The sequence below is a fragment of the Paramormyrops kingsleyae genome, chromosome 2 (assembly GCF_048594095.1).
Source record: "Paramormyrops kingsleyae isolate MSU_618 chromosome 2, PKINGS_0.4, whole genome shotgun sequence".
In the NCBI taxonomy this organism is placed as follows: domain Eukaryota; kingdom Metazoa; phylum Chordata; class Actinopteri; order Osteoglossiformes; family Mormyridae; genus Paramormyrops; species Paramormyrops kingsleyae.
In genome coordinates this window covers 34,535,423-34,657,318 of record NC_132798.1, presented here as the reverse complement: position 1 = coordinate 34,657,318, position 121,896 = coordinate 34,535,423, and the positions used below count along the sequence as shown (strand labels likewise).

General features: G+C 42.2%; 6 protein-coding genes, 1 long non-coding RNA gene and 1 pseudogene across 10 annotated transcripts in view; 3 read left to right on the top strand and 5 right to left on the bottom strand.

The window, feature by feature from the left end:
* Nucleotides 1-8,370: 8,370 nt before the first annotated feature.
* On the bottom strand, nt 8,371-17,502 carry LOC140587629 (uncharacterized). The gene is made up of 12 exons (XM_072709018.1): nt 17,384-17,502; nt 16,399-16,476; nt 12,297-12,490; nt 11,930-12,177; nt 10,987-11,084; nt 10,521-10,605; nt 10,297-10,431; nt 10,058-10,215; nt 9,648-9,756; nt 9,236-9,479; nt 8,972-9,128; nt 8,371-8,873 (listed from the first exon to the last, which is right to left on the bottom strand). The coding sequence occupies exons 4-12, from the start codon at nt 12,147-12,149 to the stop codon at nt 8,595-8,597; spliced, it is 1,485 nt and encodes a 494-aa protein (XP_072565119.1). The 5' UTR covers nt 12,150-12,177; nt 12,297-12,490; nt 16,399-16,476; nt 17,384-17,502; the 3' UTR covers nt 8,371-8,594.
* An 8,893-nt stretch (nt 17,503-26,395) lies between these two features.
* LOC140587628 (cytohesin-2-like) lies at nt 26,396-29,918 on the bottom strand (annotated as a pseudogene).
* Nucleotides 29,919-49,272: 19,354 nt separating this feature from the next.
* Nucleotides 49,273-55,952, top strand: LOC140587704 (uncharacterized). The gene is made up of 5 exons (XR_011989380.1): nt 49,273-49,437; nt 49,548-49,674; nt 49,769-50,136; nt 54,590-54,695; nt 55,610-55,952. It is a non-coding gene; the product is annotated as an uncharacterized lncRNA (long non-coding RNA).
* Nucleotides 55,953-59,198: 3,246 nt separating this feature from the next.
* LOC140587703 (uncharacterized) lies at nt 59,199-63,659 on the bottom strand. The gene is made up of 2 exons (XM_072709244.1): nt 63,295-63,659; nt 59,199-61,355 (listed from the first exon to the last, which is right to left on the bottom strand). The coding sequence occupies exons 1-2, from the start codon at nt 63,303-63,305 to the stop codon at nt 60,614-60,616; spliced, it is 753 nt and encodes a 250-aa protein (XP_072565345.1). The 5' UTR covers nt 63,306-63,659; the 3' UTR covers nt 59,199-60,613.
* A 5,156-nt stretch (nt 63,660-68,815) lies between these two features.
* Nucleotides 68,816-73,420, bottom strand: LOC140587627 (cytohesin-1-like). Its single transcript, XM_072709017.1, has 2 exons — nt 73,270-73,420; nt 68,816-70,113 (listed from the first exon to the last, which is right to left on the bottom strand). The coding sequence occupies exons 1-2, from the start codon at nt 73,334-73,336 to the stop codon at nt 68,951-68,953; spliced, it is 1,230 nt and encodes a 409-aa protein (XP_072565118.1). The 5' UTR covers nt 73,337-73,420; the 3' UTR covers nt 68,816-68,950.
* Nucleotides 73,421-104,189: 30,769 nt separating this feature from the next.
* Nucleotides 104,190-108,099, top strand: LOC111839444 (cytohesin-2-like). The gene is made up of 2 exons (XM_072709016.1): nt 104,190-104,333; nt 106,761-108,099. Exons 1-2 carry the CDS (start codon nt 104,267-104,269, stop codon nt 107,921-107,923), a joined length of 1,230 nt encoding a protein of 409 aa, XP_072565117.1. The 5' UTR covers nt 104,190-104,266; the 3' UTR covers nt 107,924-108,099.
* Nucleotides 108,100-110,215: 2,116 nt separating this feature from the next.
* On the top strand, nt 110,216-113,692 carry LOC140587702 (uncharacterized). The gene is made up of 2 exons (XM_072709243.1): nt 110,216-110,265; nt 111,464-113,692. The coding sequence occupies exon 2, from the start codon at nt 111,555-111,557 to the stop codon at nt 112,203-112,205; it is 651 nt and encodes a 216-aa protein (XP_072565344.1). The 5' UTR covers nt 110,216-110,265; nt 111,464-111,554; the 3' UTR covers nt 112,206-113,692.
* Nucleotides 113,693-121,422: 7,730 nt separating this feature from the next.
* The window catches only part of LOC140587626 (uncharacterized), a 9,179-nt gene continuing 8,705 nt past the window's right edge, over nt 121,423-121,896 (bottom strand). For all 4 annotated transcript variants that reach the window (XM_072709014.1, XM_072709015.1, XM_072709012.1 and 1 more), the window contains one exon: nt 121,423-121,892. The gene's annotated coding sequence lies outside the window, so the exon portion shown is untranslated. The remainder of the gene's footprint in view (nt 121,893-121,896) is intronic.

The following is a 121,896-nucleotide window of genomic DNA, read 5'->3' as shown; positions in this document are numbered from 1 at the left end:
GGACCCCGCCTGTCAGTGTCCCGAAAGGGACGGGGCCATAGGCGTGGGGCCCGGTTCCCGCCCGCCCTGCCCCCTGGCTCGCCCTCGCTCGCCTTGGCTGGGGCTCCGGGGCCGCCTGCGGGTCCTCCGGCTCGGGGTCGGCGGTCGCCGTCGGGTCCTCCCCTGGATCCTCGGTGCCGGTCCTCGGTCCCTCCTCCGGCTCCATGTCGGTCGCCTCCGGGCCCCCCTGCTCCGGCGGTGCGTCGGACGGCGCCTTCGCCGGCTCCGGCTGCGCCTCCGCCTGCCGCGGCTTCCCCCTCCTGCCCGCCTGCACTGGTGTTCCCTCCTGCTCCCTCCGTGTCCCCTCCGTCACTCCCTCGTCCCGTTCCCTTGGCCCCTGGGTGGTCCCCTTCAGCTCCCTTCTTCCTCCCGCCTGCGGCCCCTCCGGCCGCTGCCCGTCGCCCGCTTGGGCTCCCTCGTGCTCCCCTTGTTCCTCCTCCCTTTCCGTTCGTCCCGCCTGTCTCTGCTCCTCGTCCCTCTCTGGCTCCTTCGTTCACTCCTGGCCCTTTTGTTCCGCCTGTCTCCCCTTCGGTGTCTCCCTTCCTTGTCTGCCTGTCTGCCTTCCCTGTTCTGTGTCGTGTCTTGTCTTTCGTCTCGTCCCTGTTCTTGTTCTGTGTCTTCGTTCTGTTCCCTGTTTTTGGTTGACGTTCTGTTTTGTTTTCCAGGTCCTGTTTTCCCGGTTCTTCTCGTCCGTCGCCTCTCCTCTGGCGCGCCCGGTGTGCGCGCCTTTGGGGGGGGGTTCTGTCATATCCCGCTCCGTACGATCCCGATGTGTGCCACGCCCCCCTCATTACCTCGTGTTCAGCCCTGATGGTTCTCACCTGTTGCCTGTTCCGTTTACCTAGTCCTGTGTATATCAGTCCGCGTCTCCCCTTGTCTGCCAGATCCGGCATTGTATTGTCATGTGTTGTGCTTCGTCCGTCAGTCTGCCTTGAATAAACCCCGTTTGCCCGTCAGTCCGGCTGCTTTCGTCTGCTTCCCTGCTCGCCTCCCCGGCGAACGTGACACTGTGTTTGTGCTTGTTTGTGCCGTTCTATCTTCTATAACTTTTGAGATATTACTGTTTATTTACACAGATCACCAAAAGTTCACCCAGCCCCACTAAAACAGCGTTCGGATGTAACACTGGGCTGCTTCATTAGTGCTGCGTTTGTGCTGCAAAAAATAAGACGTGCTGCTTCTTTTTAAAAGATATTACAATACTAATATCCAGCTTCACGAAGCGTCCTTTATTTGTCAGTTTTTACACTTGTTTTAAATTTAATAATACACAATTTACAATATCACTATGTAGAAGTTTTTGCTATTGTTTTTCAGTGGTTCTGTAAATGTCTGTGCATGTAAAATAAGCAATACCATCTGACATAAAACATATTTAGCATTTGCATATGTAGGGCAGTAGCTCTAATGCACCGCTAGCTAAGTGGCGTCATGGTGCGACTTATTTTGGCCATTGTCCATCTATATATTACCTCCAGGACACCATACGTAGTCCTTACGCGGGTTTCAAGTGGATGGCATTTTATTCTTTAGTTTGCTCTCGCTACCCTGAAAGGTAAGCAGTGTTAATGGCCACTCTCCTTTAAAATATCAGAACTAACACTGCCCAGTCATCCAGTTTGTTAATATATTCTGTTAAATGTGAGGTTCAGATGCAGACTGGGTGGTTTGGAGTATCAAGTTTGATGTTTTGGTAATGTTACTGTATTATTATTATTATTATTATCATTATTATTACTTTGGTTTGTTAATTGTCAGTATGAAGGCTATGTGCAGCTAACGAGTTATTTTAGTTAGTAAAATATAACTATTTAAAGGCATGTAAGGGGTGATGTAATAAAAAATACTGTATTTATGTTCTTTTTTATTTTTGTGGAAATTGTACATTTTAAGTCGAGTTTGCTCTCGCTGCCCCGAAAGCACAGAGCGGCAGCAGCAGAGAAAGAACGAAGCTGTGTCCTGATTTACTGTAAATATAGCGCGTCAGTCTCAACCACAATCCCGAACCTGCGTGGCTTGTGTTATTCTGCTCCTGCCCAATACCCCTCGATCCACACATACCAAACACAACGCAGAGCACTGAGGCGCGGACTGGAGGCAGGCGGACAGACGCAACACAGCGGGAGGGTTACACATGCACTAAAGGTTTTTTTGTTTATATGCAGGAACCTTTCCAAAACATGACTGTGATGGGTGACTGGTGATGGTAGACCTGTGCCAACATCTACCAACACCCCTCTATGGTACTACTATGGAGTGCGCAGATTTCACATGTTGTAAGCATGATTATTAGTTACAGTCGAAGACATCAGACATTAAATAATACATTAAATGTTTTATTATTGATTGTAGATCAAAAACTTGAATGAAAACTAAACAACAAATTAAGAACAAATAATGCAAAGCACAACTTCACCTTAACACGGTTAAGAAAAGCGCACAAGAACCAATTTGGGCATAATAAGCTTTAGCAATAGCCTTGACATTTTCCTTTGTAGCTTATGTATTGAAGCTAACATCTATAGAACAGCATGTAGGTAGATCTTGGTATGAGAATCCACCACTGCCATGCCATCATATTTTTCCCAGCTGAAATCAGGCCTTTTACAATAGGCAATGTAATGGTCTAGAGAGCTTCTGGTACCTGGTTGGCAAAATGCAATCACATCTCTTAGAGTGAACCAGTTCCCTTTTAATTCATGGTCCTGTGGAGGTTCTGAGAGCTGTGCCTGAAATGTTTCATCTGAAACTCTGGGTTATGTTTCACCAGCCGGCCAGACTCCAATGTCAGTGTCAACACAAAGGTGCTGTCCTGTCATAAAGGTGTGTTCTACGATGCCATTGCAAAGGATGTTTCCAGAAACTGCTGGGTCAAAAAACAGAATTTCCTCAGGAGTATGCTGGACATCATGGACACATGACAGACATTTTGACGGGCCTAAATCAATCTGTTTATCAACTGCTTGTAGAGCTGATACTCCTCTTGTCTTGAGTGTGTTTTGGTCAGTGGATACAAATGCAATACTGTGTATGCGTCAATACTTCAGTATGTTACCTCTCAGCATGTAGATGTCTTTTTTTTTTGATATGTAGATGTTTTTTTGGTATACCCTTTTCTGTCATGGTTTTTACCAGTTGAAAAATTTCCACATTGCTTGCTTCTTGGACGACATAATTAATGTAGGACATACTGTCACAAAAGGCAGTGCAAAGGCACTAACAAAATGCATCAAAAGCACAGGTATTTTTGACGCTCACTATGTGTCCACATACATTTACAGGTTGCAGGTCTCTGACATTTCCATTCCTGATGTAGCACTTTAGACCCCAATGTGAGATACAGTTGTACACATCTGAGATTTCAGATTTGGCCAGACAGGATAAGAAAGATTTGCTTTTTTTTTCAATTGGAGTGTAATGAACAATTTATTATACAATTCACCAAAAAAATATCAATTAATAATAAATGTTATGTATAAAATCCCAAGAAATGTATATGCATCAAACAACCATTCTTGAAATAATAATCATTCAAGTAATAAAAACAAAAGGATTGCAAAATGACCATATGAATTACAGTTCGTAAAAAAAAATAAAGTAACAACGGAAAAGGTTTGCAAAATACGTGTATGCAAATTTCAGTTCACGGGAAAATAATAAAGTAACAACCAAAAAAATTAGTGAAATACACCGCCTGGATCATTATTGGAAAGATAGGACTTTTCATTTTTTCCCCCTTATCTGGAAGTAGTCCGTATTTCAAATCCAGTGGTGCTTGGGATCTATCGGGACTGACTCGCCATCCAATGCATGGGGGTACGATGTTCTAGAACAAAAATAAAATGTACAACACAGCAACAATCAAATCACCATAATCGATCAAAATCCTTTTTATTCAACTCAAATTACAAACATTCAAGTAATTATATATGTATTTACATTATTCAACATAACGCGCATTAAGCATTATAACCATTATCCAACAACTTCAATTTTACCCAAAACTCACGCAACATTCTGTGGATGTGAAAAAACAAAGCATTAAGAAGTTTGAGCCTGGCTTTCTTTTCGTTAAATATACCCATCTAAATATCTCAACTCAAAAGTAATCCAGTCATGTTCAAAATGAACTTTGCATAGACATGCTAATTGCTATGCCCATTTAATACAGGGCTCTCAAGTTTTGAAGACAGGCAAGAATGACATTCCACTAACCCCCCCCGCCCCCGCCCCGTCTCGTCCCGTCCATTGTCAGGGGGTCAAAGGGGGCGCGGGTCGGATGGGCCGCAGGAATGGGGGTGTTTCATTAATAATTTTATTATTAGTGTTGTTCAGACCTGCAAACTCATCAGAGAAAAAAAGGTGACAGTGTCCTGGGGGGGGAGGGGGGGGCAGAATGGGCGACGCCGACACTGTGAACTCAAGAAAGTGTTAGGCGCATGACACTAAAATAAGAAAACAACAAAAGAACCAAAACACAAATTATATTATACTGAAAAACATTTATTTTTTCCTTCTTAGCCTGGACAAGGGTTTCACAAACACACACGCACGCAAACGCCATGGAGGGAAATTGAAAAACATTCATTTTCTTTAATGAAAAACATACTGAAAAATAGTATGTTTTACTGAAAAACATTCATTTTTTTTTTCTTCTTAGCCTGGACAAGGGTTTCACAAGCTCGCTTTCGTTGTTTGGCCGCATGCCTCCTTCTGGCCAGAGCCTCCTCTTCTGCCTTGGTTCTTCTGGCTGCGGCAGCGCTTGAGGATGGCTGGCAGTCGAACACCCTCCGTCTCTCCATCTCCTTCAAGGCTTTGTCCTCACTTCCACCTTGAGCCATGCCCAGCTCCACTTGCACCTCCCTACTGAGTCTAGTTGTGCTACATACAATGAGTGCTCCTCATTCAGCTCCCTCATTCTAAAATGGAAAATGAACACAGGATAAGTTAGCCAATCTCATCGAACCAAGGACTGATTGGTGTTTTCAAGATATAAGGCTACTCTAATTCTGAGCTGCCCTGGGTGGGATTTAACATGAATATTCATTACAAGGCTGTAGCACACAATGCAATGCAAAGATTTCAAATGACAGCTTTGGATGCAAAATGTAGCCCTTTATTATACAGAAATTTGCTGTCGGCGAGTTTGGTGCATTAGCCTTGCACGTTCGCCAGATTCTAAATAGACATTGTTTACAAGTAATGCGGCGCATCCAATGCAACAAGACGTCAAATTGCTTTATGTTACACTGTATTACTCTCACATCAGCTGTTGTCTAAACAGTCACATCTACCCACATCAACACATCAAAAACGCTTTAAAAGTTGGGCTACACTTGGGCTACATCCAGCTGACTTGAATGACTACGACAACCTCCATAACGTGTCGTTAATCAGGGTAGCTCAGAATTGGATTAGTAGCCAGAACTCAGGGCAGAGCACCTGGCTTAAGTTAAGGGCTAATGATAAGGTTAGGATTGGAAAATTAGAGGTTTTAGACCCATTGTACGGTAGTGATCATAACATGGTTAAATTCGAGGTTAATTTTAGTGTCCGAAGAGCAAAGTCGAAATTAAAAGTATACAATGTTAGGAAGGCTAACTTTAATGGTATGAGACGGAAATTAGAAACTGTAAACTGGACAGAGTTAAATAGCAAAACAGTAGAAGAGGCATGGGAATTTTTCAAAAGCACATTGTTGCAAGTGCAAGAGGACTTCATACCTGTTTTCCAGCAAAACTAAATCTAGGAAACGACATTCAAGGTGGTTTACTAAGGAAATTAAGAATAAAGTCAGGAGGAAAAGGGCTCTGTTCCAAAAATGGAAAATAACTAATGATTTCAAAATTAAGCAGGAGTATCTAAGTCTACAGGCAGAGTTAAAAAATGACATTAGGCTATCCAAGAGGGATGTAGAAAGAAAAATTTAATTGGAGGCTAAGCATGACAGTAAAGGTTTCTTCCAATATTTTAACTCGAAGAGAGCACTAAAAGCTGAAATCACTAATTTGCAGGATAGTAAGGGACTTATAATTGATAATGAAATTGATATGGTAAATGAGTTTAATGATTATTTTTCAAGGGTGTTCACAATAGAGAACACAAGTAACTTACCACCAATTAATACGAATACAGCATCGTCTATGACCAATATATGTATAACTGAGGTTGATGTGATACTAAGCCTAGCTAAACTCAAAATAAATAAATCGCAGGGGCCTGATGGCATCTTACCAATAGTCTTAAAAGAGATGAGGGATATTATTAGCCAACCTTTAACTTTAATATTCCAGAAATCGTTATCTGCGGGTGTGGTACCATCAGATTGGAAGCATGCTAATATAACACCCATATTCAAAAAAGGGGATAGAAGTAATCCAGCAAACTATAGGCCAATCAGTTTAACTAGCATTACTGGAAAAATAATGGAAGCTATAATTCAAGTGAAAATGGTAGATTACCTAGATGCAAATAACATTATAAAGGATAGCCAACATGGATTTAGGAGAGGTAGATCCTGCTTAACGAATCTACTTGAGTTCTTTGAGGAAGCTACAAGTGAAATTGATCACAAAAAGGCCTATGATGTGATTTACTTAGATTTCCAGAAGGCCTTTGATGTTGTCCCCCACAAACGTCTCTTGCTAAAGCTTAAAGCTGCAGGGATTTTAGGAACTGTGGCAACTTGGATCAAAAACTGGCTAACTGACAGGAAGCAGCGAGTAGTTATTAGAGGCACAATGTCACAGTGGGCCTCCATTCATAGTGGGGTACCGCAGGGTTCAATTTTAGGACCTCTATTGTTCCTAATTTACATTAATGATATTGACACAAATACATACAGTAAACTGGTTAAATTTGCAGATGACACCAAGGTGGGCGGGGTAGCAGATACTAATCTAGCAGCAGAGAGGCTTCAACGGGATCTGGATTTAATTAGCGAATGGGCTGATACATGGCAGATGAAATTTAACACAGATAAATGCAAGGTAATCCATGCAGGGAGCAGAAATATAAAGTACAGATATTTTATGGGTTCCACTGAAATAAAGGTAGCTGATTACGAGAAAGATCTCGGTATGTATGTTGATGCTTCCATGTCCCACTCTCGCCAATGTGGGGAAGCAATAAAAAAGGCGAACAGAATGTTGGGTTATATCTCTAGATGTGTGGAGTTTAAGTCAAGGGAGGTGATGTTACACTTATATAATTCCTTGGTAAGACCCCACCTAGAATACTGTGTGCAGGTTTGGTCACCATACCTCAAGAAGGACATTGCTGCCTTGGAAAAGGTGCAACGAAGAGCTACGAGAATGATTCCTGGTCTTAGAGGAATGTCTTATGAGGAGAGGTTAGCGGAACTGAATCTGTTTAGCCTTGAGCAAAGGAGACTAAGGGGGGATATGATTCAGGTCTATAAGATTCTAACGGGTCTGGATGCTGTTCAGCCAAATGACTATTTCAATATTAGTCTAAATACTAGAACTCGTGGCCATAAGTGGAAATTAGCGGGAGAACATTTTAAAACAAATTTGAGGAAGCACTTCTTTACACAGCGTGTAGTTAGAGTATGGAATAGTCTTCCTGCTAGTGTAGTGGAAGCTAAACCCTGGGTTCCTTTAAATCAGAGCTAGATAAGATTTTAACAACTCTGAGCTATTAGTTAAGTTCTCCCCAAACGAGCTTGATGGGCCGAATGGCCTCCTCTCGTTTGTAAATTTCTTATGTTCTTATGTTACAACCTAAGTTGGCTATCTGAAATACTATATACTTACGTAGCAAGCTAAATGGTTAACTTTAGTTAGCAAGACGGTCAGACAATGCAGGAATTAACATTACAACTAGCTAATAATGTTATAATGTTAGATGGCTAGAAAATTTGCTATCTTGCTAACGGAAATTCCAGCATTGGATCCGCTTGTATTGCTTGCTATTAAGCATTTTGCTCAAAGCATAGGCTAACTGTATGGGGGGAAAAAAACGCTAGCTGACGTTATTTGACTTAAGCAAACAAATATATGTTGTTTAGCTCCAAAAAGACTGACTTACCTTGAATTCAATTTCCATCAGAGTTTCCACATTAGGTCAGGTGTCTCTTGACAGGCGCGAACACAGATGGCAGTGTGTTTCAAGATCCTGAAGCAAGCGCTGAGATTCCGATTGGTCCAGAAAAAATGTCATTTATAAGAATTGTCCAATAATGGCCTACATGGCACGCAAGCCCACCCCCACCTCCCTCTCTTGACAGGCGCGAGCTCAGTTGAGATTCCGATCGGCCCAGATGTCAATTAACGCAAGCCCCCCCCCCCCCCCCCAAAAAAAACTCTCCGGTTCTACACGATTCACGTGAATGACCCAATTGACAATGAAAACGGCGATTGTCGCCGAAAAGTGACAAGTTTGCAGGTATGTGTTTTTCTTGTTGTTATTAATTGTTCAGACTTGTGGAAGAAAAGATTTGATACATGGAACAGAAAATTCAACCAAATACAAAGTCTTTATTCAATTTGTGTGTGTGTGTGTGAGAGAGCGAGAGAGAGAGAGAGAGAGAGAGATTATGACTGATGTTTTTTATTGTAGGTGTTTGTTGCCTTTTTGGACTCTTTTATCATTTTTGGTGTAGGCTCCCATTTAAAACAGTTTGGCTCAAGCCCTGCCATTTTCACGGTCATTATTGAGGACAATGTCCCGTCTAGTGCCAAGCTGTTTCGTGTTGCGGTTTTGTACAAACCGACCATTGAAAAAACCCTCTCGGCATCAGCATTGGAATGTGGGAGCACTAAAACCAAGGCTGCGATCTTTGATAGCCTCCCAAATTGGTTCAAACCAGTCACCTTTGAAAAAAGGAACCATGGGCCTCTATTACTCAAATGTTTTCCTTTTATCGTAATTAATAATGAGCATGTCATATTGTGTGCAAACTATTTCTTACCTTGTTCTTTGTTGAGGTCATCCTTCCCCAAAACTCCTCAACATCAAAGGATGTTGGGTCCTGGGGCATGGCAATGTCCATCAGTTGGTACTCCATGAACTCCTCACTTACTTGGTCCTGTTCTTTTGGGTCATGAAAAGGAAGGAGTTCCTGAAATCTTAAAAACAGCACAATGTGCACAAGACTGATTAGAATGCAGTGAGAGACAAATTTGTTTTGTGATCATGACCATTAAACTTAAAAATAGTATATGAAAACCTTTACCTGTCTACAAAGTATAGGGCATCTTCAACTCCACACTCAGCCCTCAGCTGCACATCAACAAATCTTGCATGCTTCAGGAGAGCATCTTTCATTGGGAGATTATCCATGGCAAACTCCACAGCTCTGACCAGAAAGGCCAGTGCTGCCTGCTGGAATTGCTGAGCCTTCTGTGATGTGACCTCTCCAGCTTCCAGGAGCCTATAGAGCGTAGCTCTGGTGGTGAATCCCACATTGAGTTTTTCACCTATTAGAGAGACAGAAGACATAGAGAAAGCAAGTCAAATACACAGGTATCTTATACGATATCTCTGGGTTTAATCCATACTTTTTAAAAAATCCATAGAAAAAGTGTATTTGTTGTCAAAAAGCATAGGCTATAGGTTTATCTCCCTATGGGACTTCAAAGCATTACCTGGCAGTTGGTGCAGTGGGTCCTTGTAGGGGATGTCATGAACGTCTCCCCCTCGTAGTGCTGCTGGTCTCATGAACCTCGAACAGAGTTTCTTGATGAATTTCTTCATCTGCAAAATGTCATGTCATAAAAGATTCCAGTGCATTATTAATTCAATTATTACTCAGTTCAATGACTATGAGTAGACTTAAGTTTAGATAATTAAGTTATTTTTCACTCTGTACAAGTAATTTATCAAAAGAGGCATGTAGGGCACAGAATCAACAAATATCTCAGATGTTTGGAAATTAGACAGCTTTAGATAGCTTAATTGTCTTTGACAAAGTAACACAACCTATATTTCAGAGGGGTGTTGCACTTTAGAAAGGAGACATCAACATAGCCAAACACACCCCAACCCTCCCATTCACCTCTTCATGCAGCTGGAATATGGATGCCTTTTCTCTCTGGAGAAGGAGGTTCAGTGTAGAGAACACTGGCAATGTGGCCTGAAGGAACAGGAGGTAGACTTCCGTCAGGGGATCGGAAAATGCCTTCGCCAGCCTTCGGAACCTTGGTTGTTTCTCATCTGCAGATAGACAGGTTGTCATTATTATTGGGTGTCTCATATAACTGTCCTGAACTAGTGTCAATATGATGTGCGATTTACTTAAAGATTTGAAGTAGCTGGTGAGTGGACTGTACTGCTGCAGAATACGGGTGATGCACATATCTAAACTCAGCCACCTCACAGAAATGTGCAGCAGCATTTCCATGTACTCACTACCATGGAGTTCACAGAATTCTGGTAAAATATGTAAGAAAAACAAACAAAGTTAGCCCTATTTTTCCTCACTTTTGGTGTATAACAGTGGAACTAACTCAATTACAAACCTTTCAAGTAACCTTTACGGTTCATGCTGCCCTTAAACCAGTATCCAACATCAACCACAAGGTCCTCAGTGTCAAATCCAGATATCTGCAGAACATGATGTCAGCTTCGGAGGTGAACGCGAGCACGGAAGCAGGCGAACGAAGCCAAAAGGTCCGGTGAAGGATTTTATTGAAGGCAAAAGGACAGGTGCAGACAACGACGGACCATACAACGATGACAGATCTGGGGAAACAGACTGAGACTCGGACTAAATACACAGGACTAGGCAACAGATAACGAGCTACAGGTGGGAACAATTAGGGCGAAACAGGAGGTAATGAGGTGGGCGTGGCACACATCGGGAGCGGACGGAGCGGGGCGTGACACATGACATGTGCACAAAGAATTTGTCATTTTACAGTAAATTATTTACTTCACCTATAGCTTAACAGATATTTAATGGAAAGCAAACATGTTGGAACTTACTTCCAAAAGTCTCTGCTCTGCGTGTTTGGCAGTGTTATGGATTATATGGCAGGGGCATCCATGAATGTAAATGCTGGGATTTTCCTGAAGCATTTTTGCTGCAATTGAATTTTTGGCACCAATATTAACTGGGGCATTGTCAACTGACAGGCCAACACAAATTTTCCATGGTATGTTATGCTCTATCAGGACGTCGTTGATTTTTTTAATATATGACATCAGCTGTGCCACAGCTTCTTCCACTTGTGGTGCACATGTCGAGAAATCTGTGCACAACTTTGGTGGTCTCAAATACCCTGACAGTTAAGGGATTCATCTTCTCTAGTCCTGTAACAATATGGTACATAAGTAACTCTGCAAGCATGTACTGCATGTGCATTATTTCAGTGTGTGTGACATCAATCAATCAATCAACATTTATTTATATAGCACTTCACAGCAACCTAAGTTGAACCAAAGTGCTTCACAGCACTAAAATGACAATAAAATAGCATTAATAATAGAAACAAAGAAACATATAATTGCAATCAAATAAATGAACAATATACATGAAAATTATAATAACAGCATAAAATTACAAAGTATTAAAAGCCATTCTAAACAAGTGGGTCTTTAGTTGTGCTTTAAACAAAGGGAGATCCGTAATTTTGCGTAACTCCGGTGGAATAGTGTTCCAGAGTTTAGGACCAGCGACTGCAAAAGAGCGATCACCCCATTGTTTGTATCTTGACCGAGGGACCACTAGCAGGTTTTGGTTTGCAGAACGTAAGGCTCTACCTTGGTGATAAAAGCTTATTGTCTCACACAAATAAGACGGTGCCAAACCATTTATCGCATTAAAAACAAACATCAAAAGTTTAAACTGAACCCGGAACTGTACCGGAAGCAAGTGAACATGAACATGAGGAAATGGAAACAGGCGATTTAGCTGTCAAAGGTATACCTTTGTCATTTGAGCCATCTGTGAGCAGTGTAAAGGGATTTTCCATCATCTTCATCACCAGCTCGTTCCTATAATGTGGTGCAACTACTTCATTAATGATGCACGCCATTTTTGTGCTGGCACTCTTGAAACTTTGAGCTGTGGGAGAGTCTTTGAAGCATTCCCTGTACAAGGGGCTGAAATGGTCAGCCACAGCAAATGGGACATTGTGCTGAACCATTGCTACGGCAACTTTCACCTCGGCTCTCCTTGTGTGCAAAAGAAACAAATGAAAAAGATATAGCTATGCTTCATATAAATTTGATATTTAGGAAGAATTTATTCATGAACATTGTAATCAAGCTTTTGGATTTAATGTGCTATGTACCTTGACCTCTTGCACACTCATTTCTGCAGTCACTGGAATGTAAAAGTTTTTGACTGTGCTGGTTGACTTCAGTGCCTGCTGTTTGGCCTGATGCCCCTTACTTTCAATGTGCCTTGTCACATCCCGCACACCTTGTTGGGCACAGGAGTTCTCTTGGCGGCAGACAGAGCACCAGTAATAGTAGCTGGTGCTTCCTACGGAAATAAATGGCCATTTAGAGGTCCATTCATTATTAAAATAGCTCTTGTAGGTGGCTGCTCCTGGTACTTTTTTCCCTTTTGTTTTGATGGTCTCTTCTGACACCCTAGCCATCTCCTCCACCGTCTCCTCCTCTTCCACCTGCACTGTCTCCTCCGCTAATGGACCAACCCTTTTCGCCAATTGCTCTGGGCCAGCATCCTCTAACCTGGGTTTTTTGTGCTTCCCACTCAGGGCAAATGAGAGGATGCTTAATTGCTTTTTTCCTGACATCTTTGAAAGACAGATGCAATGATTAATGCATCCATGATGCAATACACTTAGTGCCAATAAAATTATTTAGCATATTTGGAGAGAGAGATGATTATAATGTGAGAATATGTCAGTCATCCTGTGATAACGAAATATGACCTAGACTACTTGTTCGGTGTTGTCAGTGAACAGGCTGTAAAACTCTTGGCTAAGTTTAGGCTACAGACACTCAGCATTGAAAAACTGATGCTAATCATCTGGGCAACATTCTCTAACATTGTGGGATTCAATAGAATTATAAAGAACATACAATGAATAGAGGGAAAGGAGAATATAGCTTAAAGCAGGGCATGATGAAAGGGGGGGGTTCATTCTAAAAAATGCAGTTAACTGAAACGAGAACTGACTGGCGCCGGCAGGGCAAGGTTACCTAATCGGGACCGATAGAGGGAGCAGACAGAAAAACGTCAGCGGCCCTTACGTATCTGTAGCCTTCCACAAGGACAAGTACTAACCGACTAACTAGAGCAAGTGTCAAGCATGTGGTTGTCACGTAGACGGAAGGTACCGAGAGAGGGGGGGAGATGCCCAAAGGGCTTTAAAAGGGATACAGCTGATACATATGGCAGAGCTTCCTCCTGTACATGCTGAATGTACAGTATGTCAGATGGCCGCTCCCGGATTGCAATCTGTCAGGGAATAAACTGGTGATTTGCAACTTCTCCCCGTGTCAGCTGTGAATCTCTTCTCATCCACGGACCTGGTGGAGACGGCGTACCCCAACATCATGTAAGTGGACTACCCACTGTTTAATACTGTTGGGCATTCATGGATATTCATTAGGTTCAGGAATGTCTGTTTCATCATGTTCTGTCTCTTCAGTGGGTAGAGACAGGCATCCTTCAGCAAATCTTTTCTTAATGAAGATTTTGCAGGATTCTGACATTAATGGCTTTCCCTCTTTGTTACAGCCTTCAACTTCACTTAAAGCAACTACAACAGAGGTCACTAACAGGCGGACCGCGGGCCGGGTCCGGACCCAGAAGCTGTCCCATACAGACCCGGACCGATAGCCAAAACATTAAGTTATTATTTAAAACCTGACGGGACGCTTCTATTTTAACCGGCGCAGCGTTTGTAGTCTTTTCGGTAGTGGTTTAGCAGTAGAGCCGCCGTTTCCCACGCCAATGAACGTCAAGCGCCTTTGAACGCCAGATGTAGTTCGGCGTATGCAGCCCATTGTCTGCGCTAATGTGCCGTTAGTGTTAGTAGTAGCATCGAAGCTAAAACCCACAACCAAAAAAGCCGTAATGTTCCTAACAGTTCTGGTCTGTCCTGAAATCGTAAAGCTGAACAGTTTTCAAATACAGTATGTATTATATAACATATTGGATACATAGGCGTAGTTTATTGTTGATTTCATGTTCGTTGAAGTTTCTGCTTTTTAACATATGTATAAAGTAATGTTATCTGTTATATAAATAAACTCGGGTAAAACAAAAAAAGTACATTTTCATGGCTGCCAAATCTCAAGCATCTGGCATGACACTCACGCTTTCAGACTCACGCTGGAAATCTTATGGCAAATCTATATTATTTCATTATAAAACCTACAATTAGCTATGTCAAAAGTGTATTTACACGGTTAAATACAAAAGCAGACTATTTACAAGGTAAGAACTGTTACATGTGTGTGCAGACATCTCGAATTGAAAGTCTCACTCCAGCCAGCTGCCCGAAGTTCTTTGTCATGTGACAATAAATATTGTCAAAACGTTTTTGAATTGTACTGAATTAATTTGGTTTGACAGTCAGGTACTGATTACATGCAATGTTGGTACAGCTAATAGGCTACTTAAATATAGATCACACTAAATAGTTAGACATTATAATCTTCCGGACCTTTGCTTCAAGAAGTTTTCTCTAACTGGACCTCTTTAAATTTTAGTTGAATACCCCTGAACTACAAGAATGGCTGTGATCAACTCTTTTGCATCAGCAAGCGACATTGACATGATGACCTGAGCGACAGCCCTTATGTAAAGCTCTTTAACTCGTCTGCTTTTTTTTTCTGACATTCCGACCTCGTGACTAGCTTTATGCAGTGTGCAACATCAACTCTAACAAAGTATGGAGGCAATTTGGAAGACTCATTTTCCATCAGCACATCAAAGCACTGGTTAATGTATGCCTCCATATCTGGGAATGATGTAAAAGCCCTCACTATGGCACCAAGTAAAGCCAGGGAAAAGTCTCATACAGTTTCTTTTGGCAGAGGTGCACCTGCACGTTTCCATTGTTAGACAAGATATTATGGCATTGATGTCATGTTTTTCTGATAGCATCTGAACAACTGGGACTTTCATGGCTTCTTCTTTGCTTCCAGGTATTAACACACCTTGATACAAAAAAATGTGTCCAGATACGCCTTGTGGAAGTTTTAGTTTTTTGACGTGGGATCCGGTGGCATCAAAAGCAACAACACTTGGAATGCTGTTTTGATTGCGTTTTTATATACGTACATCTGTGATGTAGACCAGTAGTGTACAAAGAATTTGTCCAGTCCAATGTCATGCACACTGCCATAATGGGGAGATACATATTTCATATGAAGCACTGATGTGAGAGGGTCTTTGTCGAAAACTTCCTGACTACTTCTTTCTTGTTTAACTTTCCGTAGAACAGACAACCTCTCCTGGAACCGACACCTTATCATAGTGGAGGGGTTTTTGCATGTTCCAATGATCCCAGGAGCTAAGTTGCCCGGAGCTTTATGCCCCTGGTAGGGTCACCCAAGGCAAACAGGTCCTGGGTGAGGAACCAGACAAAGTGTGGCTCATGATGATTACATAGATTCACGTTTTCCCTCGCCCAGACGCGGGTCACCGGGACCCCCCCTGGAGCCACCTAGGGGTAAGGCTCAATGGCGAGCGCCTGGTGGCCTGGTCTGCACCCATGGGGCCTGGTCAGGCACAGCCCGAAGGAGGCACGTGGGTCCCCCCTCCAATGGGCTCACCACCTGTAGGAGGGGCCAAAGGGTTCGGGTGCAGTGTGAGGTGGACAGTGGCCTAAGGCGGAGACCTTGGCGGTTCGATCCTCGGCTGCAGAAGCTAGCTCTAGGGACATGGAATGTCACCTCTCTAGTGGGGAAGGAGCCTGAGCTGGTGTGCGAGGTTGTGAGGTTCCAACTAGATATAGTCGGGCTCACCTCGACGCACGGCTTGGGCTCTGGAACAAGTCTTCTTGAGGGGGGTTGGACCCTCTTCCACTCTGGAGTTGTTCACAGGGAGATGCGCAGAGCAGGGGTGGGCATACTTATTCCCTGGGCGCCTGTACATTGGGGTTTAGCGCGGTGGACAAGAGGGTAGCCTCCCTTTGGCAGTTCAGAATACCCACCCTTTTTGGAACCCTTGGAAGTGGACTCCATTCTTGTTCAGACACTGAATCAATAACGATGATGCCATCGAATGTGATTTTTTAAAGACTTGACTCTTGAATACTGTCTAGAGCAACCATCAAGGACACAGACTGCAGAAAAATCATTCTCGTTTTCATGGTACAGCTGTAGAAGTTTGAGCCACTTGTTGTGATTTGGGCTCTTAACAGGACATCTGACACTGGAATAACTCCGCCATTCATATCCAAAGCTCACCAGTGAATGATATGAAGCCTTCAAGTCCATTGACCTTTAGCCATGAACAGATGTTGTCAACTGACCAATTTGCCATCCCTGGATGAGAAAAAGACAGAGACCATTAGTGCTTAGACAGTTTTGAAATGTTTGCATAATGCTACAGTGTTGTAAAGTTTTTGTTATTTTGTTTAACCCTTGAACAGCATTGAGAGACGTCAAATAAATAAGCCAACCCTATGCATGCGCACGACAGGCCGTTGTGAAAAAGTAAAAGAGCTCTATTAATTTACAATGTCCTTAAACTTCGATCATTCCAATATAGATGTCCCAAGTCCCAGCTGCCAACACAGAAAGCAACATATAAGGTGAAAGCCCCCACATCCAGGTCTCTCTGGTCACATGAAGACAATAAAATAGGAGAATCCACCGAAACACTTTATCATCTTTCTGAGAATAGGCTAATTAGAAAAAAAATGTTTTTAATCATTAACCTATTACATACATGCATGTGTTTTCAATTCTTCACTTCAACCTGAAAAATCATGTGGTTGAAGCAATGTATCATTTCACATATTTTCATACATTTTATGTGTATAATTCAGTGTCCCCCTTCTCTCTTCATCAGCAATGAGCGTGACTAGTCACAAGTCTGTGTTGCATTGCTGTGCCTCTAAACTTGAAAAAAATACACCAGAGAAAGCCGAGACCAAAACATGAAAAAGTCGTGCGTGGCACGAGAGCACGTGACATGTATCAACTGATGGCAGCCCTGGACACAACTGGAAAAAAAGGTTAAAATATTTTTTTCATGTCTATGATAGATAATGAAACTGAAAGCTGGCATGTCAGTATGACTGTCAAAGGGACCTTTAACTATAGCTGAGAACCGATTACCAGACACGCCACTCCAACTCAAGACTCGAGCAGCGCGCCTGACACTGCCAATGTGGCTGCTCTAATCTGTCAGCATCATCGCATATACCTGATTTTCTAGCTGCCTCACCTTAATGTCTGTAACTGTAAAGTTCTTTCCCCGAATGGTATTTTATCGCGTTGGCCGTAATTAAACCCACCCTAACATCGGATAAATCGCCTGCTGTAGCCTGAGGGAATAACTAAGACTTTCCCGCCAATTCGCTCCTTGCATGCGCCATGTCCTGATTGGAGGGCAGCGAATGAGCCCGCCCGCAAGACGCCGGCGGCCCTTGAGGCCACCAAGAATATGGTGATTTACGAAATTTACATTAATTAAATGTGTCAATAAATAATGAAATATAAACTGCAATAAGTTTTGCAATATTAAATTGAACGATTTATTGACATATTTAATTATTGATGTTTTTATTGGACAATAGATTGAAATATATAACGATAGATTGACACATTTAATTTAATTAATTATGTCACAAAAAATCCTCCATAGATTACCACTCTTGTACCTGACATTTCACATTTATTTTTTTTTTAAATCAAGGCTGTTTTTTGATGATTTGACCAAAATAAAATTATGTTAGTGACCACCTAAAAGAGCATATACACTATTCTGCTGTTGCTACAATTTTCGGTGCCCTTCGATTTTAAGCAACCGCCTGTGTCACGTTGGCCACATCCGCCTCTGTGTATGCTCTCTTCTTAACATTACATTTCAGTATACCCCATAACATCACAGTGTCCAGTCCCCGATATGAATTTCCCAAAAATAACTAATACACATTAGCTAACACAGCAAAAGCTAAGTAGCTACGGTGGCTAATTAACTAACCAGCTTTGCGTTTGCTAGCTAACAATGTTATAGTAACACACAAAATACAAGTGCAATTCGGAGCATTTCTTCATATAAGTTAATTATGGTTAACTTAGCAAACAACTGACAACAAAATTGCTGCGAGAGAGTGGTGTTGAGCTGCAGCGATTGTTTGGGATTGTTTTTTTGGAGTGTTTTGAGTGTTTGTGTGCTTTACCTGTGCTTTACCTGTTTACGTGGGTGGCTGTTTATTTCTATTTATTGTTCTTATTTCGGTCAGCGTGAGTGCTTGTCTGTCCTGTCTGTTAATCAACAGCGCGATTATTACCGACAGAGAGCTGCGGGTGTCGCGTGCGCGGCGTTTTTCTGTCCGCGTTTAAACTCCGTAACAAACACCCGCGGGGCGATTATAACTAATAACATCTAACGTCGGTATCGCTACCAAGCGTCGGAAAAGGACAGTTGCTCCTGAGCTTTGCTCGGTCGCCAGTCGGGGCCGGGAGGACATTTTCCACTTTTTTCCCGCTCCGGCAGTAGCCTGCTGTGAGGGGGTTTTTGTGGTTTTTCGACCTCCCAAGAGCAACTTCGATTTCGCCTTGTTTTTACTTGGTTCAGGCAGAAGTTCTTCTGGTAAGTAGTAGTAAGTTTATCAGGTTTAAAATTTTTAATAAAATAATAATTAAGTTCCGTTTTAACACAAGTAATAACTTATTTTAGTGTACTCCGCACGTTACTGCATTTATTGTTACGCAAATTAATCTTTATAGTTAAATACACTATATAAATTTACTGGGCTGGGAGTACGGGGTCATAGTGAGTTAGTTAATTATGGGGCCAGCTCAGTGTTGCGTTTGCAAGATGTTTGCCCTTCTGGACGTTAGTGTCCAGTCGGACTTCATCTGCGAGCGATGTAAGCTAGTGGACTCACTCATGGTCAAGGTTCGCGACCTTGAGGAGCAACTGGCTCGCATCCAATGCAACAGTGAGTTAGATGAGCTAGTTGATACGCCGTTTAGGGAGACGGTGTGTACGCCACTAACGGGGGGGAGGGAGAATGAAGAGCAGAGAGGTCGAGAGAGCTGGGTGACCGTAGGTCGTAGACGCAGGAAAAGGCGTACACACGTTACAGAGGCGGCATCACCTGAGGTGTCTGTGTCTAACAGGTTTCAGGTGCTTCCAGCTTTAGAGCCGGAAGGGACTGGGGAAGCAGGTGGGCCCTTGGGCACTGAGGAGCCCCCTCCCCCCAGAAAGAGGGAGGTTGTGGTAGTGGGGGATTCAATTATTAGGGGAGTAGACAGTTATGTGTGCACGCGTGATAGAGGGTCCCGTACGGTGTCTTGCCTGCCTGGTGCCCAGGTAGGAGACCTTCCAGATCGTGTGGACAAGCTTTTGGCCCCAGCTGGGGTGGATCCAGTTGTCGTGGTGCATGTTGGCACCAACGACATAGGCAAGGGTAGAAGGGCTGTTCTGCAGGATAAATTTATAGAAGTCGCCAATAAGCTTAGAAGCAGAACGTCCATGGTGGTATTTTCCGAAATACTCCCCGTGCCACGCGCAAGTGAGGCTAAGTTAGCTGAGATAAGGAGATTAAATGCGTGGCTAAAAGGATGGTGTAGGAAAGAGGGGTTTAGGTTTATGGGGCACTGGAGGACCTTCTGGAACAGGTGGGACCTGTTCAAGCCGGATGGGTTGCATCTGAACCGGAGGGGAACCAGTGTACTGGGAAGGCGTATTTGTAGAGTAGTTGAGGAATGTTTAAACTAGGGACTGGGGGGGCAGGGAGGTTAGTTAAGTATGTAACTGGGGGGAAACGGAAAGCCCAAAAAAATCATATTATAAGTAGGCACTGTAATAAGCCTACCCTTTGTTGTCTGTATTTAAACGCCAGGAGTATTAGGAATAAAATTCATGATTTAGAGGCTCTTATCTCATCGGACTCTTATGATATTATAGCAATAACTGAAACGTGGTTGAGTGATAAGGATGGACAAGAATATAATATGGATGGTTACACATTGTTCCGTAAAGACCGTATAGGTAAGAAGGGAGGTGGTGTTGCAGTATATGTAAAGGAAATCTTGCAGGCAAGGGAGCTTACTGATATAAGTAAAAGTACGGAAGCTATATGGGTAAAATTAGATGCTACAAACTCAAATAGCCTAATTGTCGGTGTTTGTTACAGAGCACCCAATGTAGCTGCTGAGGAAAGCAGATTGTTATACAGTGATATTAGGATTATGAGCAATAAAAATGATGTGGTAGTTATGGGTGATTTTAATCTACCGGGGATACAGTGGGACATTGTTGCTGGCTCTTCTGAAAATGAACTTGAGATGGTGGAATTAGTACAGGATTGTTTTTTTACTCAGTTTGTTAACACCCCTACCAGGGGAGATGCCATTCTTGATCTTGTTTTGTCTAATAACCAGGACAGGATTGGTAAATTAGATGTTTTAGAACCACTTGACAGTAGCGATCATAACATGGTTAAATTTGAGGTTAAGTTTAGTGCCCGAAGAGCAAAGTCCAAATCAAAAATATATAATGTTAGGAAGGCTAACTTCAATTGTATGAGATTAAAACTAGAAACCGTGAACTGGATGGAGTTAAATAACAAAACTGTTGAAGAGGCATGGGAATTTTTTAAAAGCACATTATTGCAAGTACAAGAGGACTTCATACCTGTTTCTAGCAAGAATAAATCTAGGAAATTGCAACCTAGGTGGTTTAATAGGGACATAAAGTATAAAGTAAGGAGGAAAAGGGCTTTGTTCCAGAGATGGAAAATAACTGATGATGACATAATAAAGCAAGAGTATCTAAATCTACAGGCTGAATTAAAAAATGACATTAGACGAGCTAAAAGGAATGTCGAAAGGAAGATCGCATTGGAGGCTAAGGATGACGTTAAAAGTTTCTTCCAGTATTTTAACTCTAAAAGAGCTCTAAAAGCTGAAATTACTAATCTGCAGGATAGTAAGGGTCTTATAATTGAAAACGACATTGACATAGTAAATGAGTTCAATGATAGTTTTGCACGGGTATTCACTGTCGAGGACACTAGTAACTTACCAGTTCTTATTACTAATTCAACATCGTCTATAACTAATATATATATAACTGAAGCTGATGTTTTGCAAAGCCTAGCTAAGCTCAAAATAAATAAATCACAGGGCCCTGATGGCATCTTACCTATAGTGTTAAAAGAGATGAGGGATATTATTTGCCGACCCTTAACATTACTGTTTCAAAAATCCTTATCTGAAGGTGTGGTACCTTCTGATTGGAAGCATGCCAACATAACGCCCATTTTCAAAAAAGGGGATAGAAGTAATTTGTCAAACTATAGGCCAATCAGTCTAACTTGTATAACTGGTAAAGTTATGGAGGCTATAATCAAAGAGAAAATGGTAGATTACCTGGACTCAAATAACATTTTGAGGGATAGCCAGCATGGATTTAGGAGAGGTAGATCCTGTTTAACAAATCTGTTGGAGTTTTTTGAGGAAGCTACTCAGGAAGTTGATGATAAGAAGGCCTATGATGTCATCTATTTAGATTTCCAAAAGGCTTTTGATGTTGTTCCCCACAAGAGGCTCTCACTTAAACTCAAAGCGACAGGTATTTTAGGAACTGTAGCGACTTGGATTGATAACTGGTTAACGGATAGGAAGCAGCGAGTAGTTATAAGAGGCTCGATGTCACAGTGGGCCTGCGTTCATAGTGGGGTACCGCAGGGTTCAATTTTAGGACCACTTTTGTTCCTAATTTACATAAATGATATAGACACCAATATATACAGTAAACTGGTGAAATTTGCAGATGACACCAAGGTGGGTGGTGTAGCAGATACTGAACTAGCGGCTCAGCAGCTACAGCGGGATCTTAATTTAATTAGTGACTGGGCTGACACCTGGCAGATGAAATTTAACATAGACAAATGTAAGGTACTCCATGTAGGGAGCAGAAATATAAAGTACAGGTATTTTATGGGACCTACTGAAATAAAGGTAGCTGATTATGAGAAAGACCTTGGTGTGTATGTTGATGCTTCCATGTCTCATTCTCGCCAGTGTGGGGAAGCAATAAAAAAGGCCAATAGGATGTTGGGGTACATCTCCAGGTGTGTGGAGTTTAAGTCAAGGGAGGTAATGCTAAGATTATACAATTCCTTGGTGAGACCTCACCTAGAATATTGTGTACAGGTTTGGTCACCATATCTTAAAAAGGACATAGCGGCCTTAGAAAAGGTGCAGCGTAGGGCCACAAGAATGATTCCTGGTCTTAGAGGAATGTCATACGAGGAAAGGTTATTTGAGCTAAATCTGTTCAGCCTCAAGCAAAGGAGACTGAGGGGGGACATGATCCAGGTCTATAAGATTCTAACAGGTTTGGATGCTGTTCAACCGAATAGTTACTTCAGCATTAGTTCCAATACAAGAACTCGTGGCCATAGGTGGAAATTAGCGGGAGAACATTTCAAACTGGATTTAAGGAAGCACTTCTTTACACAGCGTGTAGTCAGAGTATGGAATAGTCTTCCTGATAACGTAGTGCAAGCTGAATCCTTGGGTTCCTTTAAATCAGAGCTAGATAAGATTTTAACAACTCTGAGCTATTAGTTAAGTTCTCCCCAAGCGAGCTCGATGGGCCGAATGGCCTCCTCTCGTTTGTATAGTTCTTATGTTCTTATGTTCTTATGTTCTTAAAATAACTTATTGACTTTATTTTAATGAGCTTACCTGGACCGCCAGTCTCCAGTTCTTGACCAGGATAAGGGCGGGAAGAAAAAAAATGGAGTTGCCTGTGACGACCTTGATCTTCCTCGAGCTTGAGGGAGGAATGTTTAAGGGCGCTTTTCCTCCGCACCAGGTACCGTACGTATTTGTTAAAGGTGCTGCTTTTCCTCTGGAGTAAAAACTGGTACCTGAATGACATCACAACACGAAGCGGGGTATTTTACACTGAATTCGAAAAAATGGCCGTAGTGTGTTATAGAGCTGGACGGTGTGCGATATTAATACCAACATCGCATATTATGTACATGCAATTCTTACATCTTCAGTCAGCTAGATTAAGATCTGGCTTTTTCCTTATTTCTTACTTTCTATTCTCTACGTACATTATAGCGCAGGGAGATTAGGATTCACTAGAACATTGTACTCAGTCATAGAATTTTTTTTATAGATTATATCTAATATATGTTTAACTGTCAGTTTAAAGTCTACCTTGCAACGCTTTTGCAGCAACGCTGCACGCGTTTTCCAAGACAATCGTAATCATTTCCATCCGTGCTGTTTAAATCGGGTTTATTAGAAATGTGTTCATTCTTTTTGCTTGGCAAAAACCCCAGTATTTTTTTTTTTTTACAAAATCACATCACTATGTTTACAACGAAATCACATCGCTGGGACAACACGCTTTATGCATGCTGTCCTTGTATATTAAACGACATACTTTTAATTTTTTTATTTATTTCTTGTCCTGTCATCCTGATTTTTGTATAGGCCTATGGTAATTATCGCAATTAGATCGCAATTATTATTTTTTTCCCTCGTTTATCAATGTTTTGTGAGTTTGCTGTTTTCAAGGCGGCATTTGTATTGTACATGTTTCACGACAGGATATATTTGCATAACCAATCGACAAAGAATTAAGGCATTTCAAGTCCCACCCGAAGTACCAAAGAAGTACCCCAGCTGGTTTGGCACTTCTGGTGGGCATAATGTCCTGCCTAGATATTTGTATCTTTGTACCTGTGTTCATTATGTGCAGCAGGGACGTGCACAGACATTTTGAGGGGCAGGGGCTCAAGTGAAATAAAGGGCACTCTCATAATTACGTATTTTTTTTCTTTTTTTAAACAAAAAAGTATATATATTAACGCAACACTGACTTCCTTTTTAAAAAAATAATTAAATGTTAACTTATTTCTACTCAGTTTTATTGATGAATGTACCAGATGCAGTTACTCAGATTTACTACATTTTTTAGAGTGTATCTATCCTCCATCTGTTTGCATCTGTAGATTTCTTCTAAATTCACCAATTTATGCTATGATATATGCTTATTAGTAACTTTATTAAGCTTATTTAGTAAGCTTATTACTAACTTATTTTATTACATGATGGCTTGGTTGAATTCCAATGTAGAATGCGGTCTGTTATTTCTTGATAAAAGACCGCTGTGCGGAGTATAACAGAACATGAAAAACAGAGCGTTGCTATGGACTCACAGGATTCTAACCGTAGAGACGGAGTGTACTATTTTCTTTACTCTTTAGCGGAAGCAATACAATCGGGCTTAAATCAATAAACTCCCTTTTAATATTTTGTGTCAAAATAATTATTTATTTGGTAGGTAGCCATGTAATCAGCGGGATAATATATAGCGATTATCCCTTACACATTAGCTAGTCTAGTAGCTCATGAGGCATGCATGCTAGCAAAACACAGGTTAACTATATATTTGTCTTTGGCTAATCAGCAGTAAATTCGAGCCTTATTCGAGGCACTGGTAGTTTAATCTTTTGTTCATCACCAGCTCCACTCACCTCAGCACAAGCCAAGAAAAACACTGCTGGGAGGGGCTGCTGCTGCCTGCAGGTGTGTGTGTATATGATGTGCGCCGCTGCGCGGGGGTGGGGGGGGGATGTTCGCTTCAGAACTCCTGACCTGATATTTAGATATACTATTCTTCAATAAATATATTTGTTTGACAGGGAAGCTGTGCGCAAACAGGAATATATATTATTTTTCAAGAAAAAAAGAAAAAAAAAAGCACCCCAGAAAAAAGGGCACTTTCTCTCCAGGAATAAAAAGGGCAGGTGCTCAAGCCCCCTTTGATCTCTATGTGTGCACGTGCCTGATGTGCAGTATGCAATACAGTAATTTGTTCAATTTGTTCAAATGTAGTGTTTGGTATAACTTAACTGAGTCGTTATCAGTTACTTTATATAAATTGCACATTAATAACTGATCTCTCTAAAAGATAGCAGCAGATATCATCTGTTACAATTAAAAATAGCACCATACCAATAATTTGTACAACAGTCACAAGTAAATCAGTAGGCATGCGGGGAAGTAGCCATTACAAATAAGGTCATACTTCAACATAAAAGGTTCTTCAAAGTACTGAAAATGATTCGACGAAGTGTTTTTTTCCATTCAGTTCTCCAAAGAACCTTAAACAGCATAAAAAGGTTCTCCAGCATAAAAAAGTTCTACAAAGCACCCAGAGTGCTCCAGAGCACTAATGAAGAACCAGTTTTTCTTAGAGTGATTTATGTCTAAAAACGGACAAATATCTTGGTCCTCAAGACTAATTGGACTGCCCACCTCAGGGAGAATACCAGCAGAATGTGTCCTAAAATCCACTCCAGGACCAACAAAGATAAGCAGATCACACGTACACGACGTACTGTCTGCCTTCGAACTTTTTATTCCCAAAATGGTGGAAGAGATGGTAGTGAAGTATACGAACATGCAAGGGCTACGGAAGCATGGCACTGAATGGAAAAAAACCAATTGGGATGAAATTAGATATTTTATTGGAGTGCTTCTTCTGAGTGGAATATTCCGGTCAAGGGGTGAAGCTGCAGAGTGTCTCTAGGACCCTTACATGGGGAGACCCATCATTGTGGCAGCGATGTCCCTGGACCGGTTTCGGACACTGACGGCGATAATCTGTTTCGACAACCGGGAGACCCGACCCAGCCGCAGAGCAGCAGATAAGCTGGCCCTCGTAAGGGACATCTAGGAGGCATGGCTGGAGAGGCTGCCCTTGATGTATATGCCTGGGGGACATATCACCGTAGATGAGCGGCTGATCCCCTTCAGAGGTAAGTAATTCATGGTCTTTGTTACTTATTATTTCAAGCACGGTCGACTGATCTAACTCCGCTTCGTTTTAGTTCTACTTGCCTGCAGGATAGAACTGTACAGTGGTGATATATTTGACGGCAAATACGCAGTCTTTCTATGTGTTATTAGGTCGATGTGCTTTCCCGCAATACATGCCAAGAAAGCCTGGAAAATATGGACTGAAGCTTTGGGTGGCAAGCGACAGCGCGACCAGCTACGCTTACAACGTCCAGATTTACACGGGCAAGCCATCCACGGAGCCTGCAGAGTCCAAGCTAGGAATGAGGGTGGTGCTGGACTTGACGGTGGGGTTGACCGGCTGTACAATTGTGTGTGACGATTTTTTCACCTCATATGAGCTGGGGCAAGAGTAATAAAGGCAGTTATCCATCAGGATGAACCATCGCCTATTCCAGGTTTTCACCCGCCCTCATCCCAGTTTGAGGAGCCAACCCTCTCTGTCAGCGTTGAAGAAAGTCTGCATCAGATTATTGCCATCATCTTCAGGAATTTTGAAAAGCTCCTTCTTGATTTATAAAGAGATCTCAGGAGCGCTTCTGGGAGGTTGCCTCCATCATCGATCCCTCGATTCATGGCGATGAACCTGTCCACACTGGGCTTGTCTCTCACATTAGGATTGTGAAGACTAGTGTTCAGCATAATGATGGAAAATGAAAGCACATAGCATGTGGCTGTGCATTGGAAGACTCCAGGATTACAGTGACAGTATCTCTGAGCAAAGGCCTCCATCATCCTGTCAATCTTCTGAGCTTCTCCTGGTAGACGGAAACTCCACAGGAACTGCCTGAGAGCCTGTACCAGGTTGAAGTCTGGGAATTCATGAATGCCAACAAATGCTTGGAGGACTTGGATGTTAAAGTCATCTCTCTCGCCCAGGTAATCCCCAATGGCTTATTTGTTCAGCCCCTCTCCCTTGAATAGGAACTGGGCGATGTCCTCAGGGGTGTGCCGGAGAAGATCATGTTCCACTAAGAATTTGATACCCTTCTTAGGGTCCATGTTGAACTTCTTCCTTCCTGTGGCAACATGGCTATTCTTTTTTAAGGCTTTACTGCTCTTGGTGCTGGAGTCAAGGCCCTCAACTTCCTTGATGGCCTCTCTCAGCTCCTCCAGCAGCCTCTTGAGGTCCAGCAGAAAGGCTTTTTTCCACCGCCGGATGTCCTCCAGTTCAGAGAGCATCTCCGGACTCAGGTCCACAGGGACTGCAGGAGATAGAAAAAGGAGATCGTCAGGGGGTGTGGTGCTCAGCAGGTTGGGGATCTCTGCCCATTTGGTTGTTGGTTCAAATCCCATGGCAGGCAGAGTAATCGTAACACTGTTGAGCCCTTGAGCAAGTCCCTTAGCCCCAAGTGCTCTGACCCCAAGCTCTCCTCACTTCAGACAAAAGCATATGCTGAATATACACTCACTTAAAGGATTATTAGGAACACCATACTAATACGGTGTTTTACCCCCTTTCGCCTTCAGAACTGCCTTAATTCTACATGGCATTGATTCAACAAGGTGCTGAAAGCATTCTTTAGAAATGTTGGCCCATATTGATAGGATAGCATCTTGCAGTTGATGGAGATTTGTGGGATGCACATCCAGGGCACGAAGCTCCCGTTCCACCACATCCCAAAGATGCTCTATTGGGTTGAGATCTGGTGACTGTGGGGGCCATTGTAGTACAGTGAACTCATTGTCATGTTCAAGAAACCAATTTGAAATGATTCGAGCTTTGTGACATGGTGCATTATCCTGCTGGAAGTAGCCATCAGAGGATGGGTACATGGTGGTCATAAAGGGATGGACATGGTCAGAAACAATGCTCAGGTAGGCCGTGGCATTTAAACGATGCCCAATTGGCACTAAGGGGCCTAAAGTGGGCCAAGAAAACATCCCCCACACCATTACACCACCACCACCAGCCTGCAGAGTGGTAACAAGGCATGATGGATCCATGTTCTCATTCTGTTTACGCCAAATTCTGACTCTACCATTTCAATGTCTCAACAGAAATCGAGACTCATCAGACCAGGCAACATTTTTCCAGTCTTCAACTGTCCAATTTTGGTGAGCTCGTGCAAATTGTAGCCTCTTTTTCCTATTTGTAGTGGAGATGAGTGGTACCCGGTGGGGTCTTCTGCTGTCGTAGCCCATCTGCCTCAAGGTTGTGCGTGTTGTGGCTTCACAAATGCTTTGCTGCATACCTCGGTTGTAACGAGTGGTTATTTCAGTCAAAGTTGCTCTTCTATCAGCTTGAATCAGTCGGCCCATTCTCCTCTGACCTCTAGCATCAACAAGGCATTTTCGCCCACAGGACTGCCACATACTGGATGTTTTCCCCTTTGCACACCATTCTTTGTAAACCCTAGAAATGGTTGTGCGTGAAAATCCCAGTAACTGAGCAGATTGTGAAATACTCAGACCGGCCCGTCTGGCACCAACAACCATGCCACGCTCAAAATTGCTTAAATCACCTTTCTTTCCCATTCTGACATTCAGTTTGGAGTTCAGGAGATTGTCTTGACCAGGACCACACCCCTAAATGCATTGAAGCAACTGCCATGTGATTGGTTGATTAGATAATTGCATTAATGAGAAATTGAGCAGGTGTTCCTAATAATCCTTTAGGTGAGTGTATGTGATCCCAAAGAGCAGTTACAGAAGACTGGAGTAACAATAAGATATTAACAATAAAAAGCATAAAAATGTTTAAATACATGTAGCATTTTGCACTATCACGATGACAAATCAAAACCAGAAAACCCTAAACTGTGAGGTAAGATCATGTCCTTAGGCTAAGGTTTTCCATTACAAAGTTTCCAAAACCTTATGATGCTTCATAGTCACAGGCATGTTAAAACAGTCACTGGGTAACAGGCTGTGGTCTAGGCTACGTGACCACATGCCTCTTTAGGATAATAAGTGACAATCAATTATTAGTTATTAGATTCCACTTTTGCTGCTTCATTCTATAAAGTAACCGTATTTGCGAAGCGGTGCTGGGTGCCCTATCTCGCGGAGGAGGTCACGTGGTCCGCATTCCCTCCCTATGCACACGTGATCAGTCCAATCACACCGAAATTTTCGGTTTGCTGCCCTTCGGGGAAACAATCTAAAGGGTGTTACAGGAAACGTGATCTATGCAAGAGCCAATGATGTTCTCCTGGTGCTTACCACTGTTTATGTTACCGTTATTGACGAAACAATGATGAACAATAATAAGAATTTATAAGCCATGATGACCACACCATTAACGTGGAGCTGCACTGACGTCTGACTGACCCCGCCCCCTAGTAATGAAACAGCGGCGTTTAAACAATTTACTTTACACCAAGTGCTTGTGACCTGTACTACGAAGCGGGATTACTGGCTTATCGGGGTAACTTGTCGGATTTAAGGTACCACAGTTTAAATGGACTTCATATGCGTTCACTTACATTTTTGCCCAGACTACCTTAAATCCGACAAGTTACCCCGATAAGCCAGTAACCCCGCTTCGTAGTACAGGCAACAGTTGTCTAATTAGTACAACAATTTCACCGTCAATGCGGTACTTGTATACTAAGTAGTAAGCATGTCAACGGGACAGTCGAAACAGAAAACAATAACATACAGTTAAAAGGTCCACAGTCTAAAGACTCTAATAGCTCGGTGCTCCACAAATTGTGTTGAGCCGAAAATGGGTGTGTCTAGGCGTATGGTTATGTTTAGTCCCGCTGTCATTGTGCTTTGAGGAGCGTCGCTTAGTCACACACGTTTCCGACATAGCGAAATAAGGCGCTCGGACAATATGTCTGTACCTAGCTAGATGGTGGGGTATCCCGTGGGTTTCTGCCTATGCCATTTAATAGCTATGTCTTCAGACGGGTATACCCACTGTAGTCCGGATCATCCATTTTTGGCGTTTTGCTCGTAGGCAAATATGTATCATCTCGATAGTCATTGCAAATATCCTCTGGTCAACAAAATCAAATAAGAAGAAATAAAGAATTATTCCGTCCGCGTCCAGAGAGACAGAGTATATAGAGGAAGGAACAATGACGTATGTGACAGTTTTGACGCAATGCTTTCTAGCTCCTAGAACGCCGGTGTTCTGACGAGTTTAACTACCTATCGTGACGTACTATCGATTTGGGGTTAGGGTAACACCGGCCACTTTTTATTATTTTTTTTTCTTTTAACTTTATTTGAATCTAGAAATGTACAAACAACAATGCAACAATATATAAGTTGTAGTATCACAAAACCATCAGCATATAAAAGGGGAGAAGAAAGGAAAGACAAATGATGATAAACATACAACATACATACAGCTTGGAAGCATTTTTTAACAAAAAAAAAATAAAATAACATAAAGTGAAGAAAAAACCTAGATCTTTTACCCTTTGCAAAAGTTTCACTGCAGTTTTTTCCCCATGAACTTCAAAGCCGTGAAGAACTGAGAAAGTTCTTTTTTGAAGATGAAAAAGTTTGGAGAAGTTTTAAAGAATCGTGTTTTATGAATAAAGATTTTCCCAACAATATAATATTATTAAGTAAAAGATCAAGCGTATCATCATTTAGGACAACACCAAAGATAATATTATTACAAGTAAAGGAAGTCAAAAAATGAAATTTTGTAAAACTTGCAAGTCAACCCAAAATATCTGGGAGAAGCAACAAGAGAAGAACAAGTGGTCCAAAGTTTCTATATCGTTATTACAAAAGGTGCAAGTATTATTATCAATGTTACATTTAACATGAAGGAATTAATTACTGGGATATATAGCATTGAATACTTTAAAGTGTAACTCTTTGACTTTGGGGGCGGATTGGATAATAAATATATTTAGTGCAAATGTATATAATGGTTAATTTGCATTTTTATGGGAAAGGCCAGGAAATAGTTAATAAGTAAAACAATAATAATTTATTAATAAATTATAATATTAATAACCATTTTATTTGGGAATTTACCCTCCTTAAAAATAATACTATTGTACTGGAGAGAAGGAGGGAGGCTAAGGGGAGAATTGTTAAAAAGGTTCCTGACCAACATTAAATGTGCAACTGGAATAGCATTTAGAACAATATCAAATTCTTTTTTTTAATAAACTGTAACATATTTTAAACAAAAGTTTTCAAAAAACAGAACATTTCCTGTGACGTGCAATAGATGCAAAGCTGACCAGATGTTCTACTCAACCCAACGTTCATGGTTCGTGGTCTTATTTCTGTGGGTAATATATCTATTATTCCAAATAGGTACCAAGTTTGGACTAAAAAATTAATAAGAACATAAGAAATTTACAAACGAGAGGAGGCCATTCGGCCCATCAAGCTCGTTTGGGGAGAACTTAACAAATAGCTCAGAATTGTTAAAATTTTATCTAACTCTGATTTAAAGGAACCCAAGGTTTTAGCTTGCACCACATCAGGGGTGTCCAAACTTTTTGCAAGGAGGGCCAAATTTGATAAAGTGAAGATGTCCGGGGGCCACTAGTTCCTTCTGACATTTTTTTAACCACAAAAGTTACATGAAAATACACACTGTTATAAAACAATTTTCATTGTCACGATTACCTTTATTTTTTAAATGGCAATGTAACCAAACATAACATCAACAGTTATAACCAAATCTTATTAGAGTTTAATAAAATAAGTGACATAAGTCTAAGTTTATTATTGTGCTTTAGGCTTTTCATTGTTAATAGTGACAGATGTTACCGTTCAAAAAACACTCTATTTCAGATTGAACAAGGAACAGATAACTTGCTGATACTCACTGGCGTGCACAGATAGAGACGAGGTGGTGCTGAAGCACTTGCCCTTTTGCCCTCAGTCCAAAAAAAGTGCCCTTTTGAAAGACGTGATTTTTTTTTTTTTTAAAGCTGCGCGATTTAAAAAGGTGTGAAAATAATGGCTTGATTTGTGCCCCTTCTTCAAAGACACCCGAACCCTGTCGCTTTTTCACTGTCACCGTGTCACGTGAACACGCTTGCAGTTCATTTGTTGTGAGGCGTGTAGCAGCGGCATGACATAGGACTACTTGGAGTAGGCATAGTAGGCTAACTATAGCGACTGGGAGCCACGGCGGACAACACGGCAGCTCTTTCCCTTCCCAACCAGTCAGGTAACCCATGAATCGAGTGAAATTATTCTGTTTGCCCTCTAAGACCAACCTGCAATTGTTTTGTTGTGAAGTAGCCTGTCAGAAACTGCACATGACAAACTTTGCCAGCTTGCCCCCTCCATCCATCCATATGGATAAACAAAAAAACGACACATTTAAAATGTAACCTAAACCATTTAGGCAACCCCACTCTCCATCAATTCCGACCTTTTTGCATACACTATTGAACATATCACGTTATGCTATAGGCTACATGCCGTTAGGCAGAGGGCTCTTTTGAGCCCATTTTTCGTTACAAATTTTAGGATGATCTCACGGAAATCTGTGAATAAATACAAAGTTTTCAAACTGAAGTCAGTGACGGGAAGACATCACACTTTTTAGAGATGGAACTGCAGAAAAACCTAAAACCTTGACATGATTATGAATAATAGAATTATGGACGTTTCTCCGTTTTTGTGGATTAGCCTTTCCATAACTAACGTCAACTACTGTCCTACTTTGGTAAGATTGAAATTAATGTCTTTGACTGTCTTTAGTAGGTGTCTCCTGTGAGAAAGTTAGAACACCGTCCAACTGTCTAAAGATGCAGTCTTTAGCCTAACTGGTTGTTACTGACTCAGCGATGCTCGCAGACATTTACGCACTGTGTTGTGACCTGATTGTGACAGAACAGTGACGTTGTTATTGGTAGTTTGAAGGGTACGGTGTTGGGGGTGCATGTTAAAAGTTTTGAGAAGCACTGGTTAGACATGTTAATTTTTTTTGGTGTAACATATTGGCAACATTAACACATTATTTTGCTAAAGGAAAAATAGGCAGTTCCCAATTGCCTGTGAAAACGACCATTCTGCCCTGTTCTTGTAATGACCACAGTCAGTCTTATTCGTTCTCATACATTTTGGTCTATTTTTAGAGAATGTTTTGAAATAAAAGTCAAATTGCATTTAACCTGTGCGTTTTTTTTATTATAAAAAGAAAAGGTTTTCCACATATGCAAAAAGTGCCCTTTTTTCCCCCTGGAGCACTTGCCCCCCAAAATGTCTGTGCACGCCACTGCTGATACTAATGAGAAGGGTGATACTGAGATCTAGATTTCAGTAAAGAGACCAGGTCTGGCTTGAGGGCAGTGGTTGAGATGCGTAAAATGTCACGTAAGTGGGAGTCAGTCATCCTTGACCACAATGAGTGAAGAAGGGATGCAGAGTAGAGACCTGCGCGGGACGGATTTTTCAGTCCCGCTCCCGCAAGATTCTGTCCCGCTCCCGCAAAAAATATATATTATTTTCTCCCGCTCCCGCCCGCAGTATTCAAGTTTTGTCCCGCTCCCGCCCGCAAAATCCTGCAGGTAAACATATAAGTAGTTTTATTTTTACCGCTTCTTCCCGCTTCTCTGTTATTTGTTTCACTTGCTTCCCTTTTGAGTATATTTAAAAAAGAAACAGAAAACAAACAAATATGTTTCGTTTTATTTGAGTTTAATTAAATGGAATGATGAACATTGGACACGAACGAGGATATAGATATAGCCTATAGTTCCGCGCATGAACCACGCGAGAATTAGCTTCCGACCTTGTGCCTGTAAATTATTATTTTAATTTAGTCGTTCTTGTTGCTTTTGTGCAGTAGATAAATAATAGAGTATTTGTTTTTAATAAATTAATTTTAAGATAATTCAATTTTGCGGGAGTCCCGCGATTAATTCTATTCTCCCGCAACCCGCACATACATGAGGACCTTACCGCCCGCACCCGCATTCACCCATCAAATCTTGTCTCGCGCCGCACTCGGTGCGTTGGATCCCGCGGGAGTGCAGGTCTCTAATGCAGAGCCAGATAGCATCGGAACCGTGTGGTGAAAGGAGGAATTACGTTTTTAAAGTATTTATTTATTCTGACAGAGCTAGCGGGCCATAAATAACACATTATGAGACCGAAGCTGCGGGCCGTATGAAATCGTATGATATTTGGCATTTGAACAGCATCCAGACCTGTTAGAATCATATATACCAGGATGATGATCTCCTTTGCTCAAAGCAGAACAGATTCAGCTCAGCTAACCTCTCCTCATAAGACATACCTCTAAGAACAGGAATCATTCTTGTAGCCCTACATTGAACCTTTTCCAAGGCAGCAATGTCCTTTTTAAGGTATGGTGACCAAACCTGCACACTGGGGTCTTACCAAGGAATTGTATAATCGTAGCATCACCTCCCTTGACTTAAACTCCACACACCTAGAGATGTAATATCCTATTGGCCTTTTTAATTGCTTCCCTACACTGGCGAGAGTGGGACATGGAAGCATCAACACATACCCAGGTCTTTCTCATAATCAGCAATCAGTGATTAATTTCTTGCCTTTGTATACAGTAGGTTAGACTGCAATGCTATGTTATCTGAGAGCACACACTGCACACTAAATACCTTGCAGCATATTCAAAATGCAGCAGCTCAAATTGTCACCAGGAGCAGGAAGTTTGAACACATAACCCCTGTTCTTAGTTCCCTGCATTGGCTTCCTGTTAGGTTTAGAGCTGACTTCAAAGTGCTCTTACTTACATATAAGGCACTTAAAGGTCTAGCTCCTGCCTACCTGACAGAATTACTTCAATTTAACAAGCCGCATCGTCGGTTCAGATCACAGAATGCAGGTTTCCATGTTGTTTCATATATAAATAAAATGACAGTGGGCGGTAAAACATTCTGCTACAGGGTCCCTATATTGTGGAATGGTTTACCAGCTTATGTTCGGGATGCCAATAAGGTCTCAATCTTAAAATCTCCACTGAAAACCTATTAGCATAGCTGTCAAGTCTCCCGTTTTGGCCGGAAAACTACCGTATTTTACCCCTCTTTCCCGCCGTCCTCCCATATTAGTATTTTCCCGTAAATCTCCCGTATTATAATATCATTAAAAAAAAATTCCTCTGCCTCTCCAAACTGAACTGTCAGTAGCCTCGCGAGAACTGCCACCTGCAGTAGTCTGCAGGTCATTTACAACATTAACCAGGTCATAAATGCGGAGGATAAAATGGCAATGCTGTTTCCCTTATTTTCAAATCCAAAACTTGACAGGTATGCCTATTAGTTCAGTTTAGCTTTCCTGCAACATATCGTAACTATGGCTGTTGGTGTTGCTGAACATGTCATTGTTATCTACTATGCTTGTCCATTTATGTGTCAATGCATGTTCTGACCATCCATGCTCTCTGCCTTCCCACATGCCCCATATCTGAGCTGGAGTCCTGATTAGTAGTGATAACATCATGAATGGGACCTACAAACTGTATCATCGTGGGTGCAGCCTTTAGTGACACCCTACACAGTCCAACGTGGATAATGGACTCATTAGTGGACTTTATCACTTTTAGCCAGCAAGTCCACTCATTTCTGTTTTGTTTTGTTACTACGCCCAGGGGGGTTGGGCAGCCAGTTGGACCCCCAGAGGTTTTTTTCCTCCTTACTTGTGAGTTTTTGGTTCCTCTCCTCTTTTGTCTTCTGGCTTTCTTTATTTAATTTCTTTTCTTCCTTTTTCCTGTATTATACTCTCTAATGATTTTGTAATGTATCACAACACATGCATGTAAAGTGCCTTTGGATGACTCTGCTGTGACAGGCACCATACAAAAATAAATTAAATTGAATTGAAGGTATGTTCAGATAATTTGTGTGACTCAAAGCCCAGTTTGCTCTTTTAGAAACTTTCTGTGCAGTTGATATAAATTAAAATCCTGTTTTAAAGGAATGTAGTTAGTTTTGTGAATGCCGAGACGGTGAGAAAAAATAAAAATGGAAGATGCAGCTTTAATATTTGTATTAAAGAATGAAATGTGTGATTTTATTTCTTCCTGTTGTGCATATTTGTACAGTTGATTTTAGTATAGACAGTTAATTGTTCTGCCTAGACAGTTAAAACAAAATTCTGAGCCCAACTTTCTATAACAGATGGAAGTAACCATAAAGTTTTCACTGAATTGGCAGACCTGACCAACAATTACAATATATTCCATTTGTTGTAGAAACTGAAGTGCACAGTAAATTAATTCATTTACAGTATATGCCGTTACAGAGATGAAGGAAGAAAATTTAATAAATTCATAGTATTCTCTGTGTCAGTACAAGGGTCTCTCCATATAATGTATGGAAACAGGTGAATTCAGAGGGTTTGCATTTTTGACTGTTAAAGGAAGTATCTGTTAACTTTAAGGAAAAAGTACCCGTAATTTTCTGCCAGTATATTGTCCTTTTTTTGTTACAAATTTGAACTTTTTATTAGTAATTGTAATTAGTCTTTCTAATATTTCTAGGAACAATTAACCTGCAGTCTATCCATCCATCCATACATCCATCCATCCATCTCCTAGCACTTTTCCAGGTCGAGTCGTGGGGGCAGCAGTCTAAGCAGGGAAACCCAGACTGCCATCTCCCCAGCCACTTCGTCCAGCTCCTCTGGAGGGATCCCGAGGCGTTCCCAGGCCAGCCGAGAGACAGTCTCTCCAGCATGTCCTGGGTCTTCCCCGGGGCCTCCTCCCAGTGGGACATGCCCGGAACACCTCTCCAGGGAGGCATCCTGACCAGATGCCCAAGCCACCTCATCTGGCTCCTCTCGATGCGGAGGAGCAGCGGCTCTCTTCTGAGTCCCTCCCGAGTGACCGAGCTCCTCACCCTATCTCTAAGGGAGAGTGCAACCACCCTGCGAAGAAAACCCATTTTGGCTGCTTGTATTTGTGACCTCGTTCTTTTGGTCACTACCCACAGCTGTAGTAATTTTAAATATTGAAACATAGGCTGTAGCCCACACTAGTGAAATTCAAAACGGGACGTAATGAATTGCATGGCAGCTGGGGTTGCCCTGACTCATCAAACTGCAGGTGGCTCTCTCGGGCAGGAAGGTGAGCCACATTTGGCCCAATTGCAGTCCGAGTGCTTGGGCCATAATCGGACCTAGATGCAAACCGCTGGTCAGCCAATCATTGACCCGCCTGAATATTGCTATCTGGGGAGTGGTCAACGAGTGACAGGTGCAAGTGATGGACACCATAGGAAGGGATGTGGTGGCTAGTGACACCTACTGGTTGCACAGGTACATGATGGGAATGAGGGAACATGACAACCAGCAAGTACACTATATTGCCAAAAGTATTGGGACACCTGCCTTTAAACACACATGAACTTTAATGACATCCCATTCTTAATACATAGGGTTTAATATGAATTTGGCCCACCCTTTGCAGCTATAACAGCTTCAACTCTTCTGGGAAGGCTGTCCACAAGGTTTAGGAGTGTGTTTATGTGAATTTTTGACCATTCGTCCAGGAGAGCATTTGTGAAGTCAGGCACTGATGTAGGGCAAGAAGGCCTGGCTTGCAGTCTCCGCTCTAATTCATCCCAAAGGTTGAGATCAGGGCTCTGTATAGGCCAGTCAAGTTCCTCCACACCAGACTCGCTCATCCATGTCCTTATGGACCTTGCTTTGTGTACTGGTGCACAGTCATGTTAGAAGAGGAAGGGGCCATCCGCAAACTGTTCCCACAAAGTTGGGAGCAGGAAATTGTCCAAAATGGCTTCCAATGCTGCAGCATTAAGAGTTCCTTTCACTGGAACTAAGGGGCCAAGCCCAACCCCTGAAAAACAACCCCACACCACAATCCCCCCTCCAACAAACTTTACACTTGGCACAATGCCGACAGGCAAGTACCGTTCTCCTGGCAACCGCCAAACCCAGACTCGTCCATCAGATTGCCAGACAGTGAAGCGTGATTCATCATTCCAGATAACATGTCTCCACTGCTCTAGAGTCCAGTGGCGGCGTGCCTTGCACGACTGCATCTGATGTTTTACATTGCACTTGGTGATATAAGGCTTGGATACAGCTGCTTGGCAATGGAAACTCATTCCATGAAGTTCTTTATGCACTGTTCTTGAGCTAATCTAAAGGCCACACTAAGTTTGGAGGTCTGTAGGTATTGAATCTGCAGACAGGTTACGACTTCGGCACACTGTACTCATCAGCATGCATTTTCCCTGCTCTGTGATTTTACGTGGCCTAATACTTCGTGGCTGAGTTGCTGTTCTTCCCAATTGCTTCCACTTTGTTATAACACCACTAACAGTTGACCGTGGAAAATTTGTAGCGGGGAAATTTCTCGATTGGACTTATTGCACAGGTTGCATCTGTTACGTCCTGCATGTTTTGGGACGAATTGGGTGCTCTGGGCTCTTTGCCTGTGTTTTTTTTTCTTCTATCCTTTCTAACAGGCAGACGCGTCGGGACCGGATTGGGGGATTAATAGCCCCGCCTGTCGTCCCGGGTGTTCCGGTTGGCCGTCCAGCCGGCGCGGCGTTTTTAAAAGCGAGCCCAGCTTACTGAAGAGAGGAGAGTCTTGGAGCCCAGCAGCCTTTGTTGCCTGTAGTTGTCGGTTGTCTGGTCGTTGCTACGACCTGTGATGCTGATCACTTTGTTAACCAAGTCCTTCGGTTGAATAAAAACATTAGAAGCTTAAAAACAGACCGGAGATTGGGCATGTTTTGTTCGGTTGGTTGTTGGCGTGACAGGACCCTTTTGTCACTTGCCCTTACCCTAGACAGGGACGTGACAAAATTGGGGGCTCGTCCGGGATTTGCGTTGGCAGATACTTTGTACTAGGGATCGTGTGTAAGACTGAACTCCAGTTAGGCAGGTTGTTCCAGCTGGGTTTCGCTTCGGCGCAACTCATCCATCGGAACACTGTTTTCTTATTTTCTCTTTGTTTTGTTTGGGGGTAATCCTGGGTGGGGGAACGCATTCGGACAAGGGGTTACTTGTCACGAGTTTTGCGTTTAAAGTTGCCTCGAGCCCGGTAAGCCCTTGAAGACTAGTCAGGGTGAGATAGTTCATGGGGGTAGGTCAGGATCTGGAGTTCATCCTAGACAGTGCCCGTATGCTGTGTGTCCTTCCTTAACGGGTTAAGGTTGGGACGGTAGTCGCGTTAGGGTGGGGTATTGTGGTGTGAAAATGGTTTCTGTTCAGGATGAGTTTATGCTTGATCCCTCAGAGGACTTTTTGGGTAAGTGTACTAAAGATCAGCTATTACAGATCGCTGAGAGCCATGAGGTCCCCGTGTCCACTCAGGCAAGAAAGCTTAAGGAGACTTTGTTGCAGAGCGTTGTCTCTGGGTTAGTGGAGAAGGGAGTTTTGTTATCTGGTCCGGCCATGTCGGGTCTTTCTGAGGCTTCAGGGGTGACAGCTGAAGTAATGAAGAAAGAGATAACGCTGCCAGAATGGCAGATACAGCTGGAGGTAGCGAAATTGCGAGCAGATCGGGAAGCCCGCGTGCTAAGGGAGAGGGAGTTGGACAAAGAGCTAGCCTTAAAGCGGTTGGAGCATGAGCGAGAAATGAGGAAATTCGACTTTGAGGAGCGGGAGCGTGAGCGTGCACGGGAGTTTGAGGAACGACAGTTTACGTTAAAGAAACTAGAGCTGGAGTTGGAAGTTGTTAGGGCAACCCAGACCGCTCAGAACCTTGCCCAAGTATCCCCTGCCCCTGACAATCTTGCGCTGGTAGAACCCGCTTTTGATGTTGGACGAAATATTCGTATGGTGCCACCTTTTTCTGAGAAAGAAGCGGAAAAGTATTTTTCACATTTTGAGCGTGTTGCTCTTACGTTAAAATGGCCTAAGGAGGTTTGGACACTGCTGTTGCAGTGTGTATTAACGGGGAAAGCACAGGAAGTATACTCTGCCCTCACCGTGGAGCAGGGCTCGGACTATACCACTGTTAAAAATGCCATCCTACGTGCATATGAGTTGGTGCCTGAAGCATATCGACAACGCTTCCGTACTTATAGAAAAGGAGGTCAGCAAACTTATGTTGAGTTTGCTCGCGAAAAGCTTAACATGTTTGATCGGTGGTGTGTTTCTCAGAAAGTGCAATCTATGGATCAATTACGGGAGTTGATTCTCGTAGAGGAGTTTAAAAATTGCGTTTCAGAAGCGGTAGTAACCCATTTAAATGATCAGAAAGTCTCAACCCTTATGCAGGCAGCTGTTTGTACAGACGAGTTTGTGTTGACACACAAAACTGTGTTCACACCGCGTTCGTGTCGTGAAATGCCTTCGCCGAGTTCCAAAGTTTGGAAAAACTCAAATGCCGGTAAGACCGATTCTCTGAATGCATCACGAGAGTGTTTTTATTGTCATGAGGTTGGTCATTTGATTAAAACTTGCCCTGTGTGAAACGTAAAACTCAGTCAAAAGGGCCAGCACCGAAAGGGGTTGGTTTTGTTGCTGCCGCAAGCTCGCATTCTGCGGCAGAAGTAACTGGGGTTGATGCGCTTTATGGTCCTTTTGTTTTGCCTGGCACCCTTTCGTTACCTGGTCAGGAGAAGGGTGGGGTTTCGATTACTATACTGAGGGATACGGGGGCAGGCCAGTCTTTTGTCTTAGAGTCGGTTTTATCGTTTTCGGATGAAAGTTTCTGTGGTGCGGATGTGCTCGTTCAGGAAATTGAGTTGGGCATTGCTAAAGTCCCACTGCACATGGTGCATATTCAGTGTGAGCTGGTTTCAGGGTTGGTGAGAGTGGCGATTCGTCCTCAGCTACCCGTAAAAGGAGTAGCTTTTATATTGGGTAATGATTTGGCTGGGGGCAAAGTTTGTCCTTTTCCCGAGGTAATTAACCCCCCTTCTGAGCAAACGTTAAACTTCGCCCCTGAAGTTGCTTCCGTTTTCCCTGCTTGTGCGGTTACACGGGCTCAGTCACGTAGAATGGGTAGCAGTATGGATTTGTCGGACACTTTTCTGTGTATGGATGGGTTGTCTAATCCCCCACAGGAACACCGATCGTTTAGTTTATCGTCCCCTGTCCGTGGTGCTGAATCGGATTTGGTGCTTCCTTTTGATAGACTCTTACTGTTATCCGAACAGGAAAAGGATCCCTCTTTAACTAAATGTCGGGGGTCGGTAATATCTAAGGACAGCGTTTCCTCTATACACGTCGCGTATTACTGGGATGATGGTGTGTTAATGCGGAAATGGACTCCGACCAATTCCGATGATTATGGGTGGAATTCAGTATATCAGGTGGTGGTGCCGGAAAAGCTGCGCCTACAGGTACTTCGTTTGGCACACGATCATAACTTGGCTGGTCACTTGGGGGTTACGAAGACTTATAAGCGGGTTCTTCGTTTTTTTTTTTGGCCTGGGTTGAAAGCCGACGTGGCTAGGTATTGTCGTTCGTGCCATCGCTGTCAGATAGCGGGTAAGCCAAATCAGTCCATTCCTCCGGCTCCGCTTCGACCCATTCCGGTTATGGGTGAGCCTTTTGATCGGATTATAATGGACTGTGTTGGACCGTTGCCTCGGACTAAAGCTGGGTATAAGTACCTGTTGACATTGATGTGTGCAGCGACTCGTTATCCGGAGGCAATACCGCTGCGTTCTTTAAAATCAAAAGTTATCATCAAAGCCTTACTTCAGTTTTTTTCTACGTTTGGTCTGCCTAAGGTTGTGCAAACGGACCAGGGTTCTAATTTCTTATCACGTTTGTTTGCGCAGGTTTTAAGTTATTTGGCGATTAAGCATGAGGTGTCCAGTGCGTACCATCCAGAGTCACAGGGTGCTCTCGAGCGATTCCACCAAACCCTTAAATCAATGCTTCGTACGTATTGTCTGGATTCCGAAAAAGAGTGGGATGAAGGGGTTCCACTACTTTTATTTGCTGTACATGAGACTACGCAAGAATCGCTTGGGTTTAGTCCAGCGGATTTGGTTTTTGGGCATACTGTGCGTGGCCCTTTAAAAATGCTGCGCGAACGATGTGTATCCGAAGAGAGTGTTGAGTCCAGTAACGTGCTTGATTATGTTAGCTCGTTTCGAGAGCGGTTGCATCGCGTGTGTGACGTGGCTCGAGCTTCTCTGGTATCTTCTCAAGCTAGGATGAAGGTTTACTATGATCGAAAAGCGGTGTCTCGTTCCTTTACGGACGGCGATCAGGTATTGGCTTTATTGCCCATAGTTGGTTCTGCGTTGCAGGCGAAATTTTCTGGTCCTTATGTAGTGCAGTCTAAGTTAAGTGAGACCGATTATGTTATACGTACACCGGATCGCAGGCGGAAAACTCGTGTTTGCCACGTTAATATGTTGAAGCCTTATGTTAGGCGAGAGGTTACGACGGATTCGGCCTCCGCCGTACCTGTGGTTTGTGCTGCTGTGAGGCCAACTCTATATTGTCCGGAGGAGGATGGTCTTAGCTTGCGTGACGTTCCGGTTACTGGGGCGCGTTTGCCTAATTCTGACATTCTGGGAAAACTGGATGAACATCTGTCGTATTTGCCAGTAGATCATTGCCAGGAGATAATCCGAGTAATTCGTTTCCATTTGTCATTGTTTATGGATGTCCCTTCGCAAACGCACGTTATTAGTCACGATATTGATGTTTGTGGTCATGTGCCAATTAAGCAGCATGCATATCGTGTGAACCCCACAAAACGCGCTGTGATGCAGTCCAAAGTTCAATATCTCGTGGAAAATGGTTTTGCTGGGCCTAGTGCCAGTGCCTGGAGTTCTCCGTGTTTGTTGGTTCCAAAACCCGATGGAACTTATAGGTTCTGTACGGATTACCGTAAGGTTAATGCCGTCACTAAACCAGATTCATTTCCTTTGCCTCGCATGGAGGACTGTGTGGACAAGGTGGGTTCAGCTCATTTCGTGACTAAGTTGGACTTGCTTAAAGGTTATTGGCAAGTACCGTTAACACCTCGAGCAGCTGAAATATCTGCATTCGTCACCCCTGATGACTTTATGCAGTACTCTGTTATGGCCTTTGGGCTTAAAAATGCACCTGCCACGTTTCAACGACTAATGCATATAGTTTTGTCTGGAGTTCCTCACTGTGAAGCATATCTCGATGACATCGTGATTTATTCTTCCACTTGGGAAGAACATGTTATGGATCTTCAGGTGGTTTTTACTCGTTTGGGAAAGGCATGCCTTACACTCAATCTGGCTAAATGTGAATTTGGAAAAGCCACTGTGTCCTATTTAGGGAAGCAGGTTTGTTATGGTAAAGTTCGCCCTGTTTCAGCTAAAATCCAGGCTGTGGCCGATTTTGTAGTACCAACTACGAAAAGAGAACTCCGTAGATTTTTGGGGATGGCTGGATACTATCGTGGGTTTTGTAGAAACTTCTCTGATGTGGTTTTACTCCTTACGAACTTGCTTGGTGCATCTCGCACTTTTGAGTGGACTAAGGATTGCCAGACTGCTTTTGATAGTGTTAAAGCTATTCTGTGTAGTGCCCCTGTTCTTTCAGCTCCCGATTTTCATCGCCCATTCAAGCTGGAAGTAGATGCCAGTGCCACTGGAGCTGGTGCTGTGCTCCTACAAGAGGATAGTGGTGGCATAGACCACCCTATTTGTTACTTCTCAAAGAAGTTCTTAAAACACCAGAAGAATTACAGCACCATCGAGAAGGAGGCATTGGCTCTGTTGCTTGCACTGCAGTACTTTGAGGTGTATGTGGGTTCTACATCGCTTCCTGTCTTAGTTTTTACGGATCATAATCCATTAACGTTTTTATCCCGAATGTGTAATGCCAACCAACGCATCATGCGATGGTCACTGTATCTCCAGGGATTTAATTTGGAGATAAGATAAGCGAGGCACCGATAATATTTTGCCGGATGCATTATCTCGGGCCGCGTAGATGTCCAACTGAGCCAGTTTGCATAAGATGCTGTAATTTGGTGGTGGGGGTGTTACGTCCTGCATGTTTTGGGACGAGTTGGGTGCTCTGGGCTGTTTGCCTGTGTTTTTTTTTCTTCTATCCTTTCTAACAGGCAGACGCGTCGGGACCGGATTGGGGGATTAATAGCCCCGCCTGTCGTCCCGGGTGTTCCGGTTGGCCGTCCAGCCGGCGCGGCGTTTTTAAAAGCGAGCCCAGCTTACTGAAGAGAGGAGAGTCTTGGAGCCCAGCAGCCTTTGTTGCCTGTAGTTGTCGGTTGTCTGGTCGTTGCTACGACCTGTGATGCTGATCACTTTGTTAACCAAGTCCTTCGGTTGAATAAAAACATTAGAAGCTTAAAAACAGACCGGAGATTGGGCATGTTTTGTTCGGTTGGTTGTTGGCGTGACAGGACCCTTTTGTCACTTGCCCTTACCCTAGACAGGGACGTGACAGCATCCTATCATGGTACCACACTTGAATTCACTGAGCTCCTGAGAGTGACCCATTCTTTCGCAAATGTTTGTCGAAGCAGTCTGTATGCTGCTGTTGTCGTGTGTGCCTTTAACTGTGGTTGTACCCGGTTCTCTCCTGATCCTCGTGTGTCTTAGCCATCATGTACCTATTCGCCGTGTGTGTGCCTTACAGTCCTTAGTATAACTTACCGTGTTTTCCTGTCATTCATGGCTTGTTGCTTGTTGTGCGGTTCCTTCAAGAAGTAACATAAAGAACAACTTTGTGTCAGTCCACCTTTTGTCATTTTCATTCGCCGCTGCCTTGATTCCTCGGTCTGCTCGGCACTTCAATGCAGTACAATATTGTACATAAAATATAGCTTATCGTAGTTTTGCCATTGCAGTTTTTGGCAGTTTATCATAAGCTTAGATGAGTCTATATTTGTCATTGAGAGAAAAGGAGATTATTTTTCTCGTCATGTTTCCTGTGCATGCTGCATTACCATTAGGCTAAGGTAGCTAGCCAGAAGCAGATGGGGTAAGGCAAAGGAGGCTTATCAAAGTGAAGTAAAAAAAAAAAAAGAATTAGCGTAGTTTTATTTTTTCCATATACTGTATTGTCATGTATAAAAAGACCCAAAATGAACACTGTAAGTGGACTACTTGATTAATGTAAGAGAATTATTTAAACGGTATTTGCAAAGAAATGATTCTGTCCCAAGTTTTTTGATCCATATAAGCAGTTGAACACTATAAGCAGGTTCCACTGTATTGGGCTAGTTTCAGCTTCGGATGGGCGGATTTAAAGCTGACATTGTGCTGGAGATTTTTGCTGGACCTGGCAACACTGATGCTGAGAACAGCTAGATTCCTCGGATGGTTATCTGCCATGGCTGTATGGCACAGGTGATTTTTTATTTCTTTTTTACAAGCTGAAAAGCTGCACTCACACCTAGCAGTCCTCACTGGCAACCTACTGCTTAAATGTTATGGATTCAAACATACCAGTGTTTTGCAGCTCTGTTTGTCTTTATTAAAACGAAAGCTTGCTCTATAAAAATTAAAATGCTCACAGAAATCACGGCTTTGAACTCCGTTTAGCAAATGACTTTAGCCTAGTTTTGGCTATCATTATAGTAACTGACTCTAATCGTTGAACTTCCATTAGCCTACAAGCCATATATTGCTAATTTAGCATAGTGTAGTGCCGGCGGGGATTAGCATTCCCGGCATGCTCGCGGGGAATTGTAAATAGCCCCTTGTTGTACTGTAGTTGATAATAGTTGTATTTCCTGATAGTGCCATGCATGTTTGTCTGTGTCTTATGTGCATTCTGTCCGATTCACTCGTGTCCTTTGCTTTGTATAAATCTCCCACCGTGTGTGTACCTTATAGTTCGGCGTCTGAAATCCTTGTGTTGCTGGTATTGTGCTTGGGTCGGTCCTCGTTGGGTACCTGTATTTATTTGTAATTAAGTATAATTGAAAAAAGGTGTTTGCTTTGGCGATGCTCCTGTTTGTCCCGCACCACAATACATTATATAGCTTACTAATTTTACTTTGACTTTAATTCGTGTTTTTGGTTAAACTTCAAACAGCGAAGCTCGGAATTTACATATGATGTGCAATTGGGGAAGGGACACAGGGTGGGACAACAGGGACTGACCCTGACATATATACTGCATCAAAGCTTTTTGACTTTGTCAGGAATCTCTATTTAAACTAAATAAATTAAAACAAAATCAAGGTAAGGCATGCCCATACATGTAAGGTAAGATAAGACCAGTTCAGTTTATGTACACTGCTCAAAAAAATTAAAGAAACACTTATTAATCAGAGTATAGCATCAAGTAAACTAAACTTCTTGGATATTCATCTGGTCAGTTAAGTAGTTAATCAGTTTCAGCTGCTTTGGTGTTAATGAAATTAACAACAGGTGCACTAGAGGGGCAACAATGAGACGATCCCCAAAACAGGAATGGTTTAACAGGTGGGGAACACTGACATTTTTCTGTCCTAATCTCTTCTGACTGTTTTTTCACTAGTATTGCATTTGGCTACGGTCAGTGTCACTACTGGTAGCATCAGGCGATACCTGGACCCTATAAAGGTTGCACAGGTAGTCCGACTTCTCCAGGATGGTGCATATTGATGTGTCATTGCCAAAAATTTAGCTGTGTCTCCCAGCACAGTCTCAAGGGCATGGAGGAGATTCCATGAGACAGGCAATTACTCTAGGAGAGATGGACAGGGCCATAGAAGGTCCTTAACCCATCAGCAGGATTGGTATCTGCTCCTTTGTGCAAGGAGGAACAGGATGAGCACTGCCAGAGCCCTACAAAATGACCTCCAGCAGGCCACTGGTGTGCATGTCTCTGACCAAACAATCAGAAACAGACTTAATGAGGGTGGCCTGAGGGCCCAACATCCTCTAGTGGGCCCTGTGCTCACTGCCCGGCACCGTGGAGCTCGATTGGCATTTGCATAGAATACCAGAATTGGCAGGTCCGTCACTGGCACCCTGTGCCTTTCACAGATGACAGCAGGTTCACCATGAGCACATGTGACAGAAGTGAAAAGGTCTGGAGAAGCTGCGGAGAACATTATGCTGCCTGTAACATTGTTCAGCATGATCGGTTTGGTGGGGGGTCACTGATGGTCTGAGGAGGCATATCCATGGAGGGACACACAGACCCCTACAGGCTAGACAACGGCACCTTGACTGCCATTAGGTATCAGGATGAAATCCTTGGACCTATTGTCAGACCCTATGCTGGTGCAGTGGGTCCTGGGTTCCTCCTGGTGCACGACAATGCCCGGCCTCATGTGGCGAGAGTATGCAGGCAGTTCCTGGAACATGATGCAATTGATACCATTGACGGGCCCCCACGTTTGCATGACCTAAATCCAATAGAACGCCTCTGGGACATTATGTTTCGGTCCATCCGACGCCACCAGGTTGCACCTCAGACTGTCCAGGAGCTCAGTGATGGTCCAGATCTGGGAGGAGATCCCCCAGGACACCATCCATCATCTCATTAGGAGGATGCCCTGACATTGTTAGGCATGCATACAAGCACGTGGGGGCCATACAAACTACTGAGTATGATTTTGAGTTGCTGCAATGAATTTTCAGCAAAAAGAACTAGCCTGTTGCATCATTTTTTCACTTAGATTTTCGGGGTGTTTTTCAATTCAGCCCTCTGTAGGTTGATAATTTTCATTTCCATCAAACAATGTGGCATGTTTTTGTTCCTAACACATTACCCTGTCCATATCAGTATAGATATCTAGCATGACTTTTTTCTCCATTGAGATCTGATGTGTTTCCAAAGTGTTCCTTTAATTTTTTGAGCAGTGTATATAATTCACTCGAGGTTTATTTTACCATTATTTTTTTTTATTGAAAACGAGAGGAAAAGGGAAAGGGATTTACTCATCAATCCAGACATAACTTCTGGAGGAACCTGACTGTCCTGCAGGAACGTACGCAGCTGGCTACACGATGGACGGATGGGAGAAGTGGAGGGTCGTGTGTATTGAAGAAAACGGTGACAGCCACTCAAAGCCCAACTAGGCTGGCCGGGATGATTGACGGACTTGGCAGAGCTGTTGGCGCTCAAACTATGGCTATAGATCGCAAACTGGATAACATCACTGTGTCTAATGACCGCAGATTTGATAACATCACCGTGACTATGGACCGCAGATTTGATAACATCACGGAGAAGCTCACGGCTCTGCAAAGGATTTTGGATGGCGGAGACCAGCGTGGACAGTAGAGGAGCTGAGAAATTACAGCTTCTCGCCCGAAAACCCAAACAACCCCATTCTATCTGATTTTGGCTCCCCCCTAATCAGCACTGGCCTTGGCCAAGGCCGCTGCTGAATTCAACAACTCCCCCTGAAGAACGAGGCAGTGAGACTCTCTTGCATGCCTCTCCCCCAACCACAAGGACACCCTACCCCCATCCCACGCCTTCGCCGCTTCATACCCCCAGCGTGAACAAGCGGGTCTGAGACCAGCGCCATTTGGCTGCAGGACCGGACTGATGTTTGTCTATGCTGGACTACCTCCACCTCCCCATTCCCCTCCCCTATTGCAAGTCTCGACTTTAATGTTGTAAGATGTGGTGACTATGTGCTTATGTTGCTGTGGTGTTTTTTTCTGTTCCTACATTGTACTCTCTACTGGAGTCTGGGGGCTGTTGTTTTATTCACCTCCACTCTCCTCATGTAATCTTGTTCCCCTGTCTTCCTGACCTGTGTACGCCCTGTAATGTGATGTTTGTATATGTATGGTCGGGTTGATGGCCTGCTGGCAAGATGGCGCTGAAGTGACAGCAGCCTTCCTAGTAACTCTGTACTGCTGCTGGAACTAAATTTCCTGGAGGAACCTTCCCGAGGGATTAATAAAGTACTATCTATCTATCTATCTATCTATCTATCTATCTATCTATCTATCTATCTATCTATCTATCTATCTATCTATCTATCTATCTATCTATCTATCTATCTATCTATCTATCTATCTATCTATCTATCTATCTATCTATCTATCTATCTATCTATCTATCTATCTATCTATCTATCTATCTATCTATCTATCTATCTATCTATCTATCTATCTATCTATCTATCTATCTATCTATCTATCTATCTATCTATCTATCTATCTATCTATCTATCTATCTATCTATCTATCTATCTATCTATCTATCTATCTATCTATCTATCATCATCTATCTATCTATACTGTACATATATAATACCTATTTGTAACATTATTATTATCATTATTGATATTATTGTTGTTATAATTTTTGTTGTTTGATGTATAGTTTTTGGTTGTATGTATTCTATATTCCCCTACACTCAGTTTTCTCCATCTCACCTACATCATTATTATTATTATTACTATTTCTGTATAGAATTATACATTATATACCATCAAACTAAAACACATTTTCTGCATTTTTCAATACAGTTATATACTGCTGGTTGGAGATTTCCCCTTTGACGGCCAAAATTGGCACAAGCATCTACTTGATGCAGAGTACACTCTGCCCTGGAGGCTCTCCAGGGCAGCACGAAAAGTTACTTCCAGGATATTGCGAAAGAATCCAGAAGATCGCCTGACCTTGGATGAGATCCTCCACCAGAAGTTCTTCAAGGTTAGAGGAATTTCAAACTGCTGGGCTGTGGATGATTTGCTGATATGAACTCATGTTTATGATTCCTAAATAATAACTTTGCTTGACTGAAACATTTTAAATCACCCAAGGGCTTCACCCCCGAGAAACTTCCGGTTAGTAGCTGTGACACGGTGCCACAGCTCAGACCAGGTAACCGCATCAGGAGGTTCCTCATCAGGCTGGCCCAGGTCCTGTTTCGATGAAATAGATCCAGTGGTAGGTTCCTTCTAATTAAACTGAGCCAGTCCAGCATTTCTAAGTTCATCAGGCTCTGACGTTTAACCTGACATCTGCATGGTTTTTCTTGCAGTTCAATACAGAATGGGAGAAAGGATAGCAGGGTTCAGGTGCCCAGTAACGCCAAGCCAGCTGAGTCAATAAAGACCAACTCAGACTGTGCCGATCAGGTCAAAAACAGGCCAGTGACCATCCAGGCAGAGGCCAAATCAAGGAAATCGACCAAGTCAAGTTGGCGGTCACTTGGGCAGTGGTTCAGGCGAGGATGTACTAAGTCAGCAAATGAAGCAAGAAAATCTGCTTGCCAACCCAAGAGCCCTAGATGGAACTGGACCCATCGTCTTTCTTGGTCGAAGTGTTTGTTGCTTCACCAACAACCACTTGGATAGAGGATCAATCATGGAGTTCCTTTTCCATCTCAGATACTGTTCTGTACTCAAGGTGAGTCTAGAGCTTGGCTTGGTGTGTTGCATTAACATTGATGATGCTGTGGTGTAGTGAATGTTAGTGTAGTCCTCTTTGGTGAATTTCACGCTCTTTTAAATGAAACCTGTGCTCATTTACGCAGTGACATCCTCTGGCATAGAACAGCTGCACTAACTTGGCACCATGACAGCCTCCTGACTGCCTCCCTCAGCCTCTTGTTCTGATTTTTGTAAATAAAATTCTTGATTTTGTACCTCAATTCGGTTTTAATCTCTAAGCCTATTCTTTGAATTTTTGGCTATTTGCTGTGAACCATGGGAGTCACGTGAGAAGCGCTTTCATAGTTCTCCATTATCCCACAAATAAATCAAGATAGTTTTAGCGTTTGTTTATTAGTTATCCTCTGGTTGTATTTAAGCCTCTGTCTAAATTAACAGAAGAGTTTGCATCCAACACTAAAATGTTGACAAATGCCTCAATTTTTAAAAGGCAATACGACAAGCATGAGATAGATCCACCACTCCATGAACTAGATGAAAAGTTAAGTCTAGAAAATTTATCAGTCAAAGTCAGTAAAAGCGATGCGACATTACATGTCGTGGCATCATACATTTCAGCCATTAAAGAAACAACGATGGAACTAAAAAACATAATCAGCTCCATTCAAGAACATCTTATGTATGCCCAAGGCCATATTTCTACTGTGGAAGATATTAGTCAACAGTTGGTGGAAGCTGGCAAACACAATCAAAAATGAAGGCATATTTTCTCGAGCTGCCTGGAGGATATGGAAAATAGGAGCTGCTTGAAAATGTGAGACTGATTTGACTGAGAGAGGGCATCAAAGCCAGAAATACACATAAGCGGTTTGACCATAAGGCATAGGTAGACAATCTCTTGGGCCTCGTCTGCCAAAGGGCCTTGTGAATTTTTGTGTTTTTTTAACTTGACAAGCATGACCCCATTTAAACAATATTTTAAAATAGGACACACCTGAAATAAAATGCTCTTTTCTCCTGAACTTGTACTACATTCTTGAACAAGGGCTGATTTAAATCCTGACAGTCTCCAAATTGTAGACACAAAGGAATTTCTTACAGTGAGAAAATACTTTACCAGTAATGTTTTTTTTCTTTGCGCTACCAAAATGATTTTGTAGTTTCTTTCGGCTTTAGAAACATTTTTTAATATAGCAACTGTGCAAACACAGAGGATTCAAAGACAGAACCCTCAGTAACACTTGAGAAAAATCTCATGTGAATCGGTACAGTGGTCCCCCTGCTCACTGGCCAGTAATGACCAGCGCCATTGAAGCTGTTTGTGCCATATGACTTTTATGAGAGGTGGGGCTTATGATATGCAATTAATCACCATATTTGGTGGTGGTTGGCTAAATATACATGGCAGTTTGCCACAACTGAAATCACATTGCCTGAGGTCTTGTTTTGTTCCTATTAGGGTCTGCTATATGCATTGAAAGCTCTGAATCATGTGTATGCAGAGTTTATGTGTTGAAATTGATGGGTTAACACGGAGCACATCACTGAAGGGGGTAGTTTTTGATGTGTTTGCCCAGTTTAGCTTGTTTTTTGATTAAAGGACTATGACAGATATCGATCAATGGACCCTTATGGAGATACAGACTAGAGATGCACCACTCCGATATCCGATATTCGGATCGGTATCGGCGCCGCTGCAGGCCTATTTGGCGGATCGGGTATCGGCCATGCGTGACCGATCCACGTCCTATACTTACTTATTTATCTAAAAAGATAGCTCCTATTTTGTGTTAAATCTATTTGTACAATCAATCGCACGACAGCTCTTTCCCATTTTACATGTGTTTTTTTGCGGCATTCAAATCGAACGTTAACGCCGCCCCTCAGTCTTTCTTGCTACTCAGCTGGTGTGACTACAGTGACTTCCACCCGCTGTAACGTCATGCGCATACCCATTTTCAGACTTTTTTTTAATTTCAAACACATACATTAGGTGTGTATCTCTTTGAGGGGAATCCATTCATTACTAGTGGCATAACCCTAATTCCAGCTATGACAACCTTAACCCCTACCCAGTCCTAACCTTAAGGCTTTTGACATTTTTAGTTTTTTGATTGCATCTCTTGTCCCTTATGGGGACCAGAAGAAATGTCAGAACAGGTTTTATCACATTTTGGGGACCAAATGTCTATGTACATGACAATACACACACACATTCAATTGTGGACTTTTACCTTGGAGAATCGTGGATGTTCAAATGCCTTATCAAAAAGCATATCATACACTTTAATACAATTTAATCTTCAAAGAATTGAAGATGATATAATTCTAATCTTTTTCTTGCCAAATTGACTTCTCCTAACTGACTGAAGATCATTTGAAGTTCTTCATTTAGAACAGTTAGAATTCTGATTTGGGTCTGCCCTTTAGTTCTGTGGCTTTGTTAAGTGAAAAGAGCTGCCTCCACATAGTTTTGTTTCACTAGCTATGATTGCGTGAAGCAAAATGGAGAAGGGCTAGTACAGCAAGTTCCGGTGACAAAGCAGGTAAAAGGCTGGTCTGCTCAATCAGACGCCATGCTGATATCTCAGCCTTGTTTTCATGGAGGAAATTTTCAGCTGGCATGATATACTGAAAGGTTTTTTATTCTGTATAACAATTAAAATAAATGTAATGGTAAGCTTGAAATATGTAGCCTATTGTGAAAGCAAAGCCCCAAATTATTTTAACAATGTACCATCCTATACAGTAGAGGCTCCAGTCAGTGGACTGGTACTGGTCCACAGCCAGAGGGACATGAGGGGTAGAGTTGTCAATAGAGAGTACCCCATATTGAAAAGAAATGCCTGTATTGATCCATGGAGATATGCCATTTATCCCGTATTTCCATACACATTGTGAATCGCCCACTGTGGGGACCTAAGAAAATTATACTGCCGTTTTACTGCTCTATAAAATATTTGTATGTGCCAGGAACTCGCAAGTTTCTATCATGAGGGTGAGGCATGGTGCAGGCAGGAACAAAGTGGACAATCCACTGGCAGCTCCACAGGAACACAGGGGTTTATTACAGGAACAGAAAACACTGGGAATGCTACAAAACAAACAGACCATGAGGGGTCAAAATGAAAAAGGGGTACAAAGTAAGTAACAGAACAATTAATCTACAATGAGGAAACTAGCTACACAAAGAACAGGCAGGGACTCCTAGAACATTATCATCAACAACAACTCCACACAGAACAGAGCAGGATCAGGAACTTAAATACAGAGGACTAACAAGAATAACACAGGACAGGTGAGAACAATTACAAGGGCTGGCAAAACAGGCAACAGGTGAAATGAATAATTAAATGAAGGAACTTAGAAACTAACAGGGAAACTAAGAAACAGAATATACCAAAGACAAGTAATACATAAGCACAAACACAGGCACCTGGGCAAAACCCAAAACAAAACGCAAAACTCATGAAGTAGAATAAAACTAGTACACAAGGAAACACTAGGGAACAAAATCTACTACAGACAAAAAGAGAGGTGGCTGGATTCAAACACAAGACTACAGAGTATGGTAATCACACACTCAGCCCATAGAGCCATGCAGCAGTGCAGGATAGAAGGGAAACACACTAAAGACTTGGACCATGAGGAGGACAGGATGGCCAGCGACATCTGCTGGCCAAACGGAGAGGAGACTTGAAAGGCTGGGACAGACAGGTGCAGACCCTGACAGTATGACTTAAACCCATATGCAAACATTAAAAGGTTATGAACCCCTACTAAACTAGCCTACTTTGAATGAATTTAGTATCCAAATTAGGGCTGTGCGATATACCGATATATATAATGTGATGATTAAAAAAAGTCTGTTGTTTCACATTATGATCTATCATTTATTTCATTGTGTCAGAAATCAAAGGTTCAAAATGGGAAGGTGGAACAGATCAGATTAAACTGTGGTTTATTCAGGTGAACAGACACATAGAACTGGAATCTGCAGGTAGAAATTGGGGTCTCAGGTATGAAGAAATCGGTATCTGGAGGAGTCAGTCCTACAAGCGCACGAAGATCAAGAGGTGAGAATATAGGGTAGGTCCAATGGAAATGGGAGTTTGAAAGGACTGGGACAGAAGAGGCACGAAAGCTAAGGGCTAGACCCAAGACACACAAGAAACACTCAGTAAGTCTGATAAAAACAACAATACCTCACATTTAGTGCAAGGGCGAGCTGGTATTTAAGCAGGGCAGAACAGGTGCTGTGTCTAATTGAAGTCCATGGCAATGTGAGAGGATGTTGGCAGACTATGCAGCAGACCATCCGGGGATTGATAAGATGCCTTGTTCTGCAAGCAGGTTGGGCATGACACCACAAACTCTTTAACCTCCTCTCGCCAGCCGGGCACCAGTAGTGCGAATGTGTTGGCGATGCCAGGGTGGCTTGAACTGATGTAAGTGTGCACTCATTGCAGGGCAGCAGCCTGCTAGACAGATGGGACATATGTCTTTCTCAGTGGACAGCTAGAAGAGGAAGGATCCTGCTGGAGCATCTCTTGGATGGAGTCATCCGGATCCCAGGTAACGGAACATATGAAACACGAGGATGGGAGAGTTGAGGTGGGTTCTTTTATGGCCCAGAAGGTCAAACTAGCATGAGTGAGTGTCTGTCTTACGGTTCTTTGACTCTGGGAGGTAGGACATGGAAAAGTTAAAAGGGGCAAAAAAAAAACAAAAAACCCTGGGCTTGTCAAGCATTCAAATGTTTGGCATTTCTCAAGTATTGAAGGTCGCAGTGGCCAGTAAGGACTACAAATAAGTGTGTGGCTCCCTCCAGCTAATGCCAAGCCACTCTTCATGTGCCAGCTTGATGGTGAGCAACTTTCTATTTTCCACATCATAGCTGTGCTCAACTGGAGTTGGCTTCTTTCAGAAGAAGGTGCAGGGGTGTAGCTCCACCATGAAAGGGAGTGAGGGCTGTTTAAGGATAGGAGCAGAGCTGAACATGTGCTGCAAATGGCAGAAAGCTACCTTGGTTTGCAATGTCCAATTAAACACGAAATGCTGAACCCGTGGATGAAGTGGCAGTAAAAGTTGGCAATCTCGGAGCCTTTGAAGGACCAGGCGAACATGCCACACCATTAGTATACCATCAACATAAACAATGACAAAGCAATTCAACTTGTCTAAGAATGCCTCATTCATGAAGGACTGGAAGTCTGAGGGACTTTTAGCTAAGCTATAAATCATTACATGGTACTCATCCGGCACAGGGTTGGTGATAAAGACGGTCTTCCACTTGTCTCCTTCTCTGATCAAGATGGCATAACATACTTTAACAGGTTTAATATATATGAATAACAAACATCAAAGGATTATACAAATTAGGGATGTAAGCAATTAATCGATTATCAATTAATTGTCGATAAGAAATTACTCGATTAAAATTAATTAATTGCAATTAATTGTATTTTGAACCCATAATTCCTTGTCAGTCCTCGTGGGACGCACTTGACGCCAGACGTACTTGACGCACACGCGGGAACACAAGCAAACAACAGATAAAACAACAGATAAAAGAGAAACGGTACACAGAGGATGAAGAGGGCAAAACGGAGTGCAGTATGGAGCCACTTCAAGTTGGTCAATGACGACAACGACGCCAAATGCACAATATGTGGAAGTTTTTTCTATTCAGGAATGTATATTTTATGGTGCTGCTATTTATGTTTCCAATGTCGCAGATGAGCAGCGAGAATTTGTTTTCGTTTTAAGTAGTCTTTCTTATATTTTGATATTTTCTATTCAAAATATGTTTGAAATGCTACCAAATGTTATTCCCTGCCCTCAAGTGAGCTCAGAATAAACCTTTGATTAAGGAATATGATTTGCATTTCTTCATATCATATAGAAGATAGCATTCTATGTTACGTATACAGTAGATGGAACCTATTCAGAGGGAAATTCAGCTTCTCAGAAAAATTGCCGCTTAGCAATTAATCGATCATCGATCGATAAGATGAAACAACTATTGATTAATGAATTACTCGATAATTTGCATCCCTAATACAAATATAATGTTTGTAATTATGATATAGTGTTTGTTATTAAAGTATAGTAAAATTGTCAAGGATTGTTGAAATCCTGCTTATGAACGTGCTATGAATGCATTCTAAATGCATTAGGAAGGTGTCACGGCGGGGGTAGCGGTAAATAAGTATGCTATAGCAAATCAGTAAAGGAAAAAGATTTATTATCTTCGCCGTAAACACAGGAAGAGAGAGAACAACAGGACAGAGACGTAAGTCCAAAAAGTCGAAGTTGATGAAACGGGCAGCAGCCGGGCGATCAGCCTCGGGATCCAGGGGAACAGGCAGGGCTCGTAATTTGGGGACACGCAGGTGGTCAGGCGATCGGCGTAGGCAGTGAGAGGCCTAGGCTATAATCGAAGGTCAGGGGAACAGGCAGGCAGAGGTGGAGACAGGCAGGGAAATAACGGGACAGAATGCTCGAACTTCGCAGGGAAGGCTGAAGATCTCGCATCTAGCTGGCGTCCCCCATAAGGGACGCAAATAAGAAGGCTCTCCAATTACCCCGACAGGCATCAGCAGGTAGGGGAGGGCAAATGGTAACCGGTTCCCGGGACCGGTATAGTGGAAGCGCTCCGGTGTACTGACGAGTTGAGCTACCTATCGAGACGTACTATCGAACCTTTTTGCGCATGTGTTGGAAGAGGGTTGGGGGTTAAGTTTTAGGGGTTTGGGTTAGGGTAAGGGTTTTAGGGGTCTTTGGGGGGTTTGGGTTAGGGTAAGAGTTAGGGTTAGGGCTATGGATTAGCACTACGGTAGCCTAACTCGACAAAGTAGTTCAACTCGACAGAACACCGGCCGCTGCTCGACTTCCTCCTAGGGAAACCCCGAGGGCGTGGCAGAGGCACCCCGTGTGACATTATAGGGGCTTCCCCAGGGCGATCCATGACAGTAAGTGCACTGAATGTTCTATGAATGCATTATAAAGGTATTGTGAAGGTGCAGTTTATGTAAAACGTTAATGGACATTATTTATAACTTTGGTAAAATGTGCAGTTTTCTGAGAAGTGTGTGTAAAAATTCGAAACAAAAACTGTAAAGATAGTGTAGCACCGGCGGGGCGCCTGTCCCAGCATGCCCCGCGTACAGTTGTAAATAGCCCTTGTATTATTGTTGTTAATGTTAATGGTTACATTTTCTTATGGTTGCGCGTGTGTTTACCCGTGTCTTGTCTGTACCCGGTCAGATCCTCATGTGTAATTAGTTTACGTAAATCTCCTACCGTGTATACATCTTACAGTTCGGCATCTGACAACCTTGTCTTGCCCGTGTGTAATTTGTTCGGTGCTCATTGGGCACTTAATGTAGTCTTTTGCTGGACTATCAATAAAGAGCGTGTTTTTCACGAGGCACCGGCTGCTGTAACTGCTGTAAACTGAGGGCAGTGGTACACCGATGATTCTCTGAGCACTGCTGATGATGTGCTGCAGGGCTTTCCTCTCTGCACTCCTGCAGCTGGTATACCATGTTGAGATACAGTAGGTGATAATGCTCTCAATGCTGCCTCGGTAGAATGTGCTAAGCAGGTCTGAGCTGAGGTTTCCTGTCTTTAGCGTTCTTAAGAAGTACAGTTGTTGCTGTCCATGCTTAATCAAATGAGTGGTGTTGACTGTCCATGACAGATCCTGTGAGATGTGCACACTCAGGAATTTGAAGTTTTGTACCCTCTCTACCATTGTCATGGTTTGGTTCAGAAGGCAGATATTACATTAAAGGGAGGTACATTATCAAAGAGCTTTGCCACTATCTTGGCCCACTTACCAGTTACTTTAAGCATCAAGGTTTGAAATCTTATCCAAAGGCAGCGTGCAACAACACTCCTCTGTTTAAGTGGTACACTGCTTACAAAATTCACTTTTTCAGGTTGTATTAAGTACAGTTAGGGAATGCTTTAGCCACCGGATCTCCATTCTTCCCTAATTTTGATGTATGCACTAAGTTTCTTCTGTGTTGTTTTGCCATTTTGCCCTGTCTGGAATAATCAGTTAATCCCATCATACGCTTTTCACTAACTCCCTGCACAGCAACTATATATTAACCTGTGTGCTGCCAGCCAAATACCTCTCTGGGTTGCAACCTTCATCAAATGACATGTCACACTTGGAAGAAAGTGCTTTTTTGCTAAATTCAACTTCCTGCACTAAGGATGCTGTGAATGCTTTGCAATATATGTAGGAGTCACAGTAATGGGAGAAAGCCAGCAGCCTCATCTACCTGGAGGAACACAGGCTACTCTATGCTCTCCATTCCTCCTCAACAGACACCCTGCATGGCATAACGCAGGTCCCTGCTGTAGTTACACTGCTAAAGAGGACAAATTTTCCACAGATTTATTTTATTTATCAACGTAGTTGATTTTTTACTCTCTAAATACTTCTCTTTCTAAGAAGATACACGTATGATCAAATGATCAAGGTGTCACATATTATTCTTTTTAACGATCAGCATGAAATTGTTACATCCTCTCTGATATCATCCAGCTTATGCACTGGGTAAAATCTGCATTCAGTTATTTTACTAAACCTGTTTTCATAAACACAGCATTGCATATGTTTTATGCTGCTGTTAGACTTCAAGATATTGCAAACCTATCAGCTTATATTGATCACTGATTGATGAACATGGCTGATTTCATTTGACCATTTCAGTTTGAATCTGTTAAGGTAGTAGTGTAGTTTTTAGTGGCATGGACAGTATTCAGAGGACATTTGCTGTTTGCTGCTCATACTGGTTGCTTAAACTATGTGCTGGTCTAACTTACACAGCTTTACATTTATTCACATAATAAAAATCATCTATATGTTTAGTCCTCCACTGAAGCAGATTAAAGACCTGGAATCACAGCTAAAAACATACCATTATTGATTCTGGAATTACCTTAATCCATACTAAATGTAATTATAAATAATGAAACTTCAAACAATAAAATGGTACTGAGATGATAATTTATTTTCCAAGTTTCCAAAATGTAGGTTGCACACCAGGGTTTCTCCTTTTCTCCAGACGTCCGCAGCTGCTGTGACTGTTGGATGAGTTTGCCTACTAACAAAGAAATGATCAGTCTATAATTGCAATGGTGGGTTTATTTGAACAGTGAGAGAAAATCCAGAAAAATGCATTTCAAAAAAGTTCAATTAATTCACATTTTCATGAATGAAATAAGTATTTGATCCCTTTGCAAAACGTCCTTTAGTAATAAACCTACCATTGAAATTATAGACTGATCAACAACAACAAACAACAAATTCATTTTTGTATAGCGCATTTTCAGAAGCGCTTTACAGCATCCCCACCCAAAGCCCCCAGTGAGTAAGCCATAGGCGACAGTGGCAAGGAAAAACTCCCTAGAAGGAAGAAATCTTGGGAGGGACCAGACTCAAAGGGGGAGCCCATCCTCCAGGGGCCGGCAGGGAGAGTCAAATGATTCATTTCTTTGTTAGTGGGCAAACTTACAAAATCAGCATGGGTTTAAATATTTTTTTCCCTGACTGTAGACATGTACATTTTAAATATTTTATGTGCAATTTTTAAGCTTATTTCATTTTTAGCACACAAGTGCAATACACAAGTGCATTAGGCCAAACACATGGTTCAGAAACCTCCTACCCCACCTCACACGAGCCTCTCAGAATTACTCCACTTGAATTTCATCCCATTATTTAAAAAACTGAAGATGATTTAAACCAATGGAAAACCTACATCTCTCATTAGTCGGGAGAAAAGCAACTATAAAAATGATCATATTACCAAAAATCAATTACCTTTTTACAACGATCCCAACTTAACCCACAACAAAATGGTTCATTAAATTCCATAATAACTACATTTATTTTAACACCTTGAATCAATCTGGCAACATTACAGAAACACAAAAATCAAGGTGGACTAGAAGCCTCAAATTTTCAAAATCACTATCTAGCAAATCAGCTACAGTATATCAACAACTGAATTCATGCAAACCAACAGAACAATTTACGGTTAGAAACAGAACAGTCAGTATGTAAAGAAATATCAATCTCTGATTTACCATTTCTAAATACCTCCGTAAAACACCATAACGGCTTTTGCAATGGTCACTTCAACAACTTTAACAGCCTGGTGGCAAATCAACAAAATCTTCAAATTAACAAGAAAACCTTGTAAATACAATCCAATTTTGAACAACCCGGACTTTCCAATCAACAAAACTCCACTTTTTTAGTACCTGGAAACAAAAGGGTATGAAACACCTTCACCATGTTTTCAAGAATAACACATTTGTCGACTTTCAACAATAAGTGCAAAAGAATGACAATGGGAAAGAACAAAAACGCCAGTACCTCCAAATAGTCTCTTCTTAAATGTAAAAGCACCTACTAAAAGAATACACATCCATGGAATTTATGACCATGCAGCACCAAACCCCACACTTCAAAAAAGTGGCGCCCCCTGCTGGCCACACACCTGCGGCCCTGCCTGAGGCCGCCGCTCTGCCCTCTCCCGTCCTGCATCAGCATCTTCTTTTATTTTATCTGTCTTCATCATGTCAGTGTCGTCCTCCTCCTCAGGTCCTTCTTCTGGTATAGTCACTAGCTGTGATCTGTCTTCAGATGCCACCATACATTGAAACCTGACCACTGTGGTAGCATCAGCATCTTCTGCCTCCTGGAATATCACATCAGTGTCTTCATCTTCTTTAGGTCCATCTTCCTGTAAAGCCTGCAGCCATATTCTGGCTACATATGCCGCCATGCATTGCCATCGGTCCACTATGGCAGCATCAGTGTCTTCTGCCTCCTGAAGTGCCTCATCTGTTTCACCCTCTTCCTCAAGTTCTTCCTCCTGGATGGGTTCTAGCCGAGTTCTGCCTCCTTGTGACACCATATATTCTACAGAATTCCCAGAACTTTTCTCTCCTCCTGCCTTAACCTCCTCCACAGTCACTCCCCCCTCACATACATTCTCCTCTCCATTTAGCATATTCATCATACTGATATCAGCCTCTGTCCCCTCCATCACAAATCCCCCCTTAACCCCCCCAGCCTGGACAGTGGGGGGTGTCACTGGTGAGAACTCCTCCATACCTTCTCCCCAGTCGATCACCTCGTCCCACAGGTTCCAGGCTTCCCAGTGGTGGGTGTCGGTCCATAGAACAGCTCTCTGAATCCGCTCTCTGGGGAATAAATGACAGATAGTTCACCAGTGTTTTACAATGATAATAAAGCGAACAAAGAGCTGACATTTCTTCAGAATCTAAGTTTCTTCTGTATACCTTCAGATCGTACAAATCAAGGCAAAGAGACAGAAGAGCTGCCGGAAAGGCTACAGAAAACTTGGCTAAGATCCATCGATCGAAAGAACTTGAACGACGATACTGTCAAGAAGTGGCATGTTCTGTGTTCTGAGAATGGGCAGCATTTCATTTCATTTTGAGCATTTTGTAATTTATATTTTGCTGGAAGGAAAAAATCCAATGTAGGCTAATTTGTAACAAAATAGATTGAGAGATTGTATTCTATGTATTTAAAATACTTAATAAAATGCCATTTTAAGAACGTTCATTGCTAGGCTTACAGACTTTTAAATACAGCCTATCGCCATCCTTCGCATTATTCCAAGGAAAGAAACTGCTTTGGTGATCGGCTCAAATTACCTATTAATATATGCAGTAAAATTGACATATATTGCTGACTGAAGGTCAGTATAGGACGATTAGCAAACAGCAGTTGTGTGCTGTAGAACTTGTAAATGAACTCGCTAGCCTCCTAAGGCTAGTGGCATTCTAAATTAAGTTCTTTTCAACAGACATGCTCAGGCAGTGGCATCTTGTGGTGTGTCATATATGGAAACCTTCATTAGCGATAAATCAGGTTAGCTAGCTTTGTTCCTAAGGACAAAGTTAATTTCTATGATCTAAACTTGGGAGTCTTATAGCCACTGAGCTTGTGTAAAAGGGAGAACCGACTGGTGAACTTGACGTTGCATATCATCTGCCTGAGCGTCTGAGTGTATATCTAAATAACAGTTTCTTTGAGTTTATGTTTGGCACCCTACTGAAAGGCAAAGCTGGGAATTCACGCATTATGATAATTTAAGAAAGCGTTACGGTGCCTCATTGCGCCTGCAGTTACACTTTATGGTTAAGTGTGTGGTAGATTACTTTCTTCAAATGATACGAAGAAATGCCTGTCCCATTTGCCTGAACAAAATACAGCTTTTCATAGTCCTGAGCACTCGCTATACATTTAGTTTATACGAAACTTTCTTTAACATTGAAAAGAAATACAGAACTTTATGCAACTGTGCGACGGACGAATCTGACATTACCTGGTAAAATGGCCGCTACGCACAAATCGTGACGTAATACGCATGTAACTTAATACAACCCATTGAATGCCCAGATGAATACTACCGAGAACTGAGTTAACGCTGATGAAACTAAGAGTATTTGAAAGTCTTAATTTTGTGTAACATTGTAAATGGACGTCATGATAAGCCTAAAGCATGTATAGCCTACTCCAAAAACAATGCCCCAAATTGTTTCAACAATTTACCATCCTGTACAGTAGGGGGTCCCAACTTCCGGTCAGGGTTCCGATACCGTCCGCGCTCAAAATTCCACCGGGCGGCGGAGAAGTGGGGGTAGAGGTGCCAGCCGTCCCGTTTATTATGGGATCGTGCGGTTTTGGAAAGAAATCCGCCCGTATTGATGCACGGAAATATGCGATTAGCCCCGCATGTCCGTATACACTGGCAATCTCCTGCCGCTCGGCGTGGGAACCCCGGCAAATTATACTGCCGTCTTACCGATCCCTGACATTTTTCTACGACGGAAACCGATCCCGGATCGAAAGGTTGGGAAGCCCTACTAAACTAGCATGTTTGAGATGAATTTACTAACCAAATAGTCTGTCATTATTTAAATATTAGCAACCCCACTGATAATAAAGACCACTGTACTTTAAATTATGTTAAAATATATATGCAATAAGTTTACCGTATTATAGACATTTAATATGTTAAATATAGTATAAAAGGCTAAAAAAATCAAAGTAGCTCAACATCAGTTGAAGAATAAAAAAGATATTTTGGAGAGAGAACATTCTACTCACCTCTGCGCCATTGTCACTCGGAGAGTTTGTTGTGTTTTAAACGGTAAAGATTGTTTACGTTGTTTCTATGGAAACTGCTCTGACTGTCCGCTTGACCGTAATATAAAGGTATGTATGTAGTAATTGGCTGATTGCAGATTTGATTCCTATGCAGTAATCGGCCATTGATCTCTTGGACCCTCTGTGCTGCTGTCACCTGCATAGAATCAGCTGTTATGTTTGATTACATTACATTCAAGCCAAACTGTAAAAGTACAGGATTTAAGCTTAGATTTTAATTATTAACAGGACCGTGGCAAACAAAAAATATATGTTATTGATCACATGAAGAAAGTCTTAATTTTTCTCCTTCTTTTAGTCCCTAAATAATCTGTCAGCTCTTAATTGTTGTGTTCAGCTTCTGTCAGCTCTTGCTGTTTTGTGATTCATCTGCACTCAAAGTATTGGTCAGTTGAGAAGGTACAAGTGAAATACACACTTCCCTAATAATTTTGCACACAGTGTATAACACTGCACTTTTTAATACATTGTATGGCAGAACAGACTGCAAAACTGTAGTCTCAATGGAAAGCTGGATGAAATTCCTAGGGTGGCGTAGTCAACTGTCCACTGAGTCTACAGTTTTGCAGTCCGCTCTGTCACAGTCTTGACGCAGTTGGCAGGATCATCGACCTGAGAGCAGAGACATTCAGTGTGAATAACTCTTCGGTTGTTGTTGTTCTTTTTTGAATGACTTTTGTATTCTTATCCATCTCATTTTTCTTCTCTTTGTATGCTCATTATTTAGTCAGTACAGCTGTTTTTATTGTAGTAGATGTGGGACAAAACAGTAGTGAGTGCCAGCCATTGGCAAGTCCCTTGGTTACCGGTTCCACTTCATCTGTTCTTTGGTGGTCCCCTTGAGCTGTGGAGATCTGCAGTTGGACCCCTTTTCAGTGTTCTGCAGCCAGATCCTCTTCCTGCGCACGGAAGCGGAAGTTGGCGAAGTGAGATGCAGCAGTAGGCCTATGTGTGAAATTGACCGGAGTACGGGGAGTAAAGGCTATCGTTTTGTTTAATAAAACTTGTCCGTGTATTTTCTCATATGTGAGAACATCACAACTGCCACAACACTTGATGTGCACATGTGCCCTATTCAAACAATAAAGAGAAACTGCATGCAGCACTGAAAAACTATTCCATGGCCAAAAAAAATTAAAACATTCTTTTCATATCACAAGCTAGTCTCTGGCTGAAATTTCAACAATAGGCACCGAACGAGAAATCTTAAGAGTGCATACTTGGATTTGAATATCCGCATGTACTGTGGAACTAAAAAGCATCATAACATATATAATTACGTAAATGAACAAAAAATTCGTTGCATTTTGCTTAATAGTTTTGCAAGTTGCCATAATTTATATTTAATTTATAATATGAAGCACCCAAGCTAAGTTTGTTTATGTTAACTTTTTGGCAGGGTGGCATGGAGGTCCAATGAGAAACCGACTATCATTCAGAATTGTGGAGCCCATACTTACACTGAAAATCTATTACAATTTATCTAAGCATTTTGACTCTCATGGTTAAAACAATGCTGATTGTACTTTTCATTGTCACTGACCGGTCGTTTTTCTTTGTTGTGCTGTGCAGCGGGATGTTTCACAAACATATGCAAATTAAGACCCTTTGCACGCTGATTTTCAATGCTCAGCAGAGATACCAGGTCCGCGGTTTTCCTGCCCAATTGTGTTATTTTGAAAACATAGTTTCAGGTAAATATTAGGCGGTCATGAGTTGTGGATTTTTGGGCTGATTTCATAATATTTCACAGCAGTGGATTGCAAGGGGGAAAATAAATTCATTATTATCAATGCAAGTGGCTCCTAATCCTGAGTAATACTGAATCGCTAGCCACCTAAAATCAGAGATAGATGCACACGGAAAACAGGGCTGCCAACTCCCACGCATCTGGCGTGACATTCACGCTTTCAGACGCTTACAGCAAATCTATATTATTCCACTATAAGCCTAAATGTAGCTACATCAGAAGCATTGGTGTAGTTTGCAAACCCTACTGACCATTTAGGACAGGTTTCACCAACATGGTGCCCACGGGCACCAGGATGCCCCCAAGGACCACATGAGTCGCCCGCGGACCTGCTCTAAAAGTAGTACAACTCACCAGTGAGCAACGTCTGAAATTTAATTTGATCCTGTTGCTATTCTTCTTTAATAACATTTACATTTATATAGATTTGAAAATGACAATATCTAAAAAAAGTAATTAGTTTATTATACATGAAGTTTAGATAAGTTTAGGTAAAGTCTGTTCTGGTAGCCCTTCATATGGCTCAGTACCCATGAAGTAGCTCAGTTTCAAAAAAGTCGGTGACCCCTGATATATCCTAATAAGTAAAATAACAGTCGGCTAAATTCCGCATAGTAATCTCATTAACTGCGTGTTGCTGCTGAAAATACATCACGCAGACGTCGGGGGAATGTCGAATCAATATTCGGTAGCCATGTCTCTGCCACGTCGTGCCATTGATCAAACGACTGCTTACTGTAGATGGATTGTAAAGCATCGTGGAGACATCGTGCCTATGCATGCGTGCTGTCTGGGTAGTTATATTTTAGTTATGCTACTGTAACAGTGCGAAACAACATTACTAAACCTAATATCATCCACTCACCGCGCCACCGTGTGGTCAGATGGCGTTAGATCATAAACAGGAAATTAGAGGAACAGGCTGCATTTTTCCATATAATAAGATAAAATAACGACACCTTTATTGTCACTGCAAATACAATTAGATATCTTTGGGCAAGCTGGTAGACGCCATGTTAAGGATAACATTTTAAGTAAGGCAAAATACATTATAAAACAAAAGAAATATACACCAAAAACAAGAAAGAATAAAAAGATAAAATACTCGTACTTGAAGCAAAGAAAGCAAAAAGACATCAGTGTTAGAGGGACATTGGAGAGCTCCCATCCCCTGCGCCTGTCTGCGCCGCCATCTTTGTTCATAATTCTTCAGTATAAGTTGTTGCGGTGGAGTGGAAAAGTCCAAAGGCAGAAGATTAATTACAGCACTGCTATCTAGCAGTCGGGGGGTTAAACACAGCACAAAATGAACCACCGTATGCCACCAATCTTTGCATGTGAACTATTAAAAATCCACAGAGCTTCACTGAGAATCCATGCAGTGTAACAAAACACAATATCGCGATAAGTGTATTGATATGTTTCTGTATTTGAAGCAGATTAGCGATACATGAGATTTTCCATCAAGTGTGCTAAATATTCCGTTTTAAATCGAAATCATATGAGAGGTTTGACAACGTTTCCTTGCCTTTCCCCACGAGTTACTAATTGAATGGGTGGCTTGTCGCTGTGAATTCAGGGAGTCTGTGCAACGTCACGATCGCAGCTCTCGCGTTACTTACAACCGGGAAGGAATAGTATTGTTTTTCTTTACATTTTTTATTTTTTATCTACTGCTGTCAATGTACATTGTTGATTCCTTATGCTACATTTAGGTCAGATTAATATCTGAAAAGTAAAAAATAAGGAAGAAGGCAGAGAGTAGAGTTGCAGATATATGGGCTTGAATGATTTAACTTTGTTACCTCATTTTAAATATCCAGGCTTGTGCATAACTTTAGCAACTCTGCGCACCAAGCCAGCCCTGCCAGTGGCTCCTCCATCTCCCACGCATCCTCAGTATTTTTCGCGCACCTTACTAAGTGACAGCATGTGAGCCCAAACCCGGTATATCTTCATGCCTGCACCTCCAGACACACCTCATAAGAAAAGTCATTCACATGTGTATTGTTTTTTCAATACTGTGTCAGCAGGATGTTTTGTGAACAGTCTGGAAATGGCACAAAAGCACAGGAACTGGGTACCACGCTGATAAATCCCTGAGTGCAGAAGAGATTCATTCGGAGGACTTTTGGGAGCACTATGGATCTTTCTCACCCAGGTTAAATGCAATATGAGCCCATGCGAGTGTCTTTATTTGTTGCTCAAAGAGCCGAAAGGGCGGGTGCAATGCGCCACTGGAAAAAGTAAGCAAAACATCCAAAGACAGGTCACCCACAATTATCAAAGAAACGATCACCACCCTGCCCTAAATCAACAGTTAAAAGGATGAGATACTGCTTTTCCAGATTAACTTTTTATTACATATATTCATAACCTATGCAAGCATAAGAGATCCCTTCAAAAAGGCTGCAGTATTTGCACTAATAAACACCAAAAACTTGCATTGCAGAAACTGCTTGGGAAGATTACAGAGCTCTAAGTAATGGCAGCAAGTGCATAACCAAGTGCAGGCCATCAGAGAATGTTAGAGATTACGAAATAAGGAGGCTCCATGTCCTGGCGGAAGAATGAATAGGAAAGGAAGAACAAGAGCGATCCTTCTGCACACAATAAACATCTAAATGGCTCTCACACTCTTGTCATTGGAAATTGTTTCAAATCTTGTTTACATATGCAGACCAAAAACAAGAAATGGAAAAAAATAAAACAATAAGTTAAACCTTTCTATAATTGTTGAAATAAAAACAATGTACAACAAAAATGTTTACAACAAAAAGCACGTAATACTGAGCTGCCATGCACATTTCTTCTGCGATGCGGATCAATCAAACTGCCCTTAAACATGCCTCAAGATCCAGACCAAAAGCCCACGGTTCCGATGTGCAGCCAAATGGGCAAACGTAGTGTAGAAGTGATCTTCGGGCAAAAAACTAAGCACATGGCAGAGTTATACATCTAATGCAAATCACTTAAACCAGGGGTCCCAAAATCCCTTGATGAGGATCAAAATGGGCAACTAGTGTAGAGAGCAAGGAATGGACGGCATGTGTTTTCAGGGGAAGAGAGGAGGAGGACAAGCCCAGGAGGGATGGGCATGCGTGGGACCGCAGGCCGAATTTACGGTTGCTCTTCTGTCTTCTTTTAAGACACAAGTGTCAAACTCAAGGCCCGCGGGTCAAATCCGGCCCGCCGTGTAATTTTATGTGGCCCGGGAGAACTTAAAAGGCATTTGATTTTCTGGGGGGGGAGTCACAGTGATGGTAAACTACATCTCCCACAATGCAAGTCGGTTTTTTAAATCTGCGAAATGAACACACCCTGCCGCTAAATTGTAGTGATTTGAAATTGGCTTTTACCTAAAACTGTTTTCTAACAAGTGACGGGGTTGAAATAAATCTACAAATATCCTCAAATGTCTAAGAAGAGAAAAATTGATGCGGAGGGAAAGTGAATACATGTTCATGCATCAAGGAGAAAAACTGGTTTGTCTTCTGTGCTGCACAATTTTTTGAGCTTAAGGAAGAAATTGCTCTTTTTATGAAAAGTAAAGGAAAACACTCGTCTGAACTGTCAGACCCAAACTGGCTGTGTGATTTTGCTATGTTGTGTGACATCTTGCCAAACTGAATCTGCAAAGACAGTTATCTAACAATATGTCAAAGAATATTTACATTTATCTACATATTTGTACAATTGAATAAATAATAATTAAATGCAAAAGAGATTTATTTAACAATATGTCAAAGAATATTTACATTTATACAGTCTTACAGTTCCTGGCCCTTTGAGGACAACCATAATGCTGATGTGGCCCGGGGTGAAAATTATTTTGACACCCCTGTTTTAAGAGATCTGTTTCTTTTTTGCTGCCAGCATCTCATAAAAAGGGTCCACGCTCACAGCAGCGGTGATGCTGCGTATCCATTTGTCCTTCTCTTCAGGGGTTGCCGTCGAGAAGCGGTACACCGTGTGATGTCCTTCCACCACGCGGCCATCCGCCTCTCTCTTGCAGGCTTTCATCAGCTGTCCGCAGTTGTTGGGGATGTAAAGTTCAAAGCAGTTAGGCTTCCTGGAGTCCTTCACCTCACGGATGCTCAGATTCTCCAGTGGAATGATCCCCCTGGGTTCCTTATCCGTACTGCGTCCAAAGTAATAAAGGCAGTTATCCATCAGGATGAACCGCCGCCTATTCCAGGTTTTCACCCGCCCTCCTCCCAGTTTGAGGAGCCAACCCTCTCTGTCAGGGTTGAAGAAAGTCTGCATCATATTATTGCCATCATCTTCAGGAATTCTGAAAGGCTCCTTCTTGATGCTCTTATAAAGAGCTCTCAGGAGCTCTTCTGGGAGGTTGCCCCCATCATCGATCCCTCGATTCATGGCAATGAACCTGTCCACACTGGGCTTGTCTCTCACATTCGGATTGTGAAGACTAGTGTTCAGCATGATGATAGAAAATGAAAGCACATAGCATGTGTCTGTGCTTTGGAAGACTCCAGGATTACAGTGACAGTATCTCTGAGCAAAGGCCTCCATCATCCTGTCAATCTTCTGAGCTTCTCCTGGCAGACGGAAACTCCACAGGAACTGCCTGAGAGCCTGTACCAGGTTGAAGTCTGGGAATTGATGAAGGCCAACAAATGCTTGGAGGACTTGGATGTTAAAGTCGTCTCTCTCGCCCAGGTAATCCCCAATGGCTGTTTTGTTCAGCCCCTCTCCCTTGAATAGGAACTGGGCGATGTCCTCAGGGGTGTGCCGGAGAAGATCATTTTCCACTAAGAATTTGATACCCTTCTTAGGGTCCATGTTGAACTTCTTCCTTCCCGTGGCAACATGGCTATTCTTTTTTACGGCTTTACTGCTCTTGGTGCTGGAGTTAAGGCCCTCAACTTCCTTGATGACCTCTCTCAGCTCCTCCAGCAGCCTCTTGAGGTCCAGCAGAAAGGCTTTTTTCCACCGCCGGATGTCCTCCAGTTCAGAGAGCATCTCCGGACTCAGGTCCACAGGGACTGCAGGAGACAGAAAAAGGAGATCGTCAGGGGGTGTGGAGCTCAGCAGGTTGGGGATCTCTGCCCATTTGGTTGTTGGTTCAAATCCCATGGCAGGCAGAGTAATCGTAACACTGTTGAGCCCTTGAGCAAGAAGTCCCTTAGCCCCAAGTGCTCTGACCCCAAGCTCTCCTCACTTCAGACAAAAGCATATGCTGAGTAACAATAAGATATTAACAATAAAAAGCATAAAAATGTTTAAATACATGTAGCATTTTGCACGATGACAAATCAAAACCAGAAAACCCTAAACTGTGAGGTAAGATCATGTCCTTAGGCTAAGGTTTTCCATTACAAAGTTTCCAAAACCTTATGATGCTTCATAGTCACAGGCATTTTAAAACAGTCACTGGGTAACAGCCTGTGGTCTAGGCTACGTGACCACATGCCTCTTTAGGATAATAAGCGACACATCAATCATCAATCAGTTATTAGATTCAACTTTTGCTGCTTCATTCTATAAAGTAACCGTATTTGCGAAGCGGTGCTGGATGCCCTAGCTCGCGGAGGAGGTCACGTGGTCCGCATTCCCTCCCTATGCACACGTGATCAGCCCAATCACACCGAAATTTTCGGTTTGCTGCCCTTCGGGGAAACAATCTAAAGGGTGTTACAGGAAACGTGATCGATGCAAGAGCCAATGATGTTCTCCTGGTGCTTACCACTGTTTATGTTGCCGTTATTGACGGAACAATGATGAACAATAATAAGAATTTATAAGCCATGATGACCGCACCATTAACGTGGAGCTGCACTGACGTCTGACTGACCCCGCCCCCTAGTAATGAAACAGCGGCGTTTAAACAATTTACGTTTACACCAAGTGCTTGTGACCAGTGGCCTGTACTACGAAGCGGGGTTACTGGCTTATCGGGGTAACTTGTCGGATTTAAGGTACCACAGTTTAAATGGACTTCATATGCGTTCACTTACATTTTTGCCCAGACTACCTTAAATCCGACAAGTTACCCCGATAAGCCAGTAACCCCGCTTCGTAGTACAGGCAACAATTGTCTAATTAGTACAACAATTTCGCCGTCAATGCGGTACTTGTGTACTAAGTAGTAAGCATCTCAACGGGACAGTCGAAACAGAAAACAATAACATACAGTTAAAAGGTCCACAGTCTAATACAGGGGTATTCAACTAAAATTTAAAGAGGTCCAGTTAGAGAAAAATTCTTGAAGCAAAGGTCCGGAAGATCATAATATCTAACCATTTAATAGTGTGATATATATTTATGTAGCCTATTAGTTGCATCAACATTCTATGTAATCAGTACCTGATTGTCAAATCAATTAAATTAATTACCATATTTTTCGGACCATAAGACGCACCTAGTTGTAGGGGAGGGAAATGAAGAAAAAAAAGATTCTGAACCAAATAGTGTCCTACAATATTTTACGTCAACCATGTACAGTGAACAGTAGTCAACAGCAGCATTAAGAACCATTATCACTGTTATTAACAAATAAAGTCAGTAAAAAACAATAAAAGTACAAAGAAACAAGGAGACACTTCAGTAACAAAAAACTTTTATGTGTATGAATGATCCATTGACACCTGGCCACATCCCTCCCCCCTTTTATGGCGCTGATGGGGATGTATTTGGATCGTGTTTCACCGTTGTGTTGTTCACCAAATTACCATGCGAATGCGATTTGAATACGCACTAATGCGGCTATTTAGAATGTGAATAGCGATCTTCGGGTGACAGCGGTACTACACGCCCCCGATGCAGGTAAAACAAAGTAAGGGGACATAGTTTAATTTTTTGCCGATTTAACCTAATTTTAAAAACTGTAATACTTCCGACAATGGACGTTTTGAAAAGAAGACAGATTACGGATTTAGCCAGCGTTTTTTCATAATTCTACATTAAGATATCAGCGAGAGATAAACTGAAATAGACGCGAGAAGTACGCTGCGTCGCCAACTATGCATTCGACCCCAGAGGGTTAAAGCATGTGAGCAGAGCAATATTCGGACCATAAGACGCAGTGACTTTTTCTCCCCTCTTTTGGGGGAGGAAAAGGTGCGTCTTATGGTCCGAAAAATACGGTAAGTACAATTCAAAAACGTTTTGACATTATTTATTGTCACGTGACATAGAACTTCGGCCAGCTGGCTGGAGTGAGATTTTCAATTCGAGATGTCTGCACACATGTAACAATTCTTTACATTGTAAAGAAACCTTGTAAATAGTTTGCTTTTGTATTTAACCGTGTAAATACACTTTTGACGTAGCTAATTTTAGGTTTTATAATAGAATAGTATAGATTTGCCGTAAGATTTCCAGCATGAGTCTGAAAGCGTGAGTGTCAAGCCAGATGCTTGAGATTTGGCAACCGTGAAAACGTACATTTTTTGTTTCACATGAGTTTATTTATATAACAGATAACATTACTTTATACATAAGTTAAAATGCAGAAACTTCAACGAACATGAAATCAACAATAAACTACGTCTATTTATCCAACGTGTTATATAATACATATTGTATTTGAAAACTTTTCAGCTTTACGATTTCAGGAGAGCGCAGCCACTCTGTTAGGAACATTACGCTTTTTGTTTGCGGGTGTTAGCTTCGCTGCTGCTATTAACACGAAAGGCACATAAGCGCAGACAAAGGGCTGCATACGCCGAACTATACGTCTTGCTTGGCGGTCAAAGGCGTTTGACGTTCATTGGCGTGGGAAACGGCGGTTCTACTGATAAACCACTACCGAAAAGACTACAAACGCTGTGCCGGTTAAAATAAAAGCGCCCCGTTAGGTTTTAAATAATAACTAAATGTTTTGGCTGTCGGTCCGGGTCCGTATGGGACAGCTTCTGGGTCCGGACCCGGACCGCGGTCCGCCTGTTAGTGACCGCTGGTCTAATAGCTCGGTGTTCCACAAATTGTGTTGAGCCGAAAATGGGTGTGTCTAGGCGCATGGTTATCTTTAGTCCCGCTGTCATTGTGTTTTGAGGAGCGTCGCTTAGTCACACGCATGTTTCGGACTTAGCGAAATAAGGTGCTCCGACAATATGTCTGTACCTAGCTAGATGGTGGGGTATCCCGTGGGTTTCTGCCTATGCCGTTTAATAGCTATGTCTTCAGACGGATATACTCACCGTAGTCCGGATCATCCATTTTGGGCGTTTTGCTCGTAGGCAAATACGTATCAGTCTCGATAGTCATTGCAAATATCCTCTGGTCAACGAAATCAAATAAGAAGAAAGAAAGAATTATTCCGTCCGCGTCCAGAGAGACAGAGTATATAAAGGAAGGAGCAATGACGTATGTGACAGTTTTGACGCAATACTTTCTAGCTCCTAGAACGCCGGTGTTCTGACGAGTTTAGCTATCTATCGTGACGTACTATCGAGCCTTTTTGCGCATGTGCAGTTCCACCGTTTGGGGTTAGGGCTAGGGTAACACCAGCCACTTTTTATTATTATTTTTTCGTTTAACTTTATTTGAATCTAGAAATGTACAAACAACAATGCAACAATATATAAGTTGTAGTATCACAAAACCATCAGCATATAAAAGGGGAGAAGAAAGGAAAGACAAATGATGATAAACATACAACATACATACAGCTTGGAAGCATTTCTTAACTAAAAAATAAATAAATAACATAAAGTGAAGAAAAAACCTAGATCTTTTACCCTTTGCAAAAGTCTCACTGCAGTTATTTCCCCTGACTTCAAAGTGCTCTTACTTACGTACATATAAGGCACTTAAAGGTCTAGCTCCTGCCTACCTGACAGAATTACTTCAATTTAACAAGCCACATCGTCGGTTCAGATCACAGAATGCAGGTTTCCATGTTGTTTCATATATAAATAAAATGACAGTGGGTGGTAAAACATTCTGCTACAGGGTCCCTATATTGTGGAATGGTTTACCAGCTTATGTTCGGGATGCCAATAAGGTCTCAATCTTTTAATCTCCACTGAAATCCTATTAGCATAGCTGTCAAGTCTCCCGTTTTGGCCGGACAACTACCGTATTTTACCCCTCTTTCCCGCTGTCCTCCCATATTAGTATTTTCCCGTAAATCTCCCGTATTATAATATTATTAAAAAAAAATTCCTCAGCCTCTCCAAACTGAACTGTCAGTAACCTCGCGAGAACTGCCACCTGCAGTAGTCTGCAGGTCATTTACAACATTAACCAGGTCATAAATGCGGAGGATAAAATGGCAATGTTGTGTGCCAAAAACAATGTTACTTTCACCTTCTGTGACGACTTCAACAAGGATACAAAGTCTGTAACAAATCTGTATAAGTCATTAGTGAATGCCAGAGAGCCACATGAGTGAACATGAGAAATTAAAAGAAAATGTGTAATGAAAATAAAATGTAAATGACAAGTGGTTATTTTAGATTTCTTGTACACCTGTCTTAAAATGTAAGGGATACTGGAGCTTGGTTGGGGTAGTGGGATGGCTCGCGGTGGGTGCCGGAAAATTTCCCTTATTTTCAAATCGAAAACTTGACAGGTATGCCTATTAGTTCAGTTTAGCTTTCCTGCAACATATCGTAACTATGGCTGTTGGTGTTGCTGAACATGTCATTCTTATCTACTATGCTTGTCCATTTATGTGTCAATGCATGTTCTGACCATCCATGCTCTCTGCCTTCCCACATGCCCCATATCTGAGCTGGAGTCCTGATTAGTAGTGATAACATCATGAATGGGACCTACGAACTGTATCATCGTGGGTGCAGCCTTTAGTGACACCCTACACAGTCCAGCGTGGATAATGGACTCATTGATGGACTTTATCACTTTTAGCCAGCAAGTCCACTCATTTCTGTTCTGTTTTGTTACTACGCCCAGGGGGGTTGGGCAGCCAGTTGAACCCCCAGAGGTTTTTTTCCTCCTTACTTGGGAGTTCTTGGTTCCTCTCCTCTTTTGAATTCTGGCTTTCTTTATTTAATTTCTTTCCTTCCTTTTTCCTGTTCTGTATTATACTCTCTAATGATTTTGTAATTTATCACAACACATGCATGTAAAGTGCCTTTGGATGACTCTGCTGTGACAGGCACCATACAAAAATAAATTAAATTGAATTGAAGGTATGTTCAGATAATTTGTGTGACTCAAAGACCAGTTTGCTCTTTTAGAAACTTTCTGTGCAGTTGATATAAATTAAAATCCTGTTTTAAAGGAATGTAGTTAGTTTTGTGAATGCTGAGATGGTGAGAAAAAATAAAAATGGAAGATGCAGCTTTAATATTTGTATTAAAGAATTAAATGTGTGATTTAATTTCTTCCTGTTGTGCATATCTGTACAGTTGATTTTAGTATAGACAGTTAACTCTTCTGCCTAGACAGTTAAAACAAAATTCTGAGCCCAACTTTCTATAACAGATGAAACTAACCATTAAGTTTTCAGTGAATTGACAGACCTGACTGTTGCGCTTCCTGCCTCCATATGTATGAACCAAATGTTCTCTTCATTCATTTGTGTAAATCAATAAACTGATTAATATTGTAAACTGGTGTTTTATTTTACGTCTTTTCAGTATTTACATTTTCGTTTTAAAGCATACATTTTGAGACACGTCTACACACGTCTGCTGTCATGAAAAAACTTACAGAAAGAGAGAAGAAATCACTCCGCACGCAGCATACATCGTGTCACACATTATACATGCGCAGAAAAGAAAAAATAGACCCTTTTGTCAACATCGTGGAAAAAACTTAATAATCAGAAATAATACAAACATATCAGATGAGAACACATAATCCAACACCCCCACTTGTTCTCATCATATGAAAACACCTGTTAGTGGTATTATACATCTCTATTCACTTCCAAAAAGAAAACATTTGAACTTCAACATTCTTACTTTTGATACAGGTTTGGTCAACATGTCAGCAACCATCTCTTCTGATGAACAATACTCAATACTTATTTTTCTTTCATTTACTGCATCGCGAATGAAATGGTATTTAACGTCAATGTGCTTTGATCGCTTTCTGTTCACAGGATTTTTTGTTAGTACAATTGCTCCCTGATTGTCACCATACATTTTAGTACAGGTGTACACCTTGTTATCCATACCACTCAGCAACTGACTTAGATATATGCTTTCTTGGGTAGCGTTTGCTAGACCTATATATTCGGCCTCACATGTGGACAATGCAACGACTGGTTGCTTCTTTGACTTCCAGGAAATTACCGGACCTTGTTCTGTCAGGCTAAAACAATATCCTGAAGTACTACGTCTGTCATTGAGGGATGATGCCCAATCAGAGTCACTGAAAGCTATTAGACTCAGATCACAATTTGTTTTCTGAAAACACAACTCGTAATCACTTGTGCCCTTTAGATACCTTAGCACGTGTTTGGCAGTCACAAAGTCCCGTGCTTTTGGACTTGATAGGGTTTGTGATAGTTTGCTTACTATCCAACTAATATCTGGCCTGGTACATGTCATGGCATAGATAAGACTGCCCACTATCTCTCGATATTCTCTGGGATTTTGGACCTCCATGCTGCTATCTTGATCATTCTCACCACTCTCTACCTTTAACTTGCATGGAGTAGTCCTAGGCTTGCAGTCTGACATTCCAAAACGTTCTAGCATTTTCATCACATATCCCTTTTGGCTCATTTTGATTTTTCCATTTGTTTGTTCAAATCCAATACCTAAGAAATGTGAAATCCTCCCTAGATCTTTCATATTGAATTTATTTTTCATGCTATTTTTGAATCTGTTAAGTCCTTTGTTACTGCTTGCTGCAATGATTAGGTCATCTACCCAAATGATGACTATGATAATGTCTTCTCCGGCTTGCTTCCTATATATACAGTGATCTGACAAATTTCTCTCAAAACCATTTTGTCCAAGGTGATCATTTAGTAGCTCATACCAGTTCCGACCAGATTGTTTCAAACCGTACAGGGATCTTTTCAGTTTATACACCAACTTTTCCCCTGTCACAGAAGTTGATTCGAAACCCTCAGGTTGCTCCAAGTAAATGTCTTCATCTATAGGTGCATGTAAGTATGCCGTCTTGACATCCATTTGATGAACTATAAGGTCATTCTGGACAGCTATCTGCATTAATGCTCGCACTGACGTCAGATCTGCTGTAGGTGCAAAAGTCTCATGATAATCTATACCTTCAGTCTGGCTATAGCCCTTTGCCACATATCTTGCTTTTAAGAGCTTTCCCATCCCACCATTTTCTTTAATGGTGTAGACCCATTTTCCTCCAACGATCTTCCTATTCTCAGGTAATGTAGTTAATTCGAAAGTGTCATTTTCTTTGAGTGAATCCATCTCTTCCCGCATTGCACGCTTCCACTCAGGTGCATCAGGTGACATCAAAGCCTCTCTATACGTCTGGGGAACACCAAATACTGCCCTGTAACAATAATCAATGTTCACATATGTTACATCACTCTTGTTTTGATCTGATACGTAATCCTCTAAATATTTTGGGGGTCTCTTTTCTCTCTGTGATAACTGTATGTTTTTGGTTTGGGATGATTTCTGCATCTGTTTTGTTTCCATTCTCATCTGAGACTTCCTCCCTCATCACCTCATTATCCTCTTGATCATCTTTGATCTCATTCTCATTTAGTTTATGTTCATCTGTGCTGCCCTCACCATGTGACTCGTCAACCTTCTCCCTACCAGCACTGTTGTCTCTACCGGCAACTATTTCTAGATCATCCTCATCTGTTTGTGTTGTTTGTTCACTACGTTCTTTCTTAGTGAATTTTACCAATCTGTGCTTGGTCACTTTTCTTGTCTGACGGTTATAGACCAAATATGCAGGGCTATTTTTACTGTACCCCACAAAGACTCCTTTATCACACCTAGGATCTAATTTCTTCTGGCCATGCCTGTATGCGTAACAGTCTGAGCCAAATATCCACATTTTTGAGAGGTCTGGCCTCTTTCCGGTGAGCATGAAGTAAGGTGTGTTTTGCGTTCTTTCATTATAGCAACGATTTCTAATATGGGCAGTCGTTTGAACAGCATATGGCCATAACACCTTTGGTAACTCTTTCTCTAACAGTAGGCATCTTGCCATCTCAAAAATGGTCCTCCACTGCCTCTCTGCTGTGCCATTTTGATGCGGAGAGTACGGGCATGATGTCTCATGTCTAACCCCTTTTCTTCTCAAAAGGGATTGGAACGCATTACTAGTGTATTCTGTGCCATCATCAGACCTTATACATTTTACCTTGCCATAGGGTGCACTGTCTGCAAAAAACTTTTCAGTGGCTTTTCAGAGTCACTCTTATTTTTGAGAAAGTACACTGATATGGCACCTGAATAATCATCTGTGAATGATATGGCATATTTGTACCCTTCTGAAGCAGTTGGTTCAATGGGACCCGCCAAGTCAGTGTGCACCAGTTCGAGGGGGGCATTAGCTTTTGCATCTGCTTTTCTACTCCTACAGTTTGTGAACTTCCCTTTTATGCATATGTTACAATTTACTTTAGTTTTATCATTTATCTGCATACCCTCGACTAGTTTAGGTAATTTCAACAAGTCATCAAAGTTACAGTGCCCCATGATTTTATGCCATGTCTTAACATCACATGCTAAGTTTACTTTATCTCTGGCACACATATCATTTGCATATTCATAATCACATTGATCTGGTTCATTTACCGTTTTCAAGTAGAATAGTCTCTCGTGCTCTTTGATTGGTAACACAGTACCGTCTTCACCTATGAGTTCGTTTTGGCCCTTTTGGAAGATCACTCTTGCTCCATCTTCGGTGGCAGCTTGAACGGAGATGATGCTCTGTGGATATGACGGTATGAAGAGGGCTCTCCTTAAAATGGTCTTGACCGTTTTTCCTTCCCCGTCTTGTAAGAACACCTCTGCTTCTCCGCGCTTTAAGGCTACGTTATTCATTCTCGTTCCATCCGCCAATTCCATGTAATGCAATGCAGGGTTGAAAGATTCATCGAACCGCGTGAATCTTGCTTTCTCTGTAATGATGTGCGATGTTGCTCCGCAGTCCACCATTAGTCCTCTTCCTTTAATGCTTTCGGGAAGTAAACGTTGGCTTACTTTAAAAACGAAAGTTTGCTCGTTGTCGTCTTTCTTTTCGGCTGTCTGTTTGGCATCATCTCTTTGTCTGTTGCCTTTTCTCCTGCACATTTCGTCGCTGTGCGTTGAGCTTCGATGGTAGTTACACCACTTCGATGATGCTTTCTGGCGGCACTCTCTGGCTATGTGACCTCGATTACCACAACCATAGCTTGTCACGGTCGATGCTTCTGCTTTCATCACGTTGTCCGATTTTGTCTTGGGATCAAACTTTTCTGTCTCCTCGTAACTTCGTAGTCGACTCTTGAATTGTACGAACGTCAATTCTTCGCTGCTTTGTGTGATGTGGATGGCAAAGGGTTTGTATGATTCTGGCAGGCCCTTCAAAATCATAGCTATTATCAGTCCATCACTTAACATTTCTTTAGCATTTCTGAGAGACGTTATCGCTCTTTCGGCTCGGATAATATAGTCTGTAACGCTTTCTTCTGGTTCCTTCTTCAGAGAAGTTAGCTCTGTATATAAGGCAATGATTCTCGGCTTACCCTGGCCGGCGTAGTGATTTCTTAGGATTTTTAATGCTTTCCTTCCGTCGTCGGTTGCTTCTCTCATCACTAACGACAGGCTTTTGTCGTCGAGGAACTGAATTAGCTCTGCGTAGCATTCTTCATTCTTCTCTCGGTCGACATTGTCGTCAGCGGATAGTATTGTTTCCTTTAGGCCAAGCATTCTCATGTGGCCTAAAAATTTTACTTCCCATAGTTCGTACTTCTGTTCGTCGCCATCAAAAACCAGCCTCTGCCATGCTCCTGCACTTCTCCTGGGCCCATAACCTGTTGAGCTTTCTGCCTCCATATGTATGAACCAAATGTTCTCTTCATTCATTTGTTTAAATCAATAAACTGGTTAATATTGTAAACTGGTGTTTTATTTTACGTCTTTTCAGTATTTACATTTTCGTTTTAAAGCATACATTTTGACACACGTCTACACACGTCTGCTGTCATGAAAAAACTTACAGAAAGAGAGAAGAAATCACTCCGCACGCAGCATACATCGTGTCACACATTATACATGCGCAGAAAAGAAAAAATAGACCCTTTTGTCAACATCGTGGAAAGAACTTAATAATCAGAAATAATACAAACATATGAGATGAGAACACATAATCCAACACTGACCAACAATTACAATATATTCCATTTGTTATAGAAACTGAAGTGCACAGTAAATTAATTCATTTACAGTATATGCCATTACAGAGATGAAGGAAATGTCTGTGAAGTGCACAGAAAATCGAGTAAATTCATAGTATTCTCTGTGTAAGGGTCTCTCCGTATAATGTATGGAAACAGGTGAATTCAGAGGGTTTGCATTTTTGACTGTTAAAGGAAGTATCTGTTAACTTTAAGGAAAAAGTACCCGTAATTTTCTGCCAGTATATTGTCCTTTTTTTGTTACAAATTTTAACTTTTTTCACCATATATTAATCTGTACAAGTAATTAGTCTTTCTAATATTTCTAGGAACAATTAACCTGCAGTCCATCCATCCATACATCCATCCATCCATCCATCTCCTAGCACTTTTCCAGGTCGATTTGTGGGGGCAGCAGTCTAAGCAGGGAAACCCAGACTGCCATCTCCCCAGCCACTTCGTCCAGCTCCTCTGGAGGGATCCTGAGGCGTTTCCAGGCCAGCAGAGAGACATAGTCTCTCCAGCATGTCCTGGGTCTTCCCTGGGGCCTCCTCCCAGTGGGACATGCCCGGAACACCTCTCCAGGGAGGCATCCTGACCAGATGCCCAAGCCACCTCATCTGGCTCCTCTCGATGCGGAGGAGCAGCGGCTCTACTCTGAGTCCCTCCCGAGTGACCGAGCTCCTCACCCTATCTCTAAGGGAGAGCGCAACCACCCTGCGGAGAAAACCCATTTTGGCTGCTTGTATTCGTGACCTCGTTCTTTCGGTCACTACCCACAGCTGTAGTAATTTTAAATATTGAAACATAGGCTGTAGCCCACACTAGTGAAATTCCCAACGGGACGTAATGATTTGCATGGCAGCTGTAGTTATCCTGACTCATCAAACTGCAGGTGGCTCTATCGGGCAGGAAGGTGAGCCACATTTGGCCCAATTGCAGTCCGAGTGCTTGGGCCATAATCGGACCTAGATGCAAACCGCTGGTCAGCCAATCATTGGCCCGTCTGAATATTGCTATCTGGGGAGTGGTCAACGAGTGACAGGTGCAAGTGATGGACACCATAGGAAGGGATGTGGTGGCTAGTGACACCTACTGGTTGCACAGGTACATGACGGGAATGAGGGAACATGACAACCAGCAAGTACACTATATTGCCAAAAGTATTGGGACACCTGCCTTTAAACACACATGAACTTTAATGACATCCCATTCTTAATACATAGGGTTTAATATGGATTTGGCCCACCCTTTGCAGCTATAACAGCTTCAACTCTTCTGGGAAGGCTGTCCACAAGGTTTAGTAGTGTGTTTACAGTATGTGAATTTTTGACCATTCTTCCAGGAGGGCATTTGTGAAGTCAGGCACTGATGTTGGGCAAGAAGGCCTGACTTGCAGTCTCCGCTCTAATTCATTCCAAAGGTTGAGATCAGGGCTCTGTATAGGCCAGTCAAGTTCTTCCACACCAGACTCGCTCATCCATGTCCTTATGGACCTTGCTTTGTGTACTGGTGCACAGTCATGTTGGAACAGGAAGGGGCCATCCGCAAACTGTTCCCACATAGTTGGGAGCAGGAAATTGTCCAAAATGGCTTCCAATGCTGCAGCATTAAGAGTTCCTTTCACTGGAACTAAAGGGCCAAGCCCAACCCCTGAAAAACAACCCCACACCATAATCCCTCCTCCATCAAACTTTACACTTGGCACAATGCAGTCAGGCAAGTACCGTTCTCCTGGCAACCGCCAAACCCAGACTCGCCCATCAGATTGCCAGACAGTGAAGCGTGATTCATCATTCCAGATAACATGTCTCCACTGCTCTAGAGTCCAGTGGCGGCGTGCCTTACACAACTGCATCTGATGTTTTGCATTGCACTTGGTGATATAAGGCTTGGATGCAGCTGCTTGGCCATGGAAACCCATTCCACGAAGTTCTCTATGCACTGTTCTTGAGCTAATCTAAAGGCCACACTAAGTTTGGAGGTCTGTAGGTATTGAATCTGCAGACAGTTTACGACTTCGGCACACTGTACGCATCAGCATGCATTTTCCCTGCTCTGTGATTTTACGTGGCCTAATACTTTGTGGCTGAGTTGCTGTTGTTCCCAATTGCTTCCACTTTTTTATAACACCACTAACAGTTGACTGTGGAAAATTTGTAACGGGGAAATTTCTCAAATGGACCTATTGCACAGGTGGCATCCTATCATGGTACCACACTTGAATTCACTGAGCTCCTGAGAGTGACCCATTCTTTCGCAAATGTTTGTAGAAGCGGTCTGTATGCTGCTGTTGTCGTGTGTGCCTTTAACTGTGGTTGTACCCGGTTCTCTCCTGATCCTCGTGTGTCTTAGCCATCATGTACCTATTCGCCGTGTGTGTGCCTTACAGTCCTTAGTATAAATTACCGTATTTTCCTGTCATTCATGGCTTGTTGCTTGTTGTGCGGTTCCTTCAAGAAGTAACATAAAGAACAACTTTGTGTCAGTCCACCTTTTGTCATTTTCATTCGCCGCTGCCTTGATTCCTCGGTCTGCTCGGCACTTCAATGCAGTACAATATTTTACATAAAATATAGCTTATCGTAGTTTTGCCATTGCAGTTTTTGGCAGTTTATCATAAGCTTAGATGAGTCTATATTTGTCATTGAGAGAAAAGGACTTTCTTTTTCTCGTCATGTTTCCTGTGCACGCAGCATTTCCATTAGGCTCAGGTAGCTAGCCAGAAGCAGATGGGGTAAGGCAAAGGAGGCTTATCAAAGTGAAGTAAAAAAAAAAAGAATTAGCGTAGTTTTATGTTTTCCATATATTGTCATGTATAAAAAGACCCAAAATGAACACTGTAAGCGGACTACTTGATTAATGTAAGAGAATTATTTAAACGGTATTTGTAAAGAAATGATTCTGTCCCAAGTTTTTTGATCCATATAAGCAGTTGAACACTATAAGCAGGTTCCACTGTATTGGGCTAGTTTCAGCTTCGGATGGTCGGATTTAAAGCTGACATTGTGCTGGAGATTTTTGCTGGACCTGGCAACACTGATGGTGAGAACAGCTAGATTCCTTGGATGGTTATCTGCCATGGCTGTATGGCACAGGTGATTTTTTTTTTTTTTTTTACAAGCTGAAAAGCTGCACTCACACCTAGCAGTCCTCACTGGCAACCTACTGCTTAAACGTTATGGATTCAAACATACCAGTGTTTTGCAGCTCTGTTTGTCTTTATTAAAACGAAAGCTTGCTCTATAAAAATTAAAATGCTCGCAGAAATCACGGCTTTGAACTCCGTTTAGCAAACGGCATTAGCCTAGTTTTGGCTATCATTATAGTAACTGACTCTAATCGTTGAACTTCCATTAGCATACAAGCCATATATTGCTAATTTAGCATAGTGTAACACCGGCGGGGATTAGCATTCCCCGGTATGCTCGCGGGTAATTGTAAATAGCCCCTTGTTGTACTGTAGTTGATAATAGTTGTATTTCCTGATAGTGCCGTGCATGTTTGTCTGTGTCTTATGTGCATTCTGTCCGTGTCCTTTGTTTTGTATAAATCTCCCACCGTGTGTGTACCTTATAGTTCGGCGTCTGAAATCCTTGTGTTGCTGGTATTGTGCTTGGGTCGGTCCTCGTTGGGTACCTGTATTTATTTGTAATTAAGTATAATTGAAAAAAGGTGTTTGCTTTGGCGATGCTCCTGTTTGTCCCGCACCACAATACATTATATAGCTTACTAATTTTACTTTGACTTTAATTCGTGTTTTTGGTTAAACTTCAAACAGCGAAGCTCGTAATTTACATATAAGGTGGAATTGGGGAAGGGACACAGGGTGGGACAACAGGGGCTGACTCTGACATATATACTGCATCAAAGCTTTTTGACTTTGTCAGGAATCTCTATTTAAACTAAATAAATTAAAACAAAATCAAGGTAAGGCATGCCCATACATGTAAGGTAAGATAAGACCAGTTCAGTTTATGTACACTGCTCAAAAAAATTAAAGGAACACTTATTAATCAGAGTATAGCATCAAGTAAACTAAACTTCTTGGATATTAATCTGGTCAGTTAAGTAGTTAATCAGTTTCAGCTGCTTTGGTGTTAATGAAATTAACAACAGGTGCACTAGAGGGTCAACAATGAGACGACCCCCAAAACAGGAATGGTTTAACAGGTGGGGACCACTGACATTTTTCCGTCCTAATCTCTTCTGACTGTTTTTTCACTAGTATTGCATTTGGCTATGGTCAGTGTCACTACTGGTAGCATCAGGCGATACCTGGACCCTACAGAGGTTGCACAGGTAGTCCGACTCCTCCAGGATGGTGCATATTGACGTGTCATTGCCAAAAGTTTTGCTGTGTCTCCCAGCACAGTCTCAAGGGCATGGAGGAGATTCCATGAGACAGGCAGTTACTCTAGGAGAGATGGACAGGGCCATAGAAGGTCCTTAACCCATCAGCAGGATTGGTATCTGCTCCTTTGTGCAAGGAGGAACAGGATGAGCACTGCCAGAGCCCTACAAAATGACCTCCAGCAGGCCACTGGTGTGCATGTCTCTGACCAAACAATCAGAAACAGACTTCATGAGGGTGGCCTGAGGGCCCGACATCCTCTAGTGGGCCCTGTGCTCACTGCCCGGCACCGTGGAGCTCGATTGGCATTTGCCATAGAATACCAGAATTGGCAGGTCCGTCACTGGCACCCTGTGCCTTTCACACATGACAGCAGGTTCACCACGAGCACATGTGACAGAAGTGAAAAGGTCTGGAGAAGCTGCGGAGAACATTATGATGCCTGAAACATTGTTCAGCATGACCGGTTTGGTGGGGGGTCACTGATGGTCTGGGGAGGCATATCCATGGAGGGACACACAGACCCCTACAGGTTAGACAACGGCACCTTGACTGCCATTAGGTATCAGGATGAAATCCTTGGACCTATTGTCAGACCCTATGCTGGTGCAGTGGGTCCTGGGTTCCTCCTGGTGCACGACAATGCCCGGCCTCATGTGGCAAGAGAATGCAGGCAGTTCCTGGAACATAATGGAATTGATACCATTGACGGGCCCCCACGTTTGCATGACCTAAATCCAATAGAACGCCTCTGGGACATTATGTTTTGGTCCAATCCAGGTTGCACCTCAGACTGTCCAGGACCTCAGTGATGCCCTGGTCCAGATCTGGGAGGAGATCCCCCAGGACACCATCCATCATCTCATTAGGAGGATGCCCTGACATTGTTAGGCATGCATACAAGCACGTGGGGGCCATACAAACTACTGAGTATGATTTTGAGTTGCTGCAATGAATTTTCAGCAAAAAGGACTAGCCTGCTGAATCATTTTTTCACTTAGATTTTCGGGGTGTCTTTCAATTCAGCCCTCTGTTGGTTGATAATTTTCATTTCCATCAAACAATGTGGCATCTTTTTGTTCCTAACACATTACCCTGTCCATATCAGTATAGATATCTAGCATGACTTTTTTCTCCATTGAGATCTGATGTGTTTCCAAAGTGTTCCTTTAATTTTTTTGAGCAGTGTATATAATTCACTCGAGGTTTATTTTACCATTATTTTTTTTTATTGAAAACGAGAGGAAAAGGGGAAGGGATTTACTCATCAATCCAGACACTAACTTCTGGAGGAACCTGACTGTCCTGCAGGAACGTACGCAGCTGGCTACACGATGGATGGATGGAAGAAGTGGAGGGTCGTGTGTCTGGCAGCTCTTTCCGTGGAGGACACCGAAGACATTTATCTATTTGGAACCATGATTACAGGTCTGATGCTGATTGGATTAGGCATTGCCCTGGCTTATCGGAAATTGAAGAAAACGGTGACAGCCGCTCAAAGCCTAACTAGGCTGGCCGGGATGATTGACGGGCTTGGCAGAGCTGTTGGCGCTCAAACTATGGCTATAGATCACAAACTGGATAACATCACTGTGTCTAATGACCGCAGATTTGATAACATCACCGTGACTATGGACCGCAGATTTGATAACATCACGGAGAAGCTCACGGTTCTGCAAAGGATTTTGGATGGCGGAGACCAGCGTGGACAGTAGAGGAGCTGAGAAATTACAGCTTCTCGCCCAAAAACCCAAACAACCCCATTCTATCTGCTTTTGGCTCCCCCCCTAATCAGCACTGGCCTTGGCCAAGGCCGCTGCTGAATTCAACAACTCCCCCTGAAGAACGAGGCAGTGAGACTCTCTTGCATGCCTCTCCCCCAACCACAAGGACACCCTACCCCCATCCCACGCCTTCGCCGCTTCATACCCCCAGCGTGAACAAGCGGGTCTGTGACCAGCGCCGTTTGGCTGCAGGACCAGACTGATGTTTGTCTATGCTGGACTACCTCCACCTCCCCATTCCCCTCCCCTATTGCAAGTCTCAACTTTAATGTTGTAAGATGTGGTGACTATGTACTTACGTTGCTGAGGTGTTTTTTTCTGTTCCTACATTGTACTCCCTACTGGAGTATAGTCTGGGGGCTGTTTTTTTATTCACCTCCACTCTCCTCATGTAATCTTGTTCCCCTGTCTTCCTGACCTGTCTACCCCCTGTAATGTGATGTTTGTATATGTATGGTCGGATTGATGGCCTGCTGGCAAGATGGCGCTGAAGTGACAGCAGCCTTCCTAGTAGCTCTGTACTGCTGCTGGAACTAAATTTCCCGGAGGAACCTTCCCGAGGGATTAATAAAGTACTATCTATCTATCTATCTATCTATCTATCTAAATTTGCTTGAATACGTTTCGAATTAATCAGAACTCCAACCTGCAGCTATTACAGTACAAAATTTTACACAGAACACACTACACAGGGCAGAGGATGTTCCAGATGGGTATCAGAGATACGGACATATGCCTAACTTGTAAGAAGGAAGCACCAGATAATCCTAACATTAGGAAGTGCGTACTGGAAAGGGCGCACTACGAAGTGCGCACTACAAATTGTACACTTCGTAGTGCGCACTTCGTAATGCGCCCTTTCCAGTGCGCCATTTCCAGTGCGCATTTTGTAGTGTACACTTTGTAGTGCGCACTTCGAAGTGCGCACTTTGTAGTGTACACTTTGAAGTGCGCACTTTGTAGTGTACACTTTCCAGTGTGCACTTCGTAGTGTGCACTTTGTAGTGTACACTGTTACAGTTACACTTAGATTAAAGTGCGCACTATGAAGTACATTATGAGGGACTAAGTATGCCCTATCTAGTGCACACAACTGGAAAGGACTTAGTATGCCCTTTCCAGTGCACACTTCGTTGTCAGGGTCAGCCCCCCACTGTGGTCCTTCCGTGCCCCTTCCCCGTTTGACCAGCAGGTGGTGCTGGTCTTCCCGTCCATACGTCAGTCCTTGTTTCTCCCCTGTCTCTTGTCTGGTCTCGTGGCTCAATGTATTAAGCATGTGCTGTCTGTTTGCCCCTCGATCCTGAGTTCCCTCTTGTTGTGAGTTCGAATCCCGCCTCCTCTGTTTTTGTATTTTGCTCCCTAGTGTTTCATTTGAGTTTCTTTAGTTCTTGTGTCTGATTTTGTAGTTGGTTTTGGTTTTGTCCCTTGTGCCCCTGCTTGTGTCTTTACCTGTTTAATTCCCTAGTGTTGGTTTCTGTTTCCTTGATTAATTCTTAGTTTCCCTGATTGTTAGTGTCTTTGAGTTAATTGGTTTCACCTGTGTCCTGTTTCCCTAGTCTTTGTTAATCAGCCTCACCTGCCCTGTGTTAGTCATTACCCCTGTAGTATATTAGTTCCTGCCTTTGTTCTGTTCCCCGCTGGTTCATCGCGTCGTGTCTCAGTCGTCTATGCCCTTGTCTAGCCTTGTCTCTGGTTTTCCCTTGATTGTAGTTTACCTTAGTGTCGTGCTAGTTAGTTTTCCTTGTGTGTTATTTAGTCTAGTTAATTCCTCCCTGTTTTAGTTTTGACCCCTCGTGGTCTTTTTGGTTTTCTTGTGTTTTGTTGTCTTTGTTTAATAAACCCTGTTTTGTTTGCTGGAGCCGCAAGTGGATCGTCCGCCCCTTATTTGTGCACCATGCCTCGTTCCCGTTCCCGTGCCGTCCAGAACCATGACACTTCGTAGTGCGCATTACGTAGTGTACACTTTGTAGTGTACACTTTGTAGTGTACACTTTGTAGTGCACACTTTGTAGTGCACACTTTGTAGTGCACACTTTGTAGTGCACACTTCGTAGCGTGTGCACTCGATACGGCATACTCAGTATGGTTACAGTTTGATTACAGTTACCATTAGACTTAGGCTTAGTGTGTTTACATAGGCACTGAGGGTGTGTTTAGGATAACAGTTATAGCTTATGTTAGAGATACAATAAGGGCTAAGGTTACTGCTATGGTGGTGATAGACTTAGGGCTATGATTAAGGTTGTCATACGGTTTTGAGATTTGAGATATACAGCAACATATAGTGTAACATTCAACATCGTTGCCTCCACAGTGAATTGCTAATTTTGTGATACTGCTGCTGCATTCTCTATATTCTACCCACTGCTCCACTTCATACTGTTGCTTTGTTCTGCCACATATCATTTAACTACCTCATGTCACTCAGGTGGACCACAGTCATCAATGATGAGATATTTACCTATTTCATTAAATGATTTAAAAAATAATTCTTAAATATAATAAAGGAACAGTATAGCAACATGTACTCTATGGGCAAGAAACATTCAGCAGACAACACAATGTTAAGCAGCAGGCAGGCATTCTTTAACCACAGGACATTTTTCCATGAGACGTTTCCACGAAATGGTCATATTTAAAATGCCTTCAGAAATTTATCACACACTGTCTGATATTACATTACAGTTCATAAAAATGCCTGGGGTGAACCTAAAACAAAGGAAGATGACACTTCACGATTCTAATACACGTATCACTTAATTTCAGAGTACCGCAATTCACTACATAGCTTCTACTGCAAGAATCCTACACCAACATGCCAATTAAAATCAGGCTCAGCCGACACTTCTAGCTGCAGAAAAAAAAATACAATTGTGACCAATTCGGCCTCAGTGTCTGCCTTTTAAAACGCAACGCTTTATTCCCAATATATTTGTCTAAATACAAATAGATTTCAAAATGTGTCGATTTGTTGAGCAACACATGATCTGTCTATACATACCGGCGACTGGTTTGTTCCGCTGATATAATCAAGTTACCTTATTAGCTTTCACATGTGGTGACATTTCAGTGCCATTGTTTTAAAATACTCTGATTGGTGACTACAGTAAATCAGAACAAATGTAAGTTGATTAGAGGCTACTTGAAATGAATAAAATTAAAAATGTTAACAAAACCGAATGAGCCTTTAGCTGTTTTACGTTAAAGAAAGCATCCATGTTTGTAGCTATACTTAAACACATGTTGGCATAGGCGCAGGTAGTTTACTGTCCCCACAACCGTACACTTCTCCATCACCTATCAAACACTAGGCCGACTGTGCTTAGGCAACCACACACAACATGCAAACCAGAAAAATATGCACATGCTTCTGGGGGATTTCAATAGTTTTGTATGTTTATTTATTTTTTTAATGGTGATTAGGTTTTATTCTAAAGCATGTATGTACTGAATAAAAAAGACCAGCTAAAAATGTTATTGCTAGCCAGCTCCCTATAAGACTCACTATAAGACAAAACCCTGACATTGACAGCAAATATACACGATCCTGGCTAAAAGTGTCTCGGGGATAGATAGCCGCACCTTAAGAATGTCAGAGCCCCCACTGTTCGCAGCGTTACATCAGCTAGCAGCTTGCGCGCCTCGTCGCGCTACACCACGGACTCTCTCGTGCTCAGTGCCATTGTGTCCGACATATTATGAATGAATGAGTGCCTTTTTATTGTCACTATACACATGTACAATGAGAATAAAAGCAGCTCCTCCAGTGTAAACATGTATGTAGAACACACAACAAACAATAAACAAATAGTGCAAAAAGTGCAAAACATTCTGCGGTGCTATATACATATGGAAGGAATAAATAACTGTATAGGTTACTACCGCCTCCATTTCCCTTGCTTACCGAGAGGTGGTAAAGAAAGAAAATGAAACTTCGTTCACTTTTCGCTCAGAAATCTCACTGCAAAGTGGATGACGACTGGTTCTGGGGAATTAGGCCTAAGTTTCATTAAGAGTCAAACACGGTGCAGCTCAGTTACTACTGTTAACTTAACATGCCGTCCTCAGTAAACATCTCATATCAGGCGCCTGGAATGCCTTAAGCAAAGGCCGCGGGGTCACCTTGTATGAAAACCATTTACTGAAAAGGCGTCCTTATTAAAAATAACTAAGGCTTTATTCTTTAAAGTTTTTAATGTGTTTTAATGTGACTGCTAAATGCAGTTTACAAGCTCCTACTGTTATAAAATGAAATGCTATTAACCAGGTGCACTCAAAGTTACAGCTTTTTATGCTTCAGCTAAAAAACAATTTTCGAAAAGTCAGCATATTATGAAAAGAAAGAATGGTTACAGATTCGTTGATACAGAAAATGCTGCTGGATCGTTCTTTCACGGCGGAGACATTCTCTTGCGATGGACCTGACCCTACACTGGGTACATGGGGACCATTGCTGAAGTAAGGATCTAATGCGTAGGTGTCGAGTCTCACGGTTAAAAGCCCCAGTCCCCGTGTGGCTCAGGGTTCAAAAGCTGGTTAAGATTGGTAGATTCCATGAGAGGTACCCCTTTAAATACGCTTTATTCCCACCACCCCCCAAAAATTAGTACATTTTAAAAACATGACCGTGCTGCATACATATAACAAAACATATGTACGACTTTTATTTTGAATAATAAAACACCTGTACATGTTACATTTTAAAACTCATTTGATAAATGTACACAAACATTTTTGTACAAGTTTGAAAAATAAAACACACGTATATATGTTACATTTTAAAACCCTTGTGCAACTTTGAAAATAAAAAACTTCAATCTCCTTTGATAAAAACCCTACAAAATTTTTACAACTTTGTTTTTGTAAAATAAAAGCCACGTTCATATTACATTTCAAAACTGATTCGCAAAATGAATGCATAAAACTTTGTACGAACAGGCTTGCGCTGCATACACGTAACAAAACGTTTTCGTATAACGCGTCTGGAAAATAAAACACCAGAACATCTTACATTTTAAAACATCTGTACATCTTTCTTTGAAAAACTTTCATGTTACATTTTAAAACATCTGTACATCTTTGAAAAACTTTCATGTTACATTTTAAAACATCTGTACATCTTACTTTGAAAAAACTTTCATGTTACATTTTAAAACATCTGTACATCTTACTTTGAAAAAACCTTTATGTTACATTAACAAATTCATTCGCTGAAATATTTTTAAAGACGTACAACACCCTTTTGCGATGCTGCTAGTTTTACATTTCAGCACCCAAAAGGCAGAGTTTCCCCACTAGTCAACAATCTGCGTTTGTCGTAGACATCCCTGACAATTTTATCGAGGTCTATTAAACAGGTGAAACGTTTTCACGTCGTGTTTGATTTTGTTATAGTGTGTCATTATAGGGAATCATCCAGCTGCCTTTCATTTAGCATGCTTAACCTTCGGCCTATGTTAGCTTTCTGTTCCTGTCTCTTATGTTAGACGGGTCGGTGCCAAGCCGTGTCTTACATCAGCCATAAGATACCCTCAAAACAATTATTTATCATCCAATTTATTTCTTACCTCTTGGTTACCTTGTTAGGCTTCCTTATCCATGAAAAGAATTGTTTTAATATTTTTGGTGTGGCTTTCTGGACCTTTCTTTTGACAGCATTCCTCTCGTTTTCTTTTTTTTTTTTTATTGCCCACCACCACCCCCCCTCTTCGGAGGACAACTTTATTTTACATTAAATTCAAGAGCAAAGAGTGTGGCCGTTCCGAACTCACCCGTCTTAGTACTGTGGGAAAAAAAAGGGGGGGGGGGGGAATACAGAAACAACGATCGTGACAATAACAGACATTACTCACCATGGGGAGAGGGGGAGAAAAAGGTAAAAAGAAAACAAAGGTATACAGAAATAGTAATAATAATAATAATGATGTAGGTGAGATGGAGAAAACTGAGTGTAGGGGAATACAGAATACATACAACCAAAAACTATACATCAAACAACAAAAATTATAACAACAATAATATCAATAATAATAATAATGTTACAAATAGGTATTATATATGTACAGTATTATATACTGTATATGTAGCATACACACACGTGATCCTACCCATATACATGTACTGTATATTTCAATTCCTATATCACTACACTAACAAGTAATAATACACTAACAAGTAGTTATAATAATAATGATATTGATCGCTCAACCATTCTAACCATTCTAACCATTTGATGCCGTCAGGGGAAGCAACAGCACGCCCCCCCCCCCCCCCCCAGGCCCAAGGTGAAGGCAGGGGAAACCAGGCAACCGAGGCCACCCCGCATCCCCTCCCCATTCCATGTTGGTGTGAAGTGTGCATGTATATGTGTGAGAGAATTGTGTGTTTATGTCTACAATGCATTAAAATTAGTGGGTGCAGTTTTGGTATGAGGGCCCCACCACTGGCAGATGGTCCCCCTCCCCGCACCCCCAAGGCCCTAATGTAATATGGACTGTGTATAAGACTAAAGTGCAAAAAGTGGGTCAGCAATTGAGGCACGGGCACCCCACCGCTGGCAGACGGCAGAGCCCCACCTGCCTCAACCCACCTCCTCAGCCCTAGTGTCATGTGGTGTCTAATAAGCAAGTAAAAATTGAGGGGCAGTGTCTCGGCGCACCTCCCCACTGCCCCTCGAGGCCCTAGTGTTGTGTGAAATGTGGTGTCGGGCCCAGGGGAGCAATAAGGGCGTGCCAGGAGTGGACCCCCCCCGGCACCGGAGCCAGATCCCCGACTGGCCCCGATTAGTCCCCATCCCCGACCCCGCACAGCCGGCAGGGGAAGCCAACCGGGGTGTTCAGGGGTGCCACAGGCAGCCTGGCAGCAGGGAACCCCCCAGGCCCAGACCGGGAGAGTCCCGCCCCACCATGCCCGATGGGACAACCCCAGGCCCCCCGGCAAACGGGGAGCCAGTCCGGCCAGGCGGGGTGACCTCCGCCCCCCGGCCACCCCAGGCCCCCCCCCCCAGGCGAGGCAGAGGCTCCCCCCACTGCCCCCCCCCAACCACCCCACAGCGCCCGAGGGCCCCACGCCGGAATCGCCAACGGCAGACAACGACCCGCCCCCACCAGGCAACGGGCCCGGGCAGACCAGGCAGAACCCCCCATCCCCCGCACTGCCCCCAACAGGCCAGGCCAGCGGCCACCCAGAGACACTGACCACGCGCCCTCAGCCAAGAGGAACACCAGACAACCCAGCCCCCCCGCCCCCAGTCCCCAACCCGGGACAGTGAGGGCAAGGCCCAACCACCCCTGACAACATTACATTAAAAAATTAATTATTGGAGTCCAACTATCGATCAATCGATAAATAGATTTTTCTTACAGGCAGACATCCTCTCCATGGAAACATAATCCAAGAGTAGATTTTTGAACAGATTTATGTTTAAATTCTCTTTTGACTTCCAGTTCAGAAGGATTGTTTTCTTGGCAATGGTTAGTACTGTGAGAAGCATGCAAGATTTATTCGTGTCCATATTCGTGTTAGTGAGGTCCCCAAGCAGGCAGAGTGAGGGGGAGGGTGGGATGGGATGCCCTAGGTGTGTCGATAAGTCTTCACAAATCCTTTGCCAGAATTCGTTGACCGGTGTGCAATACCAGAAAGCATGCAGGTAATTATCTGGTGCGTCCTTCTTACAAGTTAGGCATATGTCAGTATCTCTGATACCCATCTGGAACATCCTCTGCCCTGTGTAGTGTGTTCTGTGTAAAATATTGTACTGTAATAGCTGCAGGTTGGAGTTCTGATTCATTCGAAAGGTATTCAAGCAAATTTAGATTAGATAGATAGATAGATAGATAAATAGATGATAGATAGATAGATAGATAGATAGATAGATAGATAGATAGATAGATAGATAGATAGATAGATAGATAGATAGATAGATAGATAGATAGATAGATAGATAGATTGATTGATTGATTGATTGATAGAACTTTATTAATCCCTCGGGAAGGTTCCTCCGGGAAATTTAGTTCCAGCAGCAGTACAGAGCTACTAGGAAGGCTGCCGTCACTTCAGCGCCATCTTGCCAGCACGCCATCAACCCGACCATACATATACAAATATCACATTACAGGGGGTAGACAGGTCAGGAAGACAGGGGAACAAGATTACATGAGGAGAGTGGAGATGAATAAAAAAACAGCCCCCAGACTATACTCCAATAGGGAGTACAATGTAGGAACAGAAAAAAACACCTCAGCAACATAAGCACATAGTCACCACATCTTACAACATTAAAGTCGAGACTTGCAATAGGGGAGGGAAATGGGGAGGTGGAGGTAGTCCAGCATAGACAAACATCAGTCCGGTCCTGCAGCCAAATGGCGCTGGTCACAGACCTGCTTGTTCACGCTGGGGGTATGAAGCGGCGAAGGCGTGGGATGGGGGTAGGGTGTCCTTGTGGTTGGGGGAGAGGCATGCAAGAGAGTCTCACTGCCTCATTCTTCAGGGGGAGTTGTTGAATTCAGCAGCGGCCTTGGCCAAGGCCAGTGCTGATTAGGGGGGGAGCCAAAAGCAGATAGAATGGGGTTGTTTGGGTTTTTGGGTGAGAAGCTGTAATTTCTCAGCTCCTCTACTGTCCACGCTGGTCTCCGCCATCCAAAATCCTTTGCAGAACCGTGAGCTTCTCCGTGATGTTATCAAATCTGCGGTCCATAGTCACGGTGATGTTATCAAATCTGCGGTCATTAGACACAGTGATGTTATCCAGTTTGCGATCTATAGCCATAGTTTGAGCGCCAACAGCTCTGCCAAGCCCGTCAATCATCCCGGCCAGCCTAGTGCGTACGTTCCTGCAGGACAGTCAGGTTCCTCCAGAAGTTAGTGTCTGGATTGATGAGTAAATCCCTTTCCCTTTTCCTCTCGTTTTCAATAAAAAAAAATAATGGTAAAATTAACCTCGAGTGAATTATATACACTGCTCAAAAAAATTAAAGGAACACTTTGGAAACACATCAGATCTCAATGGAGAAAAAAGTCATGCTAGATATCTATACTGATATGGACAGGGTAATGTGTTAGGAACAAAAAGATGCCACATCGTTTGATGGAAATGAAAATTATCAACCTACAGAGGGCTGAATTGAAAGACACCCCGAAAATCTAAGTGAAAAAATGATGCAGCAGGCTAGTCCTTTTTGCTGAAAATTCATTGCAGCAACTCAAAATCATACTCAGTAGTTTGTATGGCCCCCACGTGCTTGTATGCATGCCTAACAATGTCAGGGCATCCTCCTAATGAGATGATGGATGGTGTCCTGGGGGATCTCCTCCCAGATCTGGACCAGGGCATCACTGAGGTCCTGGACAGTCTGAGGTGCAACCTGGATTGGACCAAAACATAATGTCCCAGAGGTGTTCTATTGGATTTAGGTCATGCAAACGTGGGGGCCCGTCAATGGTATCAATTCCATCATGTTCCAGGAACTGCCTGCATTTTCTCGCCACATGAGGCCGGGCATTGTCGTGCACCAGCAGGAACCCAGGACCCACTGCACCAGCATAGGGTCTGACAATAGGTGCAAGGATTTCATCCTGATACCTAATGGCAGTGAAGGTGCTGTTGTCTAGCCTGTAGGGGTCTGTGTGTCCCTCCATGGATATGCCTCCCCAGACCATCAGTGACCCCCCACCAAACCAGTCATGCTGAACAATGTTACAGGCAGCATAATGTTCTCCGCAGCTTCTCCAGACCTTTTCACTTCTGTCACATGTGCTCATGGTGAACCTGCTGTCATGTGTGAAAGGCACAGGGTGCCAGTGACGGACCTGCCAATTCTGGTATTCTATGGGAAATGCCAATTGAGCTCCACGGTGCCGGGCAGTGAGCACAGGGCCCACTAGAGGATGTCGGGCCCTCAGGCCACCCTCATGAAGTCTGTTTCTGATTGTTTGGTCAGAGACATTCCTGCTGGAGGTCATTTTGTAGGGCTCTGGCAGTGCTCATCCTGTTCCTCCTTGCACAAAGGAGCAGATACCAATCCTGCTGATGGGTTAAGGACCTTCTATGGCCCTGTCCATCTCTCCTAGAGTAACTGCCTGTCTCATGGTATCTCAATTCCAAACAGAGCTGCAAAACACTGGTATGGATAAATTTATAGAAGTCGCCAATAAGCTTAGAAGCAGAACGTCCATGGTGGTATTTTCTGAAATACTCCCCGTGCCACGCGCAAGTCAGGCTAAGTTAGCTGAGATAAGGAGATTAAATGCGTGGCTAAAAGGATGGTGTAGGAAAGAGGGGTTTAGGTTTATGGGGCACTGGAGGACCTTCTGGAACAGGTGGGACCTGTTCAAGCCGGATGGGTTGCATCTGAACCGGAGGGGAACCAGTGTACTGGGAAGGCGTATTTGTAGAGTAGTTGAGGAATGTTTAAACTAGGGACTGGGGGGGCAGGGAGGTTAGTTAAGTATGTAACTGGGGGGAAACGGAAAGCCCCAAAAAATCATATTATAAATAGGCACTGTAATAGGCCTACCCTTTGTTGCCTGTATTTAAACGCCAGGAGTATTAGGAATAAAATTCACGATTTAGAGGCTCTTATCTCATCAGACTCTTATGATATTATAGCAATAACTGAAACGTGGTTGAGTGATAAGGATGGACAAGAATATAATATGGATGGTTACACATTGTTCCGTAAAGACCGTATAGGTAAGAAGGGAGGTGGTGTTGCAGTATATGTAAAGGAAAACTTGCAGGCAAGGGAGCTTACTGATATAAGTAAAAGTACGGAAGCTATATGGGTAAAATTAGATGCTACAAACTCAAATAGCCTAATTGTCGGTGTTTGTTACAGAGCACCCAATGTAGCTGCTGAAGAAAGCAGATTGTTATACAGTGATATTAGGATTATGAGCAATAAAAATGATGTGGTAGTTATGGGTGATTTTAATCTACCGGGGATGCAGTGGGACATTGTTGCTGGCTCTTCTGAAAATGAACTTGAGATGGTGGAATTAGTACAGGATTGTTTTTTTACTCAGTTTGTTAACATCCCTACCAGGGGAGATGCCATTCTTGATCTTGTTTTGTCTAATAACCAGGACAGGATTGGTAAATTAGACGTTTTAGAACCACTTGACAGTAGCGATCATAACATGGTTAAATTTGAGGTTAAGTTTAGTGCCCGAAGAGCAAAGTCCAAATCAAACATATATAATCTTAGGAAGGCTAACTTCAATTGTATGAGATTAAAACTAGAAACTGTGAACTGGATGGAGTTAAATAACAAAACTGTTGAGGAGGCATGGGAATTTTTTAAAAGCACATTATTGCAAGTGCAAGAGGACTTCATACCTGTTTCCAGCAAGAATAAATCTAGGAAATTGCAACCTAGGTGGTTTAATAGGGAAATAAAGTATAAAGTAAGGAGGAAAAGGGTTTTGTTCCAGAGATGGAAAATAACTGATGATGACATAATAAAGCAAGAGTATCTAAATCTACAGGCTGAATTAAAAAATGACATTAGACGAGCTAAGAGGAATGTCGAAAGGAAGATTGCATTGGAGGCTAAGGATGACGTTAAAAGTTTCTTCCAGTATTTTAACTCTAAAAGAGCTCTAAAAGCTGAAATTACTAATCTGCAGGATAGTAAGGGTCTTATAATTGAAAACGACATTGACATAGTAAATGAGTTCAATGATAGTTTTGCACGGGTATTCACTGTTGAGGACACTAGTAACTTACCAGTTCTTATTACTAATCCAACATCGTCTATAACTAATATATATATAACTGAAGCTGATGTTTTGCAAAGCCTAGCTAAGCTCAAAATAAATAAATCACAGGGCCCTGATGGCATCTTACCTATAGTGTTAAAAGAGATGAGGGATATTATTTGCCGACCCTTAACATTACTGTTTCAAAAATCCTTATCTGAAGGTGTGGTACCTTCTGATTGGAAGCATGCCAACATAACGCCCATTTTCAAAAAAGGGGATAGAAGTAATTTGTCAATCAGTCTAACTTGTATAACTGGTAAAGTTATGGAGGCTATAATCAAAGAGAAAATGGTAGATTACCTGGACTCAAATAACATTTTGAGGGATAGCCAGCATGGATTTAGGAGAGGTAGATCCTGTTTAACAAATCTGTTGGAGTTTTTTGAGGTAGCTACTCAGGAAGTTGATGATAAGAAGGCCTATGATGTCATCTACTTAGATTTCCAAAAGGCTTTTGATGTTGTTCCCCACAAGAGGCTCTCACTTAAACTCAAAGTGACAGGTATTTTAGGAACTGTAGCGACCTGGATTGATAACTGGTTAACGGATAGGAAGCAGCGAGTAGTTATAAGAGGCTCAATGTCACAGTGGGCCTGCGTTCATAGTGGGGTACCGCAGGGTTCAATTTTAGGACCACTTTTGTTCCTCCATCCATCCATCATCTGCCGCTTGTCCGGGGTTCGGGTCGCGGGGGTAGCAGCTTCAGTAGAGGCACCCAGACCTCCCTCTCCCCAGCTAACCCCACCAGCTCCTCGGGGGGGACACCGAGGCGTTCCCAGGCCAGCCGAGAGATATAATCCCTCCAGCGAGTCCTGGTCCTTTTGTTCCTAATTTACATAAATGATATAGACACCAATATATACAGTAAACTGGTGAAATTTGCAGATGACACCAAGGTGGGTGGTGTAGCAGATACTGAACTAGCGGCTCAGCAGCTACAGCGGGATCTTAATTTAATTAGTGACTGGGCTGACACCTGGCAGATGAAATTTAACATAGACAAATGTAAGGTACTCCATGTAGGGAGCAGAAATATAAAGTACAGGTATTTTATGGGACCTACTGAAATAAAGGTAGCTGATTATGAGAAAGACCTTGGTGTGTATGTTGATGCTTCCATGTCTCATTCTCGCCAGTGCGGGGAAGCAATAAAAAAGGCCAATAGGATGTTGGGGTATATCTCCAGGTGTGTGGAGTTTAAGTCAAGGGAGGTAATGCTAAGATTATACAATTCCTTGGTGAGACCTCACCTAGAATATTGTGTACAGGTTTGGTCACCATATCTTAAAAAGGACATAGCGGCCTTAGAAAAGGTGCAGCGTAGGGCCACAAGAATGATTCCTGGTCTTAGAGGAATGTCATACGAGGAAAGGTTATTTGAGCTAAATCTGTTCAGCCTCAAGCAAAGGAGACTGAGGGGGGACATGATCCAGGTCTATAAGATTCTAACAGGTTTGGATGCTGTTCAACCGAATAGTTACTTCAGCATTAGTTCCAATACAAGAACTCGTGGCCATAGGTGGAAATTAGACTGGATTTAGGGAAGCACTTCTTTACACAGCGTGTAGTCAGAGTATGGAATAGTCTTCCTGATAACGTAGTGCAAGCTGAATCCTTGGGTTCCTTTAAATCAGAGCTAGATAAGATTTTAACAACTCTCAGCTATTATTTAAGTTCTCCCCAAGCGAGCTCGATGGGCTGAATGGCCTCCTCTCGTTTGTATAGTTCTTATGTTCTTATGTTCTTATGTTCCTCCATGCCCTTGAGACTGTGCTGGGAGACACAGAAAAACTTTTGGCAATGACACATCAATATGCGCCATCCTGGAGGAGTCGGACTACCTGTGCAACCTCTGTAGGGTCCAGGTATCGCCTGATGCTACCAGTAGTGACACTGACCGTAGCCAAATGCAATACTAGTGAAAAAACAGTCAGAAGAGATTAGGACGGAAAAATGTCAGTGGTCCCCACCTGTTAAACCATTCCTGTTTTGGGGGTCGTCTCATTGTTGCCCCTCTAGTGCACCTGTTGTTAATTTCATGAACACCAAAGCAGCTGAAACTGATTAACAACCCCCTCTGCTACTTAACTGACCAGATGAATATCCAAGAAGTTTAGTTTACTTGATGCTATACTCTGATTAATAAGTGTTCCTTTAATTTTTTTGAGCAGTGTACATAAACTGAACTGGTCTTATCTTACCTTACATGTATGGGCATGCCTTACCTTGATTTTGTTTTAATTTATTTCCTGACAAAGTCAAAAATTGATTCCTGACAAAGTCAAAAAGCTTTGATGCAGTATATATGTCAGGGTCAGCCCCTGTTGTCCCACCCTGTGTCCCTTCCCCAATTGCACCTTAATTCCGAGCTTCGCTGTTTGAAGTTTAACCAAAAACACGAATTAAAGTCAAAGTAAAATTAGTAAGCTATATAATGTATTGTGGTGCGGGACAAACAGGAGCATCGCCAAAGCAAACACCTTTTTTCAATTATACTTAATTACAAATAAATACAGGTACCCAACGAGGACCGACCCAAGCACAATACCAGCAACACAAGGATTTCAGACGCCGAACTATAAGGTACACACACGGTGGGAGATTTATACAAAGCAAAGGACACGAGAGAATCGGACAGAATGCACATAAGACACAGACAAACATGCACGGCACTATCAGGAAATACAACTATTATCAACTACAGTACAACAAGGGGCTATTTACAATTCCCCACGAGCATGCCGGGAATGCTAATCCCCGCCGGCACTACACTATGCTAAATTAGCAATATATGGCTTGTATGCTAATGGAAGTTCAATGATTAGAGTCAGTTACTATAATGATAGCCAAAACTAGGCTAAAGTCGTTTGCTAAACGGAGTTTCGTGCTCTGTGAGCATTTTAATTTTTATAGAGCAAGCTTTCGTTTTAATAAAGACAAACAGAGCTGCAAAACACTGGTATGTTTGAATCCATAACGTTTAAGCAGTACTGTAGGTTGCCAGTGAGGACTGCTAGGTGTGAGTGCAGCTTTTCATCTTGTAAAAAAAAAAAATCACCTGAACTAATAGGCATACCTGTCAAATTTTGGATTTGAAAATAAGGGAAATTTTCCGGCACCCACCGCGAGCCATCCCACTACCCCAACCAAGCTCCAGTATCCCTTACATTTTAAGACAGGTGTACAAGAAATCTAAAATAACCACTTGTCATTTACATTTTATTTTCATTACACATTTTCTTTTAATTTCTCATGTTCACTCATATGGCTCTCTGGCATTCACTAATGACTTATGATACAGATTTGTTGCAGACAATTTGTTGTATCCTTGTTGAAGTCGTCACAGAAGGTGAAAGTAACGTTGTTTTTGGCACACAGTATTGCCATTTTATCCTCCGCATTTATGACCTGGTTAATGTTGTAAATGACCTGCAGACTACTGCAGGTGGCAGTTCTCGCGAGGCTACTGACAGTTCAGTTTGGAGAAGCAGAGGAATTTTTTTTTTATGATATTATAATACGGGAGATTTACGGGAAAATACTAATATGGGAGGACGGCGGGAAAGAGGGGTAAAATACGGTAGTTTTCCGGCCAAAACGGGAGACTTGACAGCTATGCTAATAGGTTTTCAGTGGAGATTTTAAGATTGAGACCTTATTGGCATCCCGAACATAAGCTGGTAAACCATTCCACAATATAGGGACCCTGTAGCAGAATGTTTTACCACCCACTGTCATTTTATTTATATATGAAACAACATGGAAACCTGCATTCTGTGATCTGAACCGACGATGCGGCTTGTTAAATTGAAGTAATTCTGTCAGGTAGGCAGGAGCTAGACCTTTAAGTGCCTTATATGTAAGTAAGAGCACTTTGAAGTCAGCTCTAAACCTAACAGGAAGCCAATGCAGGGAACTAAGAACAGGGGTTATGTGTTCAAACTTCCTGCTCCTGGTGACAATTTGAGCTGCTGCATTTTGAATATGCTGCAAGGTATTTAGTGTGCAGTGTGTGCTCCCAGATAACATAGCATTCCAGTCTAACCTACTGTATACAAAGGCAAGAAATTAATCACTGATTGCTGATTATGAGAAAGACCTGGGTATGTGTTGATGCTTCCATGTCCCACTCTCGCCAGTGTAGGGAAGCAATTAAAAAGGCCAATAGGATATTACATCTCTAGGTGTGTGGAGTTTAAGTCAAGGGAGGTGATGCTACGATTATACAATTCCTTGGTAAGACCCCAGTGTGCAGGTTTGGTCACCATACCTTAAAAAGGTCATTGCTGCCTTGGAAAAGGTTCAATGTACTGTAGGGCTACAAGAATGATTCCTGTTCTTAGAGGTATGTCTTATGAGGAGAGGTTAGCTGAGCTGAATCTGTTCAGCTTTGAGCAAAGGAGATCCTGGTATACTGTATATGATTCTAACAGGTCTGGATGCTGCTCAAATGCCAAATAGTTACTATTAATATTAATATTATTTTAAATACTAGAACTCGTGGCCATAGGTGGAAATTAGCAAGAGAACGTTTTAAACTGAATTTGAGAAAACACTTCTTTACACAGCGTGTAGTTAGAGTATGGAATAGTTTTCCTGTTCATGTAGTGCAAGCTCAGGACCCACAATATAAGGTGCAGAGCTATTAGTTAAGTTCTCCCCAAACGAGCTTGATGGGCCGAATGGCCTCCTCTCGTTTGTAAATTTCTTATGTTCTTATTATTTTTTTAGTCCAAACTTGGTACCTATTTGGAATAATAGATATATTACCCACAGAAATAAGACCACGAACCATGAACGTTGGGTCGAGTAGAACATCTGGTCAGCTTTGCATCTATTGCACGTCACAGGAAATGTTCTGTTTTTTGAAAACTTTTGTTTAAAATATGTTACACAGTTTATTAAAAAAATAATTTGATATTGTTCTAAATGCTATTCCAGGTGCACATTTAATGTTGGTCAGGAACCTCCCTCCTCCTCTCCAGTACAATGGTATTATTTTTAAGGAGGGTAAATTCCCAAATAAAATTATTATTAATATTATAATTTATTAATAAATTATTATTGTCTTACTTATGAACTATTTCCTGGCCTTTACAATAAAAATGCAAATTAACCATTATATACATTTGCACTAAATATATTTATTATCCAATCCCCCCCCAAAGTCAAAGAGTTACACTTTAAAGTATTCAATGCTATATATCCCTGTAATTAATTCCTTCATGTTAAATTTAACAGACATTTTGGGTTGACTTGCAAGTTTGGTTAAGTACAAAATTTAATTTTTTGACTTCCTTTACTTGTAATAATACTATCTTTGGTGTTGTCCTAAATGATGATACGCTTGATCTTTTACTTAATAATATTATATTGTTGGGAAAATCTTTATTCATAAAACAAGATTCTTTAAAACTTCTCCAAACGTTTTCATCTTCAAAAAAGAACTTTCTCAGTTCTTCACGGCTTTGAAGTTCTTGGGGAAATAACTGCACTGAGACTTTTGCAAAGGGTAAAAGATCTAGGTTTTTTCTTCACTTTACAGTATGTTACTTATTTATTTTTTAGTTAAAAAATGCTTCCAAGCTGTATGTATGTTGCATGTTTATCATCATTTGTCTTTCCTTTCTTCTCCCCTTTTATATGCTGATGGTTTTGTGATACTACAACTTATATATTGTTGCATTGCTGTTTGTACATTTCTAGATTCAAATAAAGTTAAAAGAAACAATAATAATAAAAAGTGGCTGGTGTTACCCTAGCCCTAACCCCAAACGGTGGAACTGCACATGCGCAAAAAGGCTCGATAGTACGTCACGATAGGTAGCTAAACTCGTCAGAACACTGGCGTTCTAGGAGCTAGAAAGCATTGCGTCAAAACTGTCACATACGTCATTGCTCCTTCCTTTATATACTCTGTCTCTCTGGACGCGGACGGAATAATTCTTTCTTTCTTCTTATTTGATTTCGTTGACCAGAGGATATTTGCAATGACTATCGAGACTGATACATATTTGCCTACGAGCAAAACGCCAAAAATGGATGATCCGGACTACAGTGAGTATACCCGTCTGAAGACATAGCTATTAAACGGCATAGGCAGAAACCCACGGGATACCCCACCATCTAGCTAGGTACAGACATATTGTCGGAGCGCCTTATTTCGCTATGTCGGAAACATGCGTGTGACTAAGCGACGCTCCTCAAAGCACAATGACAGCGGGACTAAAGATAACCATGCGCCTAGACACACCCATTTTCGGCTCAACACAATTTGTGGAGCACCGAGCTATTAGACCAGCAGTCACTAACAGGCGGACCGCGGTCCGGGTCCGGACCCAGAAGCTGTCCCATACGGACCTGGACCGACCACCAAAACATTTACTTATTATTTAAAACCTGACGGGGCGCTTTTATTTTAACCGGCACAGCGTTTGTAGTCTTTTCGGTAGTGGTTTATCAGTAGAACCGCCGTTTCCCACGCCAATGAATGTCAAACGCCTTTGACCGCCAAGCAAGACGTAAAGTTCGGCGTATGCAGCCCTTTGTCTGCGCTAATGTGCCTTTCGTGTTAATAGCAGCAGCGAAGCTAACACCCGCAAACAAAAAGCGTAATGTTCCTAACAGAATGGCTGCGCTCTCCTGAAATCGTAAAGCTGAAAAGTTTTCAAATACAATATGTATTATATAACACGTCGGATAAATAGACGTTGTTTATTGTTGATTTCATGTTCGTTGAAGTTTCTGCATTTTAACTTATGTATAAAGTAATGTTATCTGTTATATAAATAAACTCATGTGAAACAAAAAATGTACGTTTTCACGGTTGCCAAATCTCAAGCATCTGGCATGACACTCACGCTTTCAGACTCATGCTGGAAATCTTACGGCAAATCTATATTATTCTATTATAAAACCTAAAATTAGATACGTCAAAAGTGTATTTACACGGTTAAATACAAAAGCAAACTATTTACAAGGTTTCTTTACAATGTAAAGAACTGTTACATGTGTGCAGACATCTCGAATTGAAAATCTCACTCCAGCCAGCTGGCCGAAGTTCTATGTCACGTGACAATAAATAATGTGAAAACGTTTTTGAATTGTACTTAATTAATTTGATTTGACAGTCAGGTACTGATTACATAGAATGTTGATGCAACTAATAGGCTACATAAATATATATCACACTATTAAATGTTTAGACATTATGATCTTCCGGACCTTTGCTTCAAGAATTTTTCTCTAACTGGACCTCTTTAGATTTTAGTTGAGTACCCCCGTATTAGACTGTGGACCTTTTAACTGTATGTTATTGTTTTCTGTTTCGACTGTCCCGTTGACATGCTTACTACTTAGCTTAGTACCGCATTGACGGCGAAATTGTTGTACTAATTAGACAACTGTTGCCTGTACTATGATGCGGGGTTACTGGCTTATCGGGGTAACTTGTCGGATTTAAGGTAGTCTGCAAAAATGTAAGTGAACGCATATGAAGTCCATTTAAACTGTGGTACCTTAAATCCGACGAGTTACCCCGATAAGCCAGTAACCCCGCTTCGTAGTACAGGCCACTGGTCACAAGCACTTGGTGTAAACGTAAATTGTTTAAACGCCGCTGTTTCATTACTTGGGGGCGGGGTCAGTCAGACGTCAGTGCAGCTCCACGTTAATGGTGCGGTCATCATGGCTTATAAATTCTTATTATTGTTCATCATTGTTCCGTCAATAACGGTAACATAAACAGTGGTAAGCACCAGGAGAACATCATTGGCTCTTGCATCGATCACGTTTCCTGTAACACCCTTTAGATTGTTTCCCCGAAGGGCAGCAAACCGAAAATTTCGGTGTGATTGGGCTGATCACGTGTGCATAGGGAGGGAATGCGGACCACGTGACCTCCTCCGCGAGCTAGGGCATCCAGCACCGCTTCGCAAATACGGTTATTTTATAGAATGAAGCAGCAAAAGTGGAACCTAATAACTGATTGATGTGTCGCTTATTATCCTAAAGAGGCATGTGGTCACGTAGCCTAGACCACAGGCTGTTACCCAGTGACTGTTTTAAAATGCCTGTGACTATGAAGCATCATAAGGTTTTGGAAACTTTGTAATGGAAAACCTTAGCCTAAGGACATGATCTTACCTCACATTTTAGGGTTTTCTGGTTTTGATTTGTCATCGTGATAGAGCAAAATGCTACATGTATTTAAACATTTTTATGCTTTTTATTGTTAATATCTTATTGTTACTCCAGTCTTCTGTAACTGCTCTTTGGGATCACATATATTCAGCATATGCTTTTGTCTGAAGTGAGGAGAGCTTGGGGTCAGAGCACTTGGGGCTAAGGGACTTGCTCAAGGGCTCAACAGTGTTACGATTACTCTGCCTGCCATGGGATTTGAACCAACAACCAAATGGGCAGAGATCCCCAACCTGCTGAGCTCCACACCCCCTGACGATCTCCTTTTTCTGTCTCCTGCAGTCCCTGTGGACCTGAGTCCGGAGATGCTCTCTGAACTGGAGGACATCCGGCGGTGGAAAAAAGCCTTTCTGCTGGACCTCAAGAGGCTGCTGGAGGAGCTGAGAGAGGCCATCAAGGAAGTTGAGGGCCTTAACTCCAGCACCAAGAGCAGTAAATCCTTAAAAAAGAATAGTCATGTTGCCACGGGAAGGAAGAAGTTCAACATGGACCCTAAGAAGGGTATCAAATTCTTAGTGGAAAATGATCTTCTCCGGCACACCCCTGAGGACATCGTCCAGTTCCTATTCAAGGGAGAGGGGCTGAACAAAACAGCCATTGGGGATTACCTGGGCGAGAGAGACGACTTTAACATCCAAGTCCTCCAAGCATTTGTTGGCCTTCATCAATTCCCAGACTTCAACCTGGTACAGGCTCTCAGGCAGTTCCTGTGGAGTTTCCGTCTGCCAGGAGAAGCTCAGAAGATTGACAGGATGATGGAGGCCTTTGCTCAGAGATACTGTCACTGTAATCCTGGAGTCTTCCAAAGCACAGACACATGCTATGTGCTTTCATTTTCCATCATCATGCTGAACACTAGTCTTCACAATCCTAATGTGAGAGACAAGCCCAGTGTGGACAGGTTCATCGCCATGAATCGAGGGATCGATGATGGAGGCAACCTCCCAGAAGAGCTCCTGAGAGCTCTTTATAAGAGCATCAAGAAGGAGCCTTTCAAAATTCCTGAAGATGATGCCAATAATATGATGCAGACTTTCTTCAACCCTGACAGAGAGGGTTGGCTCCTCAAACTGGGAGGAGGGCGGGTGAAAACCTGGAATAGGCGGCGGTTCATCCTGATGGATAACTGCCTTTATTACTTTGGACGCAGTACGGATAAGGAACCCAGGGGGATCATTCCGCTGGAGAATCTGAGCATCCGTGAGGTGAAGGACTCCAGGAAGCCTAACTGCTTTGAACTTTACATCCCCAACAACTGCGGACAGCTGATGAAAGCCTGCAAGAGAGAGGCGGACGGCCGCGTGGTGGAAGGACATCACACGGTGTACCGCTTCTCGACGGCAACCCCTGAAGAGAAGGACAAATGGATACGCAGCATCACTGCTGCTGTGAGCGTGGACCCTTTTTATGAGATGCTGGCAGCAAAAAAGAAACAGATCTCTTAAAACAGGGGTGTCAAACTAATTTTCACCCCGGGCCACATCAGCATTATGGTTGTCCTCAAAGGGCCAGGAACTGTAAGACTGTATAAATGTAAATATTCTTTGTGTACAAATATATATAGACCTTGTGATTACAAGCATATTTTACATGAACATGAAAATAAATATATGTTAGTATATTTTGTCATTTTTGTTGCTAATTTTGTTAGCAAGCGGTAAAAGTCCTTGATTGCAGCATCCTGGACCTTTGCTCTCAGACCACTGTTGCTTTGAAGCTCTATTAACTCCATCTGAAGGACATGAGGCACACTGTCAATGTCGATGATAATGGCAAAAATGTCAAAGTCTGAGTGCTACATTCTAAAGTCAGAGAACCGTCGGTCAAATTCACTAATTAACTGGTTAACTTTGGTAGCCAACTTATTATTGAATAAATAATAATTAAATGCAAAGACAGTTATCTAACAATATGTCAAAGATTATTTACATTTATCTACATATTTGTTCACTTGAATAAATAAAAATTAAATGCAAAGACAGTTATCTAACAATATGTCAAAGAATATTGAGGCTGAGATGCTCTGACAGGAAAGTGGACAAGATTGTCCTGCTCCAGGTGGGACTTCCATCGGTGAAGTTTACGCTGAAAAGCTGTGATCATGTCCGACATCTGTGTAATGACTTGTTTGCGTCCCTGCAGCCTCAGATTCAGTTGGGCAAGATGCTCCGTTATGTCACACAACATAGCAAAATCACACAGCCAAGTTTGGGTCTGACAGTTCGGGCGAGGGTTTTCCTTTACTTTACATAAAAAGAGCAATTTCTTCCTTAAGCTCAAAAAATTGTGCAGCACAGAGGACAAACCGGTTTTTCTCCTTGATGCATGAACATGTATTCACTTTCCCTCCGCATCAATTTTTCTCTTCTTAGACATTTGAGGATATTTGTAGATTTATTTCAACCCCGTCACTTGTTAGAAAACAGTTTTAGGTAAAAGCCGACTTCAAATCACTACAATTTAGCGGCAGGGTGTGTTCATTTAGCAGATTTAAAAAACCGACTTGCATTGTGGGAGATGTAGTTTACCATCACTGTGACTTCCCCCCCCCCCCCAGAAAATCAAATGCCTTTTAAGTTCTCCCGGGCCACATAAAATTACACAGCGGGCCGGATTTGACCCGCGGGCCTTGAGTTTGACACGTGTCTTAAAAGAAGACAGAAGAGCAACTGTAAATTCAGCCTGCGGTCCCACGCACGCCCATCCCTCCCGACTTTTTTAGATATTGTCATTTTCAAATCTATATAAATGTAAATGTTATTAAAGAAGAATAGCAACAGGATCAAATTTAATTTTAGACGCTGCTCACTGGTGAGTTGTACTACTTTTAGAGCAGGTCCGCGGGCGACTCATGTGGTCCTTGGGGGCATCCTGGTGCCCATGGGCACCATGTTGGTGAAACCTGTCCTAAATGGTCAGTAGGGTTTGCAAACTACACCAATGCTTCTGATGTAGCTACATTTAGGCTTATAGTGGAATAATATAGATTTGCTGTAAGATTCCTTGCGTGAGCGTCTGAACGCGTGAATGTCACGCCAGATGCATGAGAGTTGGCAGCCCTGCTTTCCGTGTGCATCTATCTCTGATTTTAGGTGGCTAGCGATTCAGTATTACTCAGGATTAGGAGCCACTTGCATTGATAATAATTAATTTCTTTTTCCCCTTGCAGTCCGCTGCTGTGAAACATTATGAAATCAGCCCAAAAATTTGGTTAGTAAATTCATCTCAAACATGCTAGTTTAGTAGGGCTCCCCAATCTCTCGATGTCCTAGGATCGGTTTCCGTCGTAGAAAAATGTCAGGGATCGGTAAGACGGCGGTATAATTTGCCGGGGTTCCTTCACCGAGCGGCGGGAGATTGCCAGTGTATACGGACATGCGGGGCTAATCGCGTATTTCCGTGCATCAATACGGGCGGATTTCTTTCCAAAACCGCGCGATCGCGGAATAAACGGGACGGCTGGCACCTCTACCCCCACTTCTCCGCCGCCCGGTGGAATTCTGAGCGCGGACGGTATCGGAACCTTGACCGGAAGTTGGGACCCCCTACTGTACAGGATGGTAAATTGTTGAAACAATTTGGGGCATTGCTTTTGGAGTAGGCTATACATGCTTCAGGCTTATCATGACGTCTATTTACAATGTTACACAAAATTAACACTTTCAAATACTCTTAGTTTCATCAGCGTTAACTCAGTTCTCGGTAGTATTCATCTGGGCATTCAATGGGTTGTATTAAGTTACATACGTATTACGTCACGATTTGTGCATAGCGGCCATTTTACCAGGTAATGTCAGATTCGTCCGTCGCACAGTTGCATAAAGTTCTGTATTTCTTTTCAATGTTAAAGAAAGTTTCGTATAAACTAAATGTATAGCGAGTGCTCAGGACTATGAAAAGCTGTATTTTGTTCAGGCAAATGGGACAGGCATTTCTTCGTATCATTTGAAGAAAGTAATCTACCACACACTTAACCATAAAGTGTAACTGCAGGCGCAATGAGGCACCGTAACGCTTTCTTAAATTATCATAATGCGTGAATTTGCCTTTCAGTAGGGTGCCAAACATAAACTCAAAGAAACTGTTATTTAGATATACACTCAAAAATACAAATGGGACCAGCAACTGCGACGCAGATGATATGCAACGTCAAGTTCACCAGTCGGTTCTCCCTTTTACACAAGCTCAGTGGCTATAAGACTCCCAAGTTTAGATCATAGAAATTAACTTTGTCCTTAGGAACAAAGCTAACTAGCCTGATTTATCGCTAATGAAGGTTTCCATACAGTATATGACACACCACAAGATGCCACTGCCTGAGCATGTCTGTTGAAAAGAACTTAATTTAGAATGCCACTAGCCTTAGGAGGCTAGCGAGTTCATTTACAAGTTCTACAGCACACAACTGCTGTTTGCTAATCGTCCTATACTGACCTTCAGTCAGCAATATATGTCAATTTTACTGCATATATTAATAGGTAATTTGAGCCGATCACCAAAGCAGTTTCTTTCCTTGGAATAATGCGAAGGATGGCGATAGGCTGTATTTAAAAGTCTGTAAGCCTAGCAATGAACGTTCTTAAAATGGCATTTTATTAAGTATTTTAAATACATAGAATACAATCTCTCAATCTATTTTGTTACAAATTAGCCTACATTGGATTTTTTCCTTCCAGCAAAATATAAATTACAAAATACTCAAAATGAAATGAATATGCATTTTTAATGCATTTAACTGAAATGCTGCCCATTCTCAGAACACAGAACATGCCACTTCTTGACAGTATCGTCGTTCAAGTTCTTTCGATCGATGGATCTTATCCAAGTTTTCTGTAGCCTTTCCGGCAGCTCTTCTGTCTCTTTGCCTTGATTTGTACGATCTGAAGGTATACAGAAGAAACTTAGATTCTGAAGAAATGTCAGCTCTTTGTTCGCTTTATTATCATTGTAAAACACTGGTGAACTATCTGTCATTTATTCCCCAGAGAGCGGATTCAGAGAGCTGTTCTATGGACCGACACCCACCACTGGGAAGCCTGGAACCTGTGGGACGAGGTGATCGACTGGGGAGAAGGTATGGAGGAGTTCTCACCAGTGACACCCCCCACTGTCCAGGCTGGGGGGGTTAAGGGGGGATTTGTGATGGAGGGGACAGAGGCTGATATCAGTATGATGAATATGCTAAATGGAGAGGAGAATGTATGTGAGGGGGGAGTGACTGTGGAGGAGGTTAAGGCAGGAGGAGAGAAAAGTTCTGGGAATTCTGTAGAATATATGGTGTCACAAGGAGGCAGAACTCGGCTAGAACCCATCCAGGAGGAAGAACTTGAGGAAGAGGATGAAACAGATGAGGCACTTCAGGAGGCAGAAGACACTGATGCTGCCATAGTGGACCGATGGCAATGCATGGCGGCATATGTAGCCAGAATATGGCTGCAGGCTTTACAGGAAGATGGACCTAAAGAAGATGAAGACACTGATGTGATATTCCAGGAGGCAGAAGATGCTGATGCTACCACAGTGGGCAGGTTTCAATGTATGGTGGCATCTGAAGACAGATCACAGCTAGTGACTATACCAGAAGAAGGACCTGAGGAGGAGGACGACACTGACGTGATGAAGACAGATAAAATAAAAGAAGATGCTGATGCAGGACGGGAGAGGGCAGAGCGGCGGCCTCAGGCAGGGCCGCAGGTGTGTGGCCAGCAGGGGGCGCCACTTTTTTGAAGTGTGGGGTTTGGTGCTGCATGGTCATAAATTCCATGGATGTGTATTCTTTGAGTAGGTGCTTTTACATTTAAGAAGAGACTATTTGGAGGTACTGGCGTTTTTGTTCTTTCCCATTGTCATTCTTTTGCACTTATTGTTGAAAGTCGACAAATGTGTTATTCTTGAAAACATGGTGAAGGTGTTTCATACCCTTTTGTTTCCAGGTACTAAAAAAGTGGAGTTTTGTTGATTGGAAAGTCCGGGTTGTTCAAAATTGGATTGTATTTACAAGGTTTTCTTGTTAATTTGAAGATTTTGTTGATTTGCCACCAGGCTGTTAAAGTTGTTGAAGTGACCATTGCAAAAGCCGTTATGGTGTTTTACGGAGGTATTTAGAAATGGTAAATCAGAGATTGATATTTCTTTACATACTGACTGTTCTGTTTCTAACCGTAAATTGTTCTGTTGGTTTGCATGAATTCAGTTGTTGATATACTGTAGCTGATTTGCTAGATAGTGATTTTGAAAATTTGAGGCTTCTAGTCCACCTTGATTTTTGTGTTTCTATAATGTTGCCAGATTGATTCAAGGTGTTAAAATAAATGTAGTTATTATGGAATTTAATGAACCATTTTGTTGTGGGTTAAGTTGGGATCGTTGTAAAAAGGTAATTGATTTTTGGTAATATGATCATTTTTATAGTTGCTTTTCTCCCGACTAATGAGAGATGTAGGTTTTCCATTGGTTTAAATCATCTTCAGTTTTTTAAATAATGGGATGAAATTCAGGTGGAGTAATTCTGAGAGGCTCGTGTGAGGTGGGGTAGGAGGTTTCTGAACCATGTGTTTGGCCTAATGCACTTGTGTATTGCACTTGTGTGCTAAAAATTAAATAAGCTTAAAAATTGCACATAAAATATTTAAAATGTACATGTCTACAGTCAGGGAAAAAAATATTTAAACCCATGCTGATTTTGTAAGTTTGCCCACTAACAAAGAAATGAATCATTTGACTCTCCCTGCCGGCCCCTGGAGGATGGGCTCCCCCTTTGAGTCTGGTCCCTCCCAAGATTTCTTCCTTCTAGGGAGTTTTTCCTTGCCACTGTCGCCTATGGCTTACTCACTGGGGGCTTTGGGTGGGGATGCTGTAAAGCGCTTCTGAAAATGCGCTATACAAAAATGAATTTGTTGTTTGTTGTTGTTGATCAGTCTATAATTTCAATGGTAGGTTTATTACTAAAGGACGTTTTGCAAAGGGATCAAATACTTATTTCATTCATGAAAATGTGAATTAATTGAACTTTTTTGAAATGCATTTTTCTGGATTTTCTCTCACTGTTCAAATAAACCCACCATTGCAATTATAGACTGATCATTTCTTTGTTAGTGGGCAAACTCATCCAACAGTCACAGCAGCTGCGGACGTCTGGAGAAAAGGAGAAACCCTGGTGTGCAACCTACATTTTGGAAACTTGGAAAATAAATTATCATCTCAGTACCATTTTATTGTTTGAAGTTTCATTATTTATAATTACATTTAGTATGGATTAAGGTAATTCCAGAATCAATAATGGTATGTTTTTAGCTGTGATTCCAGGTCTTTAATCTGCTTCAGTGGAGGACTAAACATATAGATGATTTTTATTATGTGAATAAATGTAAAGCTGTGTAAGTTAGACCAGCACATAGTTTAAGCAACCAGTATGAGCAGCAAACAGCAAATGTCCTCTGAATACTGTCCATGCCACTAAAAACTACACTACTACCTTAACAGATTCAAACTGAAATGGTCAAATGAAATCAGCCATGTTCATCAATCAGTGATCAATATAAGCTGATAGGTTTGCAATATCTTGAAGTCTAACAGCAGCATAAAACATATGCAATGCTGTGTTTATGAAAACAGGTTTAGTAAAATAACTGAATGCAGATTTTACCCAGTGCATAAGCTGGATGATATCAGAGAGGATGTAACAATTTCATGCTGATCGTTAAAAAGAATAATATGTGACACCTTGATCATTTGATCATACGTGTATCTTCTTAGAAAGAGAAGTATTTAGAGAGTAAAAAATCAACTACGTTGATAAATAAAATAAATCTGTGGAAAATTTGTCCTCTTTAGCAGTGTAACTACAGCAGGGACCTGCGTTATGCCATGCAGGGTGTCTGTTGAGGAGGAATGGAGAGCATAGAGTAGCCTGTGTTCCTCCAGGTAGATGAGGCTGCTGGCTTTCTCCCATTACTGTGACTCCTACATATATTGCAAAGCATTCACAGCATCCTTAGTGCAGGAAGTTGAATTTAGCAAAAAAGCACTTTCTTCCAAGTGTGACATGTCATTTGATGAAGGTTGCAACCCAGAGAGGTATTTGGCTGGCAGCACACAGGTTAATATATAGTTGCTGTGCAGGGAGGTAGTGAAAAGCGTATGATGGGATTAACTGATTATTCCAGACAGGGCAAAATGGCAAAACAACACAGAAGAAACTTAGTGCATACATCAAAATTAGGGAAGAATGGAGATCCGGTGGCTAAAGCATTCCCTAACTGTACTTAATACAACCTGAAAAAGTGAATTTTGTAAGCAGTGTACCACTTAAACAGAGGAGTGTTGTTGCACGCTGCCTTTGGATAAGATTTCAAACCTTGATGCTTAAAGTAACTGGTAAGTGGGCCAAGATAGTGGCAAAGCTCTTTGATAATGTGCCTCCCTTTAATGTAATATCTGCCTTCTGAACCAAACCATGACAATGGTAGAGAGGGTACAAAACTTCAAATTCCTGAGTGTGCACATCTCACAGGATCTGTCATGGACAGTCAACACCACTCATTTGATTAAGCATGGACAGCAACAACTGTACTTCTTATGAACGCTAAAGACAGGAAACCTCAGCTCAGACCTGCTTAGCACATTCTACCGAGGCAGCATTGAGAGCATTATCACCTACTGCATCTCAACATGGTATACCAGCTGCAGGAGTGCAGAGAGGAAAGCCCTGCAGCACATCATCAGCAGTGCTCAGAGAATCATCGGTGTACCACTGCCCTCAGTTTACAGCAGTTACAGCAGCCGGTGCCTCGTGAAAAACACGCTCTTTATTGATAGTCCAGCAAAAGACTACATTAAGTGCCCAATGAGCACCGAACGAATTACACACGGGCAAGACAAGGTTGTCAGATGCCGAACTGTAAGATGTATACACGGTAGGAGATTTACGTAAACTAATTACACATGAGGATCTGACCGGGTACAGACAAGACACGGGTAAACACACGCGCAACCATAAGAAAATGTAACCATTAACATTAACAACAATAATACAAGGGCTATTTACAACTGTACGCGGGGCATGCTGGGACAGGCGCCCCGCCGGTGCTACACTATCTTTACAATTTTTGTTTCGAATTTTTACACACACTTCTCAGAAAACTGCACATTTTACCAAAGTTATAAATAATGTCCATTAACGTTTTACATAAACTGCACCTTCACAATACCTTTATAATGCATTCATAGAACATTCAGTGCACTTACTGTCATGGATCGCCCTGAGGAAGCCCCTATAATGTCACACGGGGTGCCTCTGCCACGCCCTCGGGGTTTCCCTAGGAGGAAAACCCTAATTCCATAGCCCTAACCCTAATTCTTACCCTAACCCTAACCCCCAAAAAAACCCTAAAACCCTTACCCTAACCCAAACCCCTAAAACTTAACCCCCAACCCTCTTCCAACACATGCGCAAAAAGGTTCGATAGTACGTCTCGATAGGTAGCTCAACTCGTCAGAACACCGGAGCGCTTCCACTATACCGGTCCCGGGAACCGGTTACCATTTGCCCTCCCCTACCTGCTGATGCCTGTCGGGGTAATTGGAGAGCCTTCTTATTTGCATCCCTTATGGGGGACACCAGCTAGATGCGAGATCTTCAGCCTTCCCTGCGAAGTTCGAGCATTCTGTCCCGTTATTTCCCTGCCTGTCTCCACCTCTGCCTGCCTGTTCCCCTGACCTTCGATTATAGCCTAGGCCTCTCACTGCCTACGCCGATCGCCTGACCACCTGCGTGTCCCCAAATTACGAGCCCTGCCTGTTCCCCTGGATCCCGAGGCTGATCGCCCGGCTGCTGCCCGTTTCATCAACTTCGACTTTTTGGACTTACGTCTCTGTCCTGTTGTTCTCTCTCTTCCTGTGTTTACGGCGAAGATAATAAATCTTTTTCCTTTACTGATTTGCTATAGCATACTTATTTACCGCTACCCCCGCCGTGACACCTTCCTAATGCATTTAGAATGCATTCATAGCACGTTCATAAGCAGGATTTTAACAATCCTTGACAATTTTACTATACTTTAATAACAAACACTATATCATAATTACAAACATTATATTTGTATTAGGGATGCAAATTATCGAGTAATTCATTAATCAATAGTTGTTTCATCTTATCGATCGATGATCGATTAATTGCTAAGCGGCAATTTTTCTGAGAAGCTGAATTTCCCTCTGAATAGGTTCCATCTACTGTATACGTAACATAGAATGCTATCTTCTATATGATATGAAGAAATGCAAATCATATTCCTTAATCAAAGGTTTATTCTGAGCTCACTTGAGGGCAGGGAATAACATTTGGTAGCATTTCAAACATATTTTGAATAGAAAATATCAAAATATAAGAAAGACTACTTAAAACGAAAACAAATTCTCGCTGCTCATCTGCGACATTGGAAACATAAATAGCAGCACCATAAAATATACATTCCTGAATAGAAAAAACTTCCACATATTGTGCATTTGGCGTCGTTGTCGTCATTGACCAACTTGAAGTGGCTCCATACTGCACTCCGTTTTGCCCTCTTCATCCTCTGTGTACCGTTTCTCTTTTATCTGTTGTTTTATCTGTTGTTTGCTTGTGTTCCCGCGTGTGCGTCAAGTACGTCTGGCGTCAAGTGCGTCCCACGAGGACTGACAAGGAATTATGGGTTCAAAATACAATTAATTGCAATTAATTAATTTTAATCGAGTAATTTCTTATCGACAATTAATTGATAATCGATTAATTGCTTACATCCCTAATTTGTATAATCCTTTGATGTTTGTTATTCATATATATTAAACCTGTTAAAGTATGTTATGCCATCTTGATCAGAGAAGGAGACAAGTGGAAGACCGTCTTTATCACCAACCCTGTGCCGGATGAGTACCATGTAATGATTTATAGCTTAGCTAAAAGTCCCTCAGACTTCCAGTCCTTCATGAATGAGGCATTCTTAGACAAGTTGAATTGCTTTGTCATTGTTTATGTTGATGGTATACTAATGGTGTGGCATGTTCGCCTGGTCCTTCAAAGGCTCCGAGATTGCCAACTTTTACTGCCACTTCATCCACGGGTTCAGCATTTCGTGTTTAATTGGACATTGCAAACCAAGGTAGCTTTCTGCCATTTGCAGCACATGTTCAGCTCTGCTCCTATCCTTAAACAGCCCTCACTCCCTTTCATGGTGGAGCTACACCCCTGCACCTTCTTCTGAAAGAAGCCAACTCCAGTTGAGCACAGCTATGATGTGGAAAATAGAAAGTTGCTCACCATCAAGCTGGCACATGAAGAGTGGCTTGGCATTAGCTGGAGGGAGCCACACACTTATTTGTAGTCCTTACTGGCCACTGCGACCTTCAATACTTGAGAAATGCCAAACATTTGAATGCTTGACAAGCCCAGGGTTTTTTGTTTTTTTTTTGCCCCTTTTAACTTTTCCATGTCCTACCTCCCAGAGTCAAAGAACCGTAAGACAGACACTCACTCATGCTAGTTTGACCTTCTGGGCCATAAAAGAACCCACCTCAACTCTCCCATCCTCGTGTTTCATATGTTCCGTTACCTGGGATCCGGATGACTCCATCCAAGAGATGCTCCAGCAGGATCCTTCCTCTTCTAGCTGTCCACTGAGAAAGACATATGTCCCATCTGTCTAGCAGGCTGCTGCCCTGCAATGAGTGCACACTTACATCAGTTCAAGCCACCCTGGCATCGCCAACACATTCGCACTACTGGTGCCCGGCTGGCGAGAGGAGGTTAAAGAGTTTGTGGTGTCATGCCCAACCTGCTTGCAAAACAAGGCATCTTATCAATCCCCGGATGGTCTGCTGCATAGTCTGCCAACATCCTCTCACATTGCCATGGACTTCAATTAGACACAGCACCTGTTCTGCCCTGCTTAAATACCAGCTCGCCCTTGCACTAAATGTGAGGTATTGTTGTTTTTATCAGACTTACTGAGTGTTTCTTGTGTGTCTTGGGTCTAGCCCTTAGCTTTCGTGCCTCTTCTGTCCCAGTCCTTTCAAACTCCCATTTCCATTGGACCTACCCTATATTCTCACCTCTTGATCTTCGTGCGCTTGTAGGACTGACTCCTCCAGATACCGATTTCTTCATACCTGAGACCCCAATTTCTACCTGCAGATTCCAGTTCTATGTGTCTGTTCTCCTGAATAAACCACAGTTTAATCTGATCTGTTCCACCTTCCCATTTTGAACCTTTGATTTCTGACACAATGAAATAAATGATAGATCATAATGTGAAACAACAGACTTTTTTTAATCATCACATTATATATATCGGTATATCGCACAGCCCTAATTTGGATACTAAATTCATTCAAAGTAGGCTAGTTTAGTAGGGGTTCATAACCTTTTAATGTTTGCATATGGGTTTAAGTCATACTGTCAGGGTCTGCACCTGTCTGTCCCAGCCTTTCAAGTCTCCTCTCCGTTTGGCCAGCAGATGTCGCTGGCCATCCTGTCCTCCTCATGGTCCAAGTCTTTAGTGTGTTTCCCTTCTATCCTGCACTGCTGCATGGCTCTATGGGCTGAGTGTGTGATTACCATACTCTGTAGTCTTGTGTTTGAATCCAGCCACCTCTCTTTTTGTCTGTAGTAGATTTTGTTCCCTAGTGTTTCCTTTTGTACTAGTTTTATTCTACTTCCTGAGTTTTGCGTTTTGTTTTGGGTTTTGCCCAGGTGCCTGTGCTTGTGCTTATGTATTACTTGTCTTTGGTATATTCTGTTTCTTAGTTTCCCTATTAGTTTCTGAGTTCCTTCATTTACTTATTCATTTCACCTGTTGCCTGTTTTGCCAGCCCTTGTAATTGTTCTCACCTGTCCTGTGTTATTCTTGTTAGTCCTCTGTATTTAAGTTCCTGATCCTGCTCTGTTCTGTGTGGAGTTGTTGTTGATGATAATGTTCTAGGAGTCCCTGCCTGTTCTTTGTGTAGCTAGTTTCCTCATTGTAGATTAATTGTTCTGTTACTTACTTTGTACCCCTTTTTCATTTTGACCCCTCATGGTCTGTTTGTTTTGTAGCATTCCCAGTGTTTTCTGTTCCTGTAATAAACCCCTGTGTTCCTGTGGAGCTGCCAGTGGATTGTCCACTTTGTTCCTGCCTGCACCATGCCTCACCCTCATGATAGAAACTTGCGAGTTCCTGGCACATACAAATATTTTATAGAGCAGTAAAACGGCAGTATAATTTTCTTAGGTCCCCACAGTGGGCGATTCACAATGTGTATGGAAATATGGGATAAATGGCATATCTCCATGGATCAATACAGGCATTTCTTTTCAATATGGGGAACTCTTCCCCTCATGTCCCACAGCCTGGTGGAATCTCTGGCTGTGGACCAGTACCAGTCCACTGACCAGAGGTGGGGAGCCTCTACTGTATAGGATGGTACATTGTTAAAATAATTTGACAAAAACATTAAAAACATTTCAGTATATCACGCCAGCTGAAAATTTCCTCCATGAAAACAAGGCTGAGATATCAGCATGGTGTCTGATTGAGCAGACCAGCCTTTTACCTGCTTTGTCACCGGAACTTGCTGTACTAGCCCTTCACGCAATCATAGCTAGTGAAACAAAACTATGTGGAGGCAGCTCTTTTCACTTAACAAAGCCACAGAACTAAAGGGCAGACCCAAATCAGAATTCTAACTGTTCTAAATGAAGAACTTCAAATGGTCTTCAGTCAGTTAGGAGAAGTCAATTTGGCAAGAAAAAGATTAGAATTATATCATCTTCAATTCTTTGAAGATTAAATTGTATTAAAGTGTATGATATGCTTTTTGATAAGGCATTTGAACATCCACTATTCTCCAAGGTAAAAGTCCACAATTGAATGTGTGTGTGTATTGTCATGTACATAGACATTTGGTCCCCAAAATGTGATAAAACCTGTTCTGACATTTCTTCTGGTCCCCATAAGGGACAAGAGATGCAATCAAAAAACTAAAAATGTCAAAAGCTTTAAGGTTAGGACTGGGTAGGGGTTAAGGTTGTCATAGCTGGAATTAGGGTTATGCCCCTAGTAATAAATGGATTCCTCTCAAAGAGATACACACCTAATGTATGTGTTTGAAATAAAAAAAAAGTCTGAAAATGGGTATGCGCATGACGTCACAGCAGGCGGAAGTCACTGTAGTCACACCAGCTGAGTAGCAAGAAAGACTGAGGGGCGGCGTTAACGTTCGATTTGAATGCCGCAAAAAAACACATGTAAAATGGGAAAGAGCTGTCGTGCGATTGATTGTATACACTGTAAAAAAAAAATAGTCGAATTTACGGTGAATTACTGGCAGCTGTGGTTGCCAGAAGTTCACCGTAAAAAATAAAGTGTTAATGTAATAAACATAACGGTATACTATTTTGGTAACCATAAATTTCACAGTAAAAAATTGTTTTTTTTTTTTACAGTAAATTACTATGAATAAAAAAATTACCATAAACCTGTTTATGGTAATTCATGTGAAAACTACAGACATCCTGTTAACTTGATTACAGTCTCCCACTGCGAAATACAGTGAAACACAATACGGTATTTTATTGTAAAATTCAATATTACTGTAAATTACTGGCAGATGTGGTTGCCAGAATTTCACCGTGAAAAATATAGTGATAATGTAGAATACATAACAGTATACTTTGTTGAAATTCACAATGAAGCACTGTTTTTTTACGGTAAATTACTATGAAATAAATTTTTTTTTTATGTAAACCTGTTTAAGATAATTCATGTCGAAATACATTTTTTTCCCCATAAGCTTGATTACAGTCTCCTAGTGATAAAACACACTACAGCTGCATAATACAATAGGTTTTTTTTTTATTTAAAAGTTCAAATTTACAGTAAATTCCTGGCAGCTGTGGTTGCCAGAATTTCACTTCAAAAAATTAGGCCTAACAAACGAGGTAATAAACGTAACAGGGTTGATTGGCATAAAATTAACAATCACTAACTATGTTTGGTTATAATTTGCCATAAGAATCAATAAAAAAACAATAAAAACAATGATAAAATGTCAACTTTTACATTTTGTAATGGAATTAATGATTAAAATAGGCACATCACTTAATAATATTAAACTTACACAATAACCTGTTAATTTTAAGCTTGAAGCTTACAAAACAGAACAAATACGAAAAAGTACATAATAAACATAGTCCAATAGACTTTAAAACACTTGATACTTGCAGTGGTTGATCTAGTATAAAGAGTCTTTATCCAGAATTGACAGTGGAGAGCATGCAGTATGGAAAACAGTCTCAGATGGTGTCCGAGAAACTGGAACAGGTTTTGGATCCAATGTGCTTAAGGACTTGCAAGTTGTTCTTCAGATGCTCGGTGTAGATTAGCATTCGTTTCCTTGCACCTGA

Coding starts and splice junctions, on each gene's coding strand:
- LOC140587627 (XM_072709017.1), bottom strand. CDS start 73,336: ATGACTATCGAGACTGATACGTATTTGCCTACGAGCAAAACGCCCAAA. Junction 70,114..73,269: donor AATGGATGATCCGGACTACG/GTGAGTATATCC, acceptor TGTCTCCTGCAG/TCCCTGTGGACCTGAGTCCG.
- LOC111839444 (XM_072709016.1), top strand. CDS start 104,267: ATGACTATCGAGACTGATACATATTTGCCTACGAGCAAAACGCCAAAA. Junction 104,334..106,760: donor AATGGATGATCCGGACTACA/GTGAGTATACCC, acceptor TGTCTCCTGCAG/TCCCTGTGGACCTGAGTCCG.
- LOC140587629 (XM_072709018.1), bottom strand. CDS start 12,149: ATGGTTCAGCACAATGTCCCATTTGCTGTGGCTGACCATTTCAGCCCC. Junction 10,432..10,520: donor CCGTAAAGGTTACTTGAAAG/GTTTGTAATTGA, acceptor ATATTTTACCAG/AATTCTGTGAACTCCATGGT. Junction 9,757..10,057: donor TATTCCAGCTGCATGAAGAG/GTGAATGGGAGG, acceptor GACATTTTGCAG/ATGAAGAAATTCATCAAGAA.
- LOC140587702 (XM_072709243.1), top strand. CDS start 111,555: ATGGAGGAGTTCTCACCAGTGACACCCCCCACTGTCCAGGCTGGGGGG.